The 110,210-nt window shown below is 56.1% G+C and overlaps 2 protein-coding genes and 1 long non-coding RNA gene across 11 annotated transcripts; 2 read left to right on the forward strand and 1 right to left on the reverse strand.

Annotated features, from left to right (window-relative positions):
• Positions 1-2,542: 2,542 nt before the first annotated feature.
• OGDH (oxoglutarate dehydrogenase) lies at positions 2,543-73,235 on the forward strand. 6 transcript variants are annotated; one of them, XM_036085227.2, is made up of 24 exons: positions 2,543-2,656; positions 17,446-17,693; positions 29,907-30,098; positions 31,623-31,725; positions 37,308-37,352; positions 46,296-46,411; positions 50,640-50,794; positions 50,916-51,062; positions 51,239-51,329; positions 51,640-51,819; positions 54,602-54,730; positions 65,111-65,290; positions 65,616-65,768; positions 65,981-66,083; positions 66,198-66,326; positions 66,499-66,649; positions 66,844-66,971; positions 67,066-67,244; positions 67,628-67,699; positions 68,101-68,229; positions 68,669-68,741; positions 71,702-71,865; positions 71,978-72,132; positions 72,209-73,235. In XM_036085227.2, exons 2-24 carry the CDS (start codon positions 17,472-17,474, stop codon positions 72,327-72,329), a joined length of 3,117 nt encoding a protein of 1,038 aa, XP_035941120.2. In that variant the 5' UTR covers positions 2,543-2,656; positions 17,446-17,471; the 3' UTR covers positions 72,330-73,235. The 6 variants fall into 6 exon arrangements, with proteins under 6 accessions (XP_035941120.2, XP_077916015.1, XP_077916016.1 ...); XM_078059889.1 differs by lacking the exon at positions 2,543-2,656 and adding an exon at positions 16,412-16,511; XM_078059886.1 differs by lacking the exon at positions 2,543-2,656 and adding an exon at positions 17,166-17,265.
• Positions 73,236-83,502: 10,267 nt separating this feature from the next.
• ZMIZ2 (zinc finger MIZ-type containing 2) lies at positions 83,503-98,069 on the forward strand. 4 transcript variants are annotated; one of them, XM_036085211.2, is made up of 20 exons: positions 83,798-83,935; positions 88,022-88,077; positions 89,297-89,431; positions 89,576-89,690; positions 89,923-90,125; positions 90,341-90,533; positions 90,736-90,999; positions 91,161-91,337; positions 91,946-92,023; positions 92,225-92,393; positions 93,020-93,197; positions 93,279-93,489; positions 93,903-94,008; positions 94,184-94,341; positions 94,846-94,913; positions 95,172-95,240; positions 95,402-95,646; positions 96,059-96,228; positions 96,314-96,553; positions 97,195-98,069. In XM_036085211.2, the coding sequence occupies exons 3-20, from the start codon at positions 89,382-89,384 to the stop codon at positions 97,300-97,302; spliced, it is 2,802 nt and encodes a 933-aa protein (XP_035941104.1). In that variant the 5' UTR covers positions 83,798-83,935; positions 88,022-88,077; positions 89,297-89,381; the 3' UTR covers positions 97,303-98,069. The 4 variants fall into 4 exon arrangements, with proteins under 4 accessions (XP_035941107.1, XP_035941106.1, XP_035941104.1 ...); XM_036085215.2 differs by having other exon boundaries at positions 83,799-83,935; positions 93,053-93,197; XM_036085214.2 differs by lacking the exons at positions 83,798-83,935; positions 88,022-88,077 and adding an exon at positions 83,503-83,576.
• Positions 98,070-107,061: 8,992 nt separating this feature from the next.
• On the reverse strand, positions 107,062-109,696 carry LOC118531288 (uncharacterized). Its single transcript, XR_004915103.2, has 3 exons — positions 109,386-109,696; positions 108,717-108,996; positions 107,062-108,157 (listed from the first exon to the last, which is right to left on the reverse strand). It is a non-coding gene; the product is annotated as an uncharacterized LOC118531288 (long non-coding RNA).
• Positions 109,697-110,210: the final 514 nt, after the last annotated feature.

Below are 110,210 nucleotides of genomic sequence, written 5' to 3' on the forward strand. Positions count from 1 at the left end.
TAGATCTGATGAGGGATTATAACCTAGAATATATAAAGGAATCCACCAACTAAACAATGAGCCAACAACCCAATTCAAAATCAGGGAAAGTCTTGGGGTGCCTGGGTGGCTCAGTCGTTAAGCGTCTGCCTTCGGCTCAGGTCATGATCCCAGGGGCCTGGGATCGAGCCCCACATCGGGCTCCCCGCTCAGCCAGGAGCCTGCTTCTCCCTCTCCCACTCCCCCTGCTTGTGTTCCCTCTCTCGCTGTATCTCTCTCTGTCAAATAAATAAAATCTTTAAAAACAAAAAAACAGGGAAAGTCTCCAACAGACTTTTCTCCAACAAAGATATACAAATCGCCAATGAGCACATGGGAAGATGTTCATCACTGGTCATTAGGGAAATGCAGATCAATACAATGATGAGAATACCTCACACATATAATAAAATTTTAAAAAGGAAATAAATATTCATCAGAATGTAAAGAAGTTGAAAGCTTCGTGTATTGCTGGTGGGAATGTAAAATGATGTGGCTGCTGTGGAAAACCTAGCGTAGTTACCACTGACCCACCGATTCCACTCCTAGGTACACTCACAATATGATTATAAACACTGCGCTCCACACATGCTTGTAAGCCACTGGTCACTGCAGCGCTAGTCACAGGAGCCAAAATGTGGAGACAATCCAAAGAGGAAGGGACAGACAAGGTGCAGTATGGCCACATGATGGACTATAATCTGCTCATGAAAAGGAAGGGAATCCTGACACCTGCTACAACGTGGATGAACCTTGAAAACATTATGCTCAGTGAACTAAGCAAGGCCAAAAGAACAAATACTGTATGATTTCACTTCTATGAGGTACCTAGAGTCCTCAACTTACAGCGACAGAAGGTGTAGTAGAGGTTACCAAGGGAGGAGAGGGGAAGGGAACTCGAAGAATGGGAAGTTATTATTGAAAGGGTACAGAGTTTCTGTTGGGAGCCATGAAGAAGTTTCAGAAATAGAAGGGTGATGGTTGCACAATATTGTGAATGTGATCAATGTTACTCAATGTACACTTTAAAATGACAGCATTTTAGGGGCGCCTGGGTGGCTCAGTCGTTAAGCATCTGTCTTCGGCTCAGGTCATGATCCCAGGGTCCTGGGATCGAGCCCCACATCGGGCTCCCTGCTCAGTGAGAAGCCTGCTTCTCCCTCTCCCTCTGCCTGCCGCTCTGCCTACTTGTGCTCTCTCTGTCAAATAAATAAATAAAATCTTTAAAAATAAATAAAAAATAAAATAAAATGACAGCATATTTCCCTTATGTATATTTTACCACAATTTATTTAAAAAATGAGAGGATAAAGGGGCGCCTGGGTGGCTCAGTTAGTTAAGAGTCTGACTCTTGATTTTGGCTCAGGTCGTGATCTCAGGGTCCTGGGATCTAGCCCTGCACTCGTCCTGGAGTTGGCTTAGGATTCTCTCTCCCTTGGCACCCCCCCCCAATAAATAAAATCTTAAAAAAAAGAGAGAGAGAGAGAGGATAAAAGCATACTGAAGTTTGCTCCCTGGTTCCTTTACCTTCTCCCAGCCTCCAGATCCTTAGCCCACACACCTGTCCAACTTTGCTCTTATGAGCACTTATACTCCTGTTCAAAACAAACAAAAAACCAGCACCCCCCCCACGCCTTACTTTGCCCTTCCCTTCTAAACACTGCTCTAAGTCTGTATCACATCCACGAGTGGGTAGCATAGTCCTCGCCCTGAATTCCAACCCAGATTCAGATATTTGTATCCTTTATGGAACTATCATCGTCAGCTGGCTGCCCCTGGTCGCCCAGTACCTACGCTGTGTCACAGGACACAGTCCTTGTCTTCAAGACGTCGGGGACATTCAAGGGAAAGAAGGCGGCACGGCCCCGCGTTTCCGGGAGGTCAGTCACCTGCACGCCACCTTCCCACCCTAACACCCAGCCAACATCCAGCTCTCACAGCCTTTAAGCGCAATCGTCTACTGCAAAACAAAACTTTTATCGTTGCTGTGAACAGGGAACCAGCACTCGCCAGGAGCATCACAGAGAAGCGGTCGCGCATCAGGAAGACGGAGCAGCTCCGGTTCCAGCTCCGTGACTGCCCGCCCGGCGGCCGGTCAACAAGGGGCCGCGGAGAGGGAACAGCCGCAGACCCACCCGGCGGCGCCCACTGTCCCCACGGGTCCTCCCCACGGCCGCCCAGGTGTCCTCGCACAGCCCTCTTCCTTCCTCAGGGAAGCGGCGGCCCCGCGCAGTCGGGGCGCGCAGGGCAGCGTCCAGCTCCCGCTCGCGGCCCCGCCGCCCGTGGGACGCCCTGGGGTCCACGACGGCCTCCACACGCACTCGCCATTTGCTGAGGCCTCCCGTCCGACCAGCTACTTCCGCTCCGGCCACGCGGATCCAGTCGGCGCAGGCCCCGCCGAGCGACACCACGCGCCACGTGCAGAACGCCGGCCCACCCCGCCCACCGCAGACCACCCGCACCCGCCGCCGCAACGCCGGCGCGGCTCTATGACGCCAGGCCACGCCCACGCGGCGGGGCGGGCCCTCTTCAGGGGCGGGGCTGCGTGCTGACGCCACACGCCGGGGCGGGGTCAAGAGTTTGGTGCCCCGGAGTGGGGTGTCGGCGCCTCATTCGGGTGGAGCTGAGCCGGGGACAGGTAAGTGCGCGCTGCCGCCGGGCCTGGCCCGGTGCGGGAAGACCCGAGCCCTCGGGCAGGAGGCGGGGGTTGCGGCAGAGGGCGAGGGCGCCGCGTCCTCGTTGTCGCTGGCGCCGCGGTGACAGGGAGTGAAGCCGGATGGAGCAGGGCTGACGGAGGGAGGTGGGCGGGACGGGGCCTGACGAACGGGCGTGACAGCCAATGGCGCGGCGAGCGCCGCCTGACGGGCGGAGATTGGCGGGTGCGGGCGCGCGCGGGCGATGCGGGGGGCGCGCAGCGGCGCGCCATTGGCTGTGGCGGGCGTGGGGCGGGGCGTGGGGCGGATGTGAGGGAACGGGCGCCGCGGCCCGGGTGACCCCCAAGGTCGAGGAGGCGTCACGAGGGAGCCGCCCGGCGCTGTCCTGAGCCGGGTCGGAAGGGTGGCGCGCTCTTGTTGGAGCGGCTGCGGACTGTGGGCCGTAGGCCGTGCTGCACCCGCGCCTGTCCTGGCTGCACGCCTGGGGAGACGCCCTTGTACGGACCACCCGCAGCACCCCGTGGACTCAGTACTCCTCCGGACTCAGTACCCCGCCTTGCCCATCCTTCTCCCTGCGCACCTGGGGGGGACGCCTTTCAACGGACCACCCCAGCACCCCTTGCTCAGTACTCCTCCGGACTCAGTACCCCGCCTTGCCCATCCTTCTCCCTGCGCTCCTGGGGGGGACGCCCTTCAGCGGACCACCCCCAGCACTCCGTGGACTCAGTACCCCCTCCGGATTCAGTACCCCGCCTTGCCCATCCTTCTCCTTGTGCTCCTGGGGGGACACCCTTGAGCAGACCACCCCCAGCACCCCGTGGACTCAGTACCCCTCTGGACTGAGTACCCCGCCTTAGCCATCCTCCCTGCGCTCCTGGGGGGACGCCCTTCAGCGGACCACCCCCAGCACTCCGTGGACTTAGTACCCCCTCCGGATTCAGTACCCCGCCTTGCCCATCCTTCTCCTTGTGCTCCTGGGGGGACACCCTTGAGCAGACCACCCCCAGCACCCCGTGGACTCAGTACCCCTCTGGACTGAGTACCCCGCCTTAGCCATCCTCCCTGCGCTCCTGGGGGGACGCCCTTCAGCGGACCACCCCCAGTAACCCTCTGGACTGAGCACCCCAGCTTACTCATCTTCCCTGTGCTCCTGGGGGGACACCCTTGAGCCACCCCCAGCACCCTGTGGACTCAGTATTCCTCCGGACTCCTTACCCCGCATACCCATCCTTCTTGCACTCCTGGGGAGACGCCTTTTAGCGGACCACCCCCAACACCCCATGGACTCAGTACCCCTCTGGACTGAGTATCTCGCCTTACCTATTTTCCCTGTGCTCCTGGGGGGATGCCCTTGAGTGTATTTAATCTCCACAGCACCCTGTGCACTCAGTACTCCTGCAGGCTCAGTACCCTGCCTTACCCATCCTTCTTTCCTCTCTCCTGGGGCAATGTCCTCGAGCATATTTAACCTCCGCAGCACCCCGTGTACTCAGTGCCCCACCATACTCAGTACTCTGCCGTACACATCCCTCTTTTGTCCGCCCAGGCTGAAGCCCTTGAGTGACCACCCCTGCAGCATCGCCTGTACTCAGTACCCCCCCATACCCATCCTCCCTGTTTTCTTGGGGTGACATCCTTGAGCATATTTAACCTCCACAGCACTCTGTGTACTTAGTACCCCACCATACTCAACACCCCGCCATACCCATCGTTCTTCCTATTCTCTTGGGGTGACACCCTTGAGCATATTTAACCTCCATGTCACCCCGTGGACTCAGTACCTCTCTGGACTCCACACCCCACCTTACCCATCCTTCTCCCTGAGCTCCTGGGGTCACGTCCTTGAGCGTATTTAATCTCCACAGCACCCTGTGTACTCAGTACTCCTCTGTACTCACTACTCTGCCATACAGTACCTCACATATACCCATCCTTCCTGTGCTCCTGGGGTGACATGCTTGAACAGACCACCCCACAGTACTCTATGTACTCAGTACTCCTCCATCCTTAGTACCACTCCAACCCCATAACTTCCTGCACTCCTGGGGAGATGCCCTCGAGCATATTTAACCTCCACATCACCCCGTGTACTCAGTACTCCTCCGGACTCAGCACCCTGCCTTACCCATCCTTTCTCCCTGTGCTCCTGGGGAGATGCCCTTGAGCGGACCATCCCGCAGCACCCCACCATACTCATCCTTCCTCCAGAGGTCTGATAGCCCATGTAGAGATGAAGCACATTTCTTGGAGTAGCACACTAGTTGTGCACCTCTTCCACTTCACAGAGCTACCAGAGGGAAGTGTAAGTCGTGTGCCGAGACTCAGTAGAAAACTGGTGGTTGCAGAACGGAGGAGAGATGCGTCCGAGGCCCGAGGTGTGACCTCCGTCTGGTGTTTCTCTGTGCCTTATTCTGCAGGCCTGGACTGTGGAGCAGGGACTGGGGGCGTGCTTCCAGGCTCACTGCTCTGAGCAGCTGCAGGACAAGTGGCCTGGAATGGAGCCTTGTTTGCATAGTGGCAGGAGCAGTGACAGTCAAACTGCAGCGTTTTCATGCAGACACGTTTCATATGAAAATATGCAGTACTCTTCTAGCTTTGCAAAGTAGCCGAGGACTGGTTCTTGGAAAGTTGGAGAAAGATCAGAGTTTCCTGATGATTGAGAGCACTTTCCACGTTCCAGTTTTTTTTCCTTTGCAACACTTTGGAGATACAGTTCATGAGCTGTACCATTCACTCACTTAAAATACAGGATTAAATGATTTGTCGTTTATTCACAGTTATGCAACCATCACCGCAGTTCGGTTACTTTTAAAAACTAATTTCAGAAGCATGAATTTCTGTGGGTTTCATTTAAATTTGCACAGTTTATTAAATATCAAACATGTTTATTGTATGTCTATCACACCTACACATATGTGTACTTATGTGCATATCAGATCTACTTTTAACTGATCTCACTCCCCACTGCCCCATTTGAAAAAAATACTATCTACCTTTTAAATTTTTAGATAGTTTTTTTAAATTTTGGGATAATTGCAGTTGAGATTTATTTTGATAATTGTACATATAAATTTGTTATATGCAGTTACAACAAATAGTACAGAGAGATTCCAGTGTCCGTTTGCCTAGTTTCCTCAAATGATAACATTTTGCAGAAACTAGAGTATGATATCACACCCAGGTACAGGCATTGATAACAGCCAAGATACAGAATATTTCCCTCATCACAAGGATCCCTCCCCTTGCCTTTTTATAGCCACACATTCTTTCCTCCTGCTTCCATCTCCTTAGCTCCTGGCAGCCACTAATCTGCTCTCCATTTCTATGATTTTGGCAAATGAAGCGGGTTATATAAAGAGAATCATAAGGTATGTAACCTTTTGGGATTGGCTTTTTGCACTCTTCAATTCTCTGAAAAGGAATGCAGCTTGCTGCCTTCATTTAGCTCCTTTTTATGCCTCCAGGCCTTGGATGCAACACCATTGGCTCACCCATTAAAGGAGGTCTGAGTTGTTTCCATTCTTTGGCTATTATCAATAAGGCTCCTAGAAGCATTCCTATGCAGGTTTTTATGTGAACCTAAGTTTTTGTCTCTCTGGGATAGATGCCTAGCTGTGCAATTACGAGGTCATATGGTGGTTGCATGTCTAGTACTTTTAAGAAACAGCCAAGGGCGCCTGGGTGGCTCAGTTGGTTAAGCGACTGCCTTCGGCTCAGGTCATGATCCTGGAGTCCCGGGATCGAGTCCCGCATCGGGCTCCCTGCTCGGCAGGGAGTCTGCTTCTCCCTCTGACCCTCCCCCCTCTCATGTGCTCTCTCTCTCATTCTCTCTCTCTCAAATAAATAAAATCAAAAAAAATAAATAAAAACTAAAATAAAATCTTAAAAAAAAAAAAGAAAAGAAATAGAAGAACTTTCCCATAGTGGCTGTGCCATTTTACCTTCCCACTAGTAATGTATTTGAGGTCCACTTTCTCCACATCATTGCCAGCATTTCATGATGTCACTATTTTTTTTTATTTTAGCCGTTGTAATAGCTATGTGGTGATGTCTCATTGTGCTTTCAGTTTGCATTTCCCTGATGGCTGCTGATGTTGAACACATTTTCATGTGCTTATTTGCCATCTGTATATCCACTTGAGTTATGCCCCTTTTTTGGTCTTCTGCCCATTTTATGGTAGTTTTTTTTTTTTAATGTTGAGTTTTGAGAATTCTTTATATATTCTAGCCCTTTGTTGGATATGTGGTTTGCAAATATTTTCTCCTCATCTATAGCTTGTCATTTTCTTAACAAGATATTTTGCAGGGCAAAAGTTTTAATTTTGATGAAGTCCAGTTTATCAATTTTGTCTTTTATGGATCCTGCTTTTTTTTTTTTTTTTTAAGATTTTATTTATTTATTTGACAGCGAGAGAGGGAACACAGTAGGAGGAGTGGGAGAGGGAGAAACAGGCTTCCCGCTGAGCAGGGAGCCCAATGCGGGGCTCGATCCCAAGACCCTGGGACCATGACCTGAGCCGAAGGCAGACGCTTAACAACTGAGCCACCCAGGCGCCCCCTGGATCCTACTTTTGGTGTCAGGTTTAAGAACTCTGCTAGCTCTAGTTCCTGGAGATTTCCTGTTGTGTACTTTTCTATAAGTTTCATAGTTTTGTATTGTACATTTAAATCTCTGATTCATTTTGAGTTAATTTCTATATAAGATGTGAACTCTAGTTTGAGATGTGTTTGTTTTTTTGGGGGGGGGAGGGGTTGCCTATGAATCTCCAGTCAACACTGTTGAAAAGATCGTTCTTCCTCCATTAAATTGCTTTTGCACTTTTGTCAGAAATCAGATATGTTTATGTGGGTCTGTTTTAGAGTTCTCTGTTCTGTTCCATTGGACTTTTTGTCCATCTTAACCATCAATACCACACAATCTTGATTACTGCAGCTACATAGTAAATCTTGAAATCGGGTAGATTTGTTCTTCCCACTTTATTCTTCCTTTTCAAAATTGTTTTAGCTAATCTAGTTCCTTTGCCTTCTCATATAAATTTTAGAATAATCTTATCTCTATCTACGAAAAAAATTACTGGGATTTTGATAAGAATTGTGTTTTCCTCGTATATCAATTTGGAGGTAATCAACATCTTTACCATGTTCAGTGCTCCAGTCTGAACACAGTATGTCTCTCCATTTACTTAGATTTTTTATTTTTTTCATCTGTGTTTTGTAGTTTTCAGCCTACAGGTCCTGCATATGTTTTGTTGGACTTAAACTGAGTATTTCTTTTTAAAAACTTGTGGTTTTCATGTGTTTGTTGATAACATATAGAAATACTGTTGATTTTTGTATGTTTATCTTGTATTCTGTGACCCTGATGAATTCATTTATTCTGTATTTTTGTAGATTCCTTGAGGTTTTATATAAAGACAATCACGTCATCTGCAGATAAGAGTGGTTTTCTTTCTTAATCTCTGCCCTGTGTGCTTTTCAGTTCCTTTTCTTGCCTTTTTGTTCTGGCAGCAATTCTCAATACTATGTTGAATAGTAGACATGAGAGTAGACATCCTTGTGTTGCTCCCAATTTTAGAAAGAAGTATTCAGTCTTTCACTATTAAATATAATGTTCGCTGGATGTTTTTGTGGATGCTCTATATCAAGTTTACATCCCCCTCTAATCCTAGCTTTCTGAGGGTTTTTATCATGAGTGGGTGTTGAATTTTGTCAAGTGCTTTATCAGCATCTATTGATATGATCATGTGATTTTTCTTCTCTAGCTTGTCAGTATGGTGGATTACATTGTTTTTGTTTTTTAATATTGAACAAGCTTTGCATCACTGGAATAAATCCCACTAGAGTATAATTGTGTCTGTGTATTACTTAATTCTATTTGCTGAATTTTGTGGTTTTTTTTTTGCATCTGTGTTCATGAGGAATGAATTTTAAAGCTTTTTTTTTTTTTTTTTTTACCTATTTTTGGGTTTGGTTTCAGTGAAATATTAGCTTCATAAAATGAATTGTCCTCTCATATTTTCTGGAATAGATTGTGTAGGATTGCAATTAATTAACCTTTAAACATTTGGTAGGATTCCCCAGTGAACCCATCTGGGCCTGAAAATTACCTTTTAAGATTTTTAATTACACATTAAATTTCTTTAATAATTATGGGGTTATAAAATTATGTATTTCAAGTTGGGTTAGTTGTGGCAGTTTGTACTTTTGTGGAGTTCCTCATGTCTAGCTGTTCTGTCCCTTGTTGAAAGAGGGCACTTGCAAGTGTCCAACTATAACTGTGAGTTTGTCTTCTTCCCTTTTGTTAGTCTGGTTAACGTATTTTGCACTTACGTTGTTTGATGCACACACACTTACTGCTCTATCTTCTTAGTGGGTTGATCTGTTATCATTATATAATGTCTCTGTCTTGTAATTTTTTTTTGTCCTGATGTCTACTTTATTTGATAATAATATTGCACTCCTGCTTTCCTTTGATTAACGTTTGCATAATATGTAATTTTTCACCTTTTCCCTTTCAGTCTTTTTTTTTTTTTAAGATTTTATTTATTTGACAGAGAGAGACACAGCGAGAGAGGGAACACAAGCAGGGGGAGCAGGAGAGGGAGAAGCAGGCTTCCCACTGAGCAGGGAGCCCGATGCAGGGCTTGATCCCAGGACCCTGGGATCATGACCTGAGCCGAAGGCAGACTCTTAACAACTGAGCCACCCAGGCGCCCCTTCACTTTCAGTCTTTATCATTTTTTTGAATTGAGTTTCTTGTAGGCGTGCATATAGTTGGATCCTGTTGTTTTATCCACTTTGTCAATCTCTGTCTTCTAATTGGTGTATTTAGATCCTTTACGTTTAATGTAATATGTTGTTGATATATTGGGAGGTAAGTAACATTTTCTTTACTTTCTGTTTTTTATTTCTTTGCTTTCTTTTTTCTGACTTCTTGTGGGTTATTTGAACACGTTAAGATTTTACTTGTTTCTATATATAGTGATTTTGAGTATATTTCTTTGAATACCCTTTTTAGTGGTTGGGTATCCCATTATATGTATGTAATTTATCATAGTCTATAGGTGTCATCATTATATCAGTTTGAGGGAAGTGTAGAAACCATATGTCCATTTATATCTCTTTTCCTTCCCTCATTTAAAATTGTCTTTTTTTTTTTTTAAGATTTTATTTTTATTTATTTGACAGAGAGAGACACAGCAAGAGAGGGAACACAAGCAGGGGGAGTGGGAGAGGGAGAAGCAGGCTTCCCGCCGAGCAGGCAACCCAATGCGGGGCTCGATCCCAGGCCCCTGGGATCATGACCTGAGCCGAAGGCAGACGCTTAACGACTGAGCCACCCAGACGCCCCTAAAATTGTCTTAAGTATTACCTTTATATATGTTTAGAACCACATCAGACATGTTGCAATATTTGTTTCATCTATCATACATAATTAGAAGATTCAGGAGGTGAAGGAAATGATATTTATCCGTATATTGTTCTTTCTTATTTCATGATGTTGCAGTATTCCTTATTTTATCATTTCATTTCTGTTCAGAGAATTTCATTTAGCCAATCGTTTAAGGTAGGTCTGCTGGTGGCATATTCTCTTAGCTTTTCTTCATCCTTCATCCTTTCATTCCCGAAGGATATTTTCACTGGATGTAGGAATCTGGGTTCACAATGATTCTCCTTCAGCCCCTGAACGCTGTCGTGCCACTTTCTCTTGGCCTCCATAGTTTCTGGTGAGAAATATGCTCTTCAAATTGTTTGTAATTTTCAGGTTTGATTATGGTGTGTGTTGCAGTGGATTTCTTTAAGTTTATTCCTTTGGGTTCATTAAGCTTCTCAAATCTGTAGGTTTTGTCATTTGCCAAATTTGAGAAGTTTTTGCCATTATTTTTTTGAATACTTTTTTAGCTCCTACCTCTTTCTTTTTCTCTTGAGATTCTGATGACATTTTCGTGTCATCAATAATATGATGACATTTATATTCATCATGAAATCTTGTGTTAATGGTCCTACATGTCACTGAGGCCCTGTTCATTTTTCTTTCAGTGTGTATTCCCTGTTGCTCAACTTGAGTAACTTTTTTGTTCTGTCTTTGTTCACTGAGTTTTTTCTATCCCTTTCATTCTGCAATTTAACCCATCCATCAATTTTTTTTTATTTTAGTTGTTGTATTTTTCAGTTCTGAATTTCCATTTGGTTCTTCTTTATATCCTTCGTTTCTTTGTTGAGGCTTTTAATTTTTTTTTTTTTTACTTGTTTTCAAGCATGTTCATAGTTGCTCAAGGAAGCATTATAAAGCTGGCTCCCTTAAACTTTTTGCTAGATAATTCTAACATTTTTGTCTTCTTGGTGTCTATAGATTGTCTTTGGGGGGTGGTTTGGTTGAAATAATCCTGGTTCTTGATGTGTGAGTGATCTTTGGTTATGTCTTGGACATTTTGGGTGTTATATAATGAGACTTGAATCTTGAATGTCTGAACACAGAGAACAGGTTTCTGCTGACGCTGCTGAAGGTCAGTGGGTGCTGCCTGGTTACTACTGGGCAGGGTGGAATCTGGACTCCCCACCCAGCCTACTTGGTATCTGTGGGGAGGGACTTCTTGTTATTGCTGTGTGGGTGTAAGTCCCCCATTAAGCCTTTGTGATTCAACCCTGCCTGGGAAGGGAGGGGTGCTGCCCTGTTACTGCTGGGCACAGGTGGAATGCAGGCTCCCTCCTGGCCTCCACTGCCCTTGCGGGGGTCACCTGGTGGGGGTGGAAGTTCCTGATCTTCTCTGACACGACTGGTTGGTGTAGAGGTGGTCAACAGTGTTTTCTCTAGAGTTGGCTGCAGGCTGCAGTAGAGCAATGATTGTCTAAAAATATTCTGTCCTGCTATGTAACCCTTTTCTGGTCCTTTGACCATAGAGAGCAGGCTTTGTTTGCAGCTTGTCTATGTCAGTCGTCATTTCTGGGTTGCCAGCTTCTTCAGCACCTAGTCTGGGGTATATGAAGCAGAAAGAAAATTGAGGACTTGATGCTGTGCCTTTTTGGGCCCCCAGATCCCTTCCCAGTCTGCCTCCTCCTCTCCACCTTTCAGAGTCTTATGTTTTCTTTGGTTTAAATGTAATGTCTTATTTCTTTAGCTGCATTTAATGGGAAACAGAAGTGCTATATGTGCCTCTGTTTGTTTTAAGATTTACTTATTTTGGGGGGGGAGGGGCAGAGGGAGAGGGCAAGAGAAACGCAAGCAGACTCCGTGCTGAGTACAGAGCCTGATGTAGGGCTCGATCTCATGACCCTGAGATCATGACCTGAGCCAAAACCAAGAGTCGGATGCTTAACCGACTATGCCACCCAGGCACCCACTGTATGTGCCTTTAAATTTTTAATAAATACTGACGAATGGCCTTGTTTTCCATTAATACTTAATCTGTAGTCTGATCAACACCCTTGAAGAATGCCTGTCTAGCTACACCCTAGAGTACCGCACAGTGGTGGTCTGGGTGAAGACAGGTCAGCCTTGAGACCTACGCACCGAAGCTTGTTGGGAGGTCTGACTTCAGAGATGGAAGCTCCTAGTAATCTGGTCAGCTACCTGCTCCGTGTTAACTTACGTTTAGGTTTACCTTGGGAACTTAAGCTTTTTAAGAGATATCATTAGTTGGTCTTTTTTTCCTGCCAGTAAGCAGTGATTCTTTGGTCATAGAACACTCTCAGAGTACGCAAAGTGCTCTCATGTTTGTACCATAATCACAAAAAGCGATGGGTGGGAGCAAGAGTGATCGCTGCCGTCCCTTTCTGGCAAAGGAACCTGAACACGGAGCCAGTGACATGTTTGAGGCTCGTGTAGCAACCAGAGTCCCTTTGCCTGTTTGCCCTGTAGGCTCGCTCGACCATCATTTCTACCAAGTAATGGCGAGATACCTTTGCACATTGAAAGTGATCCTCACCACTTCCCTGTCCTTCAGTTTTATGCTTGATGAGGCGTCACAAGTGAAAGACATCGAATTCTTTGAGATTTTCCGCCAGGAAGGGGAGAGTTCCTATTTCTGCTCTCTCCGTGCATGTCCTTGCGTCACTGCGGGAAGTATGGTAAGTGCAGCCATGGAAGGAACAGCTGTAGGCCTGTCACACGCATGGTCTTCTTGGTTCGTCATGAGCATCTCAACGAGTCTGAAACCACAAAAGAAAAAAAGAAAGGAGAATGTCTTCAAGATCAGTTGTTGTGCTTTTTAAATGGCTGTCAGGTAACACACAGGGAAACAGCCGCTTAACGATGCGGGCTCTTTTCCTCAGACCCAGGGAGCTGCCTGGGCTGTCCTCGCTAGACCTTGCCTCTGTGATTGCACCTCTGCCTCGCCGACGTGACTTTGAAAGCGTCAGGAGTCGGTTTATCTCTGCGTTCTGTGCATGGGGAGGTGGCCTTGGGTAAAGTGTGTGTCCAGCGGGGGAAGGTCCAGGCACGGATAAAGTCCTGTTCTACGTCAGCATGTACTTTCCTAAGGGCAGTATACCGAATCCTTAATCACAAGTTTTGCCTTGGTTTTTGCTTATCTTAAATGTTCTTTTTCCCGAAGGCACAGGTCTATACCTGCATCTTGAAATTAACGGGTTACAAATAGGATCATTTTGTGTACTTTACCAATACTAATAGATTCACTTACGTGTTTTCTTAGACGTAGTTTTGTGTTTTTTTAAACAATGTCTTTGTGCAATTCATATACCACACAATTCACCCATTTAAGTTTCACAATTGGATGTTTCCCAGTATATCGGAAGGCTTTGCAGCCATCAGCATAATCTAGTTGTAGAGCATCTTCATCCTCCTCTGAAGAAAAGCCACACCCGTTAGCAGACACATGTCCTCTCTGCCCCCACCCCCATGCAGCCACCAGCAGGCTGTCTGTAGAGATTTGCCTCTACTGAACATTCTACATGATAAAATCACATGACCTGTTGTTTTCTGTGGATGACTTTGCTCACATAACGCTCTCGAGGTTCGTCTGAGTCGCAGCACGGATCTGTAGCACATCCCTTTTTACTGCCGGCTGCCGTCACCCTGTGGGCTGTAGCACGTACACCCTTCCATCAGTTAATGGACGTTTGGGTTGTTACCGTGTTTTGGCGACTCATGAATAATGCCACTGTGAACGTTCACGTACAAAGGTTCGTATAGACATATGTTTTTGTTTCTCTTGGTTACGTACCTAGGAATGGGAGTGCTGAGTCATGCCGTAGCTCTATGTTTAACTTTCTGAGGACCTGCCACACCGCATTCCCCGGCGGCTACACTCCCACCAGCAGTGCGCAAGGGCTCCCGTTCCTCCACGTCCTCCCCAATACCTGTGTTCTCTTTGATCATGTCTAGTCTAGTGGGCATCAAGTGGTATCTTATAGTTTTGATTTGAAGTTCTTGAATGAATAATGATTTTGAACATCTTTTAATGTGTTTGTTGGCCAATTCTGTATCTTTTTTGGAGAAACGTCTACTCGTTTCCTGTGGTGGTTGTCTGACTTGGTTATTTTTCTCTTTACTGTTGAATTGTAAGAGGGTTTTTAAATGTATCCTGTATATAATCGTGTGATTTGTAAATGTTTTTTTCCTATTTTGTGTTTGTGTTTTCTGTTTCTTGATGGTGTCTGTGATGACACACAAAGGTTTTTATTTTGATGGGGTCCAATTTATCTGTTTATTCATTCGTTTGTACTTTTGGTATCCTAAGAATCCATTACCTGACTCAGGGCCTACAAAGATTTACTACATTGTAACGTGGAAGTTATAAAACGTCTAAGACTCTTAGAGGTTTTTTAGCTCTTGCATTTAGGTCTTTGATCCATTTTGAGTTAATTTTCTATATGGTGTGAGATAGGGATCTAATTTCACGCTCTTTTTTGTGGAACTGTGGTTGTCCCGTCACCATCTTTTGAAAGGACTACTTTTTGGCATCCTTGTCAAATAAAAATCTTCATCCAAACCAAAGTCAGAACACATGGACTTTTTGGATAACCCAAGGTTTTCATGAAAATGTTTGAACAATTGAACGTCTCTACCAAATGATGCACTGTTCTTTTTTTTTTTTTTTTAATTTTATTTATTTATTTGACAGAGAGAGACACAGTGAGAGAGGGAACACAAGCAGGGGGAGTGGGAGAGGGAGAAGCAGGCTTCCCGCTCAGCAGGCAGCCAGATGTGGGGCTCCATCCCAGGACCCTGGGATCATGACCTGAGCCAAAGGCAGATGCTTAACCGACTGAGCCACCCAGGCGCCCCTGATGCACTGTTCTTATAGTGACTCTGGGATTGGAAAGATGGAATCTGGTTCTTCCAAAATCTGGAATGTAAACCCAGTGTCCGCTCAGGTCCATCAGATCCTTGGGTGGAGCCGTCCATTGACGAGCAGTCTTTCTGATGAGTCCTGTTAAGGGGAGTTCGACAGTTGCCATGTATCCCGGTGACTGGGCAGCCGTGAGCTGTGTGTCAGTTTCAGTGACTGCAGACAGGAGCTAAGGTAACACGGGCTGTTTGCGGCGTCGTGTTGGAAGGACCGATTTTGGCGGAACTGAAGGAATGAGTGGTTTTGTGGTTGTCAGTGTGGTACCTGTGTCACTGGGCATCACAGCGGCTCAGTAGTGACAGTTGGTGGCGGTGAGACTGCTGCGTCCTGGGAGGAGAGCCCAATGCAGAGACCGTGGCGTGGCTCAGGAGGCTCGGACGACAGAGACGCTGGAGGGGAAACACGAGCGCTTTGCTTTGGATGTACGTCATGAAAAGCAGCGGCGGTGGTTTCTGCCATCCCTGCGTTGGCTGGGGCTCGATGGAGAGCCGCGTGGTGAGGGCCAGGGAGAGCGGACGTGAAGTGGAGCGTGTGACTCCAAGGAGAAAGTAGCGCAGCCTGAGATTGCGTTGTGTGGCCACATTCGAAAGCCGCGGCCTGCCGCCTTGGACCTGTGAGGGCAGGACGTCGTTGGTCGTGCTGCTCGTTTCAGAGCCCCTGCTCTGCTGCTTCCTCCTGCGGGCCTGTCTGTGAAGCAGCAGGGCGGGTCGGCGCCCTTTGCGTCCGAGGCCGTGTGTGTATTCTGAGCATTTTTGGGCCGAGAGGAAGAGTTCCTATAAACAGTACCCAGGGTAGTTTGTACAACAGTTATTTCTGGGGAATTCTCAGCACGATTCAGGGCTTGGCTCTCCTTCAGGTAGGTGTGGAGGGGGGTGTGATTCCAGCCAGGGCGCCTGCTTCGAGGCTCAGGCTCAGGCTCAGGCAAGGCCTTAGGCCAGCATGCATGGCAGCCTGGGGCAGGGGGCTGTGGTGTGAGCCTTGCTCCCCTCCCCTCCCCGCCCGGGGCCCCTGGGCACCCAGGATTCTTGGGGAGGGGGAGCAGCACCGTGTCCTTGTCGCTGCCAGCAGGGGCCCTGCCCGCAGGCGTGCTGGGTTCTCAGGCATGGTTGGAATTGGTTCAAGATTCTCTGGAACGGTCTGAACTCTTGCACCGTCTGGCGGCTGCAGCCGCTTGTTTTATAACATGGCTGTGTTTGATAGAGGTATATGTTAAATTTAGTAAAATTATGACCATCAAGCGCAAGGTCCGGTCAGAAGCAAAGAAGTACTTGCCCCCCCCCCCCGCCCCCCACAGTCCTTTCCTTCTCGTCCTGGCCTCACCCTTCCTCTTCAGCCGCTGAAGGGCCAGGCAGAACAGGAAGACGGGCGTTGCATCCTGGCCCTGCTGTTAGTGGCCCTATGACCTTAGGGACTTTCTTTCGAGAAAGAAACTAAAACTCAGAAAGGCAGTCGGTAAACAGAAGAGCTGGTGCCTGCCTTGTAAGGGGTTTGCCGGGTTCGTGAGGAGTCCTAACGTGTCACAGGGCAGGTAAACATTTCTGTCACGGTCACTGTGTGCACTTCCCCTTTGGAACCTGTTTAGAGCGCAGCCCCTGCCCTGTGAGGCCTTCCCAAGCTCCCCGGTGCTTCTGAAGTGTGACCACGCTCTGGGGGTGGCGTCAGGACCCTCCACGCAGTCCTGTCCGGCTCACCCCCCCTCCCCCGTCTCGTGTCAGACAGTTCTTGCTCTTCCTCTGTGTTTCTTCACACTTTCCCACCTCTCTGTCTCTCCCGCTCCTGATTCTTCGGCTTAGAATGCCTCCTCCCCTTCACGGCTAAATGCTTCCTCGAGGCCTGAAAGCTGCAGCCTTCCCAAAGCTTCCCTTGTCTGCTCTTTCCTCCCACCTGGAAGGAACGGGCCTTTGGAGGGGTTCTGTTGGCATTTTGGGTGCCTGTCAAGGGCTCAGTGTCTTCTCTGCAGTGTCTTTTTCCTTTTTTATTCTTTTTCTCTTCTGCCTGATGATAAATTATTTGAGGGTGACCAAAATATTTTTCCAGCTTCTGTGTATGTTCCAGAGCACCATGAGTCCAGGAGGTGCTCGATAGTTTCAGGATAGATTAGAAATGTCTTTCTCATTTTATGGTTAATCTTAATCTAATTCTCATGAAATAATCTTTGCTGCCTTTTCTGTGATTGTCTTGCGCATAAACTTAAGAACGTCCCATGTGTATCGTTGGCCTCACACCCCTCCAGCGAGACCGCAGCTGCGTCTTCGCCTCTGTGTCGCGTGGAGCACGGCCCCGTACGTAGAAGATGGGTTTGGGTGGACACGTGTGCACGCGCTCGGTCGTGTCCTCTGCGCCCGGACCCGGGCCCTGACGCGGAGCTCACGGCCACGAGTGTCTCCGCCAGCCACAGTCTGCACAAGTTTTCCCTGTCTGATAATATGCCCTTTCTGACTTTTCTTCCTTTTTTTGTGCAGACCGTCGTGAGAGACATCGGACAAGAATGTTTCACTTAAGGACTTGTGCTGCTAAGTTGAGGCCGTTGACGGCTTCCCAGACTGTGAAGACATTTTCACAAAACAGACCAGCAGCAGCTAGGACGTTGGGGCAGATTCGGTGCTTTACCGCCCCCGTTGCTGCTGAGCCCTTCCTCAGTGGGACTAGTTCCAACTATGTGGAAGAAATGTACTATGCGTGGTTGGAAAACCCCAAAAGCGTACACAAGGTAAGGCTCCCAGGAGCGGATGTCTTCGTGTGTTTGGAGTCTTGGCCTGATGTTGGCCGGCTGTCCAGGTAAGTACCTGTGTCCTGAGGAGCCTTCTGGAAGGCAGGCCGGCCGGCTAGCTGGCAGCAAAAAAGCCCGCCGAGCGGAGTCCTCTGCATCGGCAACTCGGCCATCAGCCCTGGCCCTGCAGCGACCACCTCTCTGGAGGAGCGCTCCCCTCTTGCTTGACACACCGCACACTTGAGACCCGCTCCCTGGGACAGAAGGCCTGTTTGACCTGCAAGGGTCCGAAGAGGCTCGTGCACCCTTTCCAGGGCCTCCCGGAGGATGCTGTGGGATAGACGCCGAAGACGATGCAAACAGAAGCCACGACCCTGCCGGATGCTCCATCCCATCTTCCTGAGAAACCTTAAAGTCATCACATGCAAATGCTGTGTAAATGGCATTTTCGATCAGTGTGCTCCTGTATCTGAGAGTAAATTCCGTGCGGGCTTCCTTCTGATTCCCCTCTGCCGCCCGTAAGGCACGTCCTCGGGAGCCCCCGTGGGCACGCGTGTGCTTGGTACAGGGCGTGCCCGGCGGCCGAGTCTCCTCCCAGCATTCTGGCTGGTGACGTGTACGGGTTTTCAGGCTGGGCAGCTGGCCCGGTTGCGGGAACTGGAGGGTGGGTCCCCAAGTTGCCGTCTGTGCCACATTTGCAGGCCGTGGGAGGTTGGGAGGAGACGTGGGTATGTGTAAGGTGCCCAGGGTCTGCACAGAGGAGCGCCCGACAGAGGCTGGCCACCATTAGCTGCCGCTTTGGCCTCTTCCTTACTTGTGAATCTTGGGGTCTTGTCATCAAAAGGCAGCCAGCTTCCACTGGGCCCCTGAGAACAAGCTTCACCCTGAAATGTTCGTGACATTTAGGGGTGGATACGTTCGTGTGGCTGCTGCAGCCCCTGGCCCTGTTTCATCCTGGTCTGAGCCTCCTTGATCAGCAAGGGAGGGCATCCAGCCGGGTCCTTCCCCGTTCCCTTGGCAACCTGGAGGCCACGTGGCTCCCTGAGCAAGGTGAGACCTGGTTTCCTGTGAGAGTAGATGTTTCCCTGGCCTGTAAACAAAGGGACCACGCAGAGGTGACCCTAGAAAGCGGCCCTCCCTGCGGTGCTGCCTGTCAGACGCTCTGAAGACAGGCGCTGGCGGTGGGCTCTGGACTAAACCTCGCCAGAGGCTTCGGGTGTCACGCTGTCATCTGGTGCCCAGGCCTGTCCCTCGGCCTTCCTCTCCCCAAACATAATGTCTGTGGAACCAGCCACGTCTTCTGTCCTTTGGGCTGTAGCAGGGTGTGGGCTCTGGGCACGGGGCCATGTGCCTTTTCACTCTGCAGTGTCCTGACTTCATTCCCACTCCCGGGGAGCACAGCACAGTGACGGCCCACTCACGGGCCAGGGAGGAGTCCAGGGTGGGCACTGGGTGCTTGGGCTCCGCCGGTCAGAGCGAACACTCACAGACATGCTGCAGAGCAGGTGTGCAGGGTCTTAGGGGGGACTTGCCAGGTGGATACGAGAATCCATGCAGGTGGCATCCTTGGGCCAGATTTTATGTGCTGGCTTCTGTTGCGGGGATTCTTCAGGGGACACCGCGTCTTCAGGACGGGGGGCGGGGGGGCAGGGCAGTGTAAATCAGGGGGCGTGCCCCTCATCCACCGTCCCAGCCACAGGGAATCAATTGCCTCTCCAAGGGGGGATAGGCCTCCTACCTGATGTGTTCGTGTTTCTTCAGAGACACAATCCTGAGCTTGCGTCAGATTCCAGTGGTCTCTGTGACTCAGGGAAGTCCTTAGAAATATTGACTTTACGAGGAATGCTTCATTTGTGCTCGTGTTTTAGAACACGTAGTTCAAGCAGAAATGATGAATTGGATTTGAAACTTGAGATCGATTGGCTTTCAGAACCCCCACGTGTGGGTTGCGCAGTGTGGGCTCCGTGCCCTGAGGGCTGGCCCTGTCCTCTCTCTCCTCTGTTCATATCTGGTGGAAACAACAATTTTAGTATCCGCCCTCCCTGCCCTGCTACACTCAGCTTTCCAGTTATTTTTTTAATTTTTTATGATATTTTCAAACAAATGGTAGAAGAGAATAAAACGAGCCCCTGCGAGGAGACCCATGTCCAGCCTCAATAGCACTCCACAGTTTGCCAGTTTCCAGAACCCCTTCCTGCCCCACTCTTTTTTGCTTGTTGATTTTGCTTGGGTGGGGGCCCAGGGGAGTGTTTGAAGCAAATCCAGACCTGGGTCATTTCAGCACGACTCTCACTAATGGGAATGTTGTCTTCACCACCCCTAACAGACTTCACAAGATAACTCGCCAGCGTCTACTTCTCAGCCTCAGCCAGCTGTGCCTCTCTTAAAGTGTATGTGCTTTTTCTTTGTTTTTTTTTTTAAAGATTTTATTTATTTATTCAACAGAGAGAGAGAGAGCGTTAGCAGGGGCAGAGGCAGAGGGAGAAGCAGACTCCCCGCTGAGCAGGGAGCCCAATCCGGGGCTCGATCCCAGGACCCCAGGATCATGATCTGAGCCGAAGGCAGATGCTGAACTCACTGAGCCCCCAGGCGCCCCGTGTGTGCTTGTTTTTAAAGAACACTTGTATTTTCAAATGTTTCATCGTGAACATTGTTTTTGGTGACGTACGCGAGCAATTCTGAGCTGGAGCCCCTCGTGCTCCTGGTGCCCAGGTGGGCGGCTAGCCCCGACTGCACCCCATCCCTGTCATCACCTCCAGTCTAAGTGCCTTGTCAAGCACAGCCCACCGCTGGAGCCCATTAGGAGCCCTCAGCAGGGGCCTGTGTGTCAGCACGTGAAGCCTCCCTCATCAGGGCCTCAGCCATGTTGGGGACAAGTCAGATATTTAAGTCTTAGAAACACTTAGAATAAAAGCCAGATTGCCCCGTCAGTATTTAAGACAAGCAGGCATTGGGCACTGCCAGGCCCTATTTGTGCACGGAGGCACGCCCCCCCCCCCCCCACCAGGCGGACCATGGTGTCAGCCCCGCTGGGGAGGACCCTGGCTTGCTCCTGGTGCTGGAGCTGGAGGGAGGGCCCTCTCTGCCTCTGGCTGTCCCCGGAGCCTCAGAGCTTGCTTTCCCTGCCAGCCCTTCTTAGTGGCCTCAGCTCGCTTCCGAAATTCTGTCTTCCTCTTCCCGTTAACCACACCCATTTCTTATGCCATCGGGGCCGCTCCAAGGGTAGTGACAGCTCTGGTCCCTCGTGGTCGCTGCCCCAGAGGCAGAGTCTCCACCTTCAGTCCCACCTCCTGGGGCCTGTGCCATTTTGCCTCTTCCTTCCGTGCTCATGAGACACAATGCTGTCGTTTTGTGTAAGGGAGGCAGACAAGCAGAGAAAAAACACATCATCCCCAGTTCCCGGTGACACGTGCCTTTTCACCCTGCAGTTTTGAAAGCTCCCTGGCTGTGCTTGGAGACCTCTGTGCCGGCCTCGGCGACAGACACGTATAGTGCAGGTCCGTGGGGTACTTTGTGGGATTTGGGTGATGGAGGCTGTGAAGCAGCGGTGACACTCTCCCTCGATGACGCTCGGCTTCCAACATCAGAGGTACCTCCACACGGTGGTTTGTGTGTGGAGTCGCCCAGCAGGCGGAGTACCTTCGCTAACGTCAGCACGTGCCTCCAGGGGGACTCACTTGCACAGTTCTGGTAGGGAGCTAGGGTTTGCAGCCTGTCCCTGTCGGTCTGAGCGCAGTGGCGAGGGGCTGCAGGGAGACGTGCTGGGGCAGGGGCCTTGTGCGCGCCGGCCTGGGCGCCACCTCTCAGGCCTCAGGCCCCAGGTCTGCCTCCCCCGGAGGGGGCTGTGGTGAGCCAAGCCCTGAGCCGGCTGAAGGTCTGCGGGCTCTTGGCTCTGCTGCCCTGCGCTTGGGGGTTGGGAAGGAGGCCTCTCCTCTACGTGGTCGTGACTCCCAGACTCAGATTCTCTGAGAAGCTGCGGGGGGTGTGCTGCAGGCGTGGGAGGACCCGAGGCCACCAGACAGCCCCCCGAGGTCCTCTCTGTCACGGTCCAAAGGGGCTGCCAGCCTTCATCTCGAGCAGAGACCGGGGAGCAGCGGTCAAGGTCAACAGACTGCACAGGGCAGAGCTGAGGCAGCGTTCCTTTGCTCGTCTTGGCAGGTTGCTGAGGTTCTGCTCACGCGCCCTCAGAGGGAAGGTCACAGAGGGAAGGTCACCGAGCTCGTCTGCAGACGTTCCCTCATCTGTGCTCTGCTGGGCTTTCAACACGATGGTGTCGCTCTGAGCATCAGTTCTCTCGGTTTCTGTGACCGAGGGGTACCCAGGCAGAACCCCCAATTTTAACTGCTTGTGTATAGACAGCTCCATGGCAACAAGTCAAGCAGGCCCGGACTCCAGGGCACGGAGTCCCTGCCTCCCAGACGCGGTGCTGGGCCAGGGCTGAGTGCGGCCCTGCCAGCGGACAGAAGGGGCAGAGCCACACAGTGTTTTCAGGGAAGACTGGGACCCAGCAGCTGGCACAAAGAGGGCACGTGGGGCGCGTGTGGGGACTGTCCAGTGCAGCCCTTTCGGGCACAGCAGGGACACGAGGCATGTGACAGCACGCCATGGCTGGGCCGCTGGGCACAGTAACCTGAACACGTATGACACGGTGCAGAGCTTCGAGCACACCTTCTAAGCTGGAGGACCCGTGTGCGGGGGCCTGGGGAGGGTGGGAGCCTCAGAGCAGCACTGGCGGCCCGAGAACCACCAGTGACCACCCTTAGCTTGAGGGCTGCTGCCTGCCCATCTGTTTGACTGAAGTAGCCTGAAGCAGCCAAACCCTTGTGTCAGGATGGCCAGTGGCCACTTCTTGCCCTGACTTTCGTGCTCGTGGAAGTTAAGAAGCATTGTTAATACCAGAACTTAATAACGCAGTTGTTTGTCAAGGTGCTGGGGTCTGACCCAGACCCAAAGTTCATCAGCCTCGGGCTGGCCTTTGAGCCAGGGTTTGGTCCAGTCCAGAGGCTGCCTTACCCACTCCCCAGGCTGGTTTTACGTCAGGGTCCTTGGCAGGGCGCCGGCAGAGGGCGGTGGTGGCATCGGGTGACGTGTACCAGACCGAGGTGCGTCACGCGGGCGTGTAGGGCCAGGTGAAGCAGCATCTGAAAGGGACTTTGGACAGGAGGAAACGGGGTGGTGAGCCCAGAAGCCAGCGGCGTGGAATTGGGTGGCTAGAGTAAACATCCGTAACCCCAGGGTTGAGTGTTGATCTCAGCTTCTAGAACAGATCCAAATATCCTGCAGCTGCTTTTCAAAATGTGAGAAGGTGTGCAAGTACAGGGGTGTCTCCCTCAGCTTGTGGGCGAGGATCTGGCGGGCACACAGCTGGAGCGGCTTCCTTGCCCAGCCGGTGGGAGGCAGGCTCGCCACCACGGTGCGCTCGCTGTGCGTGGGGCCCTTAGGTCGCGCACTCGCGCTGGCCGCCGCGTCACACGCACCCTGGGGGCCTTCCAGGCGGGTGGAAGGGCTCGGGGTGGCGTGTTCGCCGCCCCTCCCGACACTGAAGCGCTGCGTGGACAATCTCTGATGGGCACTCCACAGCCAGGAACTGGTCCCTGAGGCGCCTGTGATCTGCTGACGGTAAATAACTGAGGGCAGAGTTCACGTGCCTCGCTAACTCCTGACACCCGTGTGCCACATTCACCAGCATCAGCACCTTTTCCAGGTGAGGTGGAGCCTCTGGATTCTGGAGGCCACAGGTGTTTACAGCTGACACCTCACCTAGCACCCCACCTGACACCCCACCTGACACTCCACCTGACACCCCCCACACCGCACCTGACACCCCCCGACACCGCACCTGACACCCCACCTGACGCCCCCCGACACCGCACCTGACACTCCACCTGACACCCCCCCACGCTGCCCCTGACACCCCCCGACACCGCACCTGACACCCCCCCACACCGCACCTGACACCACCCGACACCGCACCTGACACCCCACCTGACACCCCCCCACACCGCACCTGACACTCCACCTGACACCCCCCGACACCGCACCTGACACCCCACCTGACACCCCACCTGACACCCCCCCACACCGCACCTGACACCCCCGACACCGCATCTGACACCCCCCACGCTGCACCTGACACCCCCCGACACCGCACCTGACACCCCCCCACGCCGCACGACACCCCACCTGACACCCCCCCACGCTGCACCTGACACTCCACCTGACACCCCCCCACACCGCACCTGACACCCCCCGACACCGCACCTGACACCCCACCTGACACCCCACCTGACACCCCCCCACACCGCACCTGACACCCCCGACACCGCATCTGACACCCCACCTGACACCCCCCCACGCTGCACCTGACACCCCCCGACACCGCACCTGACACCCCACCTGACACCCCCCCACACCGCACCTGACACCCCCTCACACCGCACCTGACACCCCCCAACACCGCACCTGACACCCCACCTGACACTCCACCTGACACCCCCCCACGCTGCACCTGACACCCCCAACACCGCACCTGACACCCCACCTGACACCCCCCACACCGCACCTGACACCCCCCGACACCGCACCTGACGCCCCCCCACACCGCACCTGACGCCCCCCCACACCGCACCTGACACCCCCCGACACCGCACCTGACACCCCCCGACACCGCACCTGACACCCCCTCACACCGCACCTGACACCCCCTCACACCGCACCTGACACCCTAGCTGACACCCCCCCACGCTGCACCTGACACCCCCCGACACCGCACCTGACACCCCCTCACACCGCACCTGACACCCCCCAACACCGCACCTGACACCCCACCTGACACCCTAGCTGACACCCCCCCATGCTGCACCTGACACCCCCCCCAACACCCCACCTGACACCACACCTGACACCCCCCCCGGCACCCCCCCCGACACCGCACCTGGCACTGCACCTGACACCCCCCAACACACCACCTGACACCGCAGCTGACACCCCCCCGACACCCCACCTGACACCGCCCCCGACACCCCACCTGACACCGCCCCCGACACCCCATCTGACACCCTCCCGACACCCCACCTGACACCCCCCCGACACCCCACCTGACACCCTCCCGACACCCCCCCGACACTCCCCCCGACACCCCCCCGACACCCCACCTGACACTGCCCCCGACAACCCACCTGACACCCCCCCGACACCCCACCTGACACCCCCCCGACACCCTCCCGACACTCCCCCTGACACCCCCCCGACACCCCACCTGACACCCCCCGACACCCCCCTGACACTCCCCCCGACACCCTACCTGACACCGCCCCCGACACCCCACCTGACACCCCCCCGCCACCCCACCTGACACCGCCCCCGACACCCCACCTGACACCCCCCCGACACTCCCCCCGACACCCCCCGACACCCCACCTGACACCCCCCCGACACCCCACCTGACACCCCCCGACACCCCACCTGACACCGCCCCCGACACCCCACCTGACACCCCCCCAACACTCCCCCCGACACCCCCCCGACACCCCACCTGACACCGCCCCCGACACCCCACCTGACACCCCACCTGACACCGCCCCCGACACCCCACCTGACACCCCCCGACACCGCACCTGACACCCCCCCCCGACACCGCCCCTGGCACCGCAGCTGACGTGTCAGGCTGTCCACCCTGAGGAGGAGTCTGAACCTGTCTGAATGTGACTCTGCTGTGTGCACAGCCTGGAGTAGCTTCCTTAGGACGTTGCAGAGGAAAAGGGACACGTGCGCAGCCTTCGAAGGGCTTCCTGTGCTTAGGCGGAGAGCCCGTCGTGGGTACGGGAGGTCTGGGAGATTGGCACGGTGTGGGGGTCATGGATTTTGGAACGGAGCTTCGAGGCTATAGGTGAATGCTTTCATTTATGTGAAATTGGAAGTAAGAATTCTGGTGTCGTTTCAACCGTAATACTCTCCTCATTCACACTTAAAACCTACCGTGTTTTGGTGAGGTCATTTCAGCAACAAGTGATGGACTCAGCTCCGCTGATGGCTGTCCCCTCTTCCCGCGTGGCCTGTGGCCTGGCTCCATCCAACTCTGCAGTCTTGTCTCTGCCGGGTCACCCTGTCCCGCAGGGCTCACGGCACTGGCTGCCCCCGAAGTGCCATCTTCCGCCTCCGCCCCCGTGCCTGTCCCGAATTCCCACGCTCACTCCTGTTCCTGCCGTTCCTGAGGGAGGGGCTCTGTGTGGTCGTCCACCAGTCCCCAAACCTGAAAGCAGGCTGCGCGAGGCAGCCTCAGCGGGTGTCCGTGGGATTGAACTTGTGAGTGACAGTGCTCACCTGCGCACGTCCTGAGTGCCTTTGGGAAGCCCGCTCCAGTGCGGGCAGAGCGTCCCTGGAAGCCTCCCGTCCTGCTGGGTCGAGGAGCTGGCCCCCCGGGGGCAGGCGCCTTCTCGTCCCCCTGGTGCTCAGGCCACCACTCCCTCTCCAGCGGTGCGCAGAGGATGGAGTGTCCTTCAGCAGCCACTGGGAGGTTCTAGGGCAGGCAGGGGACGGAGAGTTTCCTCGGGGGGTTGGTTGTGCGCCAGAGGCAGATGGAGAGCTTGGCGACGGGGTGTGTGGACCCCGGCGTGAGTCTGTGGTGGCTGGTGGCTCGCGTGGCACTTGGAGGAGGCGGTGAGCGCGTGGCCGGGCGAGGTGGGCTGGGACTTGCGCCCGGCTGCGTCTGACACACAAGGCCACCCTCTGGGCCCAAGTACTGCAGCCCCAGACCACAGCCAGGGTCGGCTGTGCCCTGTTGGTCGGGGGTGTTCCAGAGACTGCCGGACGCGCTCTTAGGGTCTGTGCTGTGAAATCCGCCCCACCGGCCGGTCCCTGGGTTTCCTTTCACTCCGGCTTTGTCGCTGCAGTTACTGCTGGAGCCCCAGGGTTGGGGTGTCCAGACAAGGAATGAGTTTGGCTCGGAGAGGAACGCGAATGTGCCGCATGCGCACGTGTGCACACACACTCAAGCCTGGGGCCGCTCGCTTCGACGGAGCAGGTGCGCGGGGCAGACATCCTTTGCTGGAAGCTTCCTCCTCCAGAGGGAGGGGCTCCCCTGACGGGCCGCTGCAGCCTCGCGGCCCCCTCTCCACCGAGTGTGGCAGCCGGTGAGCGTGCAGGTCTGTAAAACCAGCTGCCGAGGTGTGCACCAGCGAGGGCTGCGCCCCTCAGACAGGAAGCCCTCTCCGGGTGACGACGAGGCCCCGTGTCCCCCCCCGCCCCGCCCCGGGTTCGGGGGCAGGGGTGAGGGAGGGAGAGAGGCTCCTTGGGCAGCAGAAACCATTGGAGGGATGGAAGCAGCTCTGGGGGGTGGTGAGGCCTGCAGCCAAAACATGACCTCCGCTTCCAGAGACATATTCAGTGAGCTTTGGTGAGGTCTGAGTGACCCTGAAACGTGCCCGCTTTAGGTTGAGGGGCGGTGGGTGTGCAAGTGCGTGCAGCCACGCCGCCCCGGACTCCCGCTGCAGAGGTCTGCGTGTGAAAGCCTCCCGGGTCTTGGTGGCAGGCGGCTCGCTGCTGTTGGGGGGGGGGCCCGCTGGAGGGCAGGTGTCCAGGCCGGCTGGGTGTGGGGGTGAGTGACGGGAGGCAGGCGCCGCATTCAGCCGTGGTCCTGCTGCTGGCTCCCTGTCCCTGCAGGACTGGAGTGAACCAGTTTCTTCTGACCGCCTCCAGCACCAGCAGGGTTTGCGGCTGTGCTTTTGTCCTCAGCCAATTGGAAATCACCTGGAGTTTTACTCCCAAGCACAAAAGAAGGTCAGAGAGAGGAGGCCCGATGGTGGCGATCGCCTGCGCCCCCCCTTCCCGGGGCCGGGCTGGATGGGGCCCCTGCAGCTCTTGTCTCTGGCTGTGCCCTCCGCCTCCGCTGGGGAGGCCTTTCATGTCTGCATTTCCTCGGCAGGGTGGGCGGGTGAACGATGGTGTTTACGTGAGGGCTGCCACTGACCCGTGTCCCTGTGGCCGTCCCCATGATCTGGCCATCCCAGTGCTCTGGGCGGCATGCTGTTGGCTTTTGCCTCACTGCCGCCTCCGAGGGGCTCCTTCTGGGCCAGGCCCTCGGTCACTGGAGGCCTGGACGGAGGCCAGCGAGAGCCCTGGGCCAGAGCCACTCCCCAGATGCAGGGGCTCACTTGGACGTGCTGGAAAAGCTCCACGAGGTCAGAAGTATGTGGGGGGTCCAGTGTGTTAGCTCCTTGTGTCCTTGTAGCGAAGCAGGTGGGAGCAGAGAGGCAGCCTCCCTTCCCTTAGGAGTCGATACTCAGGTGGCCTCTCTTTCCCTCCAGAAACGAAGGCAGCTGTCTTTCCTGGTGAACACGCTGCCCTTCACCCATGTCAGAGGAGGGCCAGAGAATTGGCGGCACCAGTTTGAGGGGTGAGGGGATGGCCTGGGCCCCCGAGTCCTGGATTGCAGAGGGTGCCCCGGCTGTCAGTTTTTATGGCACAAGAGGCTTTATGTCGGCGTTAAAGGCAGGTGCCAGGAGAGAGCCCCACATCCTGTCTACCATCAGCTGACACGCTGAAAATTAACCAGCAAGGTAAAAACAGTAAAACCTGGACTAATGGGTTAAAACATTTTAAAACTGTTACTGAGACACAAAATCACATAAAGTGTACAACTCCGTGTTGGACGGTCATCCCGCTAATGATTTGATTTTTAAAAATCACCTTTTCTGAACACACAAGGGAGAATATGTTCTTATTGTAGAACGATTTAAACGTTCTGCAAAGCTCCCTCCAAAGCAGTTGTAGGGAGAGGCCAGGCTGCCCCACGTGAGGAAGTGCGCCAGGCCTGTGCTGGTGACGAGCTTGTGACCGGTCACTCAGGGGCCCCGAACAGCCCTGAACAGAGCCTGCCTGAGAAAGCCAGAAGACCGTGAGGACCCACGCCATGGCGTCAGTCCGCATACGGACCACCCGTGCGATGCCCGCCGAGCCCCGGCCGAGCTCCTCAGGACAGCGTCCCGGGAGCTCCTCCTGGGATGGTGGGCACAGAAGTCCAGCAGTGTTTGTCATGGGTCTCAATCTGCTTACTGACAGAAAGGTCCTCAGACACTGAGGAAGGATGACATTTTTGTGTGTCTGAACTTGCTGGTTTTCAATAGTGTTCTTTTTTCCAAAGGAATGTTATTAAGTCTTCAGTTCTCTGAGCTCGGATATACGTTTTTTTGGAAACCTTACATCTTTGCTTGAGGTGATAAACTGTCGTAGTTCATGGTATCTCTGTAAATTGCAAATGGAATCTTCCAAGCACGGAATACCGAGAACAGAAGGACAGAAGGAAATGAGATCGTTCGTGTTAGCACAGAGGAAATCACAAGCAGCGGTAACGCCAGTGAAGTTCTTGTTGCCCACGGACTGCGTTCTGAGAGTCTTTAGCCATGTGATTCGATCTCTACAACAGACCTGCGAGGGTTACACACGGGTGTCCTCCTCTTACAGGTGACAGAGCACAGGAAGTTGGGTGACTCACCCATGTGTCGGAGCTGAGATCCCAAGTTCAGTCTCTGAGCCCGCACCCCCGCATCTCCTAAGTGGCCCTCCTGAATTACAGACGAGGCTGTTTCTCCAGCGGTCAGTGAAGGAGCATGGCAGGCTTCCAGATACGAGCCCTGGGCTCCTTACAAGGGCCCCAATTCCATCTTGCACCTGGGAACACAAGCATGAGCAAGGCCAGCCCGGGCCCCCCAAGACTGTGCCCAGCCTCTGGGTCTGGAGAGATACTTGGAATGCTCGGCCCCCCTCAGGTGGTCCTGTCGGGGCAGCTGCAGACAAGGGCCAGGAGGGCTGGTCTTCCAGATAACTGGGCCGGGGCCAGATGGGGCGGGAAGGCCTCTGTTCACCTGCCTCCCAGGCCGCCCGCCACGGAAGCAGTCGGCATGTCACTGGAGTGCCACAAAGCTGTGCGACCTTGGGCCTTTGGGGTTTTGATGGAAGGGCAGCCTTACATCATCTGCGTCTTAGGGGTGGGGGTAAGAGGGGGCATCCCGGGGGAATAATGGAAGCAGGGCCCCACCCTTCTGGGGTGGAATCGGGCTGTCCAGCGTAGGAGCAAGTCGGCCCCACCAGCCTGCTGGTGGGCGAATATAACCGGGACGTGACTTGCCTGCCAAGAACACTGCTCTTTGGGGCTAAAAATGAGTCCTACATCCTAGGTGAGCCATGGGGTAATGCGAGTTCCTTCTTTGTTTTTAGTCATGGGACATTTTTTTCCGAAACACCAATGCTGGAGCGCCGCCGGGCACTGCCTACCAGAGCCCGCTCCCCCTGAGCCCGGGCTCCCTGTCTGCCATGGCGCGAGCACAGCCCCTGGTGGACGCCCAGCCCAACGTGGACAAGCTGGTGGAGGACCACCTGGCAGTGCAGTCTCTCATCAGAGCCTACCAGGTAAGGCCCACCCGCCGGCCGGCGGTACATCAGTAACGGAGGGCGCCCCGACTGACGTGTCATGGAACCAGGCACCTCTCCGTGCCCGGGAGCCGGGGGGGGCAAACACGAAATACGCCAGGAGCGGAAGAGCCGGGACAGACCGTCTGAGCCCGCTTGAGCACGTCCTTGCTGCCTGTGGCAGCTGCCCTGTAAACAGCTCCTGTTTATTCCACAAGTTGACAAGAAAAACTGGTGGGCAGGGAAAAGCTGTCCTTGCTGGGGTGTCGAGGGGGCTGCTGATCACCAGGAGGGAGCAGTGACCGGAGGGGGTGTGCCCCCTTCTCAGTCGCCAGCACCCACATACGACCAGAGGAGATGAACCTGTAGAGTTTGGGACAGAAGCAGAGCCCACGAGTGCATGAGAGGTGGGTGAGGGGCAGGCGGTCTCCAGGAGTCTTCCAGTTAGCGGTCCATGCCGTCAGAGGCTGTTGGGCAGGACACGGGGGGCTCCCCCCACCTTTCTCCCCCTGGCAGGGAGGAGCCCAGAATTCAGACCAGAACACCTGTTCTGAGAGTAGCTCTGAAGACAGGAGGAGAAATCAGGCCTGGGGGGGAGTGCTTTCCAGGGTCCCTGGGCACCTGGGCTCCCCTGCCGCCGCCTCTTCCATGGACCACACGGAGTTCTCGTCTCTCCTGAGCACATTTCCAGGAGACGCCACGGGTCGGGACAGCAGGTCCTGGCGAGTGGACAGACGCTCCGAGCCATGTGGTCGGCATGGCCATGTGCTCTGGAGCGTTGTTCAGTGGTCATTTCTGGAGGAAGGTCATTTGGTGGCTGTTGCCTGCCTCGTGTAGCCTCAGTAACTTCACGCAGTCCCAGGTCCCCCTCAGCAGCCACCCGCTCTCAAACTGCTAGCAAACAGTCGTGGGTCAGGTGGCCAAGACTTGGAGTTGGGAGGGATTGTCTTCCTCCTTTTGCTTCTCAGACAGTTCAGATCAGAAACCGAAGTCCTAGCGCCCCTCGGCGGGGCCTGGGCTCCCCTCCTTGGGGGCCCTAACGTGCTGAGCTGCGCGGCCCCACGTGGGCATCAACCCATGTCCCACTTTGTTTATCCAGGGGAACTGCAAGGGTCCCCAGAACTGCCCAGTTTACTGTGACCCGAGTTTATCTCTTTTTGTAAGCACAAGAGCACTTTCACGATAAAATGTTTGAAGGCTTTTTTTTTTTTTTTAACTAATTTTGTTACTTGGGGTTCAAGTTTGACCAAGTGTAACTTTTCCCCCCCACAGCCCGCGGGTCCTGCTTAACGACTGCTTGTGTTATTGCTTCCAGGTCAGGGGTCACCACATTGCAAAACTTGATCCTCTCGGAATTAGTTGTGTAAATTTTGATGATGCTCCGGTAACTGTTTCTTCAAACGTGGGTGAGAATTAATCTGTAAATGCTAATTTTAATGTAATTTTACTTTTTTTTACCCCTTCCCTCTTTTTTTTCTCCTGTCCTTTTGTGTGTGTCCCCCTCCCTCGCTGGCCCATCCGTAGATACGAGGGCACCATGTAGCACAGCTGGACCCCCTGGGGATTTTGGACGCCGATCTGGACTCGTCCGTGCCCGCTGACATTATCTCCTCCACAGACAAACTTGGTGAGGGTCTGGGAGCGGCCAGCGCTGCGCTGCTTAGCTGCTCTGCGTCACGGCTGTGGCGGCCAGGACGTCCTCAGACGGAAGGGAGAGGCTCTTAAGTTTCCTTCGTTCTGATCACTTGAAATTTAGCGTGTTTGGGGCAAGTTACTTTTATCCCAGCTTTTCAGCCAGACTCCATGAGCTCAATTGTCTGAGTCTCAAAATCGGAGAGTAAAATTTGGGGCAGACAAGGTTTGTGGCACCGAGGAAAAGATGACCTCCCGGGCAGGCGGGTCACCTGACATGCCAGACGCCGGCTCTGCTGGCTTGGTTTCCAAGTCCCGGTTCAGCACGGCCTCCGCCCGACGCGGCCTCGCTGCGCGCTGGGCTCCTTGGCGCACGGCACGGCCTGCCTTTAACGGGCGGGTTCCAGAGCGCGCGGTGCACCGGGTGTCGATTCCTAAACGCTGGTGATCACACTGAGGAAGGAAACTTTGGAAGGCATCCCAGCGCGCGGGGCGGTGCGTGGAGCTCAGGCAGCTGCTGTCACGCGTCCCCGCTCCTTCCTCTGCCTCCAGGAAGCACACACAGGGCGCGGCTGGGCTCCCCCTGCAGTTGCTTTCTCAAGTTAATCTGCTCTCGGTCACCGTGCCGCTAACCTGTGCTGAGATGACTGATCCGGAAATGGCCAGGTGCCCACCGGACGCACCGTGCATGCTAATAAAACTCACGATTGCCTCCCTGCCCTAATGCTGCTCTCCGGGAGGGGACGGAACTCGCCTCCTCGAGCAGTGGTCTCTAACCCTCTGTGACGCCCCAGCACTCTAGCACCCCTGGGCTGTGGCGTGGGTGGTCAGGCTCGAGCCAGGTAAGGCGAGGTTTCCGACGGCGTCGGCTTCAGGGTCCCTGTTAGCTAGCGGTCTGTCACCGCCTTCTTCACTGGAGAAAGGCCCCCCCCACTGCTGGGGGGTCCGGGGCTGCTTCCCCTCTCCTCCTCCTCCCCACGCAGCCCCGGCGGCACCCCGCCCCACACGGCCTGTGCTCGCCTGGCCTGAAGCACCGCGGTGGCCCCCCCAGGTGTTGAAGGCCTGGGGCCTCTCCAGAGAGGGGTGAGGGCCTCTGACACCGTGAGGCATTCCAGCAGGAGGGGGGCACAGGAGGTAGGGGGCACCCTCTCCCGCCCCAAACTGCATCACCCTGTGGCTCATTCATGGTTGTCAGTTTCTTGGTATTAAAATGGGTGTTTTTTGGTGGTTCTCCACTCTCATTCGAACTTCAGGGCGGGGGCGGGGGGGGAGATGTGAAGCTGTGCTCGGTCCCACGTGAGACTGGCCAGGGCAGGACAGAGCCACAGCCTGCAGCACCGGCAGAGGTTGCTTAGAGGTCCCCGTGCAGGCTGGGATGCCTGGCGACGCTCCAGTGTCCCCGTCCCAGCGCTGGTCGAGGGCAGACACGGGCGGGGGCGGGGCCTCCGTCGTTCTTCCCAGTTTGTTCCCGGCCACCGTGGCCTCACCCTGCATTCCCTCCTGGAGTGGTGCCCCGAAAGTTCGTGAGGCACCAGGAGGGCCACACAGACGTGGCCCCAGAGCCCCCCGGGCTCTTCTGAGGAAGGAGATGCTGCCTCCCCTGGCCAGGAGCCCTTCAGAACCACCAGGACCAAGTCAGGGAGCAGTCCCCTGCTTTGTAGAGGAAAGAGCATTTTCATCCTGAGAATTTGAAATAGTTGTGATGAATTCTTTCTTTGGGTGCAAAAAGCGGAAATAGTGAATCTGCAGGACAGTTAGTTTGAATTGTGTCACCTTTGGTGCATGTAGGTCTTCGGGAAAACAGCCGGTCCAGCCCGACCGCTGCTCGTGGACCTGGACACTTCTGGGTGCTTCCATGCCCCTCGCCTCCTCTGGGCCACAGGCCTGGCCTCAGAGCTAGCTCCCCGGGCGGGAGCCCCGGCTCAGCCAGGACCGGCCTGCACCTCCTCATCTGTAAGGCGGCTTCAGAATTAAATAAAATCCTCAGAACAGTGCCTGCAGCTTCCTAAGCTCCATGACGCTGTGAGCTAGTGCGATTGTTAATGATCTTTCGAGCTAGGTCGCTGCCAGGCCCTCTGGTAATGAGGTAAATTCAGAAACCGAGGGACGGAGCACGCAGCCTGGGGTCACACCAGAGCTGATCGTGGTGAGGGAGCCCCGGAGCTGGGGCTGGAGCAGGGTGGCCTGTGTGTTCCGTGTGGAGCCCGGGTCCCTCTTGTGCCTCCTCGGGGCTCACCTCCCCTTCTCCCTGTGGATGCAGGCAGTTTCTCCATCCCCTTGTGGGGAGCCCAGGCTCGGGAGATGCTCGCTCCCCACATGTCTGAGAGCACGTTGTACTGCTGGGGAAGGTGGGTGGAGGGGCAGCGGGGGGCAGGCGTGAGCCCAGGGGGCAGCAGGCTGTCTCCGAGGGCTGCTCATGCTGGCGTGCAGCGCGAGCAGGGCTATGTCCACTCCCAGTTTTTTAAATAAAGTAGATTGTGTGAAATAATTTCCATTAAGCTCTTGACCTTTGACTGGTTTGGAGAAGGTTGGGAATTGCGGGCCTAGGGTCCCTACCCTGATGTCACACGCATTCTCCCGGCCCCCGAAGTGATGGGTGGAGAGAATTCACGGGCAGGCTCTTAGCGGTCACGGGAGACTCGGCGGGCGTGCAGGGCCCCTGGGTGGCGGGATGCTGGGCTTGGCGGCAGATGTGGTGCGCACACAGCGTTCTGCCTTCCGCCAGCGCGGCAGAAGCGTTGTTGAGTGATGACGGTAATTCAGATTTTAAATGTAAACTAACGTCAGTACAGTTTCTCAGCTGGCCCATAATTGGGTGGATGATTATTAGCAACAGGGTACCTTTTCCCAGGATGTGTTTTGTCAGGAGCTGGGTTCCAGGTGGGCCCCAGGAACGCATCCTCATCTGTACCCGGTCGTCCCGTCAAACCCACGCCCGTGGACGAGGGTCGGGAGCACTGACACGAGACGCCCGGGGGAGTGTTCCACCTTGAATCCCTCAGGGGGTCTGGACAGGATCGGGTTTCCTAGCGAGGCCTTTCTGGTTGGCCCTAGATTAGGGTCAGGGTGTGGCTATCGACGGAAAGGTCCAGACGGGGAGTCCCGCGGGGTCAGGGTCATTGCTGTCTTCACTACAAACAAACTGGACGTAACCACACCTGTGTCCTGTGTGGGCATGCAGCGCTGGCTTTGTTCGGGTGGGGAGGGAGCTGAGCCACCCTCGGCTGGTCTGGGACGTGCAGAAACGTCCCACTGACCTGCCCTCCCTGTCTTGCTTTCCATGCGGTGCGTGATGTGCCGGCACCTCTGGGTCTGTGTAGATGTGTACCGTGATTGCTCACGGGGACAGAGGTGACAGACATTTACTGTGATGTGAGGTTGAAACATAATTACAGGGGAACTTGAAACCCATTCAGTAGATCACAGGGAGGAAACCGCGATGCTTCTCTTGTTTGCCGTCGGTGTTCGCACACCGGCCGTCTCGGGACATGAGCTTGAGCTGAGGTCCTGCGGGCTCGGCTCCAGACCAGCGCAGGAGAGCCAGCGCGGCCACAGAGCGAGCCCCGGGAGCTCTTTGGTTCCCCGTGCGCCCAAGAGCGAGGTCTGCCCCGTGGCCGAGCAAGTGTGCAATAGCCACACCGTGTCGGAGCAAAGACAGCGTGCACACCGTCCTGCTAACTGTCCCCCGAGCTGTCGGGGCTCAGCTCAGCATAGCACTGTGCAGGTAGGGGAAGAGTGAGAGGTTTGCAATGTGGCGAGAATTACCAAAATGTGACGCAGACAGGAAGTGAGCACATACTGTCGGGGAAATGGGGCCCATGGGCGTTCTGGATACAGGGCTGCCACAAAGTTGTAAATTCCTAAAATTTGTAAAAGAAAGAAAAACACACAAAACTCAGTATCTGTGAAGTGCGATGAAACAAGGGGTGCCTGTAGTTAAAAGGCCAAATCAGGAGTCCAAAATGGCAGCACTTCGACCACGTCAGTGGGCTAGCTCGTTCCGGCGTGTCCTGGACCGGAGTCTCGCTGCCAGCCTGCTGACCTTCTAGAGCACTCCATGTCCACCAGGGCCACTTTTGCTCCCTTGACATCTGGGGAGAATGACTAAAAATAGAGTTGATCTTTAGTTAGCTTTCCTAATTTCGGAGCAACACAGAACAGTTCACTTGACATCTGTAGGCTGCCGTGTGTGGCCATGAGTGAAGAGCTGGGGGTCGGGCTCACGCCGAGCCAAGGTCGCAGGGGTCATGCCTTGCAGAGGTGTCCTCCCAGACGCCCAGGCAGGCCGGGGGGCACCGTGGCTGAATCTCAGCCGCTCCGTGTCTCCGGCAGGGTCATGTGCACATCAGGGAGTAACGTGTGGGTTGCGGGGACCCCCGTGTGCTCTCTGCAGATGACACAACACCGGCTGTTCGTGTCTTCTGTTAAATCTGCCAGGAAGTACAGATAAGAATCCACAGAACCAGTACCCGGAGTGAACAGATGTCAGCATTTCAAGACATTCCATGTGTCACCTATAGAGTTTCTGAAAATAGGGCACACTTGCAGTTCGCTGTTGTGGCGGGGCGCGGTCCTCCGTCTCGATTCTGAGGATTGCAGGGGAAAAAGGAAGATTCTTTTTTCTTGCCCGTAAGCAAGGCATCCACACTTCTGTGAGGAACTTGGATGATCTGTTGTCTTAAGAGCCGCCGGCTCTGCGGTCTTGGCTGGGTGCTGCTGTCCCCGCGGACAAGGAGGAGGGCTTGCCCACCTGAGCAGGGGGCCCTGCCTCCTCTGACTCAGAGTTTTTGCTCTCCACCTCCAAGGCAGCGTCCGCTGGCCTTCCTCTGCACTGCCGGGGCAGGGAGCAGCTGCAGTGACCGTGAGCGCGCTCCCACCACTCAGCTGCCTGCCCTTGCGTGCCCTGCCGCCACGAGCCTCCCGGCCCCCGGCCCCCGGGGGACCAGGGTCAGGGGAAGGAAGGTGCTTTGTGTATCCAGACGAACACCTTGGCTTTCACCAGCGGCCAGGAAAGCTTGCTGCAGCGGGACCGTGGGCAGTCCTGGGGCGGTTCTGTGCAGCTGAGCTCCCTCCCGGTTCTGCCTTGTCGCCGAGCAGGGACCAAGGACCCACCTCTGTCCTTAGGACCCATCAGAATCTGGAGGGTTAGGGTCTAGCCCATTACCTGCTGCCCCACTTGTGAGGACCGTCTGCTAGAAATTAGGCCTTTTCATTTTCTGTTCCCTGGTTTTGTGAGCCCGAAGCTAGGTTGGGTGGGTTCGATTTCCCAGGAGAGCGCTGTGTCGGCCTCTTCTCCAGGACAGGGAAGCAAGGAGGTCTTTCCTGCGTCAGGAGCGGCCTTTCCCTCCTTTGGGCTCACCTCATTCCAGCTGTTTCTGAGCAGTTCCCACGGGTGCCCCAGTAGCTGTCGGCCCCCTGAGCCCCACCCTGTTCCCCTCCGGTGTCTGTCTGTGTGGCGGTGTCTGTGCCCCCCGTGACCGCGGTGACGGTGCAGGGTTGGGATGTCTGGGTCTTGAACTAACTCTCACTGTCTTTTTCCTTCTGCGCTCACCCACGCCACCTCACTCTGCCTCTCAGACCTTGCAGTGTTCAAGGAACGACTCCGAATGCTAACAGTAGGAGGTAGGAAAATAACGCGCCTTTCACCTTTCTGGAGCTGAGGACCTCATTTGAACAGGATGTGCAACTTTTCCCAGCATGCGATTTGGGGAAAGTTGACTGTTAATTGTACTGAAGTGCGTTGTCCCGTCATTCAGCTGTCACCCAGCAGGGATCGCCACTTCTGTGTCATATCTGTTTCCGTCCATTCTCACCTCCCGTGTGTCTTGCCTCTGCTTCGCTGAGCTTGTCTTCTAGTGCAGGCTGCTTGGAGCTCCTGCCGAGCCGGCGGGGGGCAGAGGCCACACGGCATTCTGCATGTCGGCACACCCTTTCCTCCACCTCTGCACTGTGTCTTCAACTGGGCTCTGGATTCTTTCAGATTCTGCTTCCTGGGCATTTGGGACGAGATTTCTCTGTTGATCTTCCCATGTTTGAAGGACAATTGAAGTATTGATAAAAACTTACTCCATGAAGTAAGGAATCCTCAGTGACCCATGGTTCTGGGCAAAGCACCTTTGAAGAATCCAGAGTGAGGTGCTGGTCCCCGTCTGCCTGTTGTCACTTCCCCGGTGGCCAGGCTTCCCTCCATGCCAGGTGGCCCTGAGAACTTCTCGTTTTCCTCCATCTGATCGTAGCTGTGAGACCCCAGTTTTGATTACACTTTTTGTTTTTGCAATCATCATAGATTAATATGCAGTTGTAAGAATTCACAGGGAACCTCGTGCCTCACAGCCAGTCCCACGGTGGTAACGTCTTGTACACCATAGCACATCCCACCAGGGTGCTGGCTAGGCCACACGTCACCTCGTCACCTCGGGGGTGCCTTCCTGCAGCCTTCCTTAGCCACACCCGCTTCCCCTCCATCCTACTCCCATTTAACCCCTAGTAGCCACTATCCTGGGCTCCATTTCTGTAATTCGTCAGTGCAAGAATGTTATGCAAATGCAATCACAGTGTGTAATATTTTGGAATTGCCAGTTTTCAATCAGCCTGATTTTTCTGGGGTTCGAGCCAGGTGGCTTTGTAACACTGGCTTGTCCCTTCTTGCTGAGCAGAACTCCTTGCCGTGGGTGTCCCACACTTGCTTCCACTATTCATTCACTCGGAGGACCTTTGCATTGTTCCCATTCTTTGGCTAATCGGGTCTTTTGCCGGGCAAAATCTTGAATTCTGATAAAGTCTAGTTTGTCAGCGTTCCCTTTTATGAATTGTGCTTTTGTTGCCAAACCTCAGAACCCAGATTTTCTCCTACGTATTTTTCTTTTTTTCTTTAGGATGTATTTATTTATTTTAGAGAGAGAGGGTGAGTGGGGAGAGGGGCAGAGGCAGAGGGAGAGAGAGAATCTTTTTTTTTTTTTTAATTTTTAAAGATTTTATTTATTCATTCAAAACACACACAGAGAGAGAGAGAGAGAGAGCACGAGCAGGGGGAGAGGCAGAGGGAGAAGCAGGCTCCCCGCTGAGCCAGGAGCTGGACATGGGGCTCAATCCCAGGACCCTGGGATCATGACCCGAGCCGAAGGCAGATGCTTAACCATCTGAGCCACCCAGGCGCCCCGAGAGAGAATCTTAAGTAGGCTCCACACCAAGCGAGTAGCCTGACGCTGGGCTTGATCTCCTAACCCGGAGATCATGACCTGAACTGAAATCAAGAGTTGGCCTCTTAACCTTCTGAGCCACCCAGGCACCCCTTCTATCTATTTTTCTAATGGTTCTCTAGTTTTGCATTTTACATTTAAATCTACGATCCATTTTGAGTTAATTTCTGTATAAAACCTGAAGTTTAGGTCAAGGGTTTTTTTTTGTTTTTTGCCTGTGGATGTCCGGTTTCTCCGACACTTGGAAACTTTGTCTTCCCTCTGTTTAATTGCTTTTGCATTTTTGTCAAAAATCAGTTGGATTGACTTGCGCCGATCTGTTCCTGGATTCTCGATCCTTTCCTAGCCTGTGTCTGTTCCCCAACCACTGTCACTCTCTGGGTTACCGTAGCTACTGAGCTTTATTTTCCTGCTTCTGAACTGTTTTGGCCTTTCTCTTTCCAGATGAATTTGAGAGAAGGCTTGTCTGTGTTTACAAAACAACTTGCTGACATTTTGGTAACAATGGTGCTAAACCTACAGATCTGTTTAAGAGAATTGGCGTGTTTACTCCATTGCCTCCCAATCCATGAACATAGTATGCCTCTCCATTTATTTAGATCTTTTTTTGATCTATTTCATCAGCTTTTCGTAGTTTTCAAGTCATGTGTGTGTTTTGTTAGATTTATGCCCAAGATTCTTTTTCTTTTTAATTTTAGTGTCTACATATCATTACTAATATCTAGAAATACAGTTGATTTTTGTGTTTATATTATATCCTGTGGTTTTGCTGAGCTCACTTATTCTAGGACTTTTTTTTTTTTTTTTTTTTGGTAGATTCCTTAGGATTTTCTGTGCAGATAATCGTATCATCTCACAAGAGGAACAGTTCTTTCTTTCTTTTTAACCTGTGTGCCTTTTATTTCCTTTTCATGCCTAATTGCGTTGGCTGGAACTTTTAGCACTATGTTAAGTAAGAGTCCTGAGAATGTACATCTTTACCTTGTTTTTGATCTTAGGGGGAAAGTTCTGTCTTTCATCACCAAGTATAATATTAGCTGTAGATTTTTTGTAGATGTTATCAAGTTGAAGAAGTTCCCTTCTATTCTTGTTTTTTTGCTAGTTTTTATTTTGAAGAAGTGTGAAAATTTTCTGCATCTATTGATACAGCCGGGTGATTTTTCTTCTTTAACTTGATAGTATAGCAGATTACACTGATTTTCAGATATTGAACCAATCTTGTATCACTGGAATAAACTTCACTTGGTCATGGTGCCAAATTCTTTTTAAATATTGCTGCACCTATGTATTTCTTGCATCTATATTAATGAGGGATATTGGTTTGTAATTTTCTTTCATTTGTCTTTGCCATTCGTATCAAGGTAGTCCTAGCCTCATAAAATGAGCTGTTGTTGTTGTTTTTCCTTTTCTGCTTAATACTTTGAAAGAGATTTTAGAGCTGGTGTTAATTCTTCTTTAAGTATTTGGTAGAATTCTGCAACAAAACCATGTGGGTTTGGAGATTTCTTTTTCAGAAGCTTTTTATTTAGGAATTCAATGTCCTTAATAGTTGTAGAGCTATTGGGGCGCCTGGGTGACTCAGATGGTAAAGCATCTGCTTTCAGCTAAGATCATGATTCCAGGGTCCTGGTATCGAGCCCCACATTGGGCTCTTGGCTCAGCGGGGAGCCTGCTTCTCCCTTTCCTTCTGCCTCTACCGCTGCTCATGTTCTCTCTGTCTGTATGTCTTTCTCTCGAATGAATAAAATAAAATAAAATAAATCTTTAAAAAAAAATAGTTGCAGAACTATTGCAAATTATCTGTTTCATGCTGCGTGAGTAGTGGCAGTTCACATTGTTCTAGGAATGGTGTGTTTCATCTGAGTTGTCAAGTGTACATATATAGAGTTGTTCATAGTATTCCCTTAGTATCTTGTTGATATATGTGGGGTCTGTATTGCTATCCTGTTTTGTTCCTGATATTGGTAATTTGTGTCTTTGTTAGTGTTTTGTTTTGTTTTTTAAGATTTTACTTATTTGAGAGAGAGAGAGCATGTGTGCACAGAGGGAGAGTGAGAGGGAGAAGAAGACTCTCCGCTGAGTGGAGAGCCCGATGCAGGGCTCAAACCCAGGATCCCAGGATCATGACCCGAGCCAAAGGCAGACGCTTAACTGATTGAGCCACCCTGGCGCCCCTTTTCCTTTGTTAGTCTTGTTAGAGGTTTGTCAGTGTTACTGATCTTTTCAGAGAATCAGCTCCTTGTTTCGTTGACTTTTCTCTGTTGTTTTGCTGTTTTCAGTACAATTGATTTAAATAGATTTCTGCTCTTATCTTTATTATTTCCTTATTTCTACTTTCTATGTGGATTTTTCCCCCTCCTTTTCTAGGTTCTTGTGGTGGGAGTTTAGATTACTGATTTGAGATTTTTCCTCCTTTTTTTTTTTTTTTTAAGATTTTATTTATTTAGAGAGAGAGAGAGGGAGAGAGAGAGTGCACAGGAGGAGGGGCAGAGGGAGAGGGAGAATTCCAAGCAGACTCCATGCTGAGCACGGACCCTGATGCAGAGCCGATCTCACGACCCTGAGAGCAAGACCTGAGCTAAAACCAAGAGTCGGACACTTAACTGACAGAGCCACTCAGACACCCTGAGACTTTTCCTCTTTTGTAATGTGTGTGCTTACTGCTGTAAATTTTCCTCTGGGAAACTGCTTTAGCTGTCCCACAAAATTTGGTATTTCATATTTTCATTTTCATTCAGTTCCGTGTATTGATACTCTTTAATACTTCCTCTGTCATCCATGGATTATTTAGGAGTGTGTTGTTTCATTTCTAATAATTTGGAGAGTTTCCTTTTATCTGTTATTGATTTCTAGTCTCATTCCATTGTGGTTAGAGAATGCATTCTGTATGATTTCAGTTCCGCTAAATTTGTTGAGGATTTTTTATGGCCCAGTGAACTGTCTGTCTTGGCATATGTTCCATGGGCACTTGGGAAGTACGTGTATTCTGCTGTTGTCGGGCGAAGTGTTCTGTAAATGCCCATTAGATCCTATTGGTTGGTGGTTGTTGAGTCCTTCTATATCCTTGGCAATTTTCTGTTTTCCTTTTAAATGAATTATTGAGAGAGAAGAGTTGAAGTCTCCCAACTATATCTGTGGGTTTTTCTGTTTCTCCTTTCTTTCTTTTTTTTTTTCTTAAGGTTTTATTTATTTATTTGACAGAGATAGAGCCAGAGGGCACAAGCAGAGGGAATAGCAGAAGGAAAGGGAGAAGCAGGCTCCCCACTGAGCAGGAAGCCTGATGCAGGGCCCGATCCCAGGCCCCTGGGATCATGACCTGAGCCAAAGGCAGACACTTAACCATCTGAGCCACCCAGCCGCCTGTTTTTCTCCTTTCTGTCCTCAGTTTTTGGTTCACATTATTTGTAGGTCCATCATTGGGTTCATGCACAGTTGGGATTCCTCTGTCTTCTAGATGGATTGACCTATCATCATGTAATGCCCCTCTCTGTGTCTAGTAGTTTTCTTTGCTCTGATGTCTACTTTATCTGATAATAATGGAGCCACCTCTGCTTTTGATTGTGTTTACAAGTTATATCTTTTTCTATCCTTTTACTTCTAATCTGTCTATATCATTATATTTGAAGGGGTTTCTTGTAGACAGGCATATCGTCGGGTCTTTTTTTATTTTTTAATCCACTTTGTCAATCTCTGTCTTTTAGTTGGCATATTTAGATCATTTATATTTAATGTAATTATTAATATGCTGGGGCTTAAGTCTAACATCTTGTTCTTTATTTTCTGTTTGTTTTCTTTTTCATTTCTCTTCCCTCTTTTTCCTGACTTCAGATGGGTTTTTAAGCCTGTATTTTAGAATTCCAATATTTTTAGTCATATCTTTGTGTTTTTAGTAGTTGTTTTCAGGGTTTTTTGTGGCCGTCTGGGTATGATATTATATGTACACGGCTTATCACAATCTACTGGTGTCATTGTTTTATGAGTTCAAATGAAGTGTAGAAAGTGTACCTCCCTCTATATCGCTTTATCTTCTTCATTTAAAATCAAATTGTTTTAAATATTTTCTCTACATGTTTAGAACCACAACAGACAGTGTCATAAGTTTGGCCTCGACCATCAACCCTAAGTTAGAAGACCCAGGAGGAGAAGGGAAGTCTGCTTTATTAACCCGTACTTTTTTTTTTTAAAGATTTTATTTATTTGACAGAGAGACACAGCGAGAGAGGGAACACAAGCAGGGGGAGGAGCAGAGGGAGAAGCAGGCTTCCCGCTGAACAGGGAGCCTGATGTGGGGCTTGATCCCAGGACCCTGGGATCATGACCTGAGCTGAAGGCAGACACTTAACGACTGAGCCACCCAGGCACCCCTAACCCGTACTTTTTATTCCATGTTCTGTCTTCTTCCTAATGTCTAAGATCCCTTCTGATGTCACTTCCTTTCTCTGTAGAGAATTTTCTCTAGCCATTCCTGTAGGTGATAGACTGTCTTCATTCCCTGCAACTGAGAATGCTCCATTTCCCCTTCGTTCCTAAAGCATGCCGTTCCTGGACACGGGGCTCTGAAAAGTGTGTGCCCCTGTTCTGCCCCCCCCACCCCCCACTCCTGATGAGAAACCCTCTGCCTTCAAGTGGTTTTTTTCCCTCCTTTTACTCTGGCTGCTTTCAGGATTTTTTCTTTGTCTTTAATTTTGAGAAGTGTAATTATGCTGTTTTGGCGTGGTTGTATTTGGGTTTCTCCTGGGGGCTCACGCTGCTTCTTAGATCTGTGGGTTGAAGTCTCTGGCCATATTTGGGGCATTTCAGCCATTATTTTCCAGGTCTCTTTTTTCATCTTCCCTTCCCTCCTCCCCTTCTGGGATTCGTGGGCACAAACAAGAAGGCTTCTGTTTTATGTTACCTGTCCCCGAGGCTTTCTTCATTTCTCTCCGTTGTTCAGATTGGTTCATCTCTTTTGTTCTGTCTTCACGGTCCCTGGTCCTCTGCCCTCCAGCCCACCTGCCCAACTTTAATTCAGGTGATTGCATTTTGCAGTTTCAGACTTTCCCGTTTGGTCCTTTTCTGCATCTTCAGTTTTTGTAGATACTTGGCTTCCCACCGTCCCTGTCACGTTCTGAGTGCCCACTAAAGTCGTCTGAGGATGGCTCCTGGAGAGCCCCAAGCGGGTAGTTCCAGTGTCCGTCTAGGAGCTAGTGTCTGTTGGTTATCTTTCCCCATTCGGTCTAAGGGATTCTGGGTTCTTGTTGTGAGGGATTCTTTTCTTGAAACCAGGATGTTTGGGTATTATCAGACTTGGAATCGTACTCTGATCTCTGTTAAAGCAGGGCCCGTCTGAACACTGCCGTGGCAGGGAGGGGCCCCGGTCCCCACGGACCCTGCTGACGCCAGGATGGGGAAGTGGGCTGGTGCATCCTCTCTTGGAGGGAGCAAAGTCTGGGCTCCCTGGTGGGCCTTCTGTGAAACCCTGGGATGGAGCTGGACGTTGACATGCCTCGCAGCCTGCAGGGGTGTGGCTGGGCTGCAGTGTGTGCTGCATGTTTGGGTAGAATAGAGCGGTCATTGTCTGAGTTCTCCGCCCTGCTCAGCTGCCCCTCTCCTGACCCTTTAGAGAGAGCAGCTTTCATTGGGGCTTTTTTGGTCTGCATGTGGAGGAGTTCTCAGGTTGTTTGTTCTTTGCCCCAAGTTTGGGATGTGGGAGCCCAGAAGGAAATCTGGGGTCCTCACTGGCTGGTCAGCCGCCTTCTCCACCTTCTGGCTTTGTCTTATGTTTGTTTTACCTATGATGTCTGGGCTCTGTAGTTGCAGCTAGTGGGGAATAGATAGGAGTACGTCTGCTCCACCTTCCTGGAAGCGGTGTCCGAGAGTCAATTTCTTGTGTGACTGAAGAACATAGCAGCAGGGCTGGCCGTTTGGAGGCTCAGCAGGACCGCCCGGGAGTGGTCAGCACAGGGTGACGTAGCCGAGGAGCCGCCCTCGCACCAAGGCAGGGTCCTGCCAAGCTGAGGGTCTCTGGATCAGAGTGTTCTCGACAGGGTGTATACACCTGTCCTCAGCATCTAGGAAGAATGGCCCCCACATGATTCTGGCTGTCCTCCGTAAATACCACGAGCCAGGCGGTGATCGCCCGGAGCCTCAGCAGACCTCTGCGGTGGCCCGTCCCCATTCTGGGTAGAATAGCAGCAGGAAAGGGGCACGTGCGTTTCCCCAAGCCACTGCGGCCGTCACTGCCCCCATGTGAAAAAACTTTTGTTTCAAGAAAGCACGAAGGGTTTGGAAAACGTAGAATTTGCTTTTAAGACTTAAACAGTGTGTGCTGAGGTGTTAAATGCATGCAGGCTGTGGTCCCCACGGCAGCTTGGATGGGCACAGCAGGGCGTTCCTGGCCCCCGCGCGCCCAGGGAGTCAGCGCTAGGCTGGGGCCTGCACGTGGGCACTTCTTCAGCCCTCCCAGCGGTTCTGCCTGCGACGGTCGGAGGCCCCCTCCCGGCCATCCTGTGCTGTCGCTGCTCAGTTAGGCCGACACGAGGTCAAAGTGTGACCTCGCGCAGCCGGGTGTCCCGGGCCGTGGTGCGCTGGTGTCCCGCACGTTGGTGTGCCATGGCGCATCCGCCTCGCCCAGCCGGCATGAGCTCTCAGGGTCAGGGTCGGCGGGAGCCCAGTCTGCTGTGTCACCCGACAGTCCTCCAGCCTCTTCCCCGCGACGGTCACCGTGACGGGAAACAAGCCCGTCGTGCCCAACAGAGAGCCCTTCCTTCGCGTGTGTCAGTTCGAAATATGCTGTTAGAAGCGCCTTGCGTGGCGGGCGCTGCGGGAAATGCTGGTGACAAGTCAGTAGATCTGTGTTAGCGGGGGTCGGGGGGCCTGCCGAGTACGCCGTACAGGACGGGTGCAGACAGGCAGTTCGGAGCAGGGGGCAGCCGTCACCCCTGCCTCAGCGCCCCCAGCTCCTGTCCCCTCCTCACACGGGACGCGGGGCCCTTCCACACCAGTTCCTCAGTCGCTGCTTGAATCCCCTCCTTAACTACTTCTCATTTGCTTTCCGATTAACTTACCCAGTGCCTTTTCAAGTCAAAATTTGTGTTGCTGGGACCTTGAAAGACATTTATCTCTAGATTATGAAAAATTGGTGCACTGGACTAATACACGCATAATATGAATTTTATTCTTGTTTAGCTGTGATGCTAGTAATATTCTCAGCTTCTGTTTGTTGCTACAGTGTGTGTTTCTGGCTGTAAAATATTACTTATTTTTACGTATATCAGAGATTTTTATGATTTTTCCTCTTCTCTCTTCTCTCCTCCGGGGAGTCCCTTCCCCTTTCCATAAACTGTGGCCTCCGTGTGGCTGTGCCCGTCTCTCCTCACCCCTGCAGGGTTCTACGGCCTGGACGAGTCCGACCTGGACAAGGTCTTTCACCTGCCCACCACGACGTTCATCGGGGGGCAGGAGTCGGCTCTTCCCCTGCGGGAGATCATCCGGCGGCTGGAGGTAAGGGCACGTGGCGGCGTCCGCGGAAATCTCGTGCGCTTGCCCGAGACCTGTGTTGGCTGGAGGCCTCTCGACGGGCTGGTTATTTCTCTTGGTTCTCCGTTGTTTTAAAGTGGAAGAAAGAGGGGAGCTTTTTTGCTGTTTTATAGATAAAAATTCATGCTTTTCATTTTTACCATCAACCATAGAGGAGAACAAGCGTCTCTGTGCGTTTTGGTCTCCCTGGGAGCTTATTTCAGGTGTGGAGGTTCCCCGGAACCCGCTCCAGCCGCCGGGGACAAGGCGCCTTGGGCCGCGGCTAGAGCGGGGCTCCCCGGCCCAGACAGAAGTCTGTCTGCTCGCCCGCTCTTCTGCTCTTCTGCTCTTCTCCTCTGTCCCTTCTCCTTTCTGGACCTGGTTCGCGCGGAGCCTGCTGGGCCTGCCGCACACGCGCAGCAGCTACGTGGGGGCTGCGCTGCCCCCTGCCTGAGTCCAGGCCTCGTCCGTACGGGTGGGGGTCCGTGCCGACGCTGCCCAGTAGGACAGACGGAGGAAACAAGTACTCTGGACGGGGCTCCCCAGAGGCATCGTGCCGTCACCTGGGGCGCTGCCGGGCGCGCACGCTCGATCGTGGGGGCACCTGGCGTCCTTGGCGTGCCCTGGCTGCGTGACGCCCAGTAGCGGGGCTCTCCCCTCCGGGCACCGGCACTGCCGCTCACACCCCGATCCGTGACTCGGGCGTGGTGAGGGGACCCGCTCTAGTCAGCGGGGTCTGATCAGAATGCTCCCACTGCTGCTGCCACACGGGGCTGTGGTGGCCTGGGAAGGTCTGAGCGTCTGCTGCTGACGTGGTCTTTAACGTGCGACACGCGTCCTGTGGTGTCAGCATCTCAGCTCGGCCTTCATCACCTTCCCCAGGCTACTGGGAAAATGTGGACACTCGCTGACTTGGTGCCAACGTAGGGTGTGGACACTGGGAGGGGTGGGGAGGGGTGTGGGCGTCGGGGGGGGGGTGGGGAGGGGGGTGGGCGTGGGGGGGGGAGGGGTTTGGGCGTCGGGGGGGGTGGGGCGGGGTGTGGGCGTCGGGGAGGGGTGGGGCAGGGTGTGGGCGTCGGGGAGGGGAGGGGAGGGGTGTGGGTGTCGGGGAGGGGAGGGGCGGGGTGTGGGTGTCAGGGAGGGGAGGGGAGGGGTGTGGGCGTCGGGGAGGGGTGTGGGCGTGGGGGGGGTGGGGAGGGGGCAGGATGAGCCGGTGGACCGACCCAGGACCTGGGTCGTCCTTTTCCTCCGTTTGCACTCGCCTCACCGCTGACTGCAGCGTCTAGACCCGCCCTGTCCCGATGTGGCCGGCAGTTAGTTCTGGAAGCGTGCAGAATATCTGAGTGACTTAAGTATTGAAGAGAGAACGTGTTGATGCATTGACCAAATAGAGTCTGAGAGTTGATTCATCTCTGTTGGAAAAATTTAAATTTCCCCCGTGGTCATGTTCTGTTTCTCTGGGACATTTCTGACCTAGGGGTTCCCCTGGTCTGGACCCCAGAAATGGCACCCCTTGTAGACCAGTCCTCCTCCAGATGAGCCTGTCTGAACCTGTGTCCCGCCCGTGGGTGTCCCGGGCATCTGGGGCTGGTCTGTTTGTCTGGAAAGCAGAGGTTGGAGCAGTCTGCATGAGAGCTGGCGCGGCGCACCTGCCCCTCCTTCCCTTCCCCTACACGGTCTCCAGTGGGGAGCTCAGCCCTCCTCCCAAGCCAGAAACCTTGCGGGCATGCCGGCCCCTCCTCTGGGGGCACCTTCAGCACCTTCCCTCCCGCAGAGCGGAGTGGGGATGTGCAGAGCCCCGTGCTTGGCCTCCTCAGCCTTGAGTCCCCCATGGCCCTGAGCCCGGCGTTTGGAGGGCCAGAGCCCAGCGGCTCTCACTTTCAGCCCAGGAGTCGGGCTCTGGTTGTGGGACCTTGGCCATAGCTCCCCCTGACCCCAGGGCGCCCACATCCCAGCCTGTGTGCTGTGTGCACGGCTTCCAGGTCTTTGGGCAAAGTTGCTGACCGTAGTGTGTACATTCACACGTGTGTGCGCACCAGGTTGCTGGCGTGAGCCGCCGGGACCACAGGCCGGCCCGGGTCACCGGTGGCCTCTGAGAAGGTAGAGTGGGTGGGGCTTCAAAGCACCCTCACGCTGGCTCTCGCTGGACGGAGAAGCGAAGAACCAGCCCCTGGAAAGGCACGGCCTTTTCTCCTGGGGATTGAGCCAAGACCAGTAAAAACAACACGTGATGCAGGGCCCGGTAACCACGAGTCCAAGTTAATAGCTAGACTCACGCCCGTGGTGATGGAGACACCCTAGTTCCTGGACTTTCCACCTCGTCGTTTCCTTCCAGCTTTTAAGTTGTTCAAGTCAGGGAAATAGTGCCCCTGGGGTGCAAGGAGCCTTGTTCTCCTCCATCCCCACTTCTGTGTAGATCTCTCCTCCCTCCCTCCTTCTCCCTCCCTTCCCCTGTCCTCTCCCTTCGCCTCCCTCCCCCCTTCCCAAGTCCTCTCCCTTCCCCTCCCTCCCTCCCCTCTTCCCTCCTCCCCTCCCTCCCTTCCCCTGTCCTCTCCCTTCCCCTCCCTCCTCTTCCTTCCCTTCCTCCCTCACCCATCCTCTCCCCTCCCTGCCCACCCCCCTCCGTCCTCTTCCCCTCCCTTTGTCTGCTTCCCCCTCCATCTCTCCCCTTCCCCCTGCCCCTCCTCTCCCCTCATCCCCTCCCCTTCCCCTTCCTCATCCCCCCTCTCCCCTTCATCTCTCCTTCCCTCCCCTCCTCTCCTCCTTCTCCCCTCCCTCCCTCCCCATTCCCGTCCCTTCTCTCCCCCTGTCTCTCCTCCTCTCCTTCTTCGGTCCCTTCACCTCCCTCTGCTCTCCCCTCCATCTCACTCCCCTCTGACCTGGCCTTGCAGCTCAGATTTAGGCCCCAGGAAAATCTTTTTTAAGCTGATGGAGGAGGGTTCCTGTTAACAAGACACTCCGGTTGGTCTGAGTGACTTGTTCTGTGGCTCCGTGGATCTGGGACCATGAGGCTCAGGCAGAAGCAGGGGCTGTTGCAGACTCTGAAGCCAGGAAGTCAGCCTGGCCGGCCCCGCAGGCCCGTCCCCCAGCTTCTTGCTCCCGTTTGCCAGCTGAGATGTCATAGAAGCACCCGGGCCCTTCCCAGCTCCGCGTCCTCTGGGTCCTTCGGGGAGCCCCTCCTCTCCTGGCCGGGATGAGGGCGCGTCTGGTGCCTGGCGGTTAGTGTGAGCGCAGGCAGACCTTCCTCTGCTTCGTGATCGTGGAGCTACGTGCAGAGATGCCCACCCCCGCTCTGGAGGGCACACCCCGCCCTGCACCTTGCCAGCCGGCTCCATGTCTGTTGTGAAAACCAACGGAGCATGGACGGACCCTCTGAGCAGAGCCTGGCGGTCTGAGTGCTTGGACGGTGTGGCTGCCGGAGACGGTTTTGGGGTCTATAAAACCTCCGTATGCCACACCAGGGTGCTTCCTTCTTTAACTCTGGTGCTGACTTGGGGTTTGCTGTCACCCTGGACGGCTGGTGGGTGGAGGCAGAAGAGGGGCCCTGGTCACCTGCCTCAGGAAGCCACGGGCCCTCCTGTGGCCTTCCTGTCATCTCCCACTCCAGCTTCCTTTCCACTGAGCCTGTGCTTCCCACAGGGCACACGGCCTCCTTCCGAGCTGTAATGGGAGCGTCGTGGATGGGACACACCTGCTCTGTTCAGGGCCCCCTGTTTTGTAATGTGTGCAGTACACTTCTGTAGGACCCAGCCTTCCCAAGAGGGCTCACTTATTAAAAGAATTTAAAATCCAAACACCTGCGAATCTTAAGTGGCCACTGAGCTCTGGCACCCACCGGCAGCACAGTGCCTTTCTCGTGGCGCTGGCCACGGTCTAACCTTGAGGTCAGGGAAGCTGGCTTCCCAGAATCGTCCGTCCCCTGGCTGGTGCCTCCATCTTCCTGCCACAAAGGAAAGCGCCTTGGCCTCACGGTTCTTGCTGTCCCCTCCCTGCTCGCCGGGCTCCGTGTGACTCGCGGAAGCGTCTTGTGGGCCTGCTGGGAGTGAGGAGGCTACAGGCCCAGGCCTGGCACCAACCCCATCTCCGCCCCAGCTCCCAGCTGGCTCTGCTGCCTTTGAAAGGGAGGCCCCTGTTCCCAGCAGCTCTCTGGCTGGCTAGGCGGTCGATCCCCCGGGGTGAGCAGCGCTTGATGGGGGTGTGTGTGTCTGAACAGATGGCCTACTGCCGGCACATCGGGGTGGAGTTCATGTTCATCAACGACCTGGAGCAGTGCCAATGGATCCGGCAGAAGTTCGAGACGCCCGGGGTCATGCAGTTCACCAGCGAGGAGAAGCGGACCCTGCTGGCCAGGCTCGTGCGGTCCACCAGGTGCGGGCTGTGCGGGGATGGGGGCAGGGCTGGGCACCGTGCTGGGCCATCCCCGCGGGAGTGTGGGATGCACAGCCCTGGCAGTGGCGCTGGCCCATGTGACCTGGTGGTCCCTGGCCAGGTTTGAGGATTTCCTGCAGCGCAAGTGGTCGTCGGAGAAGCGCTTCGGTCTGGAAGGGTGCGAGGTGCTGATCCCCGCGCTCAAGACCATCATCGACAAGTCCAGTGAGAACGGGGTGGACTACGTGATCATGGGGATGCCCCACAGGTACGCGCCCGCCGCCCTGGTGACCGTCCCCACAGGCCCCACCACCACCCCGTGGGGCCCCAGCCAAGGGGGTGAGGGGAGCCGAGGCTGAGGGCAGAGCACTCCCCACGGGCCTATTTTCCACCTGCCCTCCTCGCACCGCCGTGGCCTCGGGCTCACCCCCCTCTGTGTCCCAGGGGGCGGCTCAACGTGCTTGCCAACGTCATCAGGAAGGAGCTGGAACAGATTTTCTGTCAGTTCGATTCCAAGCTGGAAGCCGCTGATGAGGTGAGGCACCTGGTTTCTTCTCGAGAAACCCACCCGAGACCCTCAGCTCCACTTGTCGCTCAGGACAGCTGTGCCCTCAGCAGGCCGGGGGCCTCCACACTGTCACGCAGGTCGTGGCCACCGGGTCACAGTCCTCCCGCTGGGGGCAGGGCCCTTCTCCCGGGGCCATGGATGGGAGCCATCTGGGGGAAAACCTTCCCACGCCTGCAGGAATGGGGGTTCTGGGAGTAGAAATGGCACAGAGCAGAGGGGTCATGAAGCCTGAGCATCTCCCTCCCTCCGAGGATAAAGCCCCGTGTTTGTGTGTCAGGGTTCTGGGGACGTGAAGTACCACCTGGGGATGTACCACCGGCGGATCAACCGCGTGACCGACAGGAACATCACCCTGTCACTGGTGGCGAACCCTTCCCACCTTGAGGCCGCCGACCCCGTGGTGATGGGCAAGACGAAGGCGGAGCAGTTCTACTGCGGGGACACGGAGGGGAAGAAGGTAAGGTCGCGGGGGCCGGCCAGGGCAGCCCTGAGGCCACAGTGTGCGGGACGGGCTCCGAGCCCCAGTCACGTCTTCCACCTCGGGGTTGTGGAATTGAACAAAGTATTCTGAACAGACTTGGGCGGAATCCTAGACAGTGACCCAGTCGCGCCTCCAGAGGTGCTCCCTCCCAGGTCGTGAGCTCCAGAGCCGGGCAGGGGGTGGGCTCCTCCCGTCATCACACCTGTGGTGAAGCCAGGCTTGCAGATAAGAACCTTCTCTGAAGGTGAAAGACGGGGGTGAGGTGCAGGTAGATTGGGGTGCTGGGGGCAGAGTGGGCTGCTGGCCTGGGGGTGCCCTTAGAGGAGGCAGACTCTCTAGAGGTGGAGCCAAGTGTTAGCCTATTTGAAGTTCTGTAATTCGAAGTACCGTGGGTCTGCTAGTTCTGCGCTCGGAGAGTGACCCGGGAAACTGCCGTTAGCGGCAGGGGGTCTGCGGTGATGGGTCTGGGCCAGGCGTGGCGTCGGGGCCGGACGTGTTTCCTGCACTGATGGGTACCGCCGCCCTCGCAGAGAAAGGGCCTGGCCCACGGGGAGCGGGGAGCCTGTCAGGATGTGAAGGTCATGGTCCAGGTGGAGGGGGGCCTCCCGGGCAGGCCCTGGGAGCAGCAACGACACGGTGGCTGCAGGGGGTGGTGGTGGTCACCAGGGCCTCTAGCGCTCCCGTCGTCCTCGGCTAGGACACGGCCTCTGGAGCCAGGTTGGGGAACGAGGTTGCAGTAAAGTCTGTGCGATGTCCTCATTTGTAAGTGAGACAAAAAGCCCCTTGACTAGTGCTCACTCGGAGTGCTGGACACGTCCTGGAAGGCAACGAGTCACTAGGTAAAAGCCGAAGGACGTCGAGCACGCTCCAGGTGATGGCAGCCGTCAGTCCCACCATGAGACAGGAGGCCAGGACAGGCTGGTTAGCCCCACGTGCTCACCAGGCACTCATTTTCGGGAGGGTTCTTTCCTGGTGCGCAAAGCCCACCCCTCGAGCACCCACCTCCGTGTAGGAGCCACTCCGACCCTCGCCCGCCCCCAGCCATGGATCCAGACCCCACAGTCCTTCATGCCTGTTCTCCTTGCTGCTTGTCCAGAACCCCCAGCAATTAGCTGATTTCTGTTAAACTGAAAACTGAGAGAGCTAGCGTCTGTTATGTGACCTTCCACATTTCAGAAAACTTACCTACCCTCTGTACACGGGACCAGGGTTGTTCTGTGACCTGGGAGAAGACAGGGCCTGACCCAGTTGGGCCCCGGGGTGTTTGTGGGGAAGCGACCCCCAGTGCAGGAGGGCGGCTCGCTCACTAGGGTGCCATCAGACGCAAGGAGCGGCGGGCCCCATGGTGTCCGCACCGAGCACTGCGCTGAGGGAGCCTCGGGGACGGCCGTGCAGCTGGGCGAGGGCCCCAGTGTGGCTTCCCCAGGAGGTCCAGATGGGAGGCTCCCCAAAGCGCCCGACAGTGGGAGGCCGAGCATGTGCGGAGAAGGCCCTGGCAGGACTCCCCGTGGCCTTCCTACCTGCCCTTCCAAGGAGGCCCTTGCATAAACCTGTCCCAGTGAGCATCCCTGCGGCCAGAGGCAGGACACGAGGGTTCCATTTTGTCCCCGGAAAGGACACGGGAAACCCTCCCCTCCTGGCAGGGGGCACACGAGGGCTTCCGGGAGCAGGGGCAGCGGGAGCAGTGTCTCGTGGTGCGGGAGGTGTCCGTGGATGCGGAGGCAGGACGGCGCTGAACAGTCGGGTTGCACGCGGCAGCATCGCGTCCTCCTGTGCGACGCAGATGCTGAGCAACGCCTGTGTGCGCAGGCCGGTCCCCCGGGGGCCACCGTCCAGACGACACGGGGGCCCCACGCCGATTGTGGGGCGATGGGAGCCGCCCAGTGTGGTAGAAGTCAGCTACGGCCGACTGAATAGAATAGGAACCGTGAGCGCACATGAATGCAAATAAAAGGCAAGAAGGGGAGGCTCTTGCAGATTCCTGTAGGAGGGACACCTGGCAGCACCCAGGAGAGGCTGCTGCTGCCGCCGGGCGGGGGCTGGTGAGGAGCAGGACCCAGAGGTTCTCATGACCGAGGGGGAACAGTGAGGGGGAGGGAGACGCTGTCCAGGAGCACCGGGACGCCCGCCGGCGTGGGGCAGGCCAGCTGGGGCGTCTCCCGGTGTGGAGTGCGCCGTTCATGGGGGTGGTCACGATGGCCTGTCTGGGCCGTGGAGACAGGAGAGGCACTGGGCTGCCCCCCGCCCCGGGCAGAGCCCGGCCAGCGTTGCCCTCCTGCCGGGAGGGTCCCACGGGCCGTGCCCAGCGTGGCGTCCGTGGGCTCTGTAGCAGACGGTGGCTGAGTGGCGGGTGTGCCGATGGCGCAAGGCAGGGCCCGGGCGGGGTCTGGGGGCTCATGTGTTCTCCTGCCACTTTGGTGTTTGTTTTGTTTTGTTTTTTAAGATTTTATTTATTTATTTGCCAGAGAGAGAGCACAAGTAGGCAGAGAGGCAGACAGAAGGAGAGGGAGAAGCAGGCTTCCCGCAGAGCAGGGAGCCCAATGCGGGGCTCGATCCCAGGGCCCCGGGACCATGACCTGAGCCGAAGGCAGACGCTTCACCGAATGAGCCACCCAGGCGCCCCTCCTGCCACTTTGTTTTTGTTTCTAAGTTTGAAATTATCTCAAAATGCATTATTTTTGGAAAAGCAGATTGTGACTCAGTCTCTGGTGTGGCCTGTGGCTGTTTTGCATTTGGGGTCTCCTTTGCATGTCTGCAGGTCATGTCCATCCTTCTGCACGGAGACGCCGCCTTTGCCGGCCAGGGCATCGTGTATGAGACCTTCCACCTGAGCGACCTGCCCTCCTACACGACTCACGGCACCGTCCACGTGGTCGTCAACAACCAGGTAACCGGGCCCCGGGACCACGGAGGCCATAGGCCTCCTCCTCAGGGCTCTGTGCTCACAGCCGTCTGACGTAGAGTGACATGTCTCAGTTATTTAGGACGGTTCTCTGATTATAAAGATATGTCTTTTATAAAAGATGTGGACAACGTGGGAAACGTTTTTTAAAAAAGGAGAGATTTTGGTGATGTCATTTAAGACAGGGACATTACCTTGGAATATTTTCTTCCAGCTCCACAAGCATATAGATGGCTGTTCTTACTGAAGAAGTTGAGGTTTTATACACGGTGTTCTACTCATTTCTTACTCATCTCATTATTATCTCATGTCCTTATATACTCTTAAACTATTAATTTTAAAGATTTTATTTTTTTTTCCTTTATCTGAGAAAAAGAGAGCGCACGCGTGTGTACAAGCGGGGGGCGGGGGAGCAGGGAGCCTGATGCAGGACTCAATCCCAGGACCCCGGGATCATGACCTGAGCCGAAGGCAGACGCCTCACTGAGCCACCCAGGCGCCCCTTAAGATACTAATTTTAATGGAAATATCTGTCATAGGTTGCTTCATAAAACATGTTGTCACGTTGTGAGACTTACGGGAAGGTAACCTCTTTGGGATCCTGATAGGCTGCCGGACACCTGCAACATTTTGTCCTAGGGAACAGAAAGGACAGGCTCTAGTCCCGGGAAAAGGCCTGACCAGATTCTCAGCCCAGTCTCGGGAGGCGTCCGGCAGCACTCAGTGGGACACGGGAATTAGATGAGCTTTTTATTGCTGTCCTTTCCGTATGGTAGAGTCCAGCCGTGCCGGTGCGCGCTCCTCCGGGCCAGGACAGGTGCCGCGGGCACACGCTGTCCTCTCCCTGCCCGCCGCCACCGTGGCCGGTGAACGGAGACCTGCAGTGCTGGCCGCGCCCCCCCAGCGAGACCGCTCCACGTGCACCCGTGTTCATGGGCGTCGGTTCCTCCGGCCTCTGCGTGGTTCTCAGTGGTATAGTCCATCGCCACGGTGGGTAGGAATTTGGATCGTTCCCAGCTTGGCGGTGAGGACTGAAGTCACTGTAGAGGTTCACAGACAGATTTCGGCATGCACGTCAGTTTCTCACTCCGTGAGATTACCGAATACACGATAACTGGGGGACTGTACCCAGAACGCCCGCGCCGCCTGCAGCGAATGAGGTCGCCGGCCTTCCTGGCCTGGGTGTTGTCAGACCTGCCGGCCTGCAGGATAGCACGTGACTCGCTCTTCCTTCTCCTGAAGGCTAAAGACGGGGGCGTCCTCTACGGAAGGGCGCTCTGGGGAGGCTGCTGCTTTTATTGCTAAAACTCGAGAGTTCCTTATACCTTCTGGATGCAGATCCCTTATAGCAAAGATGTGTTTGCAAAGGTTTCCTCCCATTCTGTGGCTTATCTTCGTTCTCCTACCATTATCTTTCACAGACCAGGAATTTTTTATGCTGGTGAAGTCCAATTTATGATTTTATTGCTTTTGCGGATCATGTTTTTGATGCCAGGTCTAAGGAAAGTTTGTCTGACCGAGGTCACAAAGATTCCCCTCCAGCTGCTGGAAGTTTCACAGTTTCACGTTTTGTGTGTAAGTCTGTGTTGCATTTGGAGTTTGGAAAGGGATGTCGATATCCCTTGTTTCAGGATAATCTGTTGAAAGGACTGTTTTTGCTGGAAATGAATTGACCATGCGTCTGCGGGTCTGTTCTTCTCCACTGATGTGTGTCTGTCCGTTCGGCCGACACCGCACCCCCTCGATGACCATGGTTCTGCCATCAGTCTGGAAACTGACGCGAGTCCTCCAACGTTGCTACTTCTTAAAGTTGTTGTGGCAATTCTGTCCCTAGCTTTTTCATATACATTTTACAGTCAGCTTGTTGATTTCCACAAAGAAAACTCTGCTAGTGTTTTGATTAGAAGTCTGTGGAATCAGTATGTCCATTTGGGAAGAATTGTAGCCTTCACAACACTGAGCCTTCTGATCTGACAATACGATACAGTTTCTCTCGTAGGTATTTTGTAGCTCTCAGCCTATAGATCCTGCACATTTTGTGAGGCTTACTCCTAGATATTTGATTGTTTGGGGACCATTATAAATGATACATTTTAAAAATTTCAGTTTCTGATTGTTACCAGGATGTAGAAATAGAATTCAGTTTTGCGTTTTGTACCCCACAACCTTATTAAACTCACTTTCAGTAATTTGTTTGTGATGCTGTGGAATCTTGTATAAACGATCGTGTCTCAACGAGAGACGATCTTGTTTCTTCCTTTCCCACGCTTGTAGATAAGTGTCTTGTATTCCTGTTTCTCAGCCTGCTCTGTGGCCAGCACGGTGCGTGAGTGGGCAGCGTGGACAGCCCGTCCTCGTTCCCGATTTAGGAGAAAAGCTTTCGGTCTTGGCCTTTCACTGTAGTGCTTACTGAAGGTTTTCTGCCGTGTCCTTTGCGGGCTAAGGGAGCTCTCTTCCGTTCCTGATTCGTGGACGGTATTTATCACAAATGGATGGTGGTTTTTGTCCGATGCTTCTCTGCGTCTGTTAAGATGACCCTGTGGTTTGCTGGTGGCGGATTCCATCCTGAGTGTGGAGTCTTGTGTCTGCGCTCGTGTGTTCTTGTCGCGTCTGCCTGGGGTTGGGGTCGGGGTCGTGCCAGCCTCGGCAGGTAGGTGGGGGACTGCTCCCTCCTGCTCTGTTTTCTGGACAAGTCTGTGTTGGACTGGTGTTAACTTCCTCTGTAAGCGCTCGGTGGAATCTGCCAGTAGGAGACCTCTGGGCCTAGAGTTTTCTTTACGGGAAGGCTCTTTCCCTTTGTCTTCCGTTTCCAGAAGCTCGGTGAGATGTGCCTTGGCATGGATGTCTTTGGGATCAGCCTGTTTGGGGTTTGCTCAGCTCTTCTCTGTTTGTTTTAACAGCTTTCCTGAGATCTAATTCACACACCACGCACTTTGCCCACTCACAGCATACAATGGAGCCGCTTCTAGCGTCTTCACAGACATCACAGCTTCCGCCCCGGTTGTAGAACATTTTATCATCTCAGGAAGTTCTGCGTCCCTTAGCCGTCACGCGCCCACCCTGTCCTTCCCAGCCCTAAGCAGCTGTTACTCATATCATAATCGGGACTTCCTCCCTTTAATGCCCGTGCAATATCTAGTGTATGGCTCTGGCAAGTTTCATTCCCCCATTTATCAGGTGAGGGACATTGGAGTTATTTAAACCTCTTGGCTGTTACTGTGATGTGACGCTGCTCTGGGCACAGGTGTCTGTGTGGCATGTACCCGGGAGTGGAATTGTGGGGTCACGTGGTAGCTCCGTGTACCCCTGTGAGGACCCAGCAGACTGTTTTCCAAGGTGGCTGCACCGTTGGACCTGCCAGCAATGTATGAGGGTTCCAGTTCTCTCTCCTCTTCATGACGCCCGTTCTTGTCTCCTTTCTCTCGCAGCCACCTAAGTAGATGAGAACTGGTGTCGGTTTGCATTTCCCTAGTGACTGATGACGTTGAGCATCTGCACACGTGTCTTTTGGCCTTGTGTATGTCTTCTTTGGAGAAATGTCTACAAAGATCTTCTGCCCGTTTTTAGTTTTTTTAATTTTTTTTAAAAGATTTTTATTTGAGAGAGAAAGAGAGAGACCGCGAGAGAGGCAGAGGGAGAAGCAGGCTCCCCCACTGAGGGACCAGGACCCTGAGATCATGACCTGAGCCAAAGGCAGGCGCTTAACCGACTGAGCCACCCAGGTGCCCCTCTTCTGCCCATTTTTAAATTAGATTGTCTTTTTATTATTGAGTTGTAAGAATTCTTCATATAGTGTGGATACGAGCCCTTTATCAGGTATATGATTTGCAAATACTTTCTCTCTGTGGGTTTTTCACTTTCTTGATGTCTTTTGAAGCACAAAAGTTTTGTTTTCTCGCTCCTATGTTTTCCTCAAAGCTCTTAATGTCTGTGACCCCCTGGTGTTACCTTCTGCATGTGGGGCAAGGAAGGAGCTTCATTCTGTTAGACGCGGATGCTGCCTGTGGAGAAGATCTTTCCCCCGCCCAAGTGACTTGGCATCATTCAGCGTCTCCAGTCTGTAAATTTACAGCTTTTGACACACTTGGGGGATTTTCAAACATTATTTCTTTTTTTCTTTAAGCCACGGCCTTCACCCCTTTTACCCATGCTCTCCACCCCTCCCTCTGGCAACCACCAATATGTTCTCTTGTGTCTGTGAGTTTGGGTTTTGTCTTCTTTTAGGCTTTACATACAAATGAGATCATATAGTATTTGTCTTCGACTTATTTCACTTAGTGTAATGCCCTCCAGGTCCATACGTGTTGTCACAGACGGAAGATTTCCTTCTTTGATTTCTGAATAATACTCCATTGTGTATCTATACACCACGTCTTCATCCATTCATCCGTTGATGGATATTTGGCTATTGTAGATAATGCTGCAGTAAACATAGGGGTGCATGTATCTTTTTGAGTTAGCGATTTTGTTTTCTTAGGATAAATACCCAGAAGTGGAATTACTGGATCACATGGTATTTCCATTTTTAACTTTTTGAGGAACCTCCATACTGTTGTCCAGAGGTGGCATTCCCACCAACAGTGCACAAGGGGTCCCCTTTCTCTGTATCCTTTTACCAGCACCTGTTGTTTCTGGTGTTGTTGATTTAGCCATTTTGGCAGGTGTGAGGTGGTATCTCGTTGTGGTTTTGATTTGCATTTCCCTGATGATGAGTGATGTGGAGCATCTTTTCAGGTGTCTTTTGGGCATCTGGATGTCTTCTTTGGAAAAGTGTCTATTCGGGACCTCTGCCTATTTTTTAATTGGATTGTTTGGTTTTTACTGAGTTGTATCAGTTCTTCATATATTTTGGATATGAATCCCTAATCAGACATACAATTTGCAGATATTTTTTCCCATCCCATAGGCTGCCTTTTCGTCGTTAATCGTTTCCTTTGCTGTGCAGAAGCTTTTTAGTTTGACATAATCCCACTGGTTTATCTTTGCTTTTGGTGTCAGATCCCAAAAATCATGAAGACTGATGTCCAGGAGCTTATTATGCCTGTGTTTTCTTCTGGGAGTAAGAGGTCTTACGTTCAAGTCTTTAATCCGTTTTGAGTTTATTTTTGTGTGTGGTGTAAGAATGTGGTCCAGTCTCATTCTTGTGCACGTGGCCGTCCAGTTTTCCCAACGCCACTTGGGGAAGAGACTGTGCTTTCCTCATTGTATATTTTTGGCTCCTTTTTCATAACTTAATTGGCCACGTAGGCACGGGTTCTGTACCATCGGTGGGTGCGTTCTTGCGCCAGCACCACGCTGGTTGGGTTACTGCGACTCTGCAGGATCGTTTGCAGTCAGGCAGCGTGACACCTCCAGGTCTGTTCTTCCTCCTCAGTGCAGCTGTGGCTACTCATGGTCTCGTGGTTCCATGTACATTTTAGGATTTGTTGCTCTATTTCTGTGTAAAAATGCCCCTGGTGTTTTGGTAGGGATTGTGTTGAATCTGTAGATTGCTTTGGGCAGTGTGGACACTTTAATGTTAATTCCTCCAATCCATGAGCATGGTGCGTCTTTCCATTCGTCTGTGTCGTCTTCAGTTTCTTTCATCAACATGGTACAGTTTTCAGAGGACAGTTCCTCACCTCGGCTGCATTTACTCCTACAGACGCCATTTCTTATTACAGATATTTACTCAGCCCCACGTCTCCTGTTTCTGGGTCTCCAGTGGCACCAGCATTAGACCTGTTGCTACAGCCTCCCATTCCCGTCAGCCTCTCCATTTGTTGAGATTCGGGGTGACCTCAAGGTCACGGGTTCTTTCCTCTCTGCCCCCGTTCTGCTGTAGAGAGCTCCATTCAGGTTTTTCCCCCCAGTTTTTTGTTTTTGTTTCTTAGAGAGAGAGAGAGCACGAGTAGGGTGGAGGGGCAGAGGGAGGAAGAGAGAATCTCAAGCAGACTCCTACACTCAGCACAGAGCCTGAGGCAGGGCTCAGTCTCCTGACGCTGAGATCGTGACCTGACCCAAAATCAAGAATGGGACGCTCAACCGCCTGAGCCACCCGGATGCCCCCAGCATTTTTTTATTTTTCAGTTCTAAACTTTTCACTTCACTCTCGTTTCTTTTATGTCTTTGCTGAGAGTTTTTATTTTTTCATGTGTTTCAGGCATGTTCATAATTTTCATCGAAGCATTTTTATGACATCTTTTTTAATGTCTTTGTCAGATAATTCTAACATCCGTGTCATCTTGGTGTTGGCTTCTGATGATTGCTTTTCTCATTCAACCTGAGGTTTTTCCGGTTGTTGGTTTTCAGATGAAACCAGGACATCTTGGGCTTTGTGTCGAGACTCAGATCTCACTTAAATCTTCTGTTGGGACTCACCTCCTGGGCATCTCAGTTGGGGGTGGGAGTCCAGGTTCCCCACCCGTATCTTCCATGACCCAGGGAGGGGAGGGCAGGCAGGGCGGCACAGGGGCTCTGGTGCTGCTCCGCACGTGCCCTCCCCTGGCACCAGGGAGGGGTGGGTGCCTAATCAGCTCATTGCCGCTGGCCTGGCCCCCCACCCCAGCCTTTGTTGGTGGGGGTGGGGAAGGTCGTGAGCTGGCAGGGTAGTTATTAATCTAAGAATGTTGGCTCCTAGGGGCGCCTGGGTGGCTCAGTGGGCAGAGCATGCGACTCTCGATCTCAGGGTCAGGAGTCCGAGCCCTACGTTGGGGTAGAGATTACTTTAGAATAAATAAATAATTTAAAATTCAAAAACCTCAAAAATAGAACAGTATTAATTTTTAGAAAAAAGAAATACTGTATTTTCAGGGTCTTGTTCTTGGTCCTCTGGCTTTTCCTCGTCTGTTCCTGCTGGTGTGTCTGCGCTTCCCGCCTCTCTAGCGCCCAGGCTGGGGCACGGGAGGGGACAGACAGTGCTGGGACCTGTCACTGAGTCGTTCCTCGGAGCCTGAGGTCCCTGGCTGGTCTGCCTTCTTCTGTCTGCCGTCAGAGTGTCGTGTTTGTCCTGCGTATGACGTCCTGGGTTTCTAGCTGCCCTTGGCAGGAGGAATAGGGAAAAGCTCATCTTCATCTTGCAGAAGTGGAAGTCCCTATGAGAACATTTGTTTTAAGTATAAATTCAATTTCTTTAGTAAATATAAGACTATCCAGGTGACCCGTTTGTTCTTGAGTGGCTCTGGTGACTTCTTTAAGTGGTAGAATTTATGGTCCAGGAGTCTGTAATGTTCTGTTCTTAGAGTCTGTACTGAGGGCCCTTCTCTCGCTCCTGATCCTGATAATTCAGGTCTTTTCTCTTTTTTTTGTAGTTGGTCTGGCTGTAGATTTGCCATTCCTTTCAGAGGAACAGCTCTGGTTTCGTTGCGTTTTCTGCATTTCCCTGTTTTTTAGTCGTTGATTTCTGCTCTTTGTTAGCCCTTTCCTTCTACTTGCTTTGGATTTAATTTAGCCTCCTCTCTCTGGTTTCTTAGATCACTGATTTGAAACCTTCCTTCTTTGCAATGTAACACTTAATAACATTCCAGTATAAGGACCACATGACACAAATACAGTGTAGGTGAGCCGTGGGTTTGTCGAGCTTCTCGTGACAGAATGTGACGCATTTTGGTGGCACTTAAGTGAGACCGTGTCCGGGGACGAGTGTCGCAGGATGGCACAGGGTCTGGAAGCTGCCATACCAGGAGTGACCCAAGAAGCCGGAAGACCCCTGGGAGCATGAGAGCTGTTTTACCAGAATCAGGGATTCATGTCGCAGGAGTGTGCTGGCAGAGTGGGTAACAGCCACCAGAAAGCAGACCTCGGCTGAGTGACAGGAAGACCTTCCAGCAGTCAGATCGGCTCCAGCCGGGGACCAGCTTCAGGGTTGGAGGAGACGGGGCCCCAGCCAGGGATGACGAGAGTAAACCATTTGGCTTTGGGGTCTCTGGCGCTCACACCAGCAGCTCCACTTAGTGGGGTCTTCGCACTGGTACACCCTGCCGGATGTCCACCCAGAGCTGTCTTTGAAGACCTCACTGCTGCACCGAGACCAGAAATCAGAATTTTCATCACTAGGTCAATAGGGAGCTGGTTAAATAATTTACGGTGTACCCATACGTGTGTTACAAGACTTAAATGAATTAACTCATGAAAATCAATGTATATAAAATGCTCAGAATAGTGCCTGGCCTGTAAGTAGGCACCGTGTGAGTTAACTGCAGTGAAACTATTTAGAAGACTGTTGAATGATCCACCAGCTCTATTAGGCAGAGGAAAGTAGAGAGCAGTGTGTGCACACGCCTATCTCCCTGTGTCCACACGTGTGCGCGCACATCCACACGTGCTCCAAAACATACAAGTTGGTAGCGGCGGTGGATATTTGGAGGGCGGCCAGCGGACCGAGGTCTTGTCAAAGCAGTACACGTCCCATGAGGTTCTAGAAACAACGTGCATATCGTGACCACCTGCTCACAGTTCCCTACACTCGTTTCCCTAAATGAGGAGACGCGGATGGGACGATGAGATTGTTCAAGACGTGTTCATCAGAATTCTCCCCGGTACATCGTTCTTTAACGTTCTCGTCGGTTCCTGACCGTTTCTGACCTGTTCTTCAGGCAGTGTGTTCAAGAGATGACGTAAAAGCGGTTAGAATTCCCGGACTTCGTCAGAGCTCCGGTTCTGCTCGAGTTATCTTTAATCTCTTCACCGACCTGGACGCCGCAGATCATGACCTGCTGTGGGGGTCAGGCCCATGACATCTGTAGCAGAAGAGGTGCTGCTTTCCTGACGCTCCCCCCGTTGCTCTGAGACCGCGCCTAGGATTTAACCTTCTGAAATTCTCTCCTGAGGAAGCTTGTCAGATGCTCGAGATTTGTCTGTGTTTGTCAAAACCATAATTGTACTACTTTGAAAAGTAGGAAGGAAGCCACGTGTCCGACACCAGAAGTCTTGGCGCACGTTTTGGCAAAGTCACAGGAAGCAGTGCTGTGTAATCTGAAAACATTTAATACCCCGGAGAAGTGGTCAGAGTCGGGGCGAGGCGGTACGGGGCACGCACCTGCTGCTGGCCGGAGCGCGAGGGCCCCCACGGCCGAGAGCAGTCCGCTGGCGGCGGCGGCCTGCGGCTCAGTGCTCCCTTCCCGGGTGCGCTCAGGGTTCGCTGGAGCAAACCTGGGTGGGAATGTGTCCACCAACGGGGAGCGGACGGACGCCAGTGCCGTGAAAACCAAGGGAGGCGGGCAGTCTTCCAGATTAAGGGAGACGAGAGAGGGCACAGGGTGTTGGATTGGACACTGGGCCGGGGCAGAAAGGTCGGGCGGGCGTCACGAGGCAGACAGAGCGTGTGTGGAGACAGTGGGTCAGGTGACCCACGCTGGGACGTGGAATTGGTCAGGCTGGTCAGGGAACGTCCCTGTTTTAGCAAATGCGGACTCCCTGCAACTTAGCCCTGCACGGCCGGGGAGGAAGAGCGTGGACCGCAAAAGGAAACAAGTGACAGGTGGCAAATCTGAGTAAAGACTCTGTGGGAATTCTTTGTGTTATTCTTTCAACTTTCTCAAGTCTGAAATTGTATCAAAACTGTGAAGTAGCGACAAGCCCAAGAAGATCGTGTGTGTCGTTCGGGCCGCGAAGGCCCCGCCGCAGCAGAAGTGGGTCATGTTCCGGGAGCTCAGGCGTGACCACTGTGGTATTACCAAGTGTGTGTGGTGTGGGGTGTTCCGTAGACATCAACAGGAAGTGCAGGTTACAAAATTAGGAATGTAGACTTTTTAGGACCTCGACAGAGTAAGGACTATCATGAAGGCCTTAAATTTGCCTTTCCAAGAAACAGTGCTCATAATGTTAGCTCATCATGTTAAGTGAACAAACTGCTGAGTTACAGAACAGCGTCCAAAGTTTTAAATATGTATTACATGTACATGGGCAAAAAAAACATCAAAATATTTACACTGTAGCTAGTGGAAAGACACGTAACTTTGTTTAAATTAACTTTGTATTTTTATACTGTCTTCTAAACTGTATGTGTTGAACATGTATGAAATTTATTTGCAGAATAGGAAACAACAAAACAATAAAAAAACAAAAACCCAGGGGCGCCTGGGTGGCTCAGTCAGTTAAACATCTGCCTTTGGCTCAGATCGTGATCTCAGGGTCCTGGGATCGAATCCTGAGTCAGGCTCCCTGCTCAGGGAGCCTGCTTCTGTCTTTCCCTCTGCCCCTGCTTGAGCACTCTCTCTCTGTCAAATGAATAAATTATCTTAAAATTAAAAAAACTAAAACTAAAACCTGAATAGCCACTTGGGGACTTAGGAGGGCAGGCTTGGTCGGGTGGCCACCAGCTAGTGGCGCTCCACCCCACCCCCCACCGCCAGCGCCCAGCCCCGCCCAGCAGCATGTCCCTTGCAGATTGGCTTCACCACGGACCCGCGCATGGCCCGCTCCTCGCCCTACCCCACTGACGTGGCCCGCGTTGTGAATGCCCCCATTTTCCACGTGAACTCGGACGACCCAGAGGCCGTCATGTACGTGTGCAAGGTGGCAGCCGAGTGGCGGAGCACCTTCCACAAGGACGTGGTGGTGGACCTGGTGAGTGGCTTCCATCTGTGGCCGTGGAGGCGGGGCGGGCTCCCTGGGGGGGCAGGCTCACCACCATGGCTCCCCACACGGGCTCCCACACCTGCCAGCATCCACGGGCCTTTCCGGGGTCACCTGGCTGCCCCTCCCCAGGGCTCCTGAGGCCCCAGCCTGGGGTCTTGTGCCAGGGTGTCCCCAAGTCACTCATTTCATCTCCTGTAACAGCGACTGCTGCGAAGGAGGTCTAGATGGTAGAGGAGGTACACTGGGGCGCTGTGCAGGAGAGCGGGCAGGTGCTGCTGGGTCCCTGACGCCGGCGTGTCCCTGCTGTGTCCAGGTGTGTTACCGGCGCAACGGCCACAACGAGATGGACGAGCCCATGTTCACGCAGCCGCTCATGTACAAGCAGATCCGCAAGCAGAAGCCCGTGCTGCAGAAGTATGCCGAGCTGCTGGTGTCCCAGGGCGTGGTCAACCAGCCCGAGTACGAGGTGTGTCCCCGGCTCTGGCTCGGGAGGGGTAGAGAGAGGCCAGGCGGGGCCGGGGCTCCGACTCCGAGCAGGCCTGCAGCCAGCAGATGTGGCGACGAAGGCAGGGGCAGAGACGATAACACGGCGGGCTTCTCGCGGCCTCGGAGTGGTGGTGCACGCGGGGGGCCTGTGCAGAGCGCCCCCCGACGGCTGTGCTGTGCCCGACCCTCCAGGAGGAGATCTCCAAGTACGACAAGATCTGTGAGGAGGCCTTCACCAGGTCTAAGGACGAGAAGATCCTGCACATCAAGCACTGGCTGGACTCCCCCTGGCCTGGTGAGCCGGGGACATCACCTGGGCACCTCTCCCACGCCCCACCACACCCCCTGTGGGCCCCAGTTGGTTCCTGGAAGAGTGGCGGCCGTGTGGCAGCTTGTCCTCCTGTCCTAGGCTTCTTCACCCTGGACGGGCAGCCGAGGAGCATGACCTGCCCCTCCACGGGCCTGACGGAGGACATCCTGACGCACATCGGGAACGTGGCCAGCTCCGTGCCCGTGGAGAACTTCACCATTCATGGAGGTGAGGACGCCCACTGAGCTGTGGAGGTGTTGGGCCACGTCCGTGGACTTCTCTCCAGCATGGGGCAGGCCCCATGGTGGAGGACAGGGTGGGACATCACAGCTGCTGGCCGGGCCGCTGGGGCGCCGCTCCTGTCACGAGCGGGCGGCCGGTGAGCACCGTGTCTGCGCAGGGCTGAGCCGCATCCTGAAGACCCGCGGGGAGCTGGTGAAGAACAGGACCGTGGACTGGGCTCTGGCGGAGTACATGGCCTTCGGCTCGCTCCTGAAGGAGGGCATCCACATCCGGCTGAGCGGCCAGGATGTGGAGCGCGGCACCTTCAGGTAACGCTCCCGGGGTTCTGGCGGCACCGCAAAGCGCAGCGGGCGGAGAGGGAGGGCTTCGGCGTTTCTCAGGAGAGAAGCCCGTGTCGGCCGGAAGCAGCCTCCCCTGCTCTGACGTGGACACACCTCTGGGGTCTGCGTGGCGGGGCGGAGCGCGGGCGCTGTGCCTCCTGATCTGTGCTCTTGCGCCTCAGCCACCGCCACCACGTGCTCCACGACCAGAACGTGGACAAGAAGACCTGCATCCCCATGAACCACCTCTGGCCCAACCAGGCCCCCTACACTGTGTGCAACAGCTCGCTGTCCGAGTACGGGGTCCTGGGTGAGTGCCCCGGCCCACCGCCCTGCTCCCCGCCGCCCGGCCCGCCGCAGCCCCCTGACTCACTCTGCTCCTGTCCCGCCTCCTCGCTCTGCAGGCTTTGAGCTGGGCTTTGCCATGGCCAGCCCCAACGCCCTGGTCCTCTGGGAGGCCCAGTTTGGGGACTTCCACAACACGGCCCAGTGCATCATCGACCAGTTCATCTGCCCGGGACAGGCCAAGTGGGTCCGGCAGAACGGCATCGTGCTGCTGCTGCCCCATGGCATGGAGGGCATGGTGAGCCCCCCCTCCCCGGCCCCAGAAGCTGGCGCGGTGCAGTGTGGTGCGCCCCCGTCTCCGAGGGCGGGTGTCCGTCCTGCTCCACCTCTGGTGAGGAGCAGGGCTGCCGGCACAGGCTGCCCTGGCTCAGACGCCCCTGCTCACCTCGCTGCAGAGGCCCGTGGGAGACCGTCTCAGGACCGGGGGTTGGAAACCGTGCAGAGCCAGGCTGTGGGCCCCTCCACGCTCTGGGGGACGGCAGGGGGTTGAAGCACTAGTGGGGTCAGTGCAACTCGGCGTTTTTCAGACCAGAAGTGACCCGAGTCCGTTAAGGAAGAGATGTGGCGAGTGCACCTCCCACCTCTGCAGAGCTCCCGAACCTAATTTGTGTGTGGTTCCAGGGCCCGGAACATTCCTCCGCCCGGCCGGAGCGGTTCCTGCAGATGTGCAATGATGATCCGGACGTCCTGCCGGTGAGCAGAGCGGCCACCCCACGGCCACCGTGGCTCCGCGCCCAGGCCTCGGGGGGTGATGGGTGGGCGGCTCCAGCTGGCCCCCCAGAAGTGAGAGTCCCCCTCCTGCCGCGTGAGGAGCAGCTGTCTGCACCGGGTTCGGGCAGACGTCTTAGAGGAAAGAACTCGGGCACCTCTGGGCCGGGTTCAGTGGGTGACCAGGACTCGGTCTCTAAAGCGAATCAGGCTGGGCTCTAGGTAGAACCGAGGTCCAGGCGTGGCTGTGCTCTCAGAGAGCGGGAGGGATGGAGTGGGACAGAGACCCCGCCGCGTGAGCTCCTGCCGGGGTCCCCGTGGCAGCTGGGGCAGCCCCGCGGCAGGGGCTCAGTCGGCCGGCCCCCGGCCTCTCCCTCGAGCTGCAGAACCTGGAGGAAGCCAACTTCGACATAAACCAGCTGTATGACTGCAACTGGGTTGTTGTCAACTGCTCCACTCCCGGCAACTTCTTCCACGTGCTGCGGCGTCAGATTCTCTTGCCCTTCCGGAAGCCGGTCAGTTGGGGGCGTCCCTGCCCAGTGGGAGGATGGCCATGTGAGCGGGTGGTGGGCGGTGGGGCGCCGAGCATGGACGAGGGCTGCGCAGGGTCCTAGCCAGCAGGCTCCCGGGCAGGGCGTGGAATGGTGAGTAGAAGTGTGTGTGAAAGGCCCACAGGTCGAGACAGCCCGGCCCTGGGTGGGGACCCCGCGGAGAGGCTGGGCTCTGTCTCCCGGGTCCAGGGTAGGGGCACCGGGGCTCAGCAGGCTGGGACACGTCCTGGCGGAGTGCACATGCAGTTGCACGGGAAGCGGCAGCGTCCCGGCCCCTCCAGCCCGCAGAGCTGAGAGCGCGGTACCAGGTCCCCAGCCTGGAGACACGCAGGGGCCGTGCTGCTGGGCTTCCTTCCAGAACCCATGGGGCCTGATCCGTCGCGGGCCTGTGCTTCTCTTCCAGCTAATCATCTTCACCCCCAAGTCCTTGCTGCGGCACCCCGAGGCCAGAACCAGCTTCGACGAGATGCTCTCAGGTGGGTGTGGGGCAGGCTGCCGCTCTGTGGGGCTTGGGGCCTGTGCCTGAGCGTCTCACTGTGGCCCTTGCCACCGTTTCAGTAGTTGGATGAAGACCAGTGAACACGGCAGCCCACAGGTCGGAGCTTGCTTGTGAGGTGCTTAGAAGGTGTGTCTTGCGCCCCACCCACGTCTGCGGCCTTCACCTGGGTGCGCCCCAGGCCTCCTTTAGAGGCGGGGAAGCAAGTCTGAGCTCACAGTGCCCCCGCTGCCCGGCCGCTGCTCCCGGAGGGCATGCAGTGAGGCCCACAGCGTTGAGGTCCCCACCTGGACGGCAGGCCGCGGACACAGCACGGAGCAGCCCCGTGTCCCCGGGCTCACTGGGCCAGGGGAGCCCACCTCCTCCCAGACGTGGAGCCCCCTTAGTCATCAGGCAAGGTGAAGCCCTCCTTGGTTGGTTCGTTTTCCCATTTATCATTATTACGGTGAAATACACATAAAAGTTAAAACACAGGTGTTTTTACGTGTGCAGCTCACGAGCACTAAGCGCGCTCACACAGCTCTGCGGCCACCTCCAGAGCTCCCACTTTCTGTCCCCGGTCCCAGCTGTCAGAGGCCCCGCGTGTATGTGCGGGTGGGCGGCAGGTGTCCCCCCGTGTCTGCTCCTTGCCCCACGTCGCAGCAGGTGTCAGGACCCCTTCCCGCTTTAAGGCTGATGAAGATTCCAGCGTGTCGATGAACCGCTCGGCCTCTGTCCATCGGTGGACATTGGTTGCTTCCACTTTGGAGCGGCTGTGAACGATGCTGCTGTGAGCGTGGGCGTGCGGATATCTCTTCGTTTGGGCGTATCCCCAGAGGTGGAACTGCGGGGTCGCACGGTGATTCTGTTTTTAGGTTTTTGAGGAACCTCTGTACTGTTTTCCCCAGCAGCTGTGCCTTTTTATTTCCCCACCTACACTGGCGAGGGTTCCAGCTTTTCCACATCCGTGTCAGCCCTTGGTTTTTGTTTATAACGGCCGTCCTACCGCCCATGAAGTAGGACCCCTTTTTGGGGTTTTGGCCTGCATTTACCTGCTGATGCGTGATGGTGAGCCTCTTCTCATGCATCTGCTTTGGAGAAGTGTCTGTTGGGTCCTTTGCTTGATTTTGTCGGGTTGTTTGTGTTGTTGTTAGATTTTAGAAGTTCTTCTATGTGTTGGATACTAATCTAGCATCAGGTAGATGATGTGCAGCTCTTTTCTCCCATTCTGTGTACTCTCCTTTTTTTTTTTTTTTAAAGATTTTATTGATTTGTGAGAGAGGGAGAGAGCGAGCAAGTGAGTGAGGGGGAGCGGCAGAGGGAGAGGGAGAAGCAGGCTTCCCACTGAGCAGGGAGCCTGACGCGGGACTCTGTCCCAGGACCCTGGGATCATGACCTGAGCCGAAGGCAGATGCTTAACGACTGAGCCACCAGGTGCCACCCCCCCATATGTTGTCTCTTGATGCACAAAATGTTTAAAATTCCATGAAGTCTATTTTTCTCTCTTGTTGCTGGCGCCGTTGACGTCACTTCCAGGAAATCACTACCACATCCGCTGTCGTGTAGCGTTTGCCCTGTTTTCTTCTAAGAGTTTTATCATGGTGGCTCGTATGTTGAAGTCTTTAGCACATTTTGGGTTAATTTTCATGTGTGGCGTGAGGGTCCTTCCCTGCACGTGGACGTCCAGTTTTCCCAGCGTTCGCCGGGAAGACTCCCTCTCTTTCCCCACTGAACGGTCTGGGCTGTGTGTCCGCGGTCTGCACATCTCCGTGCCGGGTTCTGAAGTCGGGAACCGGGCCTCCCGCAGCCTCGCTCTCCTGTTCTAGGATCGCTCCGCCTATTCGGGGGCCTTTGCAATTCCATGAATTTTAGGATGGATTTCTCAATGTCTGCAGAATACGTCACTGGGCTTTTGGTCGGACTGAATCCGTAGACCACTTTGGGGCCCGTGGATATCATAGCAGCAGTGGGCCTGCCCGCGGGTGAACACACACGGTGTTCGGTTGGCTTGTGTCTTTCATTTCTTCCAGCAACGCCTTGCAGTTTTCGGTGTGCAAGTCTTCCCTGTGTTCGTTTATTTTTCAGTATTTTATTCCTTTTGATGCTGTGGCAAATGGAGTTTCTTATTTGTGTTTGGATCGGTCGTCCTTAGCGTGCAGAAATGCATCTGCGCTCTGAGTGTTGATTTTTTTATCCCGCAACTTTGCTGAGTTCGTTCATTCTAATTTTGGGGTTTTCTACATATGAGATCATGTCATCCACACACAGATAATTTTGTCTCTTCCTTTCCAATTTAGAGGCCTTTTATCTTCTCCCCCAGCTGCTCTGGCTGGGACTTCCAGTGCGAGGCTGGATGCGAGCAGTGACGTGAGCCTCCCAGTCTTGTTCCTGATCTTAGAGGAGAAGCTCAGTCTCGCACCACTGAGTATGACGTTTGCTGTGGGCCTTTCACATCTGGCCTTTATCCCGTGGGGGCAGTGTCCCTCTGTGGCACGAACGTGCGTGTGTGGGGGGGTGCACATCACCAGGGGAGACCCTTTGCTGGGTGTCGCTTCCGGAAGGCAGCTCGTTCCCCTCGTGGGGCCCGGCGCCGACGGTGGGGATCTGTGCGGAAGGCTTCAGTGTTTGTAACCTCGGGGGGAGCCTGAGCAGAGGGATCAGACTCCGTTGCCCTGGACTTCCGGGATGGGCTGTTCGGAAGAAGGAACTGGCATCACTTGCGGTCTGCAGCTGGCCTTGGCCTACTGTGCGCTGCGCACCCTGTGCTTCTCAAGGCTCTCTTGGCCTGGATGGATTCGGCGGCATCCGGGGCTGGTGCACATTGGCAGCTGCGTGTTGTGGTGTCTGCCCGTGTCATGGCCCTGCCTTGGGGGCCCCGCTCGTGCACGGCAGCAGCGGGAGGACCCCAGGTGTCCTCCACCAAGTCCTGAGACAACCCCGGCCGCGGGGATTCTCTCGTAGGAACCCACTTCCAGCGGGTCATCCCAGAAGATGGCCTTGCAGCCCAGAACCCGGAAAACGTCAAGAGACTTCTGTTCTGTACGGGCAAGGTGTACTATGACCTCACCCGGGAGCGGAAGGCACGGGGCATGGCGGAGCAGGTGGCCATCACGAGGATCGAACAGGTGAGGGTGGGCGGTGCGCAGCCGGGGCCCCGAGTCTCCTCAGAGCTTGTGGAGCATCCCCCCGGGGTCGCTCTTGGCTCCCTCCTGACCGCGCCCCTCGCTCTGTCCGCAGCTCTCCCCGTTCCCCTTCGACCTGCTGCTGCGGGAGGTGCGGAAGTACCCCAACGCCGAGCTGGGCTGGTGCCAGGAGGAGCACAAGAACCAGGGCTACTACGACTACGTGAAGCCCAGGCTGCGGACCACCATCAACCGTGCCAAGCCCGTGTGGTGCGTGGGGACCCCGAGAGCCGCGGGGGCTGGGCCGTCCGTGGCTTGGCCCTCACGCCCGCTGTCACCCCCTCAGGTATGCCGGCCGGGACCCCGCCGCCGCTCCAGCCACCGGCAACAAGAAGACCCACCTCACGGAGCTGCAGCGCCTCCTGGACACGGCCTTCGACCTGGACGCCTTCAAGAACTTCTCGTAGACGCTGCCTGGGCCACTGCCCTCCGCAGCCACGGCAGCCCCTCGCTTCTCAACTAAAGAATGGTGCCTCGGCCCACACCTCCGCCCATCCGCTGCACCGCACCCCCCTCGCCCGCGTACCCGTTAGGCTGCTGTCCCCCGTGTGCTTGGCTGCCCCCCCCAGACCAGAGGCCCCCAGGCGCTGTGACTTCCGTCCAGCCGAGCATCCTTCGTGGAGGCCGCGGGGAGCAGGAGGAGAGGGAGCCCCTGCGGGTGTCCTGGGAGGGTCACCTGTGCCCCAGCCCTCCCGCTGCCCCCGCAGGACCAGCCTCGTGTGGCCTCCCAGGTACCGGCCGTCCTGGGTCGCCCAGCACGGGGGCTGCTGCGCCTGGACAAGGTGGCCGCCTCTTCCCAGCCCGAGCCCCAGGCCCCTCGGAGGGAGCCGTCGCTGTCCGGACTTCGCGGGGTGGGCCGGGCTCTGGTGGGGCTCTCCCTGCGCACGGAACCGCGGCACTGCTTGGGGCGGCTGGCAGGAGGGGGCCTGCGCCCGGCCTGGTACAGAGAGGGCAGGTCCGCTCTCTGCAGTGTCCACTCCCACCCCTCGAGAGGGTCCCGGGCCACGTGTGGGGGCCGTCAGGCTTCACCCACCTGGGGCTCAGGGCTCAGGCCAGGCTGCTGCCCGCCCGCCCGCCCGCCCGGCCGGCCCACTCCGACACCGTGGAGGCGGAAGGGTTCTTCTCTGTGCCGCCACGCCAGAGCCGGTCAGGAGGGGAGAGGAGTGCCAGGGCCGACGGGCAGCTGGAGGAGAGCGGTCGCTTCCCTCACCCGTCACAGGAACAGATCTGATTTATTTATTTTGGTTAAAAAAAAAGAACAAAACAACTTTGCATTGCATTTGGCTTGACCCATAAACGAAGTTACCCTCGGGCCTGTCTGTGTCCTCCTTTCTGTCCGCCCTGCCCCTGCCCCCAGAAGAGGCTGACCCAGGCCTCCCCACCCTGCCTGGGAGGCAGCCCCTTGTTGCTCGGCCCTGTTGTGCCTGGTGCACCCCGCTCCTGCGCCTCCCCTGCTCCCCGGCTGGTCTGCGCCCCTGGAAGCCCACACAGCTCTGGCCTCTGCCGGGGCACCAGCCATGCCAGCAGGGCCCCAGGGGCTCCGTGGCCCCTCTTCACAAGAGCCCCGCCATCTTGAGCCCACAGCACAGCGTCCTTGGCCTCCTGGAGACTCAGGGAAAGGCCTGGGGAAGGACATAGAGGCTGATGACCACCCCATCCTCTAGGCCACACCTGGGTCCCTGTCCTTGAAGCTTGGAATCTCTTCCCTGTGTCCTTTGTGCTCCCTGCAGCTCGGGTCCTCCAGCCCTGGTGGGACGGTGGCCACGCACAGGCGGAGCTGGGCATGGGGTCTGGGCAGCCCAAGCAGCACACCCCTGTGTCTGACGCAGTCGGCTGGCTGGATTAGGGCACGTACACGGAGGGAGAGCCACGGGGGCATCTGTGCGGGGAGGGGGGACGCTGGGCCCTCCCAGGTCAGCTCTGTCCACTCGGCCTGCGGTCATCCCTGCCCCGTGATCGTGCGAAGGAAGAAGCTTCACATCCGAGAGAGCATCCCGTGTGCTCAGCCGGGGCTTTGGGGAGGACGAGTGTGTGAGTGCACGTCAGCGTGAGCACACGTGTGTGTGTGCATGCTCGGGTGTGCGTGGGCCTGCTGAGGGGGAGGCCCGGGGTTTTCTGGACGGACAGGATCTTTCAACGCCCGCACCAGCTTGAAAGCGGTGGGAGAGACTCGGCCGGCTCTGCTGGGGGGGTCGAGGCCTGAGCAGGCTGCAGCCCCCCGACGGGTGCGCCTGGGCCCAGGAGAGGCCTGGGAGTGGCACAGGTGGGCGGGGTTGTGACACGGTGCCCACCCACTGGGCTGACCCCACCTCCTCCAGTGGAAAGAGGGGGAATTGGAATCCGTGTCGAACCTGTTTCTGCCCAGAGTTAGCCGGGGCCGTGAGCTCCCCGTCAGGACAGCATTCCACTGGGACTGCACTGAGCAGAGGCGGTAGAAACGGTGGAGCGAGCCTCACGTGTCACGGTGCCCGGCTCAGGCCCTGCTGCTCCCCCCGCCCCTGCCACGTGCCAGCCCCTCACCCACGGCCTCACCAGGCCCTTTGCAGCTGAGCTGTGAGTGACAGGACGCTGGTCTCAGGTATATCACAGTGACTTCGCACAGACAGCAAAGGGACGGGCTCCGTGTCCCCATCTGTGACACATACTTACAGCTACTGTTTCATGTGATGAGAATTTGCTCTCTTTGAAACTTCCAGTTGTGCAACACAGTATCATTAACTACAGTCACCGTGCTGCACACTAGACCCCAGGACTTCCCCACTGTAGGACTGGAAATGTGTACCTTTGGCCCCCTGCCCCAGGGCCTCAACAACCCTCCCTCCACCGCCCCAGCCTCCGGGACCATGACCTGAGCTGGCGGTGGACGCTTAACGGACGGAGCACGTGGGCACCCAGTGCATTTACTTCCATAAACTACCCTCTCAGCACTGCTTTAGTTATGGCTCACAAATTTCGATATGTTGTATTTTTTCATTTTCATCGGGTTTGGTTCATTTAAAAATCTTTCCTTGAGACTCCCTCTCTAAAATATGTGTTGTTTCCTGTTCTCTTTCTGTTATTGATTAGTGTGATTTCACTGTCACTAGAGAAAGGCACTCTATAGTGCCTTTCAGTTCTGTCGCACTCATTGACATTTGCTTTATGGCCCAAGATACGGTCCATCTTGGCGTGTGTTCCATGGGCGCTCAGAAAGAACGTGCATTGCGTGAAGTGCTCTGTCAATGTCCAGTAGATCCTGTGGGTTCAGGCTGTTGAGTCCTTCTCTGTCCTTGCTGATTTTCTCTCTAGTTTCCCATCAGTTGTTGACAGAGAGGTGATGAAGTCTCCACCTAGAGCTCTGGGTTTCTCTGTTTCTCCTTTTGGTCCTCAGTTTTAGGTTCACATATTTTGTAGCTTTGTTGTTTGGTGCATGCATATTTAGGATTGCTGTGTCTTCTTGGTAGGTTGACCCTTTTTTCATTATGTAATGTTCCTCTCTGATAATTTTCATTGCTCTGAAGTCTACTTTATCTGAAAATAATAGAGCTGCCTCTGCTTTTCTTTGGTTAATATTTGCAGGTATATGTACAGCTTTGTTTATCTCTTTCCATCCTTTTACTCTCAACCTGCCTATAAGTGATTTTTTAAGTGAGAGTCTTGTAGACAGCATGTATTTTTTATCCACTCTTCCAATCTTTGTCTTTTAATTGGTATACTTAGACCATTTACACTTAGCGTAATTTTTACTATGTCAGAGCTTAAATATGCCACATTATTTTTGTTTTCTGTTTGTTCTTTCTAATTTTAATTTCTCTCCTTTTTTCCTGCTTTTCTGTGAGTTACCACATTTTTTATAATTCCATTTTTATTTATCTATGCTGTTTTTGACCGTTGGTATTTGTCGATGGTATAGCTTTTTAGTGGTTGCTCTGGGTATGACATTACATATACATAACTTATCACAGTCTATTGGTGTCATTTTAACAGTTCAAGTAAAGTGTATCCCATTACCCTTCCCACTTAAAATATAATTGCCCTAAACATTTCCTCCGTGTACATTTAGAACCACATCAGACAGTGTTAAGTTCTGCTTCAACCACCAAACATAATTTAGAAGGCCCAGTTCTATTTTATTTAACAACATGTTTTGCTGTCTGTGTTTTTTTTCCTTTCGGGTATTCAAAGATGCTTTCTTTTATCATTTCCTTTCTGTTTAGAGAATGCGTTTTAGTATTCTTTTAGGGTGGGTCTACTGGTGACAAATTCTCTTATTTCTCCCACATCTGAGAATGTATTGGCTGCCTCTTAATTCGTGAAGGACATTTTTGCTGGATAGAGGATTCTGGGTTGACAGTTCTTTTAGTATTTGGAAAATGTGTCACTTCCTTCTGGCCTCCCTGGTTTCTGATGAGAAATCCTCTCTTGTATTAACTGCCCTGCATGGAACAATTTGTATTCAACTTCAGTTTTTAGAAGTTTGCTTATGATGTGTCTTGGCCTTGGTTTCTTTGGGTTTATTCACTCTGGGATTTGCTCACCTTCTTGAATCTGTATGTATCTGCCTTCCATCATATCCGGGATGCTTTCAGCTGCTCTTTCCGGGGGTGCTTTTCCAGCTGCCTTCCTTCTCCTCTCCTTCCAGGACTCTGATTAACACAAATGTTAGACCTTTTGTTATAACCCCACAAGTCCCTGAGCTCTGTTTTATTTTGTTTTTCCAGTCAATTTTCTCTCTGTTGTTCAGATTGGGTAATTTCTATTGTTCTTCCTTCCAGCTGCTTGATCCTCGGTCCTCTCCATTGCCAGTAAGCCTATCCATTGAGTTTTTAAATTTCAGGTACTGTATTTTTTACTTCTAAATTTCCCATTTGGTTCTTCTTTATATCTTCCATTTATTGCGGCATTCTGTTTTTTATATTTGTTTTGAAAGTGTTCAGAAGTGCTTGTTGAAGCATGTTCACATGGCTGCTTAAAATCTTGGTCAGATAATTCTAACATTTCTTTCACTTTGGTGTTAGCATCCTTGATTGTCGTCTTAAATTTGGTTTGATATCTTCCTGAGTTTTGGTACGACAAGTGCTTTTTCTTAAAAACTGGACGTTTTGAGTATTATGTTATAAGACTCTGGATCTTATTTAAATCTTTTATTTTAAATGGCATCTTCGTACATCACGTCAGCGGGAGATGGGAGAGTACCTCCTCACTGCTGCCCGGCAGGTGCTCCCCACTGGGCCTCCACTCTCATCTCCGTGGCTGGGAAGGAGGGGCATGAGCATCTTGCGACTGTATCCACGTGGGTGGTCTCCCCTGGGGTTTGTACTACCACCGAGAGTGGTAAGTGCACCTCTGACCGCATGCACCTGGCTGGCTCAGTCAGTGGAGCATGCAACTCTTGATTTCAGGGTCATGAGCTCAAGCCCCACATTGGGCATGGAGCCTACTTTAAATAAATTACTTTTTTAAAAAGGGCTCGCACACTAAGGCCAGCTGAGGATGGAGGTCTCTGCTCCCCACTCACCCTTTGCTTGGGTAGTGGTGTTGGCTGGGCAGGGTTGTTATTGTCTCAAAGTTTTCTGTCCTCCTTGGCTGCCCCTTTCTTGGTCCCATGGCCAGAGACAGCTGGCTTTTCTTGGCGCTCTCTTGGTCCACACAGGTTGGTGTTTCTGGGTGGCCAGCTCCTCTAGCACCCAGTCTGGGATATGGGAAGGAGAAGAAAACTCAGCGGATTTACTGCTTGGCCATTCCTTGGGTTCTGAGGTCCCTAGTCTGTCTGCCTTCTTCAGAGACTTCTTATGTTGTATTTATATATAACGTCTAAGGTTTTTGTTGTACTTAGGAAGAATAGGGAAAGTATATCTACTCCATCTTTCCAGAAGTAGGGTCTCCATCAATAAGTGGTAAGAGTACAAACTTGTCCCGAGACCAAAAAATACGGGAGCCACTGACCCAAAGGAAATAAGGGAATAAGACATGTAGGAATCTGGGAAAGAAGCAAAGGAGTGAAAAGACAAGGAGTTGGAGAGGTTTGGGGTCAGTGGGTGGCCCAGCATGGCCCGAGCACAGCGAGCATGGAGAGTCCCCAAGGTGAAGGTAGGGGGTCACTGGGCAGAGCATGCAGCCATGGGCTCTGAGAGGAGGTGCGTCACATGCTGAGCTACGCTTCAAAGGGCTCACTCTGCTGGCTGAGGGAGGGAGGGACAGAGACGGGCCACCATCGCCAGGCTTGCACCTACCTGCTCCAGGTGAGGCACTTGTCACCACTTCTGGTCATCACCGTGTGGAAGTCCTAGCCAGGGCGCTTGGGCAAGAAAATGAAATAAAAGACAGATGGCAAGAGGAGAAGTAAAACTATCTCCATTTGCAGATGATATGATCTCATATAAAGAAAATCCTACAGAATCCATTTTCAAAACTATTAGAATTACAAAATGAAGCAAGCTGCATTGCAGGATACAAGATCATTACGTAAGAATCTGTGTGTTTCTAGAACGTGGCAACGGACAGAATGAAAATGAAATTAGGATTCCGTGTACAACAGTATCAGAGAGATAAAGTGCTTCAGAATAATTACCAACAAAGTGTGAAATGTATACTCTGAAAACTACTAACTATTGTTCAGCACAAAGAACACCTAATCACATGAAAGACATCTCACGTTCATGGATCAAAAGGCTTAATATCGTGAAGATGGCATCACTCTCAAAAATTGATCTGCAGATTCAACATAATCCCTATCAAAATCCCACATTTTTCTGTAAAAACTGGCAAGTTGATTCTAAAATTCATACAGAACTTCAAGAGACCCAGCATATCCAAACCAACCCTGAAGAAGGAAAACAAAGTTGGAGGACTCACAGTTCCCCATTTCAAAACCTTCTACAGTGAGGCAACAGTGAAATCAGTGAGTGCCGGCATGAGGACAGACCTAGAGACCAATGGAGTAGGACTGATAGTCCAGAAATAAACCTTCACTTGATGCTCAAGTGATTTTCAGCACGGGCTTCAAGATCATTCAATGGGGAAAGAATAGTGCTTTCAATAAATGGTGCTGGGACAACTGATACCAATAAGAAAAAGAATGAAGTTGGACCCATCATTTACACTATTTATTCAAAAATTAACACAGGGGTGCCCAGGGGGCTCCTCCTCTCTGCTTGTGCTTTCTCTCTCTGTCTCTCAAATAAATAAATAAAATCTTTATTTTTTTTTTTTTTTTTTTTTAAGATTTTATTTATTTATTTGAGAGAGAGAGAGAGAGAGAGAGAGCGCACATGAGAGGGGGAGGGTCAGAGGGAGAAGCAGACTCCCTGCTGAGCAGGGAGCCCAATGCGGGACTCGATCCCAGGACTCTAGGATCATGACCTGAGCCGAAGGCAGTCGCTTAACCAACTGAGCCACCCAGGCGCCCCATAAATAAAATCTTTAAAAAAGAAAAAGAAAAACTAATACAATTTGCTAAGCCTGGGTGGGGCATGGGGTGGGGTCTGGGTGGAGTGGGGCCTGGGTTGGGGTCTGGGGTAGGGCCTGGGGTGGGGAGCAGGGGTTGGGGCTTGGGGGGGGGGCTGGGAGGCCTGGGGAGGGGGAGAGGGTGGGGTGGGACCTGCATTGGGGTCTGGGGTAGGGCCTGGGATGGGGGCAGGGGGTGGGGCCTGGGGATGAGGCCTAGGGTGGGGCCTGGGTAGGGTGGGGCCCGCGAGGCCTGGAGTGGGGGGTGTTTGTAGGGGGGTGGGGCCCAGGAGGCCTGCATGGGGCCTGGGCAGGTTTTCTCAGGAACAACTCTGAAGGGTCCAGGATCCCTACAGCAAAGAAGACAGCACCTTGCGCAGGGAGCCAATCCCTAACCTGCTGCCCCCCACCATTGCCATGACCCTCCTGTGGAGGCACTGGGACTAGCCACCCAGGCCCGGCCAGCCCCACCTTACCAGGGGCCAAGTAGACCCTTGAGAAGAAGCTTGGTCCCCTCTCCCTGCGTAAGCGTCCCTGGGAGACACGGCCCTCGAGCGCCCCGCGGCAGCTCCCCGTCACCCCGAGTCTGACAGGGGCTCCCGGCAGGGCCGCTCGGCGCAGCCTCGCAGACCCGCGAAAGCCCCTGTGCCCGGCCCACCCCGCCCCGATCGTTGGGGTCCCTATTGCCTACGACGTAAATCATAATGCACCTGTAAAGAAGGTCATCATCAATAGTGTCTTAGAGAATTTTAAATCTTTTTTACCGAATTTACAGATAATGCATTTCCTTCCTGTCGTTTTTTCATACCTTTGAAAAGACTCTGAGCCTTTATTTCCAGCCCCACACTTTGCGGGCTCGGTTTAACGGCGGGAGCCCTAGCTGCCCGCCCCGGGCGCTGCCCCGGGCGCCCTGCTCCTGGAAGGCCTCCCGGGAACCGGGGCACCCTCCCAAGTCCCCCCGGCGTCACCCTCGGGCACCCACCCTCAGGCCGCGCTAGCACAGCACCTCCAGCCTGCCCGGGCGCGGGGTCGCCGTCCCCACCCAGGGTCCCGCCACGCGCCCTACTCTCGGGTCTCCTCTGACCATTCCCCCAGGCCGGTCTTCTGGAGGTTTCTGAGTCCAGGCCAGCTCTGGAGGCCGGCCCCTGTGTGGATTTGTCATGATTAGATGCAGGTGAAACATTTCTGGTTGTCACTTCACCCGGGGGTGGGGGGTGGGGGTCTCTGTGTCCTTTCTCGGACGGCTCACCAGGGCACAGATGTCAGCCGCTCCCACGCTGCGTGAGGCTGACTTGGTCCTTCAGCTAAGGTGGTGTGTGACCAACATCTTTACTGTGAAGGTACTTTTCTCCACTCCTGAGGAATTAGTGGCCTGGAGGAAGAGCTTATGCTCCATAAATGTTTTTGTTGTTGTTGTTTTGTTTTGTTTTTAGAAACTATGTTGGCTGGGTGCTTGGGGGCTCAGTCAGTGAAGCGTCTGCCTTCGGCTCAGGTCATGATCCCAGGGTCCTGGGATCGAGCTCTGTATCGGGCTCCCTGCTCAGCGGGGAGTCTGCTCCTCCCTCTCCCACTCCCCCCTGCTCATGATCTGTCTCTCATGATCTCTCTCTCTCAAATAAATAAAATCTTAAAAAAAAAAAAAAGAAGAAACTATGTTGGCATCATACAACTTTGTATCCTGTTTTTCACTTAGCAAATCGTGAATGTCTTCTCATCATACCATTAAATACCTCCCAAAACGTGATTTGGGTCCTGCGTGAATTCCAGCCTGCGGAGGTATTTGACGTAACTGTTACCCACGAGAGTCGAACTATGAGCTTACTGGTGGAAGCTCTGTGCCGGCGGAATTTTTCTTCCATTTTGCTGGTTGCCATGCTTTCCACCGAGAACAATACCTGGCAAATAGCAGAAGCTCAACAAAAGTTTTGAAGGAACGAATACAGCTTGAATCTAGTTTTTCAGTATCCCAGGGAAGGCCACAGCAAATGTCCTTGCATGTAAATCTTCACATTTTAGGAGGATCAGTTATAAGAAGGGAAACGTTTATGTGGATAGAGTGAAGGAATAAGGGTGCAAAGTCACGTATATGCTATAATCTCCAAACTGCAAAAATATGCGGAGAACCATCTGGGAAAAACAGACCAAAAAATTAACAGGGATTAACACTGAACATTTGGATGATGAAAGGTTCCCATTGATTACGAAAGTTCCTCTGTATTTTCTACAGTCGGAAGAACACTTGTATGCAAAGAAGTGGTAGCTTTTTCTTTTAAAGCTAGTCTTGCAAATCAAGAAGCGACAAAACTATGTGTGCTTAGCAGCCATTCATAATAACTGAGGGTCCGAGGTAACAACCAAGTGCAGGTTTTGGCCACTTTCAGAGTATCGTGTCCTCTCTGGTTTCACATTTTTTTTTTTTTAAGATTTTATTTATTTGAGAGAGAGATAGCGAGAGAGGGAGAGAGAGCATGAGTGGGGAGGAGAGGGAGAAGCAGGCTCCCCGCTGAGCAAGGAGCCCGATGTGGGGCTGGATCCCAGGACCCCGGGATCGTGACCCAGGCCGAAAGCAGCAGCTTAACCGACTGAGCCACCCAGGCGCCCCTGGTGTCACATTTTAAAAAGGATTTTGTCTAGCTGTCGTACACCTGGAGAGCGGCCCGTTGGAATGGGGCCCCGCACTCATGTGGCTGTTAACACTTAAGGGAGTGGGCTCGTGTGTCCTCCAGGAGGAGATTCAAGGGGATGGGAAGTTCCTTCTAATGCTTGAAGAGCTGTCAGATACCAAAGAGGGGATTCCCATTTTATGCAGTCCTAGAAGAAAGGTTTTGGGAAGGCATATTTTCCCAGTAAATAGGGAAGACTTTTCTAACAACCCATATGGTCAAAGATGAAAACACTGGGTAGAAGGGGGTGGACACCAAATGGCATCTTGAAGGGTCCCTGGGCAGTGGTCGCACTGGGGAGAGGACAGATCCGCCTGCCAGTCCCAGGCCCCGGACTCTCCCGCAGCCAATTCCGGCTTCCTGGAGGCAGAAGAGGCTCAGGGTCCCCGCGTGCCTGCCTCCCCCCTCCATGCCGGGCAGTTCTCCATAGAACCTTCCCCCAGGCTGCACACTCCCCATCCTCTGGCCTTGCTTTCTTTGTCTTCCTAACCCTGTCCCCAAAGGACACACTGCGACTTGGTGAGTCCCGCTTCTTTCGCGCCTCTGCCGGGGCTGAGGCCCAGACCAGAGCCCGGCACGCCCAGGCCCACCACGCTCCGTGGACTGATGGTTCTCAGACGCAGCAGAGCACGGGGTACAGACAGCCTCGAGGGAAGAAATGCCCACAGTATTAAAGCCCTGGCGCGTCCCCCAAAGGCTGAGTGCAGACGCCGGACGTGGTCCCTCCGTAGGACAGAATGTCATCAGCCTTGACAAGGAGGGAAGTCCGGGCCCCGCCGCGGGGCACGAACCGCGAGGACACGGGCCACAAGAGGACAAACACTGAGCGACTCCGCGGACGTGAGCCAAGTCCGCGGACCCAGAGCGGAGGCGCAGCCCTGGGGGCGGGTTTGCTGGGGCAGAGCCGCGGGGTCGCCAGATGACAGGGCTGCTGGCGGCCGGCGGCGCTCTGAATGCGGTGCACGCACTTGACTGCTATGCTTAAAATACACTTTGTTAGTGTCTTTTACCACAGCAAAAAAAATTAATTGTGGGTGACTGGGAGAACGCGGTCTCCCTAAACCGAGGGTAGGAAAGAGCGGAGAATTTAAACGGTGAGACTAGCCCTCGGAAGGAGCCGGCTGAGCCGAGAGGGCGCTTCATCCCTGGAGCTCAGCCGCGACCCTGACACTGGAGCCGCGGGGCCGGTCCGCGGGGCTTTCCCTCCGGGCCCCTCCCTCCGAGAGGCCCCGCCCCTCGGACCGCCCCCGGCAAGGCCCACCTCCCTCTGACAGATCCCGCCCCTCCGACCGGCCCCTACTGAAGGCTCCGCCCTTAGATAAGCCCCGCCCCTCCGGCCGACCCCCCCCCCCCCGACAGACCCCGCCCTCCACTAGGCCCCGCCCCCGACCGGGCCCGCTCCGCCAGGCTCCGACACCCTCCTCTGACAGGCCCCGCCCTTCGACAGGCCCCGCCGCCGCCGCCCGCCCCCGCCGCTCCATTAGGCCCCGCCCTTCCATCAGACCCCGCCCCGGCGGCAAGCGAGCAGGAAGCGCAGGGGGCTCTGCAGACGCAGCGTTCGGAAAGGTGTGGAGGGGGCAGAGGGCGCCGGTGGTGGTCTCTCGCCGCCCGTGCTGCCCGCCCGCGCGCCCCCGGCGCGACCTGCCGCCCCGGCCCGCGCAGGCCCGTGTCCGCCCCGCGCGAGCACGGCTCTGGCTCGGGGCTCCACTGCTCTGGCCTGGGGGCGGGGCCGGCGCGCAGCGTCATGCATATGCATGAGCGGCGCGGCGGCTCCATTGTGCCCTCCGAGCGGGCGGCGGCGCGATGGCGCGGGCGGCGGCGGCAGCGGCCCCGGGGCGGCGGGCGACGCGGAGGGCGGGCTGAGCGCATGGAGCGGCGCGGGCCGGTGACCGCGGCGGCGAGGGGCCGGGCCGGGCCAGGCGGAGGTGAGCGGGCCGGGTGGGCAGGTGCGGGCGGCGGGGGCGGCAGGTGCGGCAGGTGCGCGCGGCAGGCAGGTGCGGCGGCCGGGGCCCGGCGCTGCGGCGCCTCCGCGGGGCTCGGGCCGGGTTGGAGGCGGCCCCGACGCCCACCTGCCGCACCTGCCGCGTGTGCGTCGTGCTCTTGGGCCCACCGGCCCCGCGCGCGCGGGACGACCCTCACCTGAGCCTTTGTTGGGGCCGGCCGGAAGCCGGCGGAGCGCCCGAGGGGTGTGCGCGGCCCCGGCGACCTCCTGAGCGGGGAGGATGACCCGGGGCCCTCGCCCCACCGGGCTCCGACGCCTCCACGCCGCGCTCTGGCCGGCGGGCTCGCCTTCCGGGCTGGCTCTGGGCCGTGCGCGCCCACCGGCACGGCGATGTGGGACCCGCGCGGGGCTGCCCCGGGGGCGGCGACGCTGGCTGACCTTTCAGCCTCTGGCCGGGGTTTCCGTGGGGACACCCTTTGCCCAACCGGACGTACTGACGCTCAGGCGGGAGGGTCCCCTGCTCCCTTCATCCTCCTCCTCCTCCTTCTGAGCTGTTCCCAGCCATCCTCCCTTCTCCCGCTCATGAGCTGCTCCCTTCCTGCCCTGGTCCCCTCTCCCCACTGCCCTGCTCCCCCTTACCGCCCCCTGACTTGCCCTCTCCCTGCCGTGCTCCCCCTCACCACCACCCCCCGCCACTTGCTTCCCTCCTGCCCTGCTCCCCGCCATCCTGCTCCCACCCCTGCCCTGCTCTCTCCCTGATAGTTGCAGAACATCCGTGGCCCCCGTCTGTAAGTCGGTTGTGTTATCTGAGAATATTTTACAGGGACATACACAGAACATGTGACTTGATCTGTAAGACGGTGGTGGATGCAGAGAGGGTGAGCACAGACTCACCCACCAAATCCTGGTGTGCTAGAGCCAGAGGGCTTCTGTTGAAGAGGCTTGAGACGGGTAACAGGATCCCAGAGGGAGTCTGGGCCTCAGCCCGTGGGTACTGGCCCCGAGGACTTGTCATGCCCAGGGGCTGGTTACAGGCTGGGAGTAGAAGTCAGGGAGGAGGAAGGTAATGAAGGACAGGCAGCCAGGCCTCCCCATGAAGTGTCCACTGGTAGCTGCCTCCACTACAGGGGTCAGGGCTGAGAGCATAAAGGCGGGCATGTGTCCCCCCCTTTCCTCAGTCCCAGGATGGTCACCGCGTACCCATTGTACACATTGTAAACTGAGGCTCAGAGCAGTGAAATGCTTTAGCTGGTCCCTGAAGCGTCCTGAGTCTGGGCTGGGGGTAAATGCTCGTTCCCGGGGGTTTTGGATGAGTGCTAGCACTTACGCTGGTCGGTGTTGTGGCCTCATGAGGAGAGCTGCCGGACTTGCAGTCACCTGAGCATGTGAGTCCCCGCCTTGTGTCGTCCTGCCTCCCTGGAGCCATCATTTGTACCTTCTCTGAGCCTGGGGGACTCCCGTGTCCCTGTGGTTGGAGACTCTGCCTGGAACCACGGGCTCCCTGCTCTGGGACCCTGGAGCAGGCCTGTCCTCCTGAGATCAGGTGGCTTGTCATGGGTGTGCTCCTCCTGGGTGACCAGGCAGCAGGGACGGAGTGGAGGTGGAAGAGGGGTGACCCACATTAACGTCTGCCTTTGGTTGGCCCGCGGGAGACTGGGTGCGGCTGGTCTGAGGAGTGAGTGTTCTGGAGGAAGATGAGGCCTGACCTACAGAAAGCTGTGGGGCCTTCTGGGCTCACCGCGGGCCAGGGCGGTGCTGCCCAGGGCCCTGGCTTCCTGCTGGAGCTGTGCACAGGAGAGCCTCTGGCCGGCAGAAGCCGCCAGGGCCCTGCTCAGGCCTCCTTGCACTCACACACGCGCACACACACACACACACACACACACACACACCCTGGGCTTCCCCAGCTGCCCTCCAGGCCAGGAAGTGGGAGGAGGGTCTGCACTCAGAGCTCCCCTCTCCCTTTGTCGGGAGCAGAGGGTCATGGGGTACCCAGCTTGGAGCGTGTGGGTGTTCTCAGGGAGGAGACCAGACGTAGTTTGGCAGGAAGTCACAGACACACACACACACACACGCGCGCGCGCGCGCACAAGCAGGCGGCTCAGGGGGAACTGGAAACGTCTGTGGTCTCGTCCACAGCAGAGAAGTCTTGGGGGTGGAATTCCCCCGACCCACGTGATGTCGGAGTCTGCCGGGGGCCCCAGACCAGTAGCCTGCACAGAGGCCCTGCCCGCCCCCGCCTCCCCAGCTCTCAGACTGGGGTGCCTCTATCAGCAGCATCCTCCCCCACAAACTCCCGGCCCAGCCCTCCAGGTGAGTCTGAGGTGCTGGAGCCCGAGCTGGGGAAGCTCCTCTGGCCCGGGGACTCCGACCTTGCTTCTGGGACCAGCGCGGGCCTGGCCAACTCGACCCAACCAGCTTGGGGGTGGGGAAGGGTCGCCGCGGGCATCTCTGTGGAGAGGGCCGGCTGGCAGTGGGGGTTTTTTTTCTTACTCAACTTTAATTTTGAGGGAATCACAGATTCACGTCACCTGTAAGAAATACCTCTTGTGTCCTTTGCGCGCTTCCCTAGTGGTGACATCTTACAAAGCTCTAGGACACGTCACAGCAGGGGGCGCGGTGGCAACAGTCAAGTTGCAGATACTGCCGTCCCCGGCTTCTGCTCACACCTGTCTCCCTCCTCCCCACCTGGCAGCCACGCTCTGCTCTCCATTTCTGGGATTCCGTCATTTCAGGAGTGTTACATAAAGGGAATCCTACCGCGTGGAACCTCTGGGGACTGCATTTCCCACGCAGCACGGTCCCCCGAGGTCCCTGCAGGCTGCTGCCTCCTCCTCGTGCCCCCGGGGCTGTGGGTGCCCCCCGGTGGGTTCAGTCCCCAGCCGTGGGGCCGGCCTCGAGCCGTGCCCGGGAAGGCTGCTGGAGACATGCACACACAGATTCTTATGTGAACGGACGTTTACATTTCTCGGAGATGAATGTTCAGGAGTGCCGCCGCTGGCTCGCGTGGTAGCTGCTCCCCGTTCCGTTCCCAGGACGAGATCCAGGTTCTCCTCGCTTGGCAGTGGGGACGAGGGGGTGTGGCCCGGGCTCCGTGCGGCTTCACTCCGCCCTTGCCTGATGGCCGTGATGTTGGACCCCTCTCCGCGCGCTGACTTGCCTTCCGTCCCAGCTCGTCGGTGAAATGTCTGTCTCCTGCCCAGTTTCTGGGCGGGATGTTTGTTTTCTTTTGAGTTTTGAGAATTCTTTATATATTCTAGGTACTAGTCCTTTGTCAGGGACAGTGGTTCGTAAACGCAGCTCCCGGGCTGTAGTTTCATCCTGTCCCCGAGCCTTCCACAGAGTTCTCCGTTTTCCCTTTTAAGGACTGTGCTTTCGGTATATTGTGTAAGGACTCTTGGCTCTAGATCCCGAAGATTTGCTCCCAGGGGTCTCCAAAGGGTTTATAGCTTTGTGCTGTACGTTTGAATTTGTGGCACGTTTCGACTTAATTTCTGTACGAGGTGTGAAGATTAGTTTTGTTTTTGTTTTTGTTTTTTTTTGCGGGAGTTCAGCGACTCTAGCACCTCTTGTTGAAATGCCAGGTTTCCTCCAATGCGTGGTTTTTGTACCTTTGTCAGAGATCAGCTGGTTCTCTGGTCTGTTCCACTGGCCCATTGGCAGGTCTGTCCGTCCATACCCCCCTCTCCTGTCCCCATCCTGGAGTTGGACAGTAGGGACGGGGACACCAGCCTTCCCTTCCCTGGCTGTGTGGTCCTGGCTCCCACGCCTGCCTCTGCCCAGATTCCAGGGGCCCGGAGCCTTCTGGACCCACTGACCCCTGTTTTTTCTGGCCCCTGTTTCCTGAGCGGGACCTGGTCTGGGGGGGAAGGGAAGCAGAGCCAGCTGTGGGTAGGCAAGCCCGACTGTCTCTCCCTCCCCCTCCTGCCCAGCCCCAGCCCCAGCCGGGCTCCAACTCCGGGACCCACTTACCTCAGTGCTCTGTGGCGGGAGGCTGCGGATCGCAGTCCCCACTGTACCCCTTCCTTGCTCTGGGTCCCCGCTGAGGGACCCACCCCCCGCTCTCCTCCAGGACTGTATTGCCAGAGGACATGATCATCTTGAGGCGCCTGGGCAGCTCTCAGGAATGTGAGTCTTGGGGTTGGGTGGGTGCTGGAGCCACTTTTTTGCTCCTGGGCCAGAGGGATGCCCCATGAGTGCTGAGGTGGCAGATCTGAACCACCAGAGCTTAGCTTGTCCCAGGTGACGTGTCTGTGTGTGTGTGTGTGTGTGCGTGTGTGTGTGAGAGAGAGAGAGGCCTCGCAGCTCCGAAAAGGCAGTGGAGCTCCAGGACAGAACCTCGATGCCCAGAGGGCGGGGTGCAGCCTCCCCATCCAGGATCTCCAGGGCACCCGCTGAGAGCCATCACCAGCATGCGTCTGCGGTTAGGCCAGGCAGAGGCAGGTGTGGAAGGTGGCCCCAGTGGTGCCAGCAAGGGCTTGGGCTTGCTTTTGGGGGTGTCTGAGGACACGAGTGGCCTGGCCCCCCCTCGCTGGTTTTCCTGAGACAGTAAATGGGAGAGAGCGAGCCTCACGGGGTAGGAGAAGTCCCACAGCATGGGCACACGGGTCCCGCGAGCATTCACCAGTCCTGCTGCTTTGTTCCCATTGGCCCTTTACCATGTCCACGGGCACCTGCCAACCCTCCGCCCGTGGCTCTGTGTGTGCATCCCTCCCCTTTGGGGAACTCTGTGTGGGGGTCAGGGCTGCCCGCCTGGCCCTGTGCCCACGTCAGTCCCAGGTGGCCCCCGTCGCCCAGAGCAGCCCTCGGCAGACTTGCTGTGGCAGGCGGCCTGCCCTCCCCTCCCCCAGGCCAGGGCAGAGGGCAGCTGAGCTTTCTCACCCCTGGTGACCAGCGCCCCCTCTACAGCCGGCAAGCCTCAGGGCCCCCCCGGCTGCTCCTCTCCATCCTCCTTCCGGCTCCCTCCACCCTGGGGCTTTCTTGGGGGATTCTGGCAATCGGGTCCTGGATGCTCCCTACCGTTTATCCAGGCCTTCGTGCAGGAGGGGGAGCATGGAAGGTATTGGGGTTCAGAAAGCCTGCTCCCAGAGCCGTTCCAGGGGCTCTGAGCGGCAGGGCCTGGCCAGAAAGGGTTAATGCTGGCTTCCAGGCTGGGGTTTGGGGGTGAGGAGGGCAGAAGTTTGCCGGGGTGGGCAGTGCGGGGTGAGGTGGCCCTCAGACGCTGGTGTCTCCCTGCCCTCCATCAGTCGGCGCAGAGCAAGGGGGGCCTGGTGCTCAGGGCCCCCCCGCAGCCTGCTCACAGCCCCCAGCTGCTTCTCCGCTGATGGCCTCCCTCCTGTCCCCGCAGCCAGAGCAGCTGAGTGCCACACCACCAGCAGTGAGGGCCACTGCCTGCCCCCCACAGACCTGGCCTTTAGGCGGCGCCGAAGCCAATGAACCCCATGCACCCTGTGAAACCCGCCCTGCCCCCCGCGCCACACGGGTGAGTGGGGCTCCTGCCGCCCTCCCTCCTCAGGCCGCGTGGGTGCGGGCGGGGGGCAGAGCGGGACCTCTCTGCTCCTGGTGCTCAGCCCTCCGGGCGGGGGTCTCCTGACCTGGGCCTCCCCGCCCACCTCTCTGCTCGCAGTGATGGTCCATTTGCTTACGAGGCGGTGCCTTGGCAGCAGAGTGCCACTCAGCCCGCGGGATCGCTGTCGGTGGTCACGACCGTGTGGGGCGTCGGCAACGCGGCCCAGAGCCAGGTGAGCCCACACCTGGGCCCACCCCTGAGAGCCGCCAGGGCCCCCCCGGACCTCAGAGAGAAATGGAGTCTTTTGGCCTCCACGCCGCCCCCGCCCTGCGCCCCACCCCTGCTCGCTTCCTCTCCTCCCCTCCCCTCTGCCCCCCACCCCCCCACCCCAGGCCTCTCCTTGGAGCGACTGCATGAAGTAAGTTGTTTGGATGGTGCTCACTGGCGGCTCTTGCTTCCCGTAGGTTTTGGGGAACCCCATGGGCCCTGCAGGGAGCCCCCCCGGCAGCTCCGTGATGCCTGGCATGGCCGGCAGCGGCTCTGCCCTGAACTCCCCGCAGTGTCTCGGACAGCAGGCATTTGGAGAGGGTGCCACCAGCAAGGGCTTCGTGCGGCAGGGGGTGTACGGCCGCGGGGGCTACCCCGGGGGCCCCGGCTTCACTACTGGGTAAGCAGGACCCCTCCAGGGGCAGTGCTTCCGGCTTGGCAGGCGCCCAGGCCGGCGCGGACCAGGCTGTTGAACGTCGCGTCTCTGTTCCTCCCGTGGGCTGCCACGGGAGCGTGTAGACACGAGCAGGGCCCCAGTAAGTGCCGTGTGCCAGCCCCCGCCCCGGGTAACAGGCAGGCAGGCCCTTCTGACCCGGCCCTGTGTGTCTCTCGCAGGTATGCGGGCGGCCCGGGGGGGCCCGGGGGCCTGGGTCTGCCCTCACACGCCACACGACCCTCCACCGATTTCACTCAGGCGGCAGCGGCGGCCGCGGTGGCTGCTGCCGCGGCCACCGCCACGGCCACCGCCACGGCCACCGTGGCCGCCCTCCAGGAGAAGCAGAGCCAGGAGCTGAGCCAGTACGGAGCGGTGAGGCCCGGCCGCTCCTCCCGTGCCGCCCACGTGTGCTGGTCTGGAAGGCAGGGACCAGCTGGGCAGCTGGGGTCGGGGTCTGGGGACGGGCGTGTAGTGAGATGAGGTGGGGGGAGGGGCGAGGCGCTGAGGGGGTCCCTGGGTGGCACCCACAGGGTAGGGGGGCGTGGCCTGAATGGCTCCTGTCTTCTCTCCCTAGATGGGGGCCGGGCAGGCTTTTAACAGCCAGTTCCTGCAGCACGGAGGTCCCCGGGGGCCCAGCGTCCCCAGCAGCATGACCCCTGCCGGCGTGGGAGGGCTGCTGGGCCCCTCTGGCATGAGCCCCATGGGCATGAACCCCACCCGGGCAGCGGGCATGGCACCCCTGTATGCAGGGCAGCGCCTGCCCCAGCACGGGTACCCTGGGCCCCCCCAGGCCCAGCCACTGCCCCGACAGGGGGTCAAGAGAGCCTACTCCAGCGAGGTGAGTGTCCGGGCCTCCCTCGTCCCGAGCCGCATCCAGAGCTGCAGCGAGCTCGGGCGTCCGTGAGAACCGGCCGTGCCTGACGGGGTGGGCGCCGCGCCCTCCCTGGGAGCTGGCCTCCCCCACCCCCGTTGCCCTGACTGTGCCTCTCCCTCCTTCAGGTTTACCCAGGGCAGCAGTTCCTGCCGGGAAGCCAGTATGGGCCTAGCGCCACCCAGTACGTGCCTGGCACCGGGCAGCCTCCCGCCCCCTCCTCCTATCCCGGGCACCGGCTGCCCTTGCAGCAGGGCATGGGCCAGGCCCTGCCTGCCTCTGGCCCTGCAGGACTGCACTACAAGGTAGGGTTGGCCCCTCCGGCCTGCCACAGCCCCCGCTGGGCCCCGTGCTGGCCGCCTCCAGACGCATGGGCCTCGCCCGGGCTGACTAGGGAGTGGGCCCGGGTGCACGGAGGGTGACCAGGCAGCCTGGAGCTCCGCGGGGGTCCTCACCAGTGTGGGCGTCTGGTTCTGAAAGGACCCTCTGTGAGATTTGTGTGTCTGCTTGGAAATTGGCTGGGGGGGGGGGGCAGGCACCCAAGCCACTCGAATGTCCTTTAGGGCAGGGTGACCATATTCCCTCTGCCTGCTGGGGACAGGCCCATCGGGGGCATGAGGGGAGGAGGGGGTGTGTTTTTTCGGCCTCTATCTGGCTCTCCCATAAGCCCTTCTAAATGGGGCAGGGGGGTGTCATCTCTTTTCCTGGAGTAGTAATTTTGTAAATTATGAAAGCACTGCATGCTCCTTGTCGATTATTTGCAGAATGTAGAAATCATCCAAAAAAGACACTAGAGGCCAGTGCCCGTGTGTGCTGTGGGCGCCCTGCCCCCAGCCCCCTCCTTGGGTCAAGCGCAGGGGCTGGGCGGGGGGCAGGCGGGGGCCCTGGGCACACGCAGTTTTCTCTCCTGCAGCCCGCAGAGCAGTTCAACGGGCAGGGCGCCAGCTTCAGCGGGGGGAGCATCAGCTACAGCCAGCCTGGCCTGAGTGGGGTACGGGCAGACGGACGGGGGGCTCCCAGGGCGGGCACGTGGAGAGAGGGCGCCCGAGCAGGAGGAAGTGCGGGTGGCCAGCCAGAACCCCCCCCCCCCAGGGCTGCCCCCTGCCCGATTCTGTCCTGACCGGTCCCGGGTGCTCCAAGAACAAACCCCACCCACCACCATTCCACCTTGACTGTTTGCTCGACCCCACAGCCCACCCGTTCCATCCCTGGCTACCCCAGCTCCCCACTGCCGGGGAGCCCCACGCCGCCCATGACCCCCGGCAGCAGCGTCCCCTACATGTCCACCAGCCAGGAGGTCAAGTCTCCCTTCCTGCCCGATCTGAAGCCCAGTGTGAGCTCCTTGCACCCGTCACCCCCCGGTGAGTGTCATCTGCTCTCAGGATGGTTGGGCTGGGGCCCCAGGACCCCAGAGTCCTACAGGGAAAGTGGGGGTTGGGGAGCCCGCACTTTCATCTCCTACTCATAGACCTGTTGGCGGATCTTTCAAGGTGTGGATCTTCTCTCTAGAAAAATACACATGTGCACAGAACTTTGTGTATCATTTCAGGGGGTTTATGAATCCCCTGAGGTCCACTCCTGCTTGGGAACCCTTGCTCTGGGGGAGTCTGCCACAGCAGAAGCTAGGGTCCTAAAAACCTAGCTCAAGTGCTGGGATGATGGCAGGTGGTCCGTTCACACCTTCTCAGCCTCCCACCCCTTCTGAAAGCACCAGCGGCATCCTCTTTCTGGGGTCGGGGGCATGTTCTCCAGTCATAATTTAGGGGACCCTGGGCCAGGTGACTGAGGCAGGACGGAACAGCAGGACACCAAGATCCTGTTCCCGTTGGAGGTGATGGCTGGGCCCGGGGCCCTAGGGGCCCCAGGGGAGACGGGGGAGGAGGAGCCGTGCTCCGTGGCCTGCATCCCTGTGAAGGGGGGGGCGGGGGCCTGCATCCCTGTGATGGGGGGGCGGGCGGGCCATCCAGCCCCGTGTCCTCCGTACCAGCTGCCGGCTCACAGCAGCGTGGCCCGCTCCCAGGCGGCGGCCCCTGTGACGAGCTGCGGCTGACCTTCCCCGTGCGCGACGGCGTGGTCCTGGAGCCCTTCCGCCTGCAACACAACCTGGCCGTGAGCAACCACGCCTTCCAGCTCCGCGACTCCGTCTACAAGACCCTGATGCTGAGGTGAGCAGACGCCCGGCCCGGCGTGCGCCCCCCGCCCCCCCGCGCCCCGGCCCGTCCTCAGCGCCCGCCCGCCCCGCGCAGGCCTGACCTGGAGCTCCAGTTCAAGTGTTACCACCACGAGGACCGGCAGATGAACACCAACTGGCCGGCCTCGGTGCAGGTCAGCGTCAACGCCACCCCGCTGACCATCGAGCGCGGCGACAACAAGACGTCCCACAAGCCCTTGTACCTGAAGCACGTGTGTCAGCCGGGCCGCAACACCATCCAGATCACGGTCACGGCCTGCTGCTGCGTGAGTGCCCCCCATGGGGCCGGCCCGTCCTCGGTCTGTGCTCCTGGCCCCACAGTTTCCAGCAGCCTCCTGGCTTAACTAGACGGGGCGTGCGTGCGGGCCCGGTGCCGGAAAGCAGCTGAGCCCGTCTTCCCGCGAGGAGGCTCGGGAGCCCCACGGGCTGCCTGTCCCCGAAGCCTTGCTGGGAGTCACCGGGGCCCCGGGCAGAGCGGGGCGAGGAGAGGTAGCCGGGCCTGCCCCGGCCGGCTCGGGGGGATCACGGGGATGCCGTGGGCCGGACACAGGCGGGGGGCTCTCGGATGCCGGTGGGCTCCCCGGGTGGGCGTGGGCCGGCCCGTGGCGTCGGGGGGGTGGCGCTCCAGGGCAGGACGGGCTCCCAGGCCGCAGCCCCTGACCGGCTCCTCCCCCCGCAGTCCCACCTCTTCGTGCTGCAGCTCGTGCACCGGCCGTCGGTCCGCTCGGTGCTGCAGGGTCTTCTCAAGAAGCGCCTCCTGCCCGCCGAGCACTGCATCACCAAGAGTGAGTGGCCCCGGCCGCCGCCCGGCACGTCCCCACGTCCAGTGAGGCTGTCTCCTCTGTGATGGGGGCCCCGGGCAAGGAGGGTCGGGGGACGGCGGCGGGCCCCACACGCTGCCTCGGAGCTGCGGCGCCGGCAGAGGCCCCTCAGTCCGGTCCTCTCCCTTGTCGACACCAGTAAAGCGCAACTTTAGCAGCGGCAGCATCCCCGGCACGCCTGGGCCCGGCGGCGAGGACGGCGTGGAGCAGACGGCCATCAAGGTGGCCCTCAAGTGCCCCATCACCTTCCGCAGGATCCAGCTCCCCGCCCGCGGTCACGACTGCCGCCACGTCCAGGTGGGCGGGCCCCGGGGGGCTCTGCCAGGGCTCCTGTCGGCTGTCCTGTGTTGTCGGTAACCAGGCTCGCCCGCCCTCCCCCGTCTCCGAGGACAGTTACCACCCCCTGCGTTCTCGGGCTCTCGTCTCGAAAGGCGACGAGGCTGCAGCTGCGGTCCTCCCGCCCCAGGGGCGGCCCTCAGAGATCCCGTGCGCGGACCAGTTTTGGTCTTACGTGTTCTCGCGGCTCTGCCGTGGTGTCTGCTCGGACACCGTGTCCTAGAGGTGGGCCCTCACCAGCACAGATGCCCACTTCTCCGGCCGCGTGGCATCCCGGTCCCAGTGAGGACCGTGTGGGCTGTCCCCAGGGTGCATCTGTTAGAAGGGGCGCCCCGGCGGAAGCCTGGCACGCGTGCCTTCTCAACACACGAGCAGATCAGCCCAGAAGCACGCGGCTCGATCGCGGGGTGCGGCCAGGTCGCCCCTGGCCCCTATGTGAGAAGCCATCTCTCGTGCTCCCCACAGTGCTTCGACCTGGAGTCCTACCTACAGCTCAACTGTGAGCGGGGGACCTGGAGGTGCCCCGTGTGCAAGTGAGTATCCCTGAGACGGTCCTCACGGGGGCCCGGGGCAGAACCTCCCCCCAGCCCACAGCACCAAGAAAAACCCAAGTCAGGTTCAGGGGGTCACAGCACAGACGAGGACGCCGCGGCTCAGGGCAGAGGCGTCATCCACGGGGTCACCTCACACAGTCTCCTTCATGACCAGTCACCTCCCACGGGGTGGCCTCGGGCTCAGTGACAAAACGGAGAGGTGCCAGGCCTCCAAGCCCCCCCCTTGGTTTTCAACAGCAAGACGGCATTGCTGGAGGGGCTGGAGGTGGATCAGTACATGCTGGGAATCCTCATTTACATCCAGAAGTAAGTGTCCTCCTGTCCCCCCGGTCTGCGGGCAGCGGCGGGCAGCCCCGGAACGGCTGGGAGACGCGCCCTGCTCTGCCGCGGCCGGAACCCACAGCCACCCCGCGGGGCCGGGGGAGGCGGCAGGACGCCTGGTGAGCAGCCCACGTGTCCCCGCGCAGCTCCGATTACGAGGAGATCACCATCGACCCCACGTGCAGCTGGAAGCCGGTGCCCGTGAAGCCCGACGTGCACGTCAAGGAGGAGCCCGACGGGCCCGTGCTGAAACGCTGCCGCACCGTGAGCCCCGCACACGTGCTCATGCCCAGCGTCATGGAGATGATCGCGGCCCTGGGCCCCGGGGCTGCCCCCTTCGCCCCCCTGCAGCCCCCCTCGGCCCCGGCCCCTGGCGACTACCCCGGACAGGGTGAGTACGGCGGGCCTGGCCCTGGGACGTGGATGGCCGCAGGCAAACGGTCCGTTCTCTTCAGACCGGTGAAGTGTCACCGCGCGGGCCCTGTACCTGGGGGGCCTGCTTGGGGACGCGGCTGTAGGTGGGCAGTAGCTGGGCCCACCCTCCCCGGCGCTGCGGAGCAGGGGCCTTCTGTCGGCACGCTTCTGGGGCCTGGCCCTCTCTGACCCCACCTGTGGGTGTGTCTGGGTGAGGCGGGTCCCAGAGCAACGTCGTGAGGCGGGTTCCCCTGGCCATGATGAAAAGAAATGCCCTTCTCTGTAAGGTCCGGCGCCATGTGCCGGAGAGCACTGGGAGTCCCCCCTCCCTGGGCCACTCTGCCAAGCGCGAGCCCCCAGGCCTCACCCAGGACTGGCTCTGCTCTCAGGTTCCAGCTTCCTGGGACCCGGGACCTTCCCTGACTCCTTCCCGCCTACCACACCCAGCACCCCGGCCCTTCCTGAGTTCACCGCGGGGCCGCCCCCCAGCTCCTACCAGTCCGACCTTCCCAGCAGCCTCCTGACACCAGAGAAGGCTGCCCCCTGCCTCCCAGGCCAGGTCAGTGCCGGCGGAGGGTGGGGGGCCGGCTCCCGGGGAGGGGGGGCCCAGGTCCATTTGACCTGGTTCTTCTCTCCTTCCTCAGATGGCACCAGCGGGTCACCTGGACCCGGCCCACAACCCCGGGCCACAGGGGCTGCACGCCCCCAGCCTTGGGGGGCCCCCGGGGCCCCAGCTGCACCATCCAAACCCTCCCCCAGCATCCCGGCAGCCCCTGGGCCCAGTGAGCTCGGGCCCAATCGGCGAGCTGGCCTTCAGCGCGGCCACAGGCGTGATGGGGCCCCCCATGTCTGGGGCGGGGGAGGCCCCGGAACCGGCCCTGGACGTGAGTACGGGCCCCATGCTGGGGAGCACGTGGGAGCTGGGGCTGGGGACGGCGTGTGCATCGTCTCCAGGGTCCACACGCTTCATAGAAGGGAGGACGCTGACGCCCCAGTGACTTCCAGAGCCAGGAGAGCTGGTCAGATAGCGTCGGCTCTCGTGATGACGAGGGCCGGGCACCTGCCGTGGCCGCGGGGTTGGCTCTGGGGGCCTGTGCCGAGCGCCCAAGAAGACTGGGCTTGGAGCTGACCACGCCGGCTCGGGGTGTGGGCTGACCTGTCTGACTCACCTTGCTGTGTGAGCCAAACTCAGCGTGTAAGACGCAGGTAACCTTCGTCGACCCAGATAAACCAAACTCCCTGACGTTCATCATGAGAAAAGTTAGAGCAGCTCAAAAGCAGCGCGTCGCGGACGCTGGACATCCCACCTTCTGCATTTGCCCTGCTCGCACCGGGGGCCCGCGCTGCCCTGGGCATGCCGGCACCGCGTGTCCCGGGCTGGCCTTGGACAACTTGAGTGGAGTGATTCGTGGCCAAAGAGAGCCTTCGGCAGGGAGAGGCCCCGTGCAGGCTGAGGGTCAGGGTCCCATGCAGGGGTGTGGTGGGTCCGAGGCCAGAGCTGCTGATGGCTTTGCTTTGTCCCCAGCTGCTCCCAGAGCTGACCAACCCCGAGGAACTGCTGTCCTACCTGGGCCCACCTGACCTCCCCACAAACAACAATGATGACCTGCTCTCTCTCTTCGAGAACAACTGATCCTGTAGACCCCACCCAGCCGGCGGGGACACGCCCGCAGATGTCACCGTGCCCCGCCCCTCCCCCCCTGCGTCCGCCCCGGCCCCCCGCCCCCCGGCACTAGAGGCAGCTGCGCTGGGGGGGAGGGGGCTGCGCGTGGACCCCCTGACCCCCACTCTGCTGCAGAATGGTGTTTGATGAGATGCTCAGCCCCGCCCCCCCAGCCCAGCTTTGCCCCGTCCATACACCCCTGCTACCCCGACTTCGCGCCTCGCCCCGGTCCCTCCAGTCCTGCCTGCTCCCACCAGCCTGCATCTTGTCCAGCGTTGACCCTTCTGTTTCAACAACCCCTTGGCTCACTGGCGAGGAGCCGGGCTGCTCTGTCCGGAGCCTGAGCTCGCGGTGGGAGCGGGACCCCCTCTTCCCACCCGCGGCTTCAGGCTAAGGCTGCAGGGTGGGGCGCTCTAAAGCACAACGATGTACATAGCGTAGGAACACTAGGAGGTGTGGACGGCCAGCCCCTCCTGTGCTGCCAGGGACCCCGCGGGCTCCTGGCCCCGCCTGGGTGCGGACGGCGGGGGGAGGGCGCTGCAACTCCGCTCCATGTGCGCATTCTCCAGCGGGTGGCTGCTCCGAGGTCCCCTTTTACGTGAAAGTGAAGAATCAGTGCCGCCGTGTTTTTTACAACTGCCTCTCCCGTGCCCACCCTGGGGCCAAGCCAGGTGGGGGAGGAGGAGCCTCCGAGTCGTGTCCCCTGTCTGCCCGTCTCTATTAAAGGACTCCCTCACGCCGGGCCTGCTGAGTCCCTCCTTCGCGCCCGGCCCGTCTTGCCCACGCGGGCGGGGCTCTGTTCCCAGCCAAGACCCGGCTGTTCCCGCCTCACGGTAAATTTCCCTGTCCCTGGAATTTTCCAAGTTGGCTTCAGCGGGAGAACTATTCTGTGAAGTGTCACCAGGGCCAGGAGACACATGTGCCACCCTGTCACCTCGCGTGGGTGTGCCTGGGGCAGGGAGCCAGCTGTCGAGCCAGGGGCCTCGGGAGGGACCAGGGCTGAGGGCCCGGCTGGCTCCAGACAGCAGCTCCGGGAGGCCCGGGGAGGGTGGCCCCGGGCTCCCAGGCCTACAGGTCCCCCCCCAGCTGTGCACCGGCTGCCTGGGTGGCCTTTTCTTCCTGGCCCAGCAGGAGAGGCTGGTGAGTCCTGTGGCGGGGAAAGGGGAGTGCCCTTGGGGCACCGGAAGCTGGGCAGGGGTGGGGGAGTTGTCCAGTGCGGGCAGGCCTGGGTGGCTTTACACACTGACATCTTGGGACCCCAGACGGGGGCCTTAGTGTCTCTGCAGCCTGTTTCTGGCTGAGGGGACAGAAGCGCACTCCCAGTGCCTGGGGGGACAAGAAGGCCCAGGGATGAGTGGGGCCTGTCTGGAGCTCTGTCCGTCATCCATAGCCAGGCTGGGGCTGGGGGGGAGGGGGAGGCCAAGCGGGGTGCCACGCATGCTGTGGTCTCACTGGACATCGTCCTGGGTGCTGCTGGGCAGAACGGAGAAATCTGGAGATGAGCCAAAGGGTGCAAGCTGCTCAAAAGTCCACCCACAGGAGGGTGGGCCCAGGCCGAGACATGATAGCAGTGGGACAGGGACCACAGCCCCGACAGGGCCGTGGGCGCCCCTCAACGCGGGGTGAAAGAGCAAGGTGCAGAAGTTCACGTGAGACCATGCCATCTCAGTAAAGCTCGACGCCAAATTCGGATTTCCCCGGACTCCCCCGTCTGCTGCAGCTCAGGAGGAAGGTGCGGGCGTGGACTTGTTGCTCACGGCGCTTCCCCGAGGCCACACGGGTGCATTTGGGGAAGGGGGAGGCATCGGTGACATTCGGATCCTTAAAGGGAGTGGTGGCTTCTCGGGCTGCCACCTTATGCCTCATCTGTCACGGCCTCTCCTATGTGCCGCCCCCGCCCGCAGAACACGCGCCTCTGCACCTGCCGGGGACCACAAGACCCGTGCACAGGAATGAAAACCATGCAGATGGTTCCCTGACCACAGGGAAGGAAGCTGGGTGTTACTTACTAACAGGGTTCGCTGCAACAATGTGTCACATTACATGGAACAACAGTAACAAATACGTGGTTAAGTTAAGCCACTCGACGGGCAAGGGGTCCAAGAAGGAATCACGAGTGAAATTAGGAGCCACCTTGAGACGAAACACAGCACGCCCAGCCTTCAGAGGGGCAGTGTCACAGGGACATCGGATAACCGCGAATGTCTGCGATCCAGAAGCTCTCGATGCCTCACCGTCCACCCGAAGGAACTAGAAAAAACACACACTGCAAAGCTGCGGAAGGAATGAAGACACCCCAGGTGCGGAAACCAGAAAAGTGGCAGCGCATCCGGGCGAGCAAACCTTTAGTTCGACCAAGTGACTCGGGTCAGAAGTGGGGCCGGAGCTGCTGTCAGAGGGACATCCAGAGGGGCGACACGGGCCCCCAGTGAGCGGCCGGCTGCACGGGACCCCAGAGAACCGGCCCGAGGAGCGGCCGCCGCTGGAGCGGACCGCACGAGGAAGGGGGTAGAGACCCTGGCCCAGGACCAGACGCTACCAGACGTTGCAGGAATGTCCCTGACCCCATGGCCCCTGCCCACCGGCGCCCTCACCGCACCACCTCCCAAGCTGGGCCGGCCACAGGGATGTGTCGGGACATCAGAGCCACCATCAGAGGGAGGGGGCTCTGGACAGGATCAAGGAAATGTTTCAGGGGCCCGGGACTTTGGATGCCTTTTTAGTCGGGGGTCATCAGCCACTTGCCCGATCTGTTTTTTTAAGCTGAGATGCAGTGAATCGCCCGGATGCCAAGTGCACTAGGCTCTGTGAGGTCATGCGGCCATCACTGTCCCCTGCAGCCACCTCTGAGTCTGTCACCAGAGACTGGCTTAGCGTGGTCCTGAACCTGCGGGTGGACCCACAGGGCTGCACCCCATCGTTGGCTGTCGGCTCGAAGGCTTGCAGTGACGCTGGGGTAGGGGGTGGGATTCGTGGACGCCCCTCCCAGCCTCTGCACCCCCTTTCCATGTGCATTCGCCACGGCTCAGGCTGCAAATGACCCCAGCCCGCTGACTGGGAGGGAAGGATTCAAGACCGCCATCCTGGAAAGGCCGCCAAGTGCCTTGGGGACGGCCAGACACGGGCAGACACAGCCCCAGAATGACTGACCTGGCCCCTTGGAGAGCCTCACCGCCCAGAGCCTCCAAGCCCTGCTTTCGCTGACACCACCAGAAGGCCTCGACCTTGTTCCCTGGTGGGGCAGCTCGGTTGGCCCAGCTAGGGGGCCCCGCGACCAGGATGGGGTCGGGAGTGCTCCCCAATGGAGGGAACAGCTGCTACCAGACAGGGGTGGGTGCAGGTGGCCCCTGGGGCCCCTAGGATCATTCCCCACCGGGCCCACGGCCCACCTGACCCGCCACCCCCGGTCCTGCACCTGCCACCCTGGCCGCCCCTGGGGATTTGCAGGCTCCCTCACATCCTACCCGATGCAGGCCACAGCTGACCAGCCCCTGCCCCAGGGAGCCCTGTGCTTCCAGAACAAGCGGCTGCCCCTCCCCCCGTGGCTGCCTCCGTGGTCCCTGTCGCAGCTGATCAATCACAGACAACTCGATAGTGATCATTTTCCGTTTTTGTTTTTTTTTTAAAGATTTTATTTATTTATTTGACAGAGACACAGCGAGAGAGGGAACACAAGCAGGGGGAGTGGGGGAGAAGCAGGCCTCCTGCTGAGCAGGGAGGCCGATGCAGGGCTCGATCCCAGGACCCTGGGATCATGACCCAAACCGAAGGCAGACGCCTAACGACTGAGCCACCCAGGCGCCCCAATTTGCCAGTGTTTTATTTAAAAACACTTGAGCCTTTGGAAACGGAGCGCCCGCGCGACCCCTGGGTTCGCTGATGGTCAACGCCCCGCCGGCCCGCCGGGCTCCGTCCGTCTTCCCACACGGCTGCAGCCGGTATGCACACGCGGGTTTAGTGGGTGCCAACTTTGGGGAGTCGGTTGCAGACAAACATCTCAGCGTGCATCTCGGAAAAACAAAAACGTTCCCTTACGTGAGCAGCAAGGTGAGCCGGGTTCCACACCGTGCGCCCTCACGTCCTGATGTCCCGCCGCCTCCTGTAAGTTCATTCAACCCCAGGCCCAGCCAGGGTCACACTTAGTGTCTGGAGGTCGTGTCTCGATCTTCTCTCTTAATGTGGGAGAGTCCTTGGCCTTTCTTCCTGATGCCAATTTTCTGAACAATTCAGGCGAGTTGCCTCACCGCAGGTAACTTTCTCCTTCACCCCCGTGTGTCATGTCCCCTGTCCCCTAGAAGGGACGTCTAGAGCTTGACTAAACAGTCTGGGTCAGACGAGCATTGTTACCTGCCTTTCCTACGAGACCGTGAGCTCCATGGGAGCAGAGCGTAACTAGATCTCTTTTGAGTCCTGATTTATTCCAAAGCTGGCAACGTTTGTCCAAGAGAGAAACCAGGGGTGAATGGGGGCACGTAGGAGCGGGCTCCCTGCGGTCAGCGTGCAGGGGGGCTGAACACCCAGCACCCCACGGGCGCCCCTGTCTGCACCTTCCCCGCCCCCCAGCCTGCCCCAGTCCTGGCTGAGCACCTGTGCCCTGCAGGGTCGCCGTGGGACGGTCAGCAGGTGTCCAGCAAGCGTCAGCTTGGATGAGGATTGGCTCCCAGCACGGGTCCCCCCCGGTCCACTCTTGGAGACCCCCGAGCCAGCCAGCACCTCCCGCCCCGGGAACAGTGGCCCTGCTCTTCCGCAGGACTCAGCCAAGCAGGAGAACCGGCTCCCTGCCCAGGAGCCACCTTCCAGTGGAGGGACCCCGACGGGAGCGGGCAGGACGGAGCTGCCCCTCCTTCCTGAGCGAGCGGGGCAGCAGAGCCCCGACTCCAGGGCGCGCCCCTCATGCGCCAAGGCCGGTGGCAGCCATGCAGCGGGACCGCCAGCCCTGGGTGGTGGTTTCTGTCTCAAAGCCGAACCAGAGCCTGAGGTCCTGCTTTCCAGCCCTCAGCCAACCTGCTTTTCCGGTTTCCCTGGCCGGTGGCCGGTGGCCGGTGGCCGTCCGCTTCTGTGTCCTCTGAGCGCCCCCCACCCCGGGAGCCCAGAGTAAGAAGAGCCCGCGGTGCAGCCACCAGGGTCACGGTCCCCCAGGGTTCCTTGCAACCAGGAAGGGCTGCTTCTGTGCAGGAAAGACACTCTCATGGCAAAAAATAAAAATAAAACCCCAGAGGCACCAGGAGCTCTGCCCGTTGGCGGGAATGCCAAATGGGGCCGCCGCTTTGCAGGCACTTAGGGAGTTTCTGACAAAACAGCATCCTCTTACCGTCCGCACGGGCAGTCGTGCTCCTTGGTATTTACCCAAAGGAGCTGAAAACTCGTGTCCACACGAAAACCCACACCTGGGTGTTGACGGCAGCTTTATAATTGCCCAAACTCGGACGCGCGTGACATCCTCCAGCGGGTGAACGGCGAGCACACGGTGCCGTCCAGACAGGGGAATCCTAGCAGCAGGAAAACGGAATGAGTGACCACGCCACGGGAAGACGTGGAGGCCCCGAATTCCCAGCTCTCCGTGCCCACCGCCAGTCTGAGAGGGCCGCACCTGCAGGATCCCGAGTCTCCGACCTTCTGGAGAAGGCACAGGTCTGGAGACAGTGAAGATCAGCCAGGGGTGAGCAGGGGGTTTGGGGGGTGGTGAAAGTGCCCTGTGGCGGGCACGGGTCAGACGTTTGTCCTGAGTGAGTCCTGAGGTGCGCCCCTGGCTCTGGGTGACAAGGATGGGTCCGTGCGGGCCCGTCGGTTGTCAGCAGTGCACCATGCTGTGGGGATGTGGATGGTGGGCGCGGCTGGCGCAGGGGGAGATCTCCGTCCGAAGCTGCCACTCAATTTTGCTGTACACCTGAAACTGCTCTAAAAAAGTGTGTATTTAAAGAAATCTGCTAGGGGCGCCTGAGTGGCTCAGTCGTTAAGCGTCTGCCTTCGGCTCAGGTCATGGTCCCAGAGTCCTGGGATCGAGCCCCACATCGGGCTCCCTGCTCAGCGGGAAGCCTACTTCTCCCTCTCCCACTCCCCCTGCTTGTGTTCCCTCTCTCCCTGTGTCTCTCTCTGTCAGATAAATTAAAGAAAAAGAAAGAATGAAAGAAATCTGCTAAAAAGTTGACCTTTTACATATTATTTGTAATTCCCAAATAAATTCTTACTGATGGTCATTGACTTTAACACAAACAAAATGGCCTCAACAGGTGGAAGTGGGAAGAAACCCTGTAAGCACCCGGATGTCCAGGGAGGCAATATCCCTGGGGCCCCTCCGAGTCACCTGCCCGCACGGGGGTCCCCGCAGCGGTTGAGGACCGGGGTTGGATGTCCCCCGGGGCTGTGGTCTCTGAGAGAAGAAGCAAGGGGTACGGGGCATGGGGCACATTCCCCACCGCGCCAACCAGACACGGGGTCGGGGAGCTGGACCCACAGAGAGCAGGGCCTTGGGGCCAATGAACGCGGCCCAGGCAGCAGGGCTCGGGGGACGGGTGCAGAGCGGGGCGTGCCGCGGAGAAGCATGGGGACCCCGGCCTTGGTCCTGGCTGCCCGTTCAGCTGCACCGGTGTGGCCAGCCACTCCCAGAGTCACACCGGACCCACGCTCAGAGGGGCCAGTCCCGTGGTGAAATTCTTCCTGACTTGTGAAGTCACCAGTCCTGGCAGAGGGAGACCAGGGGCCCGGGGGGAAGAGCTGCTCCGGGCTGGGAGCTGAGCCAAGGCTGTGGAAGTGGCCTGGGGCGGGGAGGTGGCCCAGGGCTTTGGAGTTTGGCACTCTCACGCAGCAGGGGACAGGGCCTGGGTGAATGCCCCACAGAGGTGAGGCGGGAGGGCCATATCCCAGCAAGGCCAGGAGAAAGGGAGCCTCTTTCCCAGTATTTTTATCTTTGTTTTAATTAAAAAAAAAATTTTTTTTTAGGATTTTATTTCTTTGACAGAGAGAGACACAGCGAGAGAGGGAACACAAGCAGGGGGAGTGGGAGAGGGAGAAGCAGCCTTCCCGCGGAGCAGGGAGCCCGATGCGGGGCTCTATCGCAGGACCCCGGGATCATGACCTGAGCCGAAGGCAGACGCTTAACAACCAAGCCACCCAGGCGCCCCTCCTCTTTTTCATATTTACTGTGAATTGCTCATTCATTGGTTTTCTTCTGTAGTGTTTTTTCTGTAGAAGAACACTCCACATATTAATGGTGCTGCCTTCAGCATCTTGTGCCCAAATGTCGTTCATCTTTGCTGATAGGCTTTTGCTGGATGGAGTCGCCTTGAATTTTGTTATTGTTCATCTATGAATCTAGTCCATGCCTTCTGGCCTTCTCTTCCCCAAGATCATAACAAATAGAACCTCGTACTTTATATCTGCTTCTTTTTTTATTTTTATTTTTTAAAAAGGTTATTCAGAATTTTAAGGCCATTCAGGTGTTTTATGACCAAACTTTTTTTGGTCAGCAAAACACCTTTTTGGGGGGCACCTGGGGGGCTCAGTCGGTTAAGTGTCTGCCTTCGGCTCAGGTCATATGCCGGGGTCCTGGGATCGCGTCCTGCATCGGGCTCCCTGCTCAGTGGGGAGCCTGCTTCTCCCTCTCCCTCTGCAGCTTCCCCTGCTTGTGCTCTCTCTCTCTGTCTATCTCTCTCTGTGTCAAATAAATAAATAAAATCTTAAAAAAAAAAAACCACACACCTTTTTTTTTTTTTTAAATAATCTCCACACTTAACGTGGGGCTTGAACTTAGTCCAGAGATCAAGAGTTGTTGCAGCCTCCATTGACCGAGTGGGCTGGGCGCCCTCTGGTTCTTTTTTTATTTAATTTTGAAAACTGGAACTCCGGGGGCGCCTGGGTGGCTCAGTCATTAAGCGTCTGCCTTCGGCTCGGGTCATGGTCCCAGGATCCTGGGATCGAGCCCCGCATCGGGCTCCCTGCTCAGCAGGAAGCCTGCTTCCCCCTCTCCTGCTCCCCCTGCTTGTGTTCCCTCTCTCGCTGTGTCTCTCTCTGTCAAATAAATAAATAAAATCTTAAAAAAAAAAAAAAACAACTGGAACTCCGTATTCAGGGTTGTGCGTGAGGTTGACCTTCAGCTTAGGAAGTGCGCCTACTTCTCGCGGTGATGGGCTATGGAATTTGGGGCAAACTTCTTGCCAAAGACAAGTAAAACACTGAATAAAATATTTTAAAATATTCTTAAAAACAGCTAAGAGCTAACAAGACAGTGTGTAGATAACAAAATTGAGGAGAAGGGAAGAACCCAGAGAAGTCGATCCAGAATTATAGTTGTTTCCTCCCTGAGGCATCTGCCAGGTCCTAGAAAAACTGCCAAATGGGTGGATGTTGGGGCCTTTGGGGGCTCAGGGAACAAACCGAGGCTCAAGGCCCACCCAAGGTAGGGGGCGTGACACCCCCTCCCCAGGAACATAAAGCTGGGACCCGGAGGGACCACACCTGCAGAGGAGGGAAAACCAGAAGTGAACCAGCTCTGCAGGGATGGGCAGGCTGGAGGCTCTCCCGACTGGATGTCTGGTGGGCTAAAGCGACTCCACATCCACTCCCTCCTTGCACCTGCGAGACACCAACAAAAATCCTCTTTGGAGGGTTACCTTCAGCTGAGGACTCAATTTCTTCAGTAAAATTTAAAATACTATTTCAGGACCCCTGGGTGGCTCAGTCGGTAAAGCATCTACCTTCAGCTCAGGTCATGATCCCAGGGTCCTGGGATCCAGCCCATGCTTGGGATTCTCTCTGCCTCTGTCCCTCCCCTTGCTCTCTCTCTCTCTCTCTCTCAAATAAATCAATAAATCTTTTTAAAAAATAAAATAAAGTACAATTTCAGCACTGATTCAAAGATAACCAGGCACACAAGAACTAACAAACTGTAGAAAACAGAAACAGGCTTCAAACATTAAACTCAATAGACATATATGATAAGGTAACTGTTGTTTCAAGAATGAGAATCGAGCTTGAAAAATACCTACAGGAAGCAGGCATTATAAAAAATGATGATGTATCTTTGGAAGAGAACCTAACAGTTTAAGAAATGAGTGAGTAGCTGAAATTCGGATCAGTGGACACTCTACCTTCGTTTGAACTTTGCATGGCCCTAAGAACATGGCCTTGGGGTGCTTGGGTGGCTCAGTCATTAAGCGTCTGCCTTAGGCTCAGGTCATGATCCCAGGGTCCTGGGATGGAGCCCCGCATCGGGCTCCCTGCTCAGCGGGGAACCTGCTTCTCCCTCTCCCACTCCCCCTGCTTGTGTTCCTGCTCTCGCTGTCTCTCTCTCTCTGTCAAATAAATAAATAAATAAAATCTTAAAAAAAAAAATAAAAGGACATGGCCTCAACACTTATAGAACAAAAGTCACAGATCTAAAAAGAGAAGTAAACAAACTGATGGTCATAATAAGACACTCGAACAAACTTCTTTCAGTAATTGACGGGAAAAGGAGGAAAACCCCCAGCAAAATAGGGGTTATTTAAACAACATGATTATTAAATATGACCTAATGAAGTTTGTTTGTTTTTAAAGAGACAGTAAATCAACCCAACACCGTTGGTTGAGCAGTCCATCCCAAACTTCCCAGGATTAAAGACTCTGTCTCCTACTGCAGGCCATCTCTGGGTCTGGTTCTATCGACTGTTGTCTCTCTGCATGATGGGCCCGATGATCTTGCTTTTTTTGGGTGTTTGTATTCGAGTTCTCTGAAGAAATAGAGCCGATAAGAGATACACACACATACAGAAATTTTTTGTTTTTGTTTTTTTTGTTTTATTTATTTATTCATGAGAGTCAGAGAGAGAGAGAGAGAGGCAGAGGCAGAGGGAGAAGCAGGCTCCCCGCCTAGCAGGGAGCCCGATGCGGGACTTGATCCCAGGACCCTGGGATCATGACCTGAGCCAAAGGCAGACGCTTAACCATCTGAGCCACCCAGGCGCCCCACATACAGAAATTAATATACTTAATACAACATAATATAAAGATATTTATCATAAGGAATTAACTCCCATGATTACAGAGGCTGACGAGTCCCAAGATCTGTGAGGTGAGCCAGCAGGCCGCAGACCCGGGAGCAGTGGTGGGCTAAGTTCCAGTCCGAAGGCAGGAGAAGGGCAGGGGAGACTCGTGGCTGAATGCCAGGCATTGTGTCCAGGAGAACAGCAGAGGTTGAAGTCGGCGGTCGCAAGGCCCAGGAAATGCACGCCCCTTCCTGCGCTGCTTGTTGGTTCTGGGCTCAGCCCCTGCGGCCCGTGCGCAGGGACTTGCTGAGGCGTTCCTTTGAGGCAAGTCACCCCTGGGGGCGGCAGCGTGCCTTCCTTTAGTGGGGTTGGCATCTGAGTGTGTCAGGCCCGCTGCAGCAGGCCCTATGTCCCTGTGCCTCGGTGGGACATTCTCCCATGGCTCTCTGTCACCTCCCTGAGCGGTCCAGGGCCACTGTCCGGCAATCAGCAGAGCCCTTGAGAAACCGTGGAGTTTCTCTCATTCCCCCCTGGCTCTCGGAACACAATGAGCCTCGTGCACCTCTGCCTCTGGGGGGCCTTGGTTCTCTGGTCGCATCCCCAGCAGTGCGTGGGGTCAGGCTTAGCCCGTCTAGCGGGTTCCCGCCCATCCTCCTGCTCCAGCCTCAGGGAGCTCCCCGGTGCCCTGGACTGGCCTCCGGTCTTCCTCATGAGCACTCAGTGATGCCTCTTGGAAAAGAGTTGGGGTGCATGTATAAATTCCCCTGTGTTTGGGGCTCCCAGGGATTGACACTTTGTCAGCCAGGGCCCAGGTCGCTGCGGTGCTCAGAGGGCCTTGCATTTGGCTTCGTGCTCTGCTGTCCCTGTCCCGAAACCCTCAATCATTTGGGTTTTTTGTTTTTTTTATTTTATTTATTTATTTATTTATTTATTTTAAAAGATTTTATTTATTTATTTATTTGAGAGAGAGAGAATGAGAGAGAGCACATGAGGGGGGGAAGGTCAGAGGGAGAAGCAGACTCCCTGCCGAGCAGGGAGCCCGATGCGGGACTCGATCCAGGGACTCCAGGATCATGACCTGAGCCAAAGGCAGTCACTTAACCAACTGAGCCACCCAGGCGCCCGGGTTTTTTGTTTTTTTTTAAAGATTGTATTTATTTATTTGACAGAGACACAGCGAGAGAGGGAACACAAGCAGGGGGAGTGGGAGAGGGAGAAGCAGGCTTCCCGCTGAGCAGGGAGCCCGATGCGGGACTCGATCCCAGGACCCTGGGATCATGACCTGAGCCGAAGGCAGACGCTTAAGGACTGAACCACCCAGGCGCCCCAACCCTCAATCATCTGTGAACAAAGGGTCCCACCTTTCGTTTTTCTCTGGGCCCCACACATCACTGAGCTGCTCCTGACAGAGGACTGACTCACCTCCACCTCAGTTTACCTCCTGCTCTGTCTTCACCTGCTGCAGTTTTCCCTCCAGCATCAGGAGAAGAGGTCCAGATGGTCACTGCAGGGGCTTTGCCAAAATCACAGAGGACTTTGGAGACCGGGGCCTCGTGGGAAAGCGGGCCATCCGCGGGTGGCGGGACCCGAACGGCCAGCGAGGCTGAATGGGGGGAGCTCCCCCGCCTGAGACGAGAGCCCGCGAGCACACGCCCCTCGCACCTGCGCAGTCCGCACGCGGGGAGCAGAACGAAAACGCAACCTGCAGAACGGGAGACCAGATTTGCCAAATCACATATCTGATGCAGGATTAATATCCAGAATGTGTAAAGAGCTCCTACACCTCAACAATAAGAAAAAGCAAAGAACCCAATGAAACAATGGGCAGAGGACGCGAAGGGACATTTCCCCGAAGAGGACAGACAGCACGTGAGAGGATGCACAGCATCACTAACCTTTAGGACAACGCAAAACAAAACGACCACCTAGAACCTCACAGCCGTCAGGTTAGAGAAACAAGCCGGACGCAGTAGGTCCTGGGGGGGACCGGAGGAACTGGGACCCCCGCGTCCTGTCGGCCACCGTGCACACGGGGGCCGCCGCCATGAGAAACGGCGTGGCGGTTCCCGACAAAATGAAACGTAGATTTACCTTGTGATCCAGCGAGTCCACTTGGGGTCACACACCCAGGAGAACTGAGAGCGGGGACTCGGCCATGTTCACGGCAGCCAGAAGCGGGAAGCGCCCTGAGTGTCCATCCACGGATGAGCGGAGACACGGAAGACGGCGTGTCCCCACCATGGGATATTACGCAGCCACAAAAAGGAAGGACGCAGGAAGGACACCTGCGACACCTGGATTGGTCCCCGGGGACACGACGCGGAGTGAAATAAGCCGGTCACAGAAGGACACGGATCCCCCCACAGGAGGTGTCCCCAGAAGTTCAGGTGAGAGGCAGCAGGTGGAATGGGGGTGCCGGGGCTGGGGGAGGGGACGGGGACTTCGTGTTGGGGGGGTGCACAGACAGAAAGTTCTGGAGACGGAGGGTGGGGATGGCGGCACGAAACGAACATGCTCCGAGCGACGAGCTGCCCACGCCACGGCTAAGGCGGTAAACGTGCTGTTGTGTACGTGCTACCGGTTTTCTCTTTGGTTCGCTTTCAGGACGAGGTGTGCTGGCGATGAGCAGGGGACCCGGGGGCCAGGGAGACCCGGCGTCACCCTGCCTCTACCTCCTGCCCACTGTGTGGCCTTGAGTAAGTTCCTCAGCCTTGCGGAGCTTCGTCTGCTCCCGGGGGAAATACCAGCATTGACTTCAAAGGGCTGGTGGGAGAAACCCACGCCCACCCCAATAATGGCACCTGACACTCCCTGGAATTCTGAATCGACTTAGGCCTCGATCTCCTGGGTTTCGTTCCTGTATCCCCTTCTGGGTCGGCGTGGGGGGCGGATTCCCCACCTCATGAGTCCTGGTGG

Source organism: Halichoerus grypus, chromosome 12 (assembly GCF_964656455.1).
Source record: "Halichoerus grypus chromosome 12, mHalGry1.hap1.1, whole genome shotgun sequence".
In the NCBI taxonomy this organism is placed as follows: Eukaryota; Metazoa; Chordata; class Mammalia; order Carnivora; family Phocidae; genus Halichoerus; species Halichoerus grypus.

Coding starts and splice junctions, on each gene's coding strand:
- ZMIZ2 (XM_036085214.2), top strand. CDS start 89,382: ATGAACCCCATGCACCCTGTGAAACCCGCCCTGCCCCCCGCGCCACAC. Junction 93,490..93,902: donor CGGTCACGGCCTGCTGCTGC/GTGAGTGCCCCC, acceptor CTCCCCCCGCAG/TCCCACCTCTTCGTGCTGCA. Junction 96,229..96,313: donor CCCCCTGCCTCCCAGGCCAG/GTCAGTGCCGGC, acceptor CTCCTTCCTCAG/ATGGCACCAGCGGGTCACCT.
- OGDH (XM_078059886.1), top strand. CDS start 17,187: ATGTGTATCGTTGGCCTCACACCCCTCCAGCGAGACCGCAGCTGCGTC. Junction 30,099..31,622: donor CTCTCATCAGAGCCTACCAG/GTAAGGCCCACC, acceptor GCCCATCCGTAG/ATACGAGGGCACCATGTAGC. Junction 65,291..65,615: donor AGGACGTGGTGGTGGACCTG/GTGAGTGGCTTC, acceptor TGCTGTGTCCAG/GTGTGTTACCGGCGCAACGG.